The sequence below is a fragment of the Cavia porcellus genome, unplaced genomic scaffold, assembly GCF_034190915.1.
Source record: "Cavia porcellus strain 051 isolate PalLab524CR breed Dunkin Hartley unplaced genomic scaffold, mCavPor4.1 scaffold_14, whole genome shotgun sequence".
NCBI classification, from domain to species: domain Eukaryota; kingdom Metazoa; phylum Chordata; class Mammalia; order Rodentia; family Caviidae; genus Cavia; species Cavia porcellus.
In genome coordinates this window covers 17,937,499-18,081,677 of record NW_026947497.1, presented here as the reverse complement: position 1 = coordinate 18,081,677, position 144,179 = coordinate 17,937,499, and the positions used below count along the sequence as shown (strand labels likewise).

The following is a 144,179-nucleotide window of genomic DNA, read 5'->3' as shown; positions in this document are numbered from 1 at the left end:
GATATCAAATATAGTATTCTATCTTAGTAATTATAGACAGTAATTTTAAAAACATTTAATTTTAAAATTGAACTTTAAAAACCAATATAGCGTTTAGAACTCATTAGCTGTTATTTTGGGCGGGATTCTGCTTATGTGAAGCTACAATTAAAATGATAGTATTTCTACCCATTCAAGAGTGGTTATCATTCAGAGAAAGACAAATGAAAGGAAAACCATGATTTTCTTCCACACAGAGATGGACCTTGGGCGGCACATGCTTGTTGATAAGTTTTCCTTGCTGCGTGTATCAGAGGTCTCAGCCAGAGGCAGTCTGGGAATGATAGAGAGACACCCCATCAGCCAGACCCAAGGCATTTTCTCTTCCTTTAAATATGTCTGAGTGTGAGATAAAGGGATTTCCATCAGCATAACTCATTTTGTGAAATACCTCATTGATCTTGGTTGAAGAACATTCCTGCATTTATTTGAAATGAATGTAAAAGTGGTGCTCTGGTGGGTATCACTCATAGTTTCAAACAGGGGTTGTTCTTTTTAAATACAGCAAAGTTGTAAAACTTGCTGAGAAACAGAGGATATCTTATATTGTGCTCTAACAGCAAATTCAAACATTTTATGTGTTTGGGAATGGATGTAAGACAGAAAGGACAGGATATGCATTTTTATTTTTGTATGTTTTATGGCAGTAAAAGAGTAGAAATCATTTCTCAAAAGCAGAGTCATTTGTGACAAATAGAGGTACTGTATGGAATGGACAGGAAGAGATAAGAACAGGGAGAAACAGATGCCCCCAATAGAGGAAAGAAACCCTTGCTTTACTAACCCCATGATGAATTCACTTAATTGAGTGCTTATGGCTAGGTCACAGGAAGGCCATCGGATGATCAAAAAGCTGCCCATGAGTACTTCCATTGCCAACTCACCCCGAAATCCCAAATCAGAATGGGACACTATTATGCATCCCAGAGAAGTTTGGTTCTCAGATCACAACAGAATTCAGGGGCTGTTCCTTCCAAAGCACCTTGGGATAAAATCAGAACTAAAATTCCATTTATTAAAAAAATTGGTGAACCAAAACCATTAGTGTTAATGGTCATAACTGATATGCACTGATTTATCCTAATCATGTTATTTTCCTGTTGTTTGTTCTTTTCCTGCTCGCTGCACCCTCATCCCTGTTTAACTGCTTGACTTAACCAAAGGATTCATTTGATTGGAGTTCATTAGTTGTAGTACTTGTTATCTCCTTTTAGAATGTTCTTCAGAATATTTTAGAGTGCTGGTTTGGTGTTCATGAATTTCTTCTTCTTTGTCATGGTAGTGTCCTATTTCTGCATCAATTTTGAAAGATATTTTTGCAGGATGTATCAGTCTAGATTGAAGGTTGTTTATTTTGAGGGCTTAAAATACTTTACTGTAAGCTTTCCTTCACTTAAGGTTTTGTGTTGAGAAGTCTGTGGTGATTCTGATAGGCTTCCCTTCATAGGTGATTTGCATCTTTTCTCTAACACATTTTAATATTTTGTTCTTATGTTGAATTTCTTGGAGTGTGACTATTATATGTTCTGGTGTAGATTTTTTTCTTGATCATAGCTAACTAAAGCTTTGTATGCCTCATTTATCTGATGTCAAATTCTTTTTCCATGCTTGGGAAGTTTTCTGCAATGTCTTCTGTAAAGTTTTACTTTTTATGTTGTTTTTACTATCTCTTGCTTTTGCCATGACTCTGATCTATGTTGTTATTATTTGTATCATCTAGAAGTTTCTGGATTGATTTTCCATGGTCGCTTGTTATTTTTAAGAAATCTTTCATCTCATAATCACGAAACACAATCCTGTGTTCTATAGCTGAGATACTGTTCTCACATTGGCTTATTATGATACATGTATACTTTCAATGGAGTTTTCAATGTCCTGGACAGCTGTTTGACTCTGTTTCATAGATTCCGTTTTTTTCTCATGTTGGACATTCATGGTTTCCATCACTTTCCCAAACTTCTCTATTTTTTATCTGAATCTTCTCTAGTGTTACTAAGCATTTATTTCATTATGGTCACCATCTTTGTAGTCATTTGAGCAATGGTTTCTGGCTTTTTTCTAGAGCCTCATTCATTTGCATTGTTATTTCCTTTGATACCACTTCAGAGATTCCAGGCTGGTGGCTTTCAAATCATTCTACCTCAATGCCTTATGTGTTTGCCTTTGGTGAATGGGAAGTCTGGTGTTGTATCTTTCTTAGGGGTCTTTTTATTTTCTATTTTTAAGCTTAATTCCTGGGTTGCTGCTTGTAAACTGCCTATGACTTGTAGATTTATTCTAGTGTTTAGAACCTTTAGTAAATAGCTACTTCTCAGAGGTGTCCTTAGTTATAACTGACTTTTGGGTTTTGAGTCTGTTTCAAGATCTCGTCTCTTCCATTTGCTGGGAATGAGAAGTTGCTGCTTACTTGGCTCAGCTCCTATCTATTTGGCACTGACTGACAGCATATTTTATAACTCATCTCAGGCCATCTCAGTATTGGAGTACCAGGAAGAACAATAAGTTAGAACAATTATGTTGCCTTATCTAATGTGGCACACCAGTAATCACAATAGTATCAGATACAGCCTAAAAAATGACAGACTGAGGTAACTTAATTTTCCTGAACTAAATCTGTACTATAACAAAATCTAAAATGAACCAGATAATTGTATGCAGTAAATAAACCCTAAATATGGCAATTTTACACTCAGGGGAGAATATGTAAAAGGGTTTGGAGGAGGGGAACAGAGAAATAGAAGAAGAGGAAGAAATTAGAAACAAAGCTAGTGGACACTAACGTCTTGACCTTTGGAAAACTGTTGAAGAAGACAGAAGAGAATGAGAGAAGAAATAAAAATAAGAACAGAACAGAATAACAACAACAAAACTGGACACCATGTTCACACTCATATAACAACAAGAACAAAATCCAAATACACAAAAAAAAGAAAAGTGAGAGAGTTAAAAAAAAAAAAAAGAAGAAGGAAAAAAGTGTCCACTTCAAGGCATGCCTCTGTTATCACTGGTGGACAACATGGTCAGATGGAGTCCAGATGCAAGTTGATTAACCCAGAAGCTAGCTTCTACTGAGGAGTGTGTAATACCATTAAGCCTGTACCTTTATTTCCACTTATATTCAGGGTAGTTTCTGGTTGTGAGATTGGAGCGAGACCCAGTCAGCCTACAGCAGTCTGTGTGCCTCCTGTGGCTTGAACTCGACTGCCTGCTGGTTTAACCTTGGCTCTCTGACTTCCTGTCACCTTGAATTCAGATCTCTGATCCCAGCACTGGGAGCCCTTAGACGGAGCCTGCAGCTACTCTGAGTTCTAAACTCAGCTCCTCTCTTGGTCAATCACTGTTTCCTGGGGGATGTTTGAACCCAAATAATTCATCCACCAAGCCAGCCCACTGCACCATCCACTGCTGAATTTTTCTGTAGGGACCTCTGGGCTTGCCAGTGGTCACTATTTGTCCATAGGTTTGATCCATCTCTCCCATGCAGTGGGTCCAAGTTCAAGTGCTGCCGGCCACCTATTTCTTCTTCATTGAAGTTTCTCTCCTTGCTCTCCCTGTGAGCTTCAACTCTGGCTTCATACCCTTCCTGGTGGCCAGGTATCTGCCTCTCTGCTTCTTCTCTTTTCATTGCTATATTCCAGTGTCTGGGTACCAAATCTCAGACAAGGTTTTTCTCCGCTACTAATCACTCTGCCATTTTCCTAGAAGTTGCCCTTAATACTTAAATACCTTAATACTTAAATACCTGAGAGAAACCTTACTCAAAGACTCACCTTTCACACACCTAATGTAAATCACACATAGAAAAAATCTAATGGTTCTGTCTAAACAATGAATCAAAGTAAAAGATCTAAGGTTCTAGGAACTCTGTCCTGTAGATATGTCAACACAGAAATTTATAGAGCAAATAAATATACTCATTACTGAAAGAATTTACAGCTCAAAGATATGTACCAACATTCATGATATGACAGAAGGATCATGCAGTCTGGAGCTAAACATAAAACTGGCTTTCACATTCACCTCTATTGTATGACCCAGCTGAGTTTACTTAAACTCACTGGGGCTCAATTTTCTCATTTTCAAGTGAGATTACAAGTGCCCACTCTATAGAATATTGTCAGATTAGTGATCTTGTATATTAAGTAATTATCATAGGGGTAAACAAAAACAATGGTCTATAGCAATTATGTCCATGTGTCAAGAACTCAGATCAGTTTAGAGATGATTCACAAATGAATCATTCATTCACTCTTCTTTCTGACATATAACACTGAATATATAACACACTGATAATAAATATTATCAGCAGGACATGAGCCCTCACTTCAATGTTATTGACATTTTATAAGTAAATTTATGGATTTTTTGATTGCAAGGTTTATTACTTTTCTTTTTTTTAACCTATAATCATTTTCATTTTTATTGATGAATTTCATGTATACGTAATGATCCTTTTCATGATAGATAATTTTACCTGTACATCTTATAACTTGATTTTTTTTTCCATTTGCCTATACTCCCTTCAACTACTCTTCCCCTCCTTATTTACAAAGGCTTTATATTGTTTTTCCTTTTTTTCATTATATATTTTCTTTTTCAATCCTTCTTTTTTCTTTCCCTCTCCCTAGATCTCTCTTCTTTTAAATGTTTTCTGCCTTTTTAAAAATTGCCCTTAGTTTACAATATATATGATGCATTTTGATCTTTATTTATACTTTCAGCTTCTCACACCAAGAAAAGCAGTGATATTTACACATGTTTCTGACTTATTTCATTTAAAAGCATGGCCTCAAGGTACATCCATTTAGCTAGAAATGTCTCAAGTTTATTCTTTCTCATGGTAAAGTAATACTCCATTGTGTGAAAAATCTCACATCTTCATCCATCAATCAATTGATGAATATTTGGGTTATTTCCAAGATTTAGTGATTACAAACAGTGCTGCTATAAACAGGGGTTTGCATATGTCACTGTGGTATGATGGTTTTAATTCTTTGGAAAGATTCCAATATGAGGAAAAGCTGGGAGATATGTAATCTTCAGTTTTTGGAGGTGAATCTCCAGCACTAATTTCCACAGTGGTTGTACCAGTAGACACTCCCACAAAAAGTGGAGAAGAGTTCCTTTTTCCCTAGAGCCCCACCTGCATTTGTCATTGGTTGATTTCTTGATAACAGCCATTGTTTCTGGAGTGAGATGGTGTAATGGTTGATATATTGTGTCAACTTGAGAAGTTTAGAAATTTAAGTTCCAGAGTCCTTACTTCATAAACATCCTCATCCTGTTCAAGAGGAGGGCACAGAGATTATATGAGTGCTACACCCACCCTTGAGAGTAGAAGTCAGTTTAAAATACAAGGAGAAAAAGAGGCTCCCTCTACCCTATTTTTACTCTTAATACTTTTGCTGTCTTATGCTGCCTTGAAGCACTGCCCCTGTGCCAAGTCACCATGCTTTGGAGTCAGCTCATTATAGCTTCACAAACTGTAAACTAAATAAACCTTTCCTTCCTTAATTTTTAGTGTTGGGTATTTTTTCTTGGCAAGGAGAAAAAAGTAACTAAGACAGATGGAATCTCAGTGTTGTTTAGTTTGTATTTCTTGAATGACTAATGATGTTGAACATTTTTTCATATATTTATTTGCTGTTTCTACTTCTGCATCTGAGAAGTGTCCATAGCATTTTCTGGGCAGGAATAGGCTTAGTTAGTTGCTAAATGGAAAGAAGTGTTAATACGGAAGTCCTCTGAGAGGAATACGAACATTGATTTTACATTTTTAACAATGATGGAATGGTCTTGTTGGTACTAAAACAACATGTGCTCCAAATTTTTGGCCACTAAATAACAAAACAAAAGAAATATACATTCTGTGGTGTGAAGCGTTGTCCTGTGATTTTCAATGAGACTGTGTATGTGGACAAGTGTTTGACATCATGGGCAAATGATGATGGGCTGCAACATCAGCCAAGATCTAAGTCTTTGCTAAGAATATCAGTGTGATACATATATTTGAAAACAACCAAATGCCAGAAAGTAACACAGTCACATTCACAACCAAATAGAAACTGCCCTTCTGTTCTGTAAAACAGGATTTATTGGTACTTCATATAGTTCTGTGGGAGTAAATTGAGCTTCAAGACACCCAAAGTGTAAATTTGCTTAAATTTCTATGAAATATACAGTAAACATGTGCAAACAGCCCAAGAAAAGATAAGAAAGAAAGAATTCAGTAATTTTACTTCTAGTAGTTTATATAAATCTTGATTCAGAAATTTTACTTATGGTAGTTTATATGTATTGATAGAACTAGTTTATAATACACTTTCAGTAGTAGTTCATATATTGGGTTATAGTCATATGTTATATAGTTTACATAACTATAACTATAACTATACGCCCTACTATATTACTATGAATGTTATTCAATTTTTCTTAGAAATATTGAAAAACTAGAGGCATTGTATTTTTCCATAAGTGGTCTCTTAAAATTATATATAGTTTTAATTTACAAAATATAATTTTTGCATTAAAGTGAAACTATAATTGTAATCTAAGTTATCATGTTTTAAAATTTAGCAATATGTTAAGACATTTTATTGTGATTATACATTCTTCAGATGAACGTAAACAGCCACCATGCACAACAAAACATGAATATTGTAACTGATTTAATGAATGATTTTCTAATATATTTAATCACTCACTTAAAAATTACTAAGATAAATCAGTTTCTTAATGAGTATTACATCTTATGCATAGAGAGGACCCATGTAACAGAAACTACTATGGGAAACCAAGTGTCGACCACTATCTTCAGTCTTGAGATAACATTGTTTAAATGGTGCCCAGTTTTCTCTCTGAATCGTCTTTCTCAGTCTCCTCTGGTCACCCTGTCCTTCTCAGGCAAAGATTCAGTGTGAACTATTGACTGCCACTTTTTACATCATCTTAAGGCACCAACTTTTTTTAATTTAACTGTTCAGTAATCCAAGATGCTTCAATCACTAGTGAACTTTTTATTAACTGAAAAAAATGAGTAATAACTATGATAGTTCAGTAAATTGAGCTTGAAAACTAATGTTATTCCTTTAAATTTGGCATTCATGCAACTTTTTCCCTCTTAAAATCAGAATCTCATGTCAGCCTTGTCTTCCTCCTTCTCCGTCCATGGAATTAGCGGTCCACAGAAACTTTGGCCTCGCCCCTCTTCCACCCCCAAGACCTAGGAGACAGCAGAAATTTTGGCCTTGCCCATCTCCTCCCTCCACAGAGCTAGGGGTCAGCGGGATATTGACCTCGCCTGTCTCCTCACTCCGTGGACCAAGGGATGGGCAGGCATCTGCAAAACCGCACTCTTCCTCCCTCCATGGACCTAGGGGTCAGCCTATTCCGGCCTTGCCACTCCTCCTCACTCTATGGACTGCGGTGTCAGCAGACATGGGCCTTAGCCCTCCTCCTTGCTCCACGAACCTGGGTGTCAGCAGAAATGTTAATCTTGCCCCTTCTGTTCCCTCCAGGGACTTAGGATTTGGCAGGATCCTCAGAAACCCTTCCCCTGACCCAAAAGACCACAGTCCATGGACAACTAGTGACACTTCCACCACCTGAAGAACCTTGGCATGCTGTTGGGAGCCTCAACAGGCCTGACACTGTGATGAGTTTTCCCTTCAAATAGAGGACCTCAGTGGGTAAACAGGAGCAGAGGTGAAATCCTCCCTACCTATAGGACCTTGGGGAGTCTGGCAAGAGTGTGAGTCCCACACATGGAACACAGGTGGGTTGAGGAGAGTGCTGACAAGGCCCCCTTCAATCCCTAGGTAATCAAAAGGGCCTAGGAGACACCCAGGGATACAGCAGGTTCCCACCTGAGGTGCACACTAGCCACACTAGATCTGGTGGCCTGCAATAGCCAGAAGCCACAGTAGCTATAGGAGTTAAAGGTTGACTTACATCCATCAATATTCTTAGGCTAGTCAGCCTAGAAAGAATATAGGGCTCACCCAGCAGGCCCAGCAGAAGGAATTCAGGTGACTGCCCCTCCCCTTCATTGTGGGTCCCAGCAATTGGACAAGCATCAACTACACAGTAGGAGAGTAGTGGGTTGAAAAGACCAAAATAGGGCTGGGGTTTAGCTCAACCGCATAAGTGCCTGCCTTGCAAGCTTGAGGTTGTGAGTTCAATCCCCGGTACCAGAACAGAAAAGAAAAGAAAAGACCAAAATACTCAACCAATAGATGAAAATGGCAAACTGAAAAAGCAAAATGCCATCTCAGATGTGCAGTCTATCAGGAGTTTAGGAGGCATTGAAACACAGGACATTAGAAGTCATACACTTGAAATTTCTGCAAAGATAGTGAAGTAAGGAAACAAATCCATGAGGCTATAGAGGAAATCAGATTAGAAATAAACTCTCACATGAAGACAAAAGTGACAGCTTTAATAAAGGAGTTGCTACGCATAGATAGAGAAGATATAGATTAAAAAATGTATAAGCACATGGGAAGATGATAGAAATCTTGAATGAACAATACAGAAAAGAAATAGAATTAAATTTATAATAAATTTAAAGAGATACCCAGGAGCTAAAAATTGTCTTAAAAACTGGCAAAACCATTTGAATGAAGCTAAGGACAGAATTTCAGACCTTGAGGACAGGGTCGCAGCTAGAAATCATGAAAGAGAAGAACTTTTAAAAATAAAAAGACAGCATGAAATAACAATTCAATAGCTTCAATAAAATGCAAAGAGAAACAGTATAAGACTAATAAGAAATTCTGTTGGAATCATGGCAGACTTCTCAGCACAAACACTCAAATCAAGATGAGCTTGGAGTGAACCGTTTCACATCTTCAAAAAAAAGCAACTTTCAACCCAAATTGATATAACCTGCAAAAACTTTCTTTGAAAATTAATGCAGAAATAAAATACTTCTTTGACAAAAAAAATTGAAGAAATTCATGTCCACCAAACCAACCCTAGAAGAAATACTGTAAGACATACTAGAGAGAAAGAAAAATGACTAAAATTTCCAGAATAACAACAGAAAGAAACCACCAAACAGGGCAAGAAATTAAATAAGGGGAAAACCAGGAAACCAACAGCAACAAAATAGCATTACAAAGTTGAGCTACTACATATCCATTATATCCATAAATACAAATGGTCTCAATTCACCAATGAAAAGAAATTGGTTGACAAAATGGATCAAGAAATAGGATCCACCAGTATGCTGCATAAAGGAAACACATCTGACTAAAAAGGAAACTCATAAATTAAAAGTCAAAGGATGGAAAACAATATTCCATGCAACAGCAACCCAGAAAAAAGCAGGGATAGCTATTCTGTTTGCAGACAATGTAAACTTCAAATCAAAAATGGTCAAAAGAAAGTCACTACAGACTTATTAGGGGAATAATTAAAGAGGAAGAGCTAACAATCATAAATATATATGCACCAAATACAGGAGCACCAAACTGCAAAATACTAATAGACATGAAAAACCAAATATGCAATAACACCATTATATTAGGGAATCTTAATATTGCATTGTGGCAGAGATAGATCAACTAGACAAAAAGTCATCAAAGAAATAAGAGAACTGAAGTAAATCTGTGAACAAATGGACTTAGTAGATGTTTACAGAATGTCCTACCCAACCACAAAAGAATACACATTCTCAGCTGTGCATGAGACATTCTCTAAAATAGACCATAGTTTATCTCATAAAACATTCTCAAGTAAATGCAAAGGTTTTGAAATTATCCCATGCGTATTATTTGACCATAGTGAAATGAAATTCGAAATTAATGGCAAAAGAAACTGCAAAACCTACATAAACATATAGAAATTAAATAATAACCTCTTGAACAACCAATGAGTTACAGATTAAATTAAAGATGAAACTAAACAATACCTACAATTCAATGAAAATGCAGTTACAACATATCAAAAACTGTGGGACACAATGAATGTGGTACTAAGAGGGAAATATATAGCAATGAATTATCACATTAGGAAAACAGAATGAGCACAAATAAACAATTTAAGGTTCTAGGAAAAAAAAGAACAAGTTAAGCCCAAAGCTCACAGAAGAGAGAAATTATAAAGATCAGAGAAGAAATTAATGTAATCAAGACTAAGAAAACAATACAAAATATTAATGAATTAAAGCTATGGTTCTTCAAGAGAATAAACAAAATTGATAAACCTCTAGCCAATCTTATCAAGAAAAAGAAAGACAAATCTCAAATCCATGCAAAAAGAAATGAAAAGGGGGAAGTACTACAGACCCCATGGAAATTCAGAGATAATGAATACCTACTTGGAAAATCTTTACTTATGTAAGGTGAAAAACACAGGAGGAAATGGACAGATTTCTAGAAATGTATGAATTATCAAAAATGAGTCAAGAAGATATAACAATTTTGAGTAACCCAATACCAGCTACTGAAATTGAAAATGTGATTAAAAACTTAACAACAAAGACATGTCCTGATGGATTTACAGCTGAATTCTATAAGAAATTTAGAGAAGATTTAATGCCAATACACCTCAAATTTTTCAATTCTTCCTAATTCATTTCTGGAAACAATATTACTCTGATATCAAAACCAGTGAAAAATCCAACCAAGAAAGAGAACTATAGGCCAATCTCACTAATAAATATTGATGCAAAAATTCTCAGTAAAATACTGCCAAATAGAAAGCACCAAATCAACAAAAATATTATACATCACGAACAAGTGCGATTTATCCCAGAAATACAAGTGTGGTTTAACATATGCAAGTCAATAAATGTAATACATCTTACCAACAGAACCAAAGACAAAAATCAATGATCATCTCAATAGATACAGAAAAGGCTTTTGATGAAGTGCAACACTAGTTAATGATAAAAACCCTACAGAAACTTGGAATACATAGTCTTTACCTCAATGTGATAAAAGCCATTTACGACAACCTAACAATCAACATTATACTATATAGACAAAAACTTAAAACTTTCACTCTAAAATCAGGAACAAGACAAGGATGTTCACTATCACCACTCTTAGTCAATACAGTACTGGAATCATTAGTCAGAGCAATTAGACAAAAGAGAGAAATAAAAGGAATATGGATAGGAAAGAAAGAAGTTAAATTATCACTATTTGCAGACAGCATGATACTCTACCTAGAAGATACCCAAAACTCTACTAAAATACTACTAGTGTTAACAAGCAAATTCAGCGGTGTACCTGGATACAAAATCAGTACTCAAAAATCAATAACATTCCTGTACACAGACAACAAACTCACTGAGAGAGAAATTATGGAAATAATACATTTCACAATAGCATCCCAAACAATGAAATACTTAGGAATCAACCTAACAAAGGATGTAAAAGACCTATACATTGAAAACTATAGTACTTTTAAAAAGGAGATTGAAGAAGGTATCAGTAAATGGAAAGATATTCTTTGCTCTTGGTTAGGAAGAATCAACATTGTGAAAATACTCCCAAAAATGTTATTCAAATTTAATGCAATTCCAAACAAAATGTGAATAACATAAATTACAGATCTGGAGAAAACATTCCTAAAATTTATTTGGAAACAGTAGAGACCTAGAAGAGTAAAGGCAATTCTAGGCAACAAAGGCAAGGCAGGAGGCATCACAATCCCTGACTTGAAATTATAGTACCAAGATGCAGTGATATATATCCTACAGTGATTAAAATCAGCATGGCAAATAAACCGACCTAAGAATCAAAGGAACAGATTAGAAGATGCAGACACAACTACAAAGACACTTAGTCCCCTTATCTTTGACAAAGAGACTAAACATGTTCATTGGAAGAAAATACCTATTTAATAAATGGGTTGGAAAAATTGTCTTTCCATGGGCTGAAATTAGACCCAAGTTTATTATCATGCACTAAAGTCAAAATGGATCAAAAAATCTAAATATTAAAACAGAAACACCATAATTAAAGGCAAAGAAAGTGCTCCAAAGGAAAGAACAACCTGCATGTAGGTATACACATATAACTGAATATATGTGTTAGTGTGCAAGGCTGATAACCATACTACTAAATTTTTGATAGTTCATCAAACAGAATAGTTTATGCTGTCATTGATTGTCTGTTCATTGTTATGCTTTGATTTTGTAATTTGAATAACTACTTCTGAGATAGCAATATGTAATATATCAACCAGTGATGATTTATTAATTCAATTCTTTAAATTGTTTTTGAGATTCTATATCATTTCTACCCTCTTTTTCTGTTTAGCTTTCTTTTTTAAAAATAAAATGAAATAAAATGGAAACATTGAAACTACTGATAGACAATGTAGGTAGAAATCTTGAAGACATAGAGATAGGCAAAGAGTTAAAGAAGAAAACACCAATTGCATGGGAAATATTTCCAAGAATCAACAACTAGGATCTTTTCCTATTAAAAAGTTTTTGTACTTCAAAAGAAATCACCAACAGAATGAAGAGCAAACCCACAGACTGGGAAAGAATTTTAGCCAGCTGTTAGACAAAGGAATTATATCTGTAACATATAAAGAACTGAAAAACATCAGGCCCCCAAATTCAAAGACCCAATCCAAAAATGCGTATCTGAAATTAACAAGCATTTCTCAGATGAAGAAATACCAATGGCAAAAAAAAAAAAAATACACAAAGACATGCTCAACATCTCTGATCATTCAAGAAATGCAAATTAAAACAGTATGGTACTTCCATCTCAGTTCAGAAAGCATGCTTGCCTTTAAGAAATCAACCAATAACAAATGTTGGCGAGACTGTGGGGAAAAAGGAATGCTTCTCCAGTGTAGACTGGTGCAACCGCTATGGAAATCAGTGTGGCGTTTCCTCAAAAAACTAGGATGGGAAGTGCCATTTAATCCAGCTATTCCTCATGCACAGTGATATATGTGCGCTGATGTTTATAGCAGCATAATTTGTAATAGGTAAATCTTGGAAACAACCAAAATGCTCATCACACCATGTTTATCATCAGAAAGATGTGGTATTTTTATGCAACAGAATACTATTCAGCTATAAAAAAGAGAATTTTGAGGCTTTTATAGGCAAATGGAGGTAAGTTGAGACTATATTCATAGGTGAAACAAATCAAACTCACATTTATAAATATCATATTGTCTCGGTAGTATAAAAAAATCTGAAAGAGTAATAAGACCCAAAATATGCAATAGATTTTGCAATAATGAAAGGGAAAAAAGTGCTCAAAAGAGCAGAACTACTGGCATTGGGGGAAAAAAAGAAGAAATGAAAAGATTATATGTATGTTGGTAAACATATACAAATTTATGTACATATATGTATGCTAGATAGATAAGCATACTACTAATCTCTCTTAGTTCATCAAAAAGAAACATTTGTACTGTCGTTTGATCATATTTGTAGGATAATATATATTATTTTATGTGAAATTCTTCTTCAGTAACTATCATTTGTCAATATAATTCCATGTAAAATGTAGTAATACCAATCATAATAAACATTGCATCCCTTTAATATAATACACTAAAAAGGACTCATACTTGCAAATACTAACTGAATAATGTGAATTCACTCCTGAAGTATTCCTGCTATCTAGAATTTCATATTTCTCAAAAGACTGACCTGGTTAGTCACCGTCAGGTTGAAAGTCATGGGAAATAGAAAAGCAGTTTGCAGAGCTAAAAGAAGTGATCTGAGCCAGAGAAGCATTCTGGATCCCCAGGGGTGGACAGGAGAAAAAAGAACAGAAATCCAATCGGAAAGTCAAAACTATGGGTGTGTAAGATGGAATCTTAACATGTTCTACTAAATTGAGAAGAGGTTAAAAAGAATTTAAGTAGTTCCATGAAACAGATATACACAAGTAATGATACGTGAAGAAATTAAAAATCAACATTTTGAATCTTCTTCAGTGAGATGCCCTGGCATACAGAAGCCTATATGTTCTCACCTTCAAAAGGAGAATGTTTTTTGAGACATAACCAAAAAAAAAAAAAAAAAAAAAAAAAAAAAAAAAAAAACAAAAAACCTTGTAATTCAACATCATCAAGTCATTATAACTATAGCCTGAGACAAAATAATTGAAAACATTTTCAAGTTTAAGGATTTGATACGAGTGAGTTTTGATGGAAAGTAACACCCATACTGAAAAATCCAGACTATTGCAACAATTGCATAGTTGATTGACAGGAGTACATACATTCTTTTTTATTTTTAGGGGACAATGGTGACCTATGTTATTCTGTTAGTAGATACTGACCCTGGACTGCTTCAGAAAATGTTATATTGGTTTTTTTGTATTTCATAAAGTTTTATGTATTACTCTTTCCTTTAAATCTCTGCAAATGGAACAAAGAGGAAGAGGAGAGTTTTAAAAAAGAAAAATGGGAGGATATAAAGATAGAAATGGAACATATTTATAGGTCATATAGTAACTCAACTCTTAGACTTGACATTAAAACATTTAGTAAATTGCTCAAAGAATACTTCAGATTTTACATTTCCATTTTCTAAGGACTAACTGATAACACAAATTCAAATTTTACAAAATAAAGAAATGAAAGGACAAATTAAATATTTACCCTAAAATGCACATAATTTTATTGATAATGGCTTGATTTTTAAGCTTAACACAGTAAAAAATCATGCAAATTATTTTTATGAACTACTTTACTTCATTCCTCAAAAAATTCTGAGAGTTTTTGTGCTTTAAATTTTTACCTGGGTATATAGATAAAGATTTTAAATTTGAAAAGATCAACTAAATTATCAAGTTTATGCAAGAGTGTATGAATAAATCAATAATTTAGATTTAGTAAATTGAACCTCTATATTGTGGCCTTTGGTTCATAAACAAAATAGACACTCTTTTCCACTCTCAACTTATAAATGCAGGTATTTATTTTTAATGTTTTCCCAGTGCTCCTCCCAAAGACAGAATACTTGAAAGTATGTGCATTTGATAGTATTCTGTTTGTAAAATACATTTTAAAAAATAACTTTCAGACTAAAATGGAAAATGAATTACACATTTCTGAAGCCTTCCAGGTGACTTTTTGTTACTACTGTTTTAATTCAAGGAGAATTAGCCACCATGAAAAGTATCTCAGGCGCTCTACAACATGTTTACTTCTTCTGTTCTATTTAGTCTTCAGAGATGTTTGATTGACTTAGTTTGATGAAGATAGAACTTAAAAAAATTAAAAGAGCGGGAAGACATACGGAAAAAAGAAGAAAGACAAAGTTTTAAATCAAAACTCAGCGATCATGAGTCGTGGTTACATATTTGTAAAGCTAATTAAGAATGTAATCTTAAAAAATTTATCTCCTTAGTCGATGGGGAATGAATGCCACACCAAGGGTTTCAAGCTGCTTTACCTCTAATTTAGAGGGTTATTTAAAGCATTAAATAATTTCATTATTGTCCCTGCCTTTAAGTATGAGGTGTTTGTGGAACATTTCTAGATATTTCTTATATGTGACCTACTTTAGAAACTCAAGAGGTGATTTTTAGGGCTTTGACTTGGGAACCTGGATTTTTCAAAAAGCTGATTAGGATGGTCCTTGGGCAAAGGAATTTGAGAATCAGTGATGCAGTATGGCTGTGGGTACAGATGGAGAGTGCAAAGGCAAAGAGCATAACACCCCCTTTACAACTCCTTTGAGTAATTCAGTGTTTTTATAAAATCAAATGTCATAATTACTTTTTTGGAGGTTGTGATTTCTTTTGCTTTAGTATAGTATGCTGAAATATTTTTTATTCATTGTTCAGACTGTATATTTTTCCTATGAACTAATCACACACAAAGAAAATTGAAAAATCTATTTTATATTGTATAATAGTATATAGATTTCACTGGATTTTGAGACTCTTCTAATTATGCATACATAGTAGGTTACATGTTAAAATTTCTTCATTATGCATAGTGATTATGACCTTTAATTCTGATATGTCACTTTCATTAGATTAAGAAACACTCAGCAGGTTAGTAAATTACGCTCCTGGATGTGTCTCTGTGAGTGATGGAGGAGAGACCTCGGGTACTATGTAGGTCTCCAGCCCATGTCTCTCTGGCTCTGTTTCTTCACTCTGCTTCTCAGCCACCACGAACTGAGCGTCTTTGTTCTGCCACGCAGAACTGTTCCCCCGTGATATTCTGCCTAGGAGCCAGCCAGTAGTGGACTGAATGCCCTCAACCTTGAGCCAAGTTAAAACTCCTCCTCCTTTAAATTGTGGGTGTCAGTTATGTGACATTTAAATTTGTGTGTGTTTATATATAAATTTTTTTGGAGACAGTCTCAATTCACTGGAAATCGCAATCTTTTCTCTTTAATCTCTGGATAGCTGGAATTGCAGATGTGTTCCACTCTACTTGGGCTAACTGGTGCATTTGTTACAAGAATGTTACCGTATATATTTCATTGATTGAATCAGGTATGAGGAAAGCAGGCATCCCTCTACCTTTGCTTTAAACAATGGCATAGGAAAATGCAATAGCATAATACAACTGACAAACCATTCACTTTTTAATGAATAACCATGTCCTTGTTATATACTTTAAATGTGGAGTTTTGAATTATCAGTCCTTCCTCTATTATACGGAAAGTGATTCAGCTTTACAGTAAGGTAAAACTATTGAGAATATCATCACCATCACCAGGTTGAGATAATGATCTTATGTTAGCTCTTCAGGGCTTGCAAAACACAGTAAGGGAACAAGTACCAGCAACCACAGCTCTGTGTGCTCAAACAGGTAAAGGATTCAAGCACTCTTATCTTTTATCTGAAAGGACAGTATCTCTTATCTGTAGGACAATAACTGCCATCTTTGGTTGAACCAGGGACAGTAATAGGATGTCATGCTCTTTACTAATAATGAATGGCAAGCCACAGTTAAGGCTCACAAACTTCGATTTTATTCACTTAGACCTTTAAAGTTTGTTAGATACAGGGCTTCTGATTTGTGTTTGAATATACCAATATTTATCTTTTTTGACCTTTAAATTAATCAGCCTAAAACATTGGAAAAGATTTCAAATCACAACTAAACAAATATTAAATACTAATCATCTTTCTGGAATTTAAAAAAAATTTAAATATCATAGCACTTACTGAAATTAGAAGCACTTAAGAGTTCTCTTTTGATTTTTACTTTTTGTAAATTTGCTCATTTCAAGTGGTTTCTTTCTCAATATTTACCATTCCAACCTAGACTGGCTTCAGAACTCAAGAGCTTACGAGAGGCAAACATTATTTTACTCTCTCTGCCCCATTTGCCGTGCTGCAGACAAACGTAAATGTGAACACCACTGGACACAAGCATGAAATGGGACCGAGTCACACAGGAAAACTAGCGCTAAGAAGATTTTGGTGAAATGCATGCGGAGAAGAATGGACTCACTAACAAAAACCAGCCACAGATACGACTTTTATTCATTTAATCCTATTGAAATACTAGGCTATCCAATTTTTGCTAGTTTCAATGCATTTGCACCTTGATTGCACCTAGCACACTGTCGCTGATTACTATTATTAAACCGTAATTTTCACTGCCATGTAATAGAAAGACTTTCAAGGAATTTTAAAGAGGTTGGCTGTTGGCTACTATAAACTTATTTCCTGTATTTAAAATCATTCTTTATAATACCTACCCAGGTTTATTTTTTTCCATATTTTCTCTCCCATTGCAAAGCTTTAATGCATGCCTGCCTTTAAATCCATAAGCACCTAAATGCCTTTAAAGCAGTGGCCCTTACTTCCCTTTAGCAGCTGTTCGTATCCCTGGCTGCACATTAGAATCACTAGGAAAACTGAAAACATTTCAGCCATGGAGAGCTGGATTTATTTGGCATGGGATAAGAGTTGCTCACTGGGAGTTCCTAGGATTTTCGTAGGAGGTTTCGAATCACAGATTTAGAATCAGGGACGGACAATGACCATTGACATAGTAATAGGAGGTAGATTACAGAAAAGCTCATAGCAGCTAAGGCGAACACAGGCTTTAAACCTCTGAGTAGATGGGGTAACTTTCCTCAGGAGTAATGTAGACATGATTCGTGTGTGTGTGCATGTGTGTGTGGTGTGCGCTGGAGAGCAAATTCGGGGACCACTGAGCTACTTCTCCTTGTCCTGTTAGCTACCCAGGCTAAATTCTGACTTTCAATCTGCTGCATTAGCCTCATATCAAGAATTTTATTTTTTTGTCATTTTGTTTGTCTTTTTGAGATAGGGTTTTGCTATGCAGTTAAGGTGGCCTTAACTCATTTTGTAGCCCAGGTTGGCCTCAAATTCCAAGCAATCCTCCTGCTTCAGCCTCCCAAGTGTTGAGATTACAGGCATGCACTACCATGACCAACTCATATCAAGACTTTAAGCATTTTTGTCAGTGTTTTCATCCTTCTTCCACCGTATTTTTTCCTTTATGTCAAACAATAATTGGCTTCTAAAGGACAGCAGAGCCATTGAATAAAAAGTTTCTTTATCTCTGAATGACTACAGGATAAAAAGCAATGGAGAATTTGGGCTTTGCACCATCATGTACAATTGTGCATTATAAAGGACTTTGTGCTAAGCCCTTGAAATTGCCATAGCTAATCTGATGATTCTCAAAACTGCTCATTCCTTATCAGATCTAGTCCATTCTTTCTCTCCCTGATCCAAATCTTAAGTCGTCCATCAAAGTCAAGTTCAATTTCTTCTACCTGCAGTCATCTTCAGTTGTAACCCTTTGTTAAGTCTTAGGACAGTTTTGGTCTCTTCTTTCACAAATAATAATACTTTTTTTGGACATTTTTTATAATTTTATTGACTTTTCCTTGTGAGACAGTAAAACACTAAACAAACATCTCAAAAATAAAAGAAAAGCTTTTATTTTTTTCATAAAAAGATAATTTCTAAACCAAACAGTCAAATATAAGAGAAACTTGGATAATTTCAAGTTTTAATACTGATTAAACAATTCTAAACAAGTTGTGTTCTTAGGAAAGAGAACTAAGTTTATTTGTGACTTTTCTCGTTGCTGGTACAAAACACCCAACACCCAAAATAAAGGAAAGAAAGGTTTATTTAGCTCACTGTTTGTGGAGGTTTCAGTCCATAATCAGCTGGCTGTAAGCCAGGGAGGCTTGGCACAGGGGCAACACCTCAACGCAGTAGCCTGAGCAAAAAGGGCAGAACAAGACTGTTCCCTTCCCTTATATTATACACAAGCCACACCTCAGTCTAGGGCAGCCGTAACACTCACAAATTCTCTGTGCCCTCCTCTCTCCCAGGATGAGGATATTTACAAAGTAAGAATCCTGATTCCCTGCTGAGTTTCTCAGTTAAACTTCTAAACTTCTTAAGCTGACACAGTGTATCAACCATAACAGAATGTATTTTGGAATAAAGAACTACAGACTCAACCTGGTTTCCAAGTTCCTTAACTTCAGTCATCCCAAAAACATACCTTCACATTAGAAGTAATCAGAAGACCACTGAATATATAACAGGCTACCACCCTTAGATTTATACTTGTAAACTTTAACTGAAATCACTAATTTACATTGCTTTACTTTTTACATTGAGTTTACTGGTACAGTTTTGACATTCACAATGATCATATTCATCGTAGGGAATTTGTACCTGGACATAATACGTTGTTTCTTTCTTTTCTTTTCCCTTTCCTTTCCTTTTTACCCTTTTTCTCTCCCTTTACAAAACTGTGGCTTGTTTTCCTTCCATTCTTTATTTTTAATGTTACTTTCTGCCTTCCCTTCCCCTTCTCCTCTCCCTGGTTCCCCTTCCCATCTGAACATTTTCCTCCTACTTCCCAGTTTCTATGATCCATCTTGGTGCTTACTTTCCCTTTGAGTTTCTCACATAAGAGGAACAGTGCAATAGTTAATGTATGTTCCATTCATTTCATTTAAAATTACGTTTTCAAGGTGTATCCATTTACCTAAAAATGTCTCCAGTGTATCCTTCTTTATGATAACATAATACCCTTTATGATAGCATATTACTATAAAACAAGCCCCATTTTTTCCATCCATTCATCCATTGGAAGGCATCTCATTCATGTTAACAGCAGGACAATTTTCAATAGCTAAATCTTGGAAAGAGCCCAGATGCTCACGTTTGTATTGTGCATATTTTCAAAGTTTTGTTATTCTACTTTTTGGACAACTAACTTTATTCACTAAGCACAAGATTATGATTAAATTGTTAATATATGCAGCATTAACTTTATCTTTTAAAACCTATACAAATTGGCTTGTGTTATAATTGTGAAGGGTTAAATTTCTTAGGTTCTGGGTTAATGGTTAAAACCATTATGTTTTAAAGGTGTATCCATTTACCTAAAATTGCAAGGCAGGGCATTTTTTCCCTTTTGATGTAAGCGTGGAGATTTCTATATTAAGTCTCAGCACATTCTATACATGGTATCATAACTTCAAGGCTCTTTGCCTGTAACTCAACAAAAGTTTTATTCCCAAATCTGCAGCTAAAATAAATGACTCTATGTTTTTGCTTCCCATTCATCAAGTGCACAGTAGACTAAAGGGCTAATTTGTTACTCTATACTTTTGAGGGGCAGGAAGTAATAAATGATTCAATTAAATTTCTTTCTCAGAAGAAATCATTTCTGCAAATATGAAGCTGTGAAAATCATGCCTAGGGGACCGAATTAGGAAAGAAAAATATCTTTCTAGGAAAAGCATCAAAGTATTATGACCGTAGCCCAAGAATGATGAGACTGAAAGTGTGTGGGTTGTTTAAGCCCACACCACTGAACACGCTCTTATGCTATCACAACCATTTCAACAGAAAAGAATAATGGATCTGAAGATGTTTTTAAGAACACTTCGCTGCTTCTGTTGCAGTGTTAAATCTTTTTGTCTTTGTTATTTGTCACAGAGAAGCCGTATTCTAAAAGAAAAATGGCATAACTTTCAAATGATCTTCCCACGTGTATTTTTCCTCAGAGAGACAGTGTGTGTTTGGGATCGGGTGCGACCCTCTCCTGCCCTTCCTGTGATGCTCCTGCCCTGGAAGGGAAAGCAAGAAGCAGGGCATAATCACCCATCACATCTACAGCTAAGTCTGGCCCTACATTAAGTTCAAATAATACCCAGAGCTAAGTATTTCAAATCTGGGAAAAAGCACAGATAGATAAATGCTTTGTATATAATATATATTTTTTCTGAATCATTATGTTTTTATATAAAGTATATATTTTCTGAATCATACATATATATACTTCTTTATATATAGAAAATATGCATATATATCTTTTGAATCACTGCAATTTTAGACCAATTGAATATACCAATACTGTATTTACCAGCACCATCTGGATGCAGTGCTAACATTTTAACAGTTTAAGAGTCTTCCTCATGACTTCCTCATTTATTTAACTAGAAATTAGTTATTAATGTTCTAAATGTAAACATAGAATAGGGTTTCTTTCCACAGTCCTGAGCCCACAGATCATTCTTTTAAGATGAAGCTGAAGGATCTAAATGAAATTCATGTTTCTAGCAATTAATTTTTCAGTACTAGGCGTTGACCTTAAAGAGTACTGAGCTATATCATAAAACATTTTACATCTTTTATATTTATTTTTAGAGTAGGTCTTGCTAACTTGGCTAGTTTGCCCTTGAAATTGTTTTACATTTTTTTTTTTTTTGGTCTTTTTCTTTTTTATTGGTACTGGGGATCGAACTCACGACTGCCTGCTTTCAAGGCAAGCGCTTATGCCGCTGAGCTAAATCCCCAGCCCCTGCCCTTGAAATTGTAATTTGTCTGCTTTAGCCTCTCAAATAACTAGAATTATAGGCACACATTACCATAGATGCAAGTAATAGAAATTTTAGCATTAATTCTTTTCTAAGACTAGTGAAGAATTGTTAGAAGTACATTGTTACAGTGTACTTCTTGTCTTGTAATTGACTAGCACTTAAAATGACATTTGCATGTTGATTAGTAAACCCTGACTCTTTTGTTGTAGTCACTGAGAGATGTTATTGACCTTTAATCAACAGGAAAGTATATATATCATTTTTTTTATTCTTTCAGAATCTGTAGACTACTCAAGATATGATGGCAAAAGGACAAACCATACTTATTAAGTTAAAAATTCATTGTAGCTTTTATTACTTTTATATACTGCATTTCCAAACAAATTAACAATAGTTTTTTTTACTATTGCAAAGTATTGCAAATACTTTGATACTAGTAGGAAACTTTCATCAAAGTATTTGTGAGATACTTGTGGGCTTAATAACACATACTTTTGACCAAAAATCAAATTCTACCTACTCTCTAAGGTCTCAAAAGTGTTTTCCTTTTCTTCTTTATTTCTACTGTTACACAATTGAAAGGGAAAACAAAGGGTCAAGGATGAGACAAATGGAACGAGAGATGTTGGGCACAATGATGGGGAGATGGAGCCTGTGTCAGGTAGCCCCTTTATGAATCCGGGTGTTATTAATTTCAAATCGTGTGACCTCCAGTTAGACTCTTCACATCTTTGTTTCCTTCTCTGCACAATGAGACGGCAACAGTGACTAAATCCTAGGCGAACATTAAAGCGATTCATACGTACAGTGTTAGAAGATTGGCTGACACATAGCAAGTGTCAGGAAATTCATGAGCTCTTGTTACTTGTCTTACTGTTATTGGAAGATCAACACTGAACCTGGCAGAGGGCTGGCCACACTAATGGCTTGTTACCCGTGTCTATTCTACTTAGTTCAGCTTGTGTGGTAATAGTTGGTGAATATTCCAAATACTGTCTTTGGTAAATTCCTGTGTACGCACATAAAACAGGGATGAACTTGTGGAGGGATTTGTCACTGAGTACTGTTCTTTAACACTCCAGCAACAAAAGGTCTGTCAGCATTTAAAATCTGATGCTCTTCTGTTTCAAAATTACATAATGCAAATCGCTTTTTTGATCTCTTTGTTTAGTAAAATTCTCTTTTTCAAATAGTTTATCTTGTTCACTTGATGAATTTAAACATAATTTAAAATATACATTCAAAGAAGTTATTTTCTTTAAAATCCAGTAAGTAACAGGAGCTGAATTGAACTGAACATTTACCATGAACAATATGTTTGCTTTATTTCTGATGTGAACTCAATAAAACTGTTCTGTTACAACCTCCATTTTACAGAAGAAACGGAGTCCCAAATGCAAGTGACTTGCTTGCAAAGTCAATACTAAAACACAGAATTAAAACCAGGCATGGTGATGCATGCCTGTAATCCCAGCACTCGGGAGGCTGAGGCAAGAGGATTGTTGTGAGTTAGAGTCCAGGGTGGGCTACAAAGTGAGCTCAAGACCAGTCTGAATTGCGTAGTGAGACCCTGTTTCAAAAAGACAAAAATAAAAACACAGAATTAAAATGCATACTTTAAATACCATAATGTATAACTGTTTAAACACAGCTTAAATGATTACGTTCAACACTCTTCTTCAGCTTTTAACTAGGAAGAAAAGAATGGGTATGTTTTCCATCATTATTCAAGGTGTGATTAAAACATATAGTGAATCTTTAAATAAAAACATAATTTATTACAGTAAAGACACCTTTCCATTAACCCCTCTCAAAATACCTCCCCCTGCCGTGAACACAATTATCCCATTGCTTTGTCACCTCTGAAGCAGGTCTGGAAGTCCTCTTTCATGAATATCTTTAGTTGTGTGGAGGCCTCAATGTCCTGAATAGATTTTTTTAAAAATCTACCTTTTATGGTTGTTGTTACTTTGGGAAAGATTAGGACTCACACAGTGCAGGGTCTGGTGAATAAGGTGACAGAGGACACGCTACGATGTATTTAGGAGCTGCCTTTTCATTGGCGTCATTTGGCAGCATCGTTTATTATATTTTTGATCACCCTACATAAAGACCTTCATGAAAGAGGACTTCAAAACTTGTCTTCAGAAAAGTGACAAGAATGATGGGAAAAATGTGTTGAAAGCTAGAAATATTTTTAGGGAGATTAATGGAAATGTCTTTTACTGTTAATAAATATTAAAATTTAAAACACTCACCATATATTTTGATCACAGAGTGTGTGTGTGTATGTGCATTTAAAGCATGGTACAGAATAGAAGAATATTTTAATTCAAGATAATTAAAGAGAAAGATAACGTAGTATTTCCAAAGAATAAAGCTGAAAATATCAAAGTAACCATTATCTGCAGGTGATATCTCTGTTTACTTAGAAAATAAAAGTAAGCCATAAGACTATTTTAAACATCTACTCAGGTGGGTGGGCAGGATTCCACAGCTCTCCCCTCCACTCAGGTGTACATGCCCTGTGTAACCCTTTCTTCTGGAATATGACAGAATGTACAGATACAATGGCAAAGTCCTCACAAAGCCTGCTGACTAATATGGACTCTAAGGTGATCAAAAAGAACACCTTACTTACTGAGTGTAGCCTTCAGAAAAAGGAGAGACACCAGGGAAAACACCTCTGTTGTCCCAAAAGTAAGCTAAGAGACTTGGTGTGAATTTCTCAGGGGATCCAGGGAGAATAGGTGAGATTCCCATGATCTCTGCCTGCAGAAGTGATTCTCTCTCATATTAAGTTTAAGATAAATGGAAGAGACCACAACAATGCCACATTACCCATTGGAAGAAGGTAAAGAACTTGGATGAAAGTCACTGGTGTTACCAAACGAGAGCTAAAACGCAAATGATGAGGCAGGCTCAGCAACTTGCAGAGCCTGAAAAGGTGAAGAAGTAACAGGTGGACAACCAGATTAAAGAGCGCCTTATGTTTTTGTTTGGATGTTAAATTGTCTTTAACTGTAAGACCCACTTTCCACATTTTGTCCAACAAATAAAACCATGGTCAGTTACCAGCTAGAGCAATAAAAGGTCATTATAAATATTGCAATGTTTAGATTATTTACTTAATGTGAAAGATATTTAATTTTATGGTTGATGTTTATATGTTCTCAGAAATTAGCTAAAGTTCAGACAAATCTTACGTTGCTTCTTCTTTCCATTTTTTATTGTTGTGGGTATTAACATTGTAAATTATCTCAGTATGTTTTGAGCAAAAATATCACATTTAATATTTAATATATAGCCATGCATAATATCACTGGACTTTTAAAGTTTTATTGCTTCATGAAATAACAGGCAAGAAATAATGACATGTGTTATTTAAAAAGAGTGAAATGTTTTAAAATATTGCTGCTTCAGGGCTGGGGATTTAGCTCAGTGGCATAAGTGCCTTCCTTGCAAGCAGGCAGTCATGAGTTCAATCCCTGGTACCAATAAAAAGGAAAAAGACAAAAAAAATATTACTGCTTCATTGATATTCATATATAATATTTTCTAAAAATATATACATAAATATTTGCATTTGCATCCTAAACTATCAGTCATTTTTCTACATATATGGAAATTAAGTACTTACATGTGTGTATGTATGCATGTACACATGTATATGTATATGTATATATATATATATATATATGAATATGCATATATATAGGAATTCCTAGGCTACTAAAAAGATCTTTGCCCATTGGTTCTAAATATTATGAGAGTTAGAGTAGAATAACTTCATTCTTCAAAAGCAAATACAAATGCTGAGTAGTGTTGGTGAATCTCCCAGGTCAGAGGAAGCAGAGTTACACCCCACAGATGGCCTTTGGAATGCTGATAATGCCAGCTCCCATTCCAGTTCTGTCTTTGATCTGCTTTGTTTTGCTCAAAATTCTACATTATTGAAATGCTTTCAACATAAACCATATCACGATATGTTAATGCTTTATCCTTAGACCACTCATTTATTAATTTTTCCTTCATTCCACATAGTTGTAAGAAGGTCTATCAACTTTGACAGAGATAAGGTTAGGCAGGCATAAGATAGCTTACCTCAGCCTATTTGCTGGTGATTACTACACAATACAAGAAGAAAAAGAAAGAAGCTAAAAGTGCCTCTGGCTCAGGATCAGTCTTTTAAGAAAAGCACTTTTAATTTTATTTAGAGAAAAAAAGCAAAACAGAAAAAGGTTAGAAATAATACAGAATTTCAAAAAAAAAAACAACTGTAAGAAATCACTAGTTGATAAATTACAAATTGTTATCTTAGAAGTAGTTGTTCAAGTCACAAAATCAAACCATAAAAAAGGAACAGACAGTTAAACCATGACAGCACAAATTATTCTGTTTGATGAACCAACAGAAACTTAGTAATATGGTTATCTATCTTGCACACTTAACCATACATACAGTTATATGTGTATGTTCTTTCCTTTCAAGCACTTTCTTTCTTTTTCATTATTACAATATTTATTATACATCTTGGATCCTGTTACTCTTTCAGCTTATTATTATTATTATTATTATTATTATTTTTACTCTAGAGAGGCAATACGATATTTACAAATGTGAGTGATTTATTTCATTTATGAGAATAATGTTGAATTTCCTCCATTTACTTATAAATGCTTCAAGACAATCTTGTGGAAATCAGTATGGAGATTCCTCAAAAAACTAGGATTGGAAGTTCAATCCAGCTATTCCCTTTCTGGCTATTTTCCCAGAAAAACTGAAAAGGTCATGTCACAGTGATATATGTGTACCCATGTTTATAGTAGCCCAATCTGTAATAGCTAAATCTTGGACACAACCAAAATGCCCATAAACTGAAGAATGGATGAAAAAGATGTGATATTTTTTTACAAAGGAGATTACTTCTTGCCATAATAATTCTCATGGAAATCTAAATATCATGATAATCTGAGTTTTCCTGGGAACTCATTGAGGTTTAGATAGATTAAGGTACTTGCTCAATGCTAGTCACCTAAGTGTTGAAGTAGGATTCAAAGTTAAGTTTTATCACACCTGACTTTCCACTGTGTGATGTTGCCTGCCAAAGAACAAGCAATGCTTCCCTTCACATCAACAGATTAATCTAATAGCATCTACTTTACTCCTCATAACCCTACCAAAGGCCTGTCAATTCTAATACAAGTCTGAGTTACTTTCATAAGACACACACATGCCAATGATTACAGGTATTACCAAGCAATTTATTTCACAGCAATTCAAGAAACAATCTATTCTGTATATTGTTATATGGGTCAGATGACACCCAAGATAGATACATTTACATTTCACCCCTCCCTAGCATGGAAATTTTCAAAAGAGTCGAAGTATAAAAAATACACACTTTGTCTTCCTGCATCCTATAGCCGTTATAGGTACTCAGAAGTATTGATTATGAAGCATTTGTTTTGAAAATAGCTTATGATCTCAATGAGCTAGTTGAAAAGGTTTTGACTGAAGTAGGCAATAGTGATTTTTATGTTGGAAGACTGATCAAACTTCTGAAATCCAAAATAACCAATATTATAAAATAAAGGCTTTCCGTGGGACCAAGGATCTTTGGAATGTGAAGCTATGGGAGACACTGTTTACTTCACTCTTTCATTAGCAGAAACATAAAACCTCCCCGATGATTTTAATCAGTTTTAGAAAAATGACGATTTTTTAAAATGAACCCTTTGTGAAAGTTTGATAAACACATGATAAATTTAAAATTAGCCACTTTCAGTTTTAACTTTAAATTACTGAAATTTTGCAGACCTCATAGCAATTTCAAAGCTACAAATTATGAAGATACTAATATTAAGATGATTGAGGAGTGCACACTAGAAGATTTCCCGCAGTACATTTTCCCCCTTCTCTTTAAGGAATAGAAATTTTAATTCTGTTTCAATATAACCTTTGCATGCCCACCTTGAATAAGTCCTTTATTTTAAAGCATTTTCTTGCAGTTAAGTGTGACCATCTGTTCTGTCAGGGGCTCTAAGTATGATTGAGAAAACCAAATTCTAGATCACATCAGGGATGTGTGACCTCCAAGGCTCTTTTGTCTGTCATCTGGAGGACCACAGGCGACCAGCAGGGACTAGCACGGCCCTGTGGTCCATGAAATGGAAGAAGATTGTTGGGAAGTCCGTGGATGATTACAGGAGCCATCACAGCAGCTCTAGACTCTATCCAGAACTTTGAGGACAGATAAGCTAGTTTTTTTTTTAAGAGAAAAAAAATAGAAAAGAAAATAAAAAGCAAGAGACAAACAATAACAACAAACCAAAAACAGTAACAATATAGGCTTTTCAGGAATTTAACAATGGTTTTTAGATTGCATACTGTTATATTCAAAAGTGTTGCTTGGATTACCAAATATAGGCATGCAAAATCAATCTAATCGTATGCGTACTAATTGTCTTTTCTAAGAACTAATAGAATCAGTCATATAGTCATCTTAGCTTCTTAGCTATCTTACGTATCTGTATACAGATTTGTATCATTTTCCTTTCCCTTCCCTCTTTCCTCCTTTCTCCTATCTCAGTTACTTTTTTCTTACAGAAGTTTCTTACCCTTACACAATACTTACTGTAGATTTTTGGATTTATTTGTTCTTTCAGTTTCTTACAAGGGGGAGACAATACAGTATTTACACATGCGAGTTTGATTTATTTCATTTATGTGTATGGTCTCTATTTGCATCCTTTTACCTATAAAAGACTCCATGCAATCTTTATTTATTGCTGAGCGTTTACTGCTTCGTTAAAACACTATTTCACTAGTCTCTGTATCCAGACCAATAAAAGGACCTCTACAGTTCTTATGATATGTGACAATGCCTTATACTCCAAAATTACATCTGTGAAACACTGACTGAAATCTCGTCACTTTTTTCTAAAGAAAACTGACAAACTCTTTAGCTGGCCAAATAACTGGTAAAGTAGTCTGATTGACATATGAGTCAAGAATTCATAGTTATATCTTAGAAATCAGGAAAGCAACCAGAAATCAAAGACTCTGGTCTTAGCCAGCCTCACGGTATTTCTGCTTCCACTGGGCCTTTATTATGAAAATTAACTTATTTAATCAAACTTTAACCTAATAGGTCGTACTTTTTTTGTAAATTCATATATCCAAGTCAGATAGCTAAATATATATATATATAAAAACAAAAAAGGCAAAATGTTCTTTGTTAAAAGGATTGGCATACAGTCATGCTTTGTAAATCTAAATGTCTTTCAGAATACATGTCTGGTGGGAATACACTTTAAATTAATGCCACATTTGCCCTTTTACCCACCAAAAACACTACAGCAGTCATGACATCACTTCCATGTGCTGAAAACTGCTTTAAATTCAGTAGAAAATGTTGCAAACTCATTTGTTATCCTTTGTTCATGGAACCAGAAGTGACAGAATTATTCTTTCAAATTGCTTTGATAAATGTTATTCCTGTGGGATTAAACATCGCCAACTCTTTTGTGCTTTACTGATCTCTTTCATGCAATCCCTTTGATAAAGCCTAGTTCCACAATTAGTATTTGGTTTCTTTTCCCAGTTTGGAGATGCTGGATAAATATTTTGGTTGCTTTCCCCTGCTTAGGGTTTTGTCTCCCAGTTTTTGAAAGACAATGGTTGTTACTGCAGAGGAAGAAATCAGCAGTACTGTTCAGTGAGGGGGGGGGGACCAAAGAAAGTGTCCAGGTCCTTTGTTAGTTTTGTTATCCCATCACTCGGATAACTTTTCAGAGGAATTTCCTTTAAATGAGAAAAAATTGATTTGTGCTATATCTTAAATGAAGTTTAAAAGTTTAAATGTTTATGATACTGGGTTTTGGTTAGAATGCTAATGCATAATAAATCATATTTTTATTTCTGGTTTTGGTGAGGATGGTAAGAATGAATCAACGCACTGAGAAAATTCTGATGTGATTTGGCCATCTCCAATATGAGGAAGACTGGATGTGTACAGATTTTTCCATCTCTTAGCCCTGACTCAGTTCAACAAGTTCGTAACTTACTAAGATAAAAACCAACACGAAAACAGAATCGGAGGCAGAGGTGCAGGTCAGTGGTAGCTTGTTTGCCTTGCTTGTGTAAAGTGCACAAGGCACAGGGTTCAATTCTAGCTCTGAAAAAAACATGAAAACCAAGGGAGGAGGAGGAGGAGGAGGAGGAGGAGGAGGGAGAGGGGGAGGGGATGGGGGGAGGGGAGGGGGGAGGAGGATTAGGAGAAGGAAGAAGAAGAAGAAGAAGAAGAAGAAGAAGAAGAAGAAGAAGAAGAAGAAGAAGAAGAAGAAGAAGAAGAAGAAGAGGAGGAGGAAGAAAAGGGATTGCCTTTATTTTAAGCCATGTTTCATTTCTAATTTAAAGGTGCTCTGTCCTGATTTCTTAGGTTGCTTGAGATTAAACAGCTGATAGGGTAACATTTTACATTTTCATTATTTCAGCATATCAAAATGTAGACCAGTACTTAACACACCTAATTCCTAACATGGACAAAGAAAATCAGAAGATTTTGCCAAAGCTTCAAAGGAAACTTCTGTGTTCTCTATGGCATATCATTCATTCAATTTGTTCTATAGTTTCTGTGTAAGAGTAAAGAAATAAAACATACATAGAAAAAAATGTAAATAAGCAAAAAAACACATTATTTTATTTAAATTCTTAAAGAGCAGAATTCGTGTTATGATTGAAGTTTCTGATTAGAAATGAATCCGAATTCGAGCACGAATTAATACTTTGCAAAAACATTTCAGAATAAAAGTGAGACACTGTGATTAGACCCCCCAGGACAATCCGAAAGTAACTTAGAGACCCAGAATGAGCCAGGTGGGATGGAACGAGCCCTGGTCTTCCTGACTGTTTATTATTCAATTTTTTTTGTCCAAGGTGTCTTCACATAAGAACTGTGCGACCTTGACCTTTATATAGATCTTTTCTTTCCATTTCTCTGCCTCAAACCTTCTTGTCTTCATCTACAATAAACAGCTTTCATGTGATTATGTTCAACAGTTTTCACAGGACATTTGTAAGTGTGTTTCGGTTAGACAACAGCTGCTTTACATTACTGATCGGAGTTCTTTCATATCTTTGTTATGTTGTAAAACCTGACTGTGCTGCTAGCCTCGGTGTACCATGCTTTGAGGGACATTTTGGTGAGTTTTACTAGTACCTTAGATGTAATGGATTGTGTATGCTATGCTTTCATGTACAAGGCACAAAGAAAATGAACCTAATAGTATGTATTTCCACATTACCCAATTATCAGTTAAAAGTGCTTTTCGTAAACAGGGCAAAGTGTATGCCTTTTTTAAATTCAATTTATTAGTTTAATTCATCTTTTAAATATAAAAACATACTGCTCATAGCTCTGTTTTTATTACTAACAGTATATAGAAGGCAAGGTTTTATATTTTGCTGTTATGAATGTAATAAAAATATTATTAATTTTTGTTTATTAATGGCAAAGGGATGATTCACTAACGTGTTATTTTCCTCCTCCCAGTCCATAACTGTTGTCACTTCCGCTTCCGTGGTAATTACTGTTTGTTCTTATGAATTTTCCCAGTGACTATACTGACTACATGCTTGTAGAAAAACATAACGATGTATTTAATGTGCACACAATATTGATTGTGGCATTTCCATATTTGCAAATGACTTTTATCTTTGTACATCAAATAACTTTTCTTCTATATCATTATCTACATCATTGAAAAGTACATGTGACAGCGTTGAGGCAAAAAGATTGGAACTATCCTACCAGATATAAGTCCTTTACTTTCATGTCATAGAAATGAAAACTTCTGTTTTCTTACCACAAAGACTCTTCTACTTCTAATTCTTGGTTAATGATCTCATCATTTTTCCTGATTCCATTTACATTTATGTCTCCACTCCTCCAAAAAATGACAATTTTGGTTGATAGTTCTTTTCCCTGATCTCTTACATTTACCTCCTTGAATGTGTTCAGAAGTTATTTCTACTTTGTTGCTTGTATCTATAGCTCCATTGCCTGGTGTGGCACCTGCTAAGTACATATAATTGTTGCTCACCTAAAAAGAAGCTGGGAAAGTATGAGGATATTTTTATTTCATGGGTAATTAATTCAAATAGGTACTTGTAGTGAGGGGCTGCTATATTTAGATAGCTAGTTTGTAGACAATAAAGTCTTATGGTTGCAAAAACATGAATAGTAAATTAGGTTTTTAGATGGCAACAAAGAAGCCCTTTTTATAATTGGAATGATAAACACTTGAAAGTTGTGGAATATGTTGAGAAAGAAAGTCAACAGCCCTCAGTCTGATGTCATTCAGGCTTCTACTTTACAGTATAGTAGCCACTAGTTAAATTAATTAAAGTATAATGCAATGATAAATTTTGTCCCCCGGGTACACTAAATTTGCAGCTCAGCAGCTGTGAGCGGCATTGGTCATGCACTGGAAAGTTTTGTGTTGTGAAAGCTTCTTCAGATGTCACCAGTCTCATTTCCAAATGTGTTTGTATCAGGCATGAACTGTCACCCTAAACTTCTTGCTTACTGATCTGTTTGAAGAATATTCCTTTCAATTATGTTATACAGGCAGTTTAATTTTACCTACAAATGCTTGGTGTATACCCAGACTGAAAACTATTAAAAGATATTCCACTGAGTACAGTAAATGTCATAACTTCTAACACTCAAACTTCAAAGCTATTTTCAATGCACAACTATAGATCCCATTAAATGTATTACCCCGTGCTTCTCAAAATGAATGTGCTAATCAAAAACATGAATGCTGCTATGATATTCTTAAGAGACCACATTCATTGTACTCACCAATCTTTTTCTCAGATCATAGCAAAGAAATCCCCTTTACCCTTTCTCGTGTGATCACTTAAATCCTAATGCACATTTAGCCCCTGCTTCTCCATGAACTATCTGTGACTGTACAAACTTCAGTGACCCTTATCTTCGACTCTGATCTTCTGTGTGATATCTGAGAAAGAAACACATCTTCGTATGTTTGTCAGCTCATTGCAGTAGATAGCATTTGCATGGAGTGCAGCGGGTGTGAGAGTCTGCAAGAGGGCATGTAGCAGAGTGCTGAGGTTGGTTGACAAAGTTATCAGTAAGGCTGGGGAAGTCAGCTCAACTGGATATGTGTCTGTCAACACCTCCGTTACTATGAATTGTTTATATCAAATTGACTGGATCACAGCAGGTCCTAGGATTTCTTGTCCTCTGTTATCAAATGAAACAATTTTTTATAATGAGTCTGGCTGTCTGTCTGTCTATCCATCTATCTCTATCTATTTATCTGTCATTTCCTAATGATTTTCTTTCTCTGGAGATTCTTAACTAATACATGCTCTTGAAGGTGATATTTGAATCCATGGGAATACAGTCTTCTATCAAACATTCATTATACCCTTACAGTGTTATACAGTTCTGGTCACCATGCTAGGGGGGTGAGGACAATACCTTCTGGTTAACACATTTATCTGCAAATGATGCACTGAATACTACTGGAAAAATAATGGCTCTATCCTGTGGATTATCATGATTAAGAGAAAAGCAAGAGTTTAGAATAGAGAAGCAGTGGAATGTTCCTTTCTTGTGTATATATCTCAATGTAGAAAAGGATTTTCTTTAGATTCTTAAATAATATGGCTCTACTAATTAAAGACAACTATAAATAAGATTTAACTTACCTATAATCTCTAACGTGGGATTGCTAGATAAATTACAATGTGCAGTTACACTTTAGTTTCCTACAAACAAGTAATTTTTAGTATCACTATGTCTCAAATATTGTACAGATTATACTTAAACAATTATTTGTTCTTTATCCTAAACTAAAATTTAATTGGATCTGTGTGTGTGTATAAGTGTGTGTGTGTGTGTGTGTGTGTGTGTGTGTGTGCGTGCGTACGCACGCCTATTTGGTTAAATATGGCAATATTATACAAAAATACACATGGAACTTCATTTTATTCAGATCTCAAAGGATATCCAAGTATGGAAAGTTCTAAATTTCATTCAGTATTTTATCTATAAAGCCTCAAACAGTAAAATTTTGGTGTTTGTGGACCACAAATCGCTCCTGTTGCATATAACTATTATTATTTATAGCGAATAATCTTTTACAAAGATAAAACGAATTTGTAGAGCAGAATAAAAAATTGTGTAATGCCTTTGTCCAACCACTTAACATTATTTTGCAATTTAAATTATTTATTATTGGAGAAATGAATAATTTATAAATAATTCAACACAAAATTTCTTCATGTGATATTCAAGGCTCTTAGCAATATAATAAGAGTCTTAACTCTATGCTCATTTGCTCTGAGGGGAAACCCATGTTTCATCCAGACAACCCTGCTTACATATTATATGAATTTACCTTGATTTTTATTTTTGGATTTCTGGGTTCTTAGTACTTTACTCATCACTTTGTTAACACACAGCTTTTTGTTCCTGTGACAAAATACCTGACATAATCAACTTAATAAACTAATTTGGCTCATGGTTTTGTACCATGATCAGTTGGTCCTATTGCTTTGGGCCTGTGGTAGCACAGTACATCATGGGGGACTCTGACAGAGAAGGCTGCTTATCTCACGGCTGTCAGGAAGCAGCAAGTAAAACAAGAAGTGGCTGAGGTTTCCAGCATCCACTTCCAAGGTGCACCCGCAGGCTCCCCTTCCTAAACTCTCGCCATCTTCCAATAGCACCATTAGGGATGTTATGGCTTCTGTCTAGATGTCCACTAAAATCTCATGTGCCTGTAGATGGGGCTTTGGGAAGACCATTAGATCATGGGGGTGTGATATTCAATAGTGGATTAATCCCCTGATAAGTTTATAGATAAATAGGATGCTGGGAAGTGAAGCAGGTAGGAGGAGGTGGATGACTGGGGTTGTGGCCTGAAAAGACCTATCTCCTTCCCTCCTTCCTTGATCCTCATCACTGATTCCTGTTGCTGTGACATGAGCAATTTTCCTCTGCCAAGTCCCTCTGCCATGCCACTTTGTCCATTATGGACTGAAACCTTTACAAATTGTGAACCTAAATAAACCCTTCCTCCTTTAAATTGAGTATTATATATCGTGTCCCAATGACAAAAATTAGCTAAGACAGGGGAATTCTCCAGATCCAAAGTACACCATGCTCTGTTTCTTCCTTACTTTTCCAAGTTTAACTCTTCCTCAAAATCAGCTAACTTTCAGCTGCTGTGGTGCATCTCTAGCTAAATTTTTTTTTAAACAAATAGAAATAAGGATAGAAAGAATGCAGAATTTCAAAAAACCCAGTAAGAAATCAACACTAGTTTGTATATTATACATTGTTATCTTAGTAGTTGCTCAAGTTATAAAATCAAACATAAAAAATGAATAATCAATGATAGCAACTTGAGACTATCCTGATAAATGAAGTAAATCAGACTCACATTTGTAAATATAGTATTGTCTCTCTAGTGTAAAAAACAAATAATAATAATAAATTGAAATAGTAATAAGATCCAAAATGTACAATAGATACTGTAATATTGAAAAGGAAAGAAAGTGCTCAAAAGTAAAGAACAACTTGTAAGTATGCACCTGTAACTGTAAGCATGTTTAAGTGTGCAAGATAGATAACAGACTACTAATTCTCTGTTAGATTATCTCCAGGTAAATCCTAGACATTCTCCTGAGTTTTATGAGGATCTTTTCTCATCTTGAATAAGTGATAAATTCTCCAAAAAATTATGTTTTTTGCCTTAGAACCCCATGCCTAGAACTTTACTGTGTCCAGAGATAATGCACACTAAAACTTTTGCTAAATGAAATCACAAAATCCTTGGTATGATAAAAATATTTTCATTTTAATTACTGGAATACAAAGAAAAAGATAAATTTTAGTAATTTGAATTTCCTTGAACCATTCCAATTTGACTTCCTTCTCTTTTATTAAATTGTGTATTAAAAAACAATGAAAAGACCTAGATTGCCAATTTTCTTTTCCTGATATAAAATAAGAAATTCTGAAATAAAAGCTTGATATGAAGATTCTATCAAAAAATCCAGACAGCATTGAATAAACAATTAGAATTCTCAATACTTTATAGTAAAGGAGCCTAGAGTAAAATCAAGCTCATCTATTGATAAAATTAATTATCAAAATTTCATTTGACTACATTTTCAATCCCTAGGTTCTAAATGCACACTAAAATGATTTCACGTCGCTTATCAACAAGTCATACAAACAACCAAAACAAACAACTCAGCAATGATGTGAACTTTCACTGTGGGCTCATACTGGGTTTCACTTGGCTTATTTTTCAGTTTCCTCAAAACGCCCAGCACTAAGCTTTGCCACGTCAGGCATTCCAACCTTTGGAGAAACTAGCTGCAGACCTGTTGCCTTATATTCCTAACCGCAATAATGACAAATGGTAGCCCTAAATGCCATCATGATCATGGCTCACAAAAGGTTGCCTAATTTCATTCAGAATGCATCTCTATTCATTATTCAGAGCAGCAGTGTACAGAGAGGGAAAGGAAAATAAAGCAGGCCTCAAGGAGTACAGCTAAAATGAGGCTGATGTTTCAAGAGATGCAAGTCTCCAAATGAAATGTTATGATTCACTTTAGCATGGTCTTTAAAACCCATTGATATCTTTGCACATTTGGTCCAAAGCATTATTTCCAGAGACTGAACCCAGAAAGAATGACTTAAGGAGAGGAGGCCACTGAACAGCCAGAAGGCTACTTTAACTCTAGTCTGTGTTGCACTTAGTACTGACATATGTAAAGCTGTGTGTGTTTAATGTTCTAGTGTTTGTTCATCTGTGGAGAATTTAAACATATACATAAAGTGTACAGAGACGGGACAGCATAATTAGGGATTTGTGGTTTTTATGCGAGTGGTAAAAAGTTAGTGCTTTAGTGACACACTGCAGTATGCTTCCATTGGGAGCAGTAAGATTTTTTAAATTAGTCTTTTACTCTTTAACCAGTGAAGAGAATTGAAAAACTTGTGTTTATCAAAATTTTAATTACCATAAGAAAGCGATATTGTTCATATCACTGATATTATATATATATAAAATGAAACAATTATCTAACAAGTCAATTGACACAGAAAAGTATAAAGTCTGATAGTGATAACTTATATGTAACAAGAAACTTCACTGTGAAAGAATATTGAAAGAATATTTGGACTTAATTTTTATAAGCATTATGCCAAAACTTACAAATGATAAGTAGTAAAGTGGGAACTCAACATTTCTGATAATCAGTTAAGAGGAATTGATCAAGGTAATGTAATTAAAAACTAATTATAGCTTGTGATGAAACATGGTATTTTCTCTATGACCTGAAAAGAAAATAGCAAAGTAGAAAATGATAATATGCTGAGACCAAATTAAGGCACAAAATAAGGCGCCAAATGATACAGAAGAAAGAAAATGATGATTTGTTACTCTGACATCAAAAGCACGGATACTGCAGAACTCAGCCTGCATTTTCAGGGAGCCAGCTGTGCCCATTAAAGAGAATGTGTGGGAACTGCAAAGGTAGACAGTGACCTCCTGCATCTCACTGATACTGCTTTGGGTTGCAATGTACCATTTATCCAATACACATTCAAATGCAAACATGTGAGGGGAAATCTCAGCCCTCACAGACTTTACACTGTAATGGTGCAACTCATTATGAAAAACCAGCAAAAGGGTAATTTCCTGTTAGGTAGTAAAGAAAGCCATAAAAAGAAACCAAAGATGAGTGTACAGAGTTACAATGGAGAACAAGCTGTTCTAGACCAGCTGACTTCTGAGTATGCTCTGGCACTTAGAGGAGTGGATACTTCAGCAGAAACCTGAATGAGCCTCTTCTCTGTAGAGACAATAAATCTCTGTAGAATTGAGATTTTCTTAGTGTTATGCCCGTTTGAGGTGATTGAGCGAAGAGAGATTTTAGATACATTGTGTTTACCATAAGACAACTTTTTTGAAAAGCATTTAGCGTTACACTTAGAATGCATAAGTTTAACTTAATAAATATAGTCACACATGCAATTGTGCATTCAGTGAGACTATGCCACCATCAAAGATAAATCCTGCCAAATAGAGTAACAGAAGTATACAGGCTTCTCCTAAATCAAATGTTAAATGAGTAAACATAGAATTGTAGTTACAGACCTCTGCTGCCGAGTCTTCATATACGCCTACTATTTGGACCACAGAACCTTTAAAGATCATATGGATAATTCTCATGTTTAGAGCAATGATAAACCGTAAGTCCTTGGAGGTCACATGCAGTTGTTTTGGAAGGGAACCAAGACTCCATATGTACATCAAATATTAATTGAAAATTAAATGAATTAAAATATATGGAAATTCATTCTGATCAGAGGAAACATATTTGATTTTGTCAGGCAATACATGATAGCTACCACTGAACAACCACTTCCCCTTAAAAAAAAATTGATGTATTCAAGCTAAAAGGTAAGCTTTAAAAATTGACAAAAGCCAACAAATACTAGCTAAAAATAAAAAAATAAGCAAGAAACATACAAACATAAAATAGAAGAGGAATGAGATCTCACATAGAGAGAAAAAACAAATTTGAAAGTAGTCATGTCTGATTATGAATAGCAATTACCCACTGTGTAAATTTTGGCAAGCTACTCAAGCTGTTTTTAATTTTTTTTTTATCTCATACTTGTCAGGCAGGTGCTGTGTCACTGAGCTGTATCCAGAGCCCTACATTTCTTTATTTTGAAGTGGTGATAAAAATATTTTATTGTTATGTTTCAAGGATTAAGTGAGACATATATGAAGTTTCTGACACACTATTAACAGATCAGAATTCAAGAAATTATATTTTAACTGAAAGGTCAATATTTAAAAGGCAATACATTAAGAGTAAAATCATTCAGCAAACATTCGAAAAGAGTAAAAGTTTGAAAGATGCAGTGAGAAACTGTATATGCAAAGTAACATTGTATTATTATATAAATACAGTATTTACTTATATACAAATAAACTTCATGATTTAACAAAAGAGAATGTCAAAAAAATTTTTAAGAAGACCACAGTGTACATTACAGGATTTGATCAGTTTTTGCCAAGATAAACTGGATTATTTCAGGAGAATTTGTTTTAAAAAAAATCATCCAGTAATCTTTCCAAGAAAACTATAGGCTTTCTGTGCATCTGCCTGCCAGGAGACTTAAGGCATAGAGCAAAACCTTCCGCCTCTTGTTTTTTGCTTCATGTTGTTAGCTCCCTATGTGTATAAATAAAAAGGGCAGGTATCAACCACACACTTTTTGGGTGGCATTTATTTCCCACCATGGAAGTCCCACACTCTCCAATCCACTTACAGCTGGTCATCTTTTCATAAAGCCACCAGGCATGGAATGTCGAACACAGTGTGTGTTTGCTGCTGAGTCTCCTTATTTTGCTATTTTGATTCTTTCTGCTTTTTCTTCAATGTCAACTTGCAACTTACCTTGCCAGCTTTATATCATTCGATGTATGTAAGGTATATTCCCTTGATTTCAAAAACCTTAGATACACAATCGGAAGAAATTCCACATCCAATTTCAGGTTTAACATTTAAAATGTTTTTCCTTTAGAGACCGTTAACCGTTGCTATCTTCTTTCTATCTACTTATATTTCAATCTAATTATGGGAAATAAAAGTGAAATAGAAGCTACCTAAACTATGGCCTGAATTTAAAAAGGACACATGGTTGACATAAGGTAATTTTTAGATTAAATACATGTGCACTCATGCACACACACACGCCCACACACACACCCACACACATAATTCATCCCACTGAACTGCTTCACATCAAAGAAAATCTAAATTTTTTTTGACTGCAGTTTGTCTTTTTTCCTCAGATCTAAATTTTAGTTAGGAAATGATCAGATTCGTAATGACACAAAAAAAGTCTGTGCTTTGTCTTAAAGCTTAGGCCTCCTGGGTTCTTAAAAAGTCGTGTATTGACTGTGGAAAGACTAAATAGTGAGATTGCTATGATAGACCCAGAAGAGAGAGAAACAGTAACTGAACGGCAAACCTCCTGAGACAAAAGAATTGAATAAAATCCAAACAGACTTTGAAGTTTATGAATTATTTAAGGAGTTTTTTCAGAAGCGTGTCTCTTTCTGTCTATTATTCAAAATATCCATATATTTTCCCACAGAGATAAGAAAACTATGCACTTCTAACTTCTTGAGAGTATTGGTTTCTAAGTCCCTTGCTGATAAAGATAGAGTACTTCTGTACGATCTTGCATTTTGAAAAATGCTGGCCTTGAAGTTGTAAGCGTCAGGAACACCGCTGCCCATTTCCAGAGGCCTCTCAAATGCCTTTCAACTGTAAAGTGTACCATTTTAAGAATTACAGTAATTTATAAACCCTCTTCTCCACTTCATCAACTTTGACAAAAGAGTATTTTCCCTTGTTTTAGTCCCTATATATTTGTAAAATTCAAGCAGATGGCTTTGATCTTCTTTAAGCTAATATGCATTGATATGGAGGGAAATACATATTTTCTTAGTTTTCAAGGATATCTACTTGTAAAATCTTGTGTTCTGTCTCTCTCTGTCTCTGTCTCTGTCTCTCTCTCTCTCTCTCTCTCTCTCCCTCTCTCATTCTCTGTATTGCATGTCCACGTGTGTGTCCTTGGGTCCATTTCCTCTCAGAACATGTTGATCTCAACTACTATCACAAATGCCAATCTGTACGAAGCAAAGGCCTGTTTTTAAAAAAGTCTGTGAGGGGAAAAAATAAACAACCAAGAATTTCACTGAAGCTAAAAGGAATAAATCCTGGAAAAGAAAATACTCACAAGTCTGCAATTAAAGTCCCAAGAAATTGGGCCTGTTTTTTTTTTTTTTTTTTTTTTTTACTAAACTTTAATATGAGATAAATACCTGTTTCGTGTGCCAAGAATCTTGCTATTGCCATTAACTAGATTCATTCCTTAGTTATGTGTGACAGGATGACATTTTGCTCTGCTGTCTGGCCATGTTCTTCGTGTGTGCTGCATCCTATTTTGGCTCTGTGGGCCTTCCCCATTCAAATTGGAGTGAAACATATTTATCATCTAGGAAACTGTTTAAGGCAAAACTGAGAAAGGGTGAGATACTTGATTTTCTTTTTTTTTTTTTTAATTTTTTTAAGGAGAAAAAAACAAAACAGAAAAGGGGTACAAGTAATACCAAATTTCAAAAAAATAAACAGTAAGAAATCACTAGTTAATAGATTACATATTGTCATCTTAGAAATAGTTGTTCAAGTTACAAAATTAAAGCATACAGAGTGAACATTCAAACAGTGAGTCTGCAAACAGTTCTGCTCAATGATCCAACAAAACTTAGTAATATGGTTATCGATCTTACACACTTAGATATACATGGAGTTATATTCTTTAGAACACTTTCTTTTCCTCTCTTTTTTACAATAACAATTACACATTTTGGGTTTTATTGCTCCCACAGTTCTTATTACTTGGGGTACTTGATTTTCTATTTGGATGGATTCTGACCAGACTGAAATGGCTTTATTTTCTCGGAGACACTAGAAAAGGTGGTGCTGAAAGACGTGCGTTATCAGAAAAGAGAAAAGTTTAGATGGTGGACAGTTTTCACAAGGGACTGGGATCATGCCTTCTCCTCCAGGTTCTAACCCCAGGAGCATTGTATAGCTGAAAACTTAAAATCTGTAGGATCCCAGGTGCTTTTCCTTTCTTGGACAGGACTCAGAGAAGCTACGAGTTCCTCCAAATCTCAGGATGTCACAGGATGCAGGGGCAGCTACAGGAAATGACCGCGGATGTGTTCAGCAAGGGCTCCTGAGGTGTCTCAGCATGTTTCTGGCAGCCCACTGCGATGACCCAACATGTAGCTGAGGCAGGAGAAACCAGAAGCGAGGCTGAGAAGGAGTCATTTGTATCACACTGAGGACAGATGGCTGAGAGCTCAACTGTTGGTATGCCCGAGTTCCAGCGGATGCTCTTCCCCCATCTCATGCTTGGGGTTTTGTATTATGATATGAAAGAGAACTGAGAAATACAAAATTTTGTGTCCTGAGAAAGCTCACATGAATAAAATCTTCCAGAAGGAATTTAACTCAAGTCTTCTGAATCAGATCTGGTCCTTTCTCCACTCCTCTATCAGAAAAAGAGCACAATTTGACTTAGACAGAAAATGATACGCTTAATTTAAAATTTTTAAATTTGAGCTCTTCTCCAGAAATGCAGGAGTTGGAAATTAAAGACTTGATTTCAGAAATGAAAGGATAAAGAAAGAACTCATGGTTTTGGCCATCGGAATAGGAGAATGTGGTGAGAGAAATGCTGAGAACAGCAAAGAATAAGGAACTAATCTGAATTTTGTGTGCAATTCTTTCTCCTAACTTGCTGCTCCAACTCATCTGTAAACTGAGATGAAAATCTACAACAGAGTTTATAGGAACCGCCTGGAGAGAAGAACAAGGACAGCTGCAAAAGAAAAAGCAAACCAGAAAGAGAAAAGAGAGAGATCCTACAGTCAATAAAAATTTCAACAAAATAGTCTCCTCAACACCAAGTCATTAAGTTAATGGAAAATGAACCACAACCATTCTTTAGGCCCAAGACCATTACATTTTGAGCAATTAACCCACAAGAAAAATATTTTTTTTTTCTTGCCAAGAGTCCTTACTCTTTTTTATATGCAATTCCTACAAACTATCATAGGGTTTCATTGTAGTGTACAGATAAGTTGGAGGAAAAGTTAGGAGTAGGAAATGGAATTAAAGCACAAAACATGGAATAAATAACATGTGATGTCATGACCACAACTAAGAAAAGTAGAAAACTATCCAAAGAGGAGGAAAGACTAAAATGAAAGCACTGTTTAAAAGCTACATCCACAGCTTTATCTACTCCAGTGAGTGAGACTGCATTATATAGAAAACACTTAAAAATCAAAGATATGACTAGTATTGTTTCAGAATGTTCTTTAAAAGAACATCTGTAATGAATGAATTTTGGCAAAGTCAAGAAGGTATGCACTTTTTAAGAATATATTTTCATGAAATGTTTTGGGTTACTTAAAGGAATAAGTTAAAATTTTATTGATATGGAACAGTCTGAAGCCAAAGTCGTTTTTCATTTCCCTAGCACTTCAGGTAATAAAAATTCTTACTTAAGCGATAACAATACAGAATGAGCATATTTGATGAGGAATCAGTACAGTTTAGTGACTTAGAGTTTGACCTCTGGAACCCAAGAGCATGGATTAGAATCCCATGTGTGATGTGACTTCATGCACAATTCCCTACAGCTCTCTGCCTCAGTTTACTCAGTGCTAACACAGGACAGACAGAATTTTTTGCCAAGACTCTTAGAAAGCACTTAACATTAATCCCAAACCAACAAGCTGTATGCATTTGCTGTTATTGTGAATTCCATGTAGGTTTATTACTTATAAGTTTATGACATTATCATGAAATGTAGAGTGGACAAATCTTGAATGAATTTAACAAAATTGTCCAGAAATCATTTCCCTTTAATGTGGCTTACTTTGCAGATTATCTTCCCATATGCCTTAGCATAAATACTTTTACATAGACTTAAGAAAAATAATCCTGAATATGATAATTATAGATGGGAGAAAAAGAAAAGAGTAGACCATTATGCATACTGTACATGGTGACTTTAGACAAATAGCTCTTAAGGGAAGGAAATCTCTCCGTTTGCAATTTGAATGCCTCCCCTAGGAAAATGAAATGAATATATACTTTTAAAAACTTTTTGCACATTTACCATGTGACCATGGGAGCTCCTAGACATATGTACAAAACCTTACAGCATAAATTGAAGCTGAATTATACGTAGGTAAAATAATCCTATTGTGGACCGAGGTGGAGACAGATGGAAACACCAACTAATGTGAGGCGCAATGGATGACTCCTCTCCCATCTGGGAACTGGGTGCTGCCAGGCGTGCAGAAAATGAGCCCAACAGTAATTCTTAACATCATACATCTTTCCTTCTGGAAGCAATATGCCAATCTGCAAATAATCTTATATTCTTTAAGTTTTTGGAATTTGAACAGCTTCAGTTTTCTGGCTCTGAAAAATATTACTTCTATGGAATTGGTTTTCAAAAAGTTTTGGGGTCTGTATCATTCTGATTTTTTTTCCTCAAAGCTCATACTTGTTTACATGGAGATAGGAAAATACAGATACGGATACAGATGTTGGTTAACAAATTAATTATTTTTGGTTTCGCTAGCATTATCCTTTTAGTTTACTCTACCTCAAATGCAGTTCTTGAAAATACTACATAGTTTCAAATTGGAAATGTTCTGTTAAATAGTCAAGCAAAAATGCAACATTTTAGGCCTGAAAGATAATCTCTGAAATTCACTGGACCTGTCTTCAAACTAAGCAAAGGTAGCTTTATTCCTCTTGCATTTTATGTTTGCCTTTATGATGTGAAACTTTACATGGGCAGTCATTTACTAATGATGTCCTATTCTTTTCTTTGTCGTGTGTCTCTGAGCTAGAACAACTCTCAAGTAATCCAGATTCACTTTCTTTTAAAGACATTTCTTCCATGATAGCTACACAGGCTTATAGATCCTCTGGCACTTTCCTCAAGGCAATTCCAGGTTTCCAATTGCAGTTCTGCTCCATAGTAACAAAGAAGTCATTGTAATATGTTTCTCCTTATGAATGCCAGTGTTGTTCAAATGTAAATAAAATTACATTTAATGATGCTTTCCTAAAATAGCTCAAATATGTATTAAATAAGATTCCTGTGTTTATTCTCCAAATATCAATTGAGTATCTCTCAAGTGTGAAGGACTGTTCCAGGGGTGGCTGTTCATACATTTTGGTGAGGAGACAGGGGAGCGGGAAGCACATTCACAAATAAAAAACAGGAAACCATCAGTGTAAAGTATCTTCTGAAAAAGACCTCAGAAAGTGATTTACCAGCTGATAAGAGGCAAAAAGAACAAGACAAATGAAAAACAGAGTGGAAATTTTCTTAGCAGAGAGACCAGTAAATGTGGTAGGGATAAGATCAGCATTTTCAGGGAACAGAAGAAAGGTGAGAATAGCAGCTATCTGGTGACAGATGACAAGTATGTGTCAGACTGGTGACCAGGTTTGAAACTTGGAATAAAGTAGTGGAACCCTTGGATGTTCAGTTTCCTCATTTGTAAATTTATATACCATTGAGTCATTATAATTTTCTTTCAAGTACAGAACGTATAAAACTGCCTAATAAATGTCAGCAGTCACTATCACCATCACCATCATCATCATCATCATCATCAAAATTTTATTAGCTTTGTGAAAGTGGTCCTGTCCATTCACATCTAAAAGCATATACACAGACCCCAAGAACAATTCTAAGTGAAGTAACCATTTCAGCATGTAACTGGGTAGCATAATATCTCAGATCCATTTAGAATGAATGGTTTTCCCAGTTTTCTACAGTTCCAAAAGTTTTGTGTCTTAAAGCATTACTTTTTATCACACAAGCATAGCAAGGTTAGATGCTGATTGGTGAAGGGCAAAGTGATTTATAATGTCATTTTCAGTTTTCAATGGTCTTTCTTTCCAATGATAAATGAGGAAATGTCATTGGGGATGTCAGCTGGGAATAAACTAAAATATTTCAGTTGCTTGTGGGTTCACTTACTTATTGTCTGTATCCTGTACTTTGACATTTGATCAAAAGCCACATAAATCTTGATTCGTTTCCTCCAACCCTAGTTTATTTCTTCTGTATCCTGAATTTGATCCTTCTCCCCCATATTGTGTTTCTTTATCGCCTCTGTCATTGCTGTTTCTTCTAATGATCCATGTTCCCCTGCAGCTGCATTTCCCCTGGAATTATTCTGCTTTCAAACCTCTTTCCAGCTCCTCATTAGTCTCTCAACATTAGGCTTCTCAGTTTATATACATGGTGAAGATATTTTATGCAACACTAATAGGAGCCTTATTTTTCTAAAAGGCTCAAGTTAGGGTGGCTACAAGATTTATAAAGAGGGAAAGGCATCAGAAATATAAATGATGAAGCAACATAGCTTTTGTTGAAATCACAACTATTTTCATAATGTTTGAGTCAAATATGTAGATATTGCTAAATATGTGAAATATTGCTAATGAGATAAAACACATGAAGACTGACTTTGATTCTGACGTTTATTAAGCCAATGTTAATGTTATATATGTTATATGTTAACATCTATGTAAATGTATGATGCTAAATGTTAATTAACATTTTTTTCATCTATTTGAGTATATGATGAATCACACTTTATGAGCCAGTGAACAAAGGAATTTTTGTAACATAAGGAAAGAGTTCAAATTAAACTTTTTAAACTCAGGGGCTATTTTTATTTTTAAAAAGCTTTATTTTTAGCCTATGACAACAATGTATTGGAATTATAGAAAAATTTGTCCATAATGAAGAGAAGCAGAGAAAGAACATGCGAACCATCCCGAGGCTTGGCTCGGGCTCCGCGCCTGCATCCTCAGGAGGAGCCTGGCAGGCAGAAGTGTGTGAGGGGCCCTTTAGGAAAGCTTAACCGGGTTAAATTGCTGGGGCCCCCATGACAAAACACCACAGACTCAAGGGCTTAAAAATCTGCCTTGTCTCAATGCTGGGGGCTCTAAACCCAAAACAGAGGTGCCCACGGGTTTTGACTTTCCTGATACCTCTCTTGGCTTACGGATGGCTGCTTCTGATGTTTCCTCACAGCTCTTTCTTTTATGTTTGTGTGTACACACTTGGTGGCTGTTTGTCTAAATTTCTTCTTTGCAGAAGGACACCTATCAGACTGCACTGAGGTCCACCCTAACGGTCTTTTAAAACTTAACCATTCCTTTGAAAGTGCTCTGTCCACATCCAGTCACCTACTGAGGTCCTGGGGTGAGGACCCTGACTTACAAACCTTGGGAAACATGCACACCGTGTCACTGGTTGTCCACTTTTAAGGCTCAGGAATTCTAATTTGTGTCTGAACTGATCATAGTTCGGGCAGTGGGAGTTGGCTAATTTTTCTGGCTGTAGGTACAAACTGCAAATCCCAAAATAGTCAAGGGCAGGACTCCTTTACACTCCGGTAACTATTGGAAGCTCTCTTTCCCTATCATTTATGAGTAATTTGGTGGAGCACATTATTTTACTAAATGCTTCCATTTTGCTAAGAAAACAACTGGCCTTTTTATTAATTTAATATCCATTTTCAAGGATTAATTCGAGAACTTGGCTGTGGAGTTGTTTAATGTTCTTGTTTTTGAGCTGCCTACTTACGTCTTCTTTTTATTTTCCTACTGATTTGCCTTTTTATTTGTATGAGTTCCTTATATTAATTGTATTAACATATGTCCTAAATCATTTTCAACATGTGTATTTTTACCTGATATTTTTGCTCACCTAAAACAATTTTTTGGTATTTAAAATTCAGTATTTTTGTTTGCACAAAATTCTCAGGTTCCTTACCCAGAGATCAAATTAATTTTTATACATTTCACACTATATTTAAAGGCAATTCCTTTTATTTTTCCAACGAATTGTGTATGTTGCACAAGGTCTATAATTTCCCTAAATTAAACACCTGCAAGTTGAGTGATCAGATGGTCATGTTATTGGCTGCCATGTGGTATAAAGTATATGAGCCCTTCTAGCTGTGTGACCTTGCACTAAATTACTTGTCCTCAGCAAAACTTATTTCCTGCAAAATAAGGATAATAACGTCTACCTATAGGGTTGATGTGAGGATAGAACTATATAGCATATGTGAAAAAATCACCTCGGGGCACTCAATGTTAGTGACATTCACTTTCACAGATGTGTTTTTGTTGAATATCAATATTGTTCACATTTTACTGGTGGGCTTTATCTTCAACATAATTCTTATCACATTCTAAATTTTTCATATAAAAATACATTTATTCTAATTCATTAATTCTAATGAATTTATATTCTAATTCATCTAATAAAATTATAATGCATCTAATTTTAATACATGAATGCATCTACTTATATGTAATTTAAATACTTAAAGTGCATTGTTATTATTTGTGACTGTTTCTCTTAGCTATGTAATTCTCTGTAAGATATCTCCAGTTTACCAAAGGAATTGAGTGCTAAGTCCTTCAGTGACTTCAATAACATGAGAAATATTGTCAGATGCCAAAATAATATTCTGTAAAGATGTTTTAATTAGTTTGCTGGCAGTAATGAGTGACTATTCAGTTAGCTGTGACAAGAACATGAGTTGAAAGATGTTTAAACATTATTGTTTTTTGGAGTGAGGATGTGTAAGGCTGTGGCTAGCTTTAGACCCTCTAGGGACTCCAGAATCTGGTCAAAAAGAGTTATCTTTCTCTCCTTTTCCCTCCTCTCATATTCCAAGCCTACCTTTTCCTGGTCTCTGTCTGTATTACAGGTATTTTAACTCCACTGACTTTTGGCCACTTTAACTCATTGTTAATTCATCTGGAAGAATCAAAGTGGTTTCTGTCACTGCACAGGCTTAGTTTGACTTCAATCACTATGTCTATGGTGATTCAGTAATATGATTGGCCCAGGCAGTGTACATGATCGATATATGACTTACCTCCATGACCAGCATGAAGGACATTGCAGTGGGAATCCAACAGAAACAAGTGAGAAACATTTTCCCATAGTACGTGGAGCATGTTGTTTTGGAGGGTATGAGTGGAAAACCATTGTGACTGAACCAAAATAACCACTACAAAGAGAGTGTTTATTTTACTCAATCAAATCATTTTTGTTAGATGATAATAAAAGTTATTACAAGAAAGACTTACTTTGCTTCCTCAAATATATTTAAATATACAGCCAGGCTGACTTCATGCTAATTTTTATTCATGTAACACCAGACTTAACCTATAGAATTATCATCCAAAGTGACATACACAGGTTGGATGATTTTTTTTTTTTTTTTACAAAAAAATAAAAAGAGCAAATAGTTTAACCGAAATTTGTTTGGTACAAAAGTTAACATCAAGATACATAATCTTAAGTCTCACCATCTCCAATAAAATTTTCTTTAGCTCCTAGAGTTTTTTCAGTGCTTACAAATTTGCCTTGCAAATTTCAAAATGAATGATCCATTTGTGTGTTGTTTGATGGCCTAAATGACTAATAATTGCATTCATAATTATCTTTACTTTAGCGTAGCATTCGCAATCTCGTGAATTCAAACACATCCAACCACGAAAACAGACCTTTAGTGGCATATGATAGAATCTAATTTGTTCCCATCCAAAGGGCAATTCAGTAATATTGACCATTTAAAGGGCCAAATCAAACAAGATAATGAGTGATAATTCACTTTTCTCTTTCTGGCTCCCATCTCAGTTTTGGACAATGTGGACATCAGAACAATGCTACCATAATTATTATTTGGCTTTCAAAGCTATACAAATGAATAATCTTTTTCAGTGCTGCTTCCCAAAAAAGTTCTAGCATTGTTATATAACTAAGATTTTCTCCTGCGTTGGCTATTTTGGTCTTGTTAAAATGTTGTTTTTGATTAAATAGCCTATACACGATTAGCTGCTGTATTGTAACATAAATGAATCACAGCTGCACTGACAACTACTTAAGCAGGAACAGGGAATGATAAATGCAGAAACAATTTTATCTCAAGTTGAACATATACAGACAGCAGTAATTATGGAATACAACCCAGCCAGTTTGCTCATTACACTTTCACTGAAAAACGCTGACAGAATGTAAGGAATTACTTTAAAATATATCTTCAATTCTTTTAAGTTTATGTGCTTTGGGAAAAATTGAAACGCAAAGAAAATATCTCCTATAAGGAGGACTTGTCACATTGGAATGCATCCTGGATACCAAGTTTTGTGCATAAAATGGAAGGAAACACAACAATCAGAACTAAATAAATAGGAAAAGAAAAATATCAGACAGTGGAGGTGATCAGAGAATAGGCAATTATTGCTATCCTAACACTTTAATGTAAAATGCAAGTTTCTTTTTTGTCCTCAACATAAAAAAATTTGTATGCGAATGTTTCTGCTATTAATTTTGTATCATGTCCTTTTTGTTCTGGTATAGAGGACTCAGGGTCTTTAGACTAAGATACATATCCTTAGCCTTGGAAAGCCGTGCTTGCTTTCTAGAACTGAAAAGGGGTAGAAAGAGAGGAAAAGAGAGGAAAAAGGTCTTGAGATATTGAAATTCCTAGTTATTCTAGCATATGAACTCACGTCACTTCCAATACTGCATGTATCATTAAGTACAGCTTGCTGTGTCAACAAGAGATCCAACTGTGATATGTATGACAAGAAAATAGAATGAAATTAAATGTGAAACAGTTGCCATGAGAAAAATTATTCTTAATAAAAGTAACAGTATTGTCTTTTTTATTTTTCCATTGTTGCTAACACAAAACCAAAGTTAAAGAGAGGGAAATTTATTTAGCTCACAGTTTGTAGAGGTTTCAGTCTATAATTGGTTGGCTCCAAAGCAGGGTGGCACACGGCAGAAGGGCAACAGTTCATGGAAGCAAAAGACAGCAAAAACAACAAGAGAATAGGGTGATGCCAAACCAATCAGTGAACTGACCCAGCAATCACTGATCTTTAATTCCAGCACGTTTAATCTCAGCATTGCACTGTGAATCAGTCACAGATTGAACCACCTCTGAAAAGAAAACCTTATGACTCCATGAGCTTTGAGGGGGCATCCATACACAAACCAAAACAAGTGGTTTTCAAAAAGCGCCTTAGAGGAAATAACAAATTGAAGTGATTTAAAAAAAAAAAAACACAAAAAGGTAAATTGGGGGCTGGGGATTTAGCTCAGAGGCATAAGTACCTGCCTTGCAAGCAGGCAGTCGTGAGTTCCATTCCTGGTACCGATAAAAAGGAAAAAGGCAAAAAAAAAAAAAAAAAAAAAGGTAAATTGGTCCTGTAAATGATAAATGTAATTCTCCCTAAACTTGAAGAGAATAGGCACCTTCCACACTCCCCTAAAAGCAGCAAATACAAGAACAGATAAAAAAAAATTAGAAGATAAAGGATCAAGTATACAATGACACGGGGTAACTACAGGGAAGCTCTCAAGTAAATGCTTAATCATAGTGTAGACTTGTGTCAAAACACTTAGGTTGAAACTTTGGTTTAGACTTCTTTACAGTGCAAGACATGAGTAAGTTGTAACCAGATGTGTGCCTCAAGTTACTAATCTGTAAAATATGAATAATTATAATGCCTGCTTCAAAGGCTCCAAATGAGAGCAACATAAAGAGTATTATTTACAATATTATGGTAAAATTCCAAAACTATAATTCAAGTGCCTAAAATAGCAATCATTACCATAACATTCCAAAACAAATCTGTGCTTTTCTTCCCTATTTTTTTACTGACCATCACACTATGTTGAGTAAAAGAAAATCAAAGACAGAAAAGAAAATTCCTATGTTGAAAATGCACAATATGAAGGCATTTAAGATTTTCTAGGCAAGTATCAAGAAAGATTTAAATTTGGTAATATTTTGATTAGATTTTGAAATTTCTTATGCAAAGAAAAATCCCTGAAACTGTACACTATTAAATACAGAACACTTAAAATCCACATGGGTGTATTTTTTTCACATAAGCCAATTTATGATTCTCTTTTTTGGTTTTTCAAATCCACTATATCATAAAAGATTTTGTATGTCATTGCATGATTATGTATCCCATTTTTATAAATATCCAGGAGATACTTTTCCCTGGTGCAATTAAACATTCTTATTTCTTTTCTTTATTAAAACATTTAACTTATAAATATAGAGTCTATTAAAATCTGTCTTTAGACTCCATATGTTAATTAACTTTTTTACACATTATTGATCAATTTTAGAGAATGATTTGGAACTTGGGCATAGTATTCCTGGTCATTAAAAATGAATTAGTTTAATTGCTGTATGATGCCATCTTATTTTCCTATTATATTACACTTCCCAATGTCATCCAAAACCTAGAAGGCCATATGTCCCTCACTTCAGTATCATAATGATTCTTTAATAATAAGATATCTCTAGTACACACACACACACATACAGAGAGAGAGAGAGAGAGAGAGAGAGAGAGAGAGAGGGAGAGAATAACATTTTAGCAAATCTAAGAAGAAAAATTACAATTTCTTGAGTGAAAAGAATAGTGATCAGAATGTGTATATAATGCAGAAAATCAGATGCAGTAAGGAAAAATTAGAATTCAGAAATATAGTTTACACTCAGGATCATCTAAGCCTGTATTTTGGCATTTTCATGTAATTGTTAATTTCTAATAAAATCTAGAAATACTAGATTTGTTCTAGGAGCAAACATTCTTCTCTTCCTTGGCAACCATCAAATTGTGTCATAATTCACACTAGCAGAGAGTGCATGGTCCTACCTTACTTTTTATTCTTTTGTGGCAAATGCACAATTTGAATACAAACATAAAAAATAAAAAATTCCAAATATCTCTCCCTTAATACTAGAATGTAGATTTGAAGGTGTCCTATGCTAAGTTCTTTATCTGCAATAACATTTAAAATCTTAACCACAAACAAATACGATATTCCCATTATATGGATAAGGGGATTAAGACCCCCTTAGGTTGAATAAATTTCTCTAGACCACACAGGGAGCAAGAATTACTGTAGATTCAGGACTCATGGCTATATAGAGTTAATCTGATAATCATGTTTCTTCCTTATTATTCATTAGTTTTTAAAGTGTTACAATTTTTGAGTAATCCAAATTCTTAATTGTTTTTTTTCTGTGTCATTTTCATGCTTTATTAGTAAGACTGTATTATCCAGGTAAAACAATAGCCATTATCTTAAAACAGATATGAATGATACTTTTTAGATAATTTATCTACTTTAATAATATTTTTCATTTATGCAGTGCTTAATCATTATTTTGGTCAGGAGCTAAGATATAACTCCGCATGGCTTCAAATGAGCAAAATGACTCCTGAATGATGCCAAATTATTTCCCTTGAAACACTGTGGTGATAAAATTCTATTAGTATTCTTTATAATGACCAAGTTACCTGACTGGCTAGCGGGAAGATGCTAGACCTTTTAAAATGAGAATCCACAGATATGTGAAACTATATACTGATCCTAAATAAAGAACTATCCTAAATAAAGAATTAAGAAAACACTGTTCCCTTTCTCACTGGCTTTAATTCTTCTTTTAAGTCATTTAATGATGAGCTTCTTGTTATTTCTCAAACAACCACAATTTATTTGAAATTTCAAAGTGGAATGTGTTTATACTATGTTACATGCAGACAAAAATGCAGAAAGCATGAATTATAAAGACCTAAAATATTCCTAACTTTCCACACAGAAAACAGTACTAGAAGACATTGTGGCTAAAGAATTATATTTTTGCAAAAGAGTCAAGAGGGTACTATTCTGAAAAAGTATAGTACATAGTGATAAATGAAACTAAAATTACCAGGATATTCTGCAAATATGTTTAGATTTGCTAGAGTCAACTAGGTAAGCACAGTAACCACAACATTCCTCAAGAAACCCTGCATTTATCTCCAAAGTACTGTCTCGCCATGACCCAGGCCGGATGCCCACAGCATCTCCTGCAGGCGTGTTTACTTGGGTGAGGTGCACTAGTGTTTGCATCACAGAGGGCATATTCTGTCCAGCAGGAGCAGAATGAATATGAAAAATCATGAATTTAAATTGTTTCCTACAATATGAAAATCTATATAATTCGTTCATTCAATTAAAGAACCAACAATGGGTCAGAATTCTGATGCCCACTGGTAATTCAAATGAGAATGTAGCAGAAAGCATGTCTACCATTATGAAGCTTGCAGGTGGTGCTTTCCTGGTGGAAAACATATAAAATAAGGGCAATTTTTATTTTACTGTAATTTTGGAAATAATAGTGAAATGTTTTGTCCTATGTTAGAAAATCAATTTCATCGATAGCATGTTCTTTTCTTGGAAAAAATAACTAGGATGAGACAATTTTTGAATTTTGCATCCTTACATGATTTCTCCATAACTTTTAATGACAATTCAAATGACTAAACTACTGAGTAGAAAAAAGAGAAACTAAGGGATGTAGCTCAGTGGCACATGCACAGGTCTGGCAAGGATGAGGTCACAAGTTCAATCCCTGGTTCAAAAAGAGAGAGACACTTCATCTTTCAAAATAATGAAGGGTCAAGTTAAATTAAGGAGATTAGAACACATCACCCTGGCATATCCCATTTTGGCTGGTTGATTATTTTGAACTGAAGTTCTATGAAAACAACAGAGGCGGGAAGGGCTCTCTGATTGTCCCCTTGCTCCCTCCTAGACTGCAACATTTCTGACAAGAAAAATGCCTCCCTCTGCCAGGAGGAAAATCCTTGTCACCCCTAGAGGCTGGAAGCCCCTGCCAATCGGTATTAGCAAACCACTTGAAATAGCTCTTCACTGCCTTCATGTGCTTCCTAATATCTTTCCACAATTTATGTCTGATACAGCTATTGTTCTATCACAAACAAAATCCTATAGTGTATTGTTTTTTCGGTAAAAAGGTATTTGTAATTTGGGGCTTCTTCAAATCTTCAATTTGCTTTTGAAGATTCTCATACACATATAAAATGTTAAATACACTTATATGCTTTTATCCTATTAATTTGCTTTATGTGAGTTTAATTTTCAGAACTTTTACACACCCTATGAGGGCAGAAAGTTTTCCTCTCCTCTAATTACTGTATTTCCGTTCTTACACCTCATTAAGAAACACATTGGCTACATAAGTCACCTCACTAATACTGGTCTTATATTCTACTCTGAAAGCCAGAAAAAAACAATGTCATTTAATTTCAGAAACAGTTCTGACATTTTTAATGTAACATGTACTGTATTCAACAATATTTTGGACATCAATATAGGTAAAATAGAACTTTGCTTGGCTTTTGGTAACTCTCAGGCTATTGTGGGACACTGAACATGATGAATGTCCCTGAAAAATTATTTTTCAGGTATTCACAAAAGCCATGTATAATTTTATGCAAATTAGATAAGCTGTGCCATGTTGTAGGTAATTTATGCACGGCCCAATCTAAATATCAATTGAGAAAATGATTGTCTAGAAGAAATCCATAGTCCTAAACTAATTTTATAGCCTTGTCAACCTGAAAATCTGGGCTTGAATAAACATACTTTCGTGTAGCTAATAATTCCTGTTGAAGGGATTCTCAAGAGCCACAGTTCCTAGTCCCTTCGATTTCAGTGGAAAAGATTCTTCTGGTTCAGAAAGAATTTGTAGAACAAGAAAACTTCACTTATTGCTCCTTAATTTCAATCTACTTTAATAAATATTACATTTCTGATTCAGATGAGTCACAGATATATTATTTAAGAATGTGGATTTTATATACATAAATAGTACTCATGGTAAATTTTTATTATACTTATAATTTTTAATGAAGGTTCTGAAAGTCTTACACCCTTTTTTTAGTTTGCCTGGATGCTTAGATATGATCTATGAGGATAAAGACCTTTCCTAATGTTGTACTTGTGTATGCACACATGCACACATACACAGCACTCAGTAACGACTTAAGATGATAATAGATTAATAAGTATAACACAATGAGGTAAAATAAAACAGATGATTGAGAGAACTCACTGAACCAAGGTTTTTAGCAAAGAAAGTAGTCCAGTTATAGACAGGCTCACTGCTTGCCAGCACTGGAACTAATAGTACAGGACTGTGTTTGCTGCTTCACATGTCACAATTGCTTCCAAAAGGCCATAAAGCTGAACACGGCACCTGAGCATCTGAATCTCAACTGGAACATATACTGAACGAAGGAGCTGGGATTAAGTGTTTCTCATCTTGTTGTACCATCTAAAAATGAGATCATTGTATTTCTTATTTACAAATCCACAGTAATATTGTAGATAATACAAATAAAAATACTGTTTATCCAATAAACACAAATGTAAGTATTCAAACATATTTGCTATCATTCCCTCAATAGCTACAGTTCATTTATTTAGTTGTGCGCATTGTGTTTACTTTGTTTAATGATCAAAAAGCAAGAAGTGGAAAGTTCAAGAACGATCTTCTGTAACGATGTCCCAGATATCAGAGAGTTAGTTCACTCTGCTCTACAATTTGCTCTTCATTCTACAGACTCTTGATGAAACTAGTTACTCTACATCCTCAGCTACCACTGCAGTGGTTATCTAAATATCCTTAGAAAGATCACCAGACCCTCAATTCTGTCGAGCCCACCTTACGTACTCTTGGTATCCCACACTTTAGCACATCAGTTCGTGTCCCGATCATCTTTGTAGGCAGGACTTCAGGACCCTCCTATGCATCACCCAGCTTTCGTCTATTGCTCCCAAATGGTCTTTTGGGTTTTTGAAAGTGATCAATAAACTTCTTCAAAGATTTTTCAGTTAGTTCAGGGTAAAATTTTGAGTCCTTAGCACGGTACACAAAACTTGTCATCATTTAGTCCTTTTCTACCTCCAGGGTCACCTCTTACTTTTCCCCACACCACACATGACACTGTGAATTATGTGAAGTTTGTCGAACATTCCACAGTTCCCTCATACTTGCTTGAGCTTTCCCAAGCCCCTTCTCCTGCCTGGAATGCCACTTCGTCATTCCTTTGCTTAGCTAGTTTCTCACCAAACATTAAACTTGGCTAGGATGCCCTCCTCTCTCAACAGGCTTCTCTAGATATTTTTTTGTGCACACAGCACACAGTTTTTGGCTTTTTTGTTGTACTCGTGATTCTGCATATGATGAGACGCTTGCTGGTCTTCATTTCAACTTCACCATGAATTCTTTGATGATAGGAAAGGTACATCTTTGTATGGGAAGGGCTAATTTCCGTGTACACATAAATGGCCTGTATAATGTGTAGTAGACCAAATAGATAGGAATAAATGGTAAAATCACCCTTATATCAATTGTATATCATTTTTCTGTGTCTTTATTGTCTCTACCTTCGTGCCTCCCATTTTCTCCCAAAACAGATCCCAAATTTTCCTTTCTACATGCAGTAAAGAGAAGATAAGTCAGCAAGCTTCCCAAAATTCACTGCTGTTAACAGTTGCTGACCTGAGGAATACAGTGTGATAGAAGCCAGTTATCTGCCACTCTCCCTGTGTTGTGCTTGTCCAACACCAAAAATGATCATCTGCTCTCATAATTGAGACATCTAAGTTTATAGATATTGTATATCTATAAATTAAAAAACAGTGCTTTATAAAGTGGGGATTAGGTTGAGCTCTCTCAATGGAAAAACTCAGCTTTCTAAAAAGTTACTTCTGTTCTTGGGTTTATGGTGATATTAACCAATATTAGTGACAAAGAGCCTTTAACCTTGAAAATCTCATGAGACACTTTACAAGTAGAACTATTGATACCTTGATGGGCGCATTGATGGCAGCCTTTGGATGGGATCAATCACTATTAGTGAAAATAGTGCTTTTAGGAAATAAAGTTAGTTTCCCTTTTTACAGCATCATAGTGATTATGCATCATAATATAATTTAACTGGTCAAAAGATTATTTTTGGAAGTGATGTTTTTTACAGTCGAAATACATGATGTGCTTTGATTTATACTATAGGCTCAATTTCAGTGTGTGTTAGGAAGCAAAGTATGTTCTCAAAGCAAACCAATGCAAATTCTTTGGAGCTTACTATCCTTAAAAATGCACAATTTCTGAGCACTAAAATGAAGTCATATTACTTGCTGGATTAATGTATCCCTTCTGTGAATATTTGAAATCATTGACTTTGTCAGTTTTATGAACCAAAGAACACTCTGTCAGTGAGCCAGCATCCCAGCAGGCCAGTTCCAAGAGGGTATCCATTAACTTTGCTAACACCATGAGGCATCTCAAGTGGCAGTATTCTAATGAGAGGCCATGTGTCTCCTATATTAAGAGTATTTCTATTCTAAACCTGCTTCTTCTGTATCTAAACCAAAGGCAGAGATCAGAAATGAAATAAAAGTCAATCTTAAAACATAAAGTTTTATTAATGGCTTTTATAACTCACCATTTATAATAGTCAAAGTCCCTTACAAAGTAGTGGAGTCATCAGTGAGGGGCCAGAGGGCAATTCCATTCTGTTTATGAACATGTCAATTTTGATACAGCATCTGCCTATTTTATTTGCCTCTTTGAAGGGCAAAATTATGTAGTTCCATTTGATTTCAGAACTTTAGAACCAGGAGTGCTTTAATGATAAAACTTTGAGACATTCTTGACTTTTTCCTAGCTCAATATTAGATGAACCAAACTGTGCTGTGAATACCAAAGCCTCAGGCAGATTTCCATCAAGAGGGCAGAATTGTTTTTCTTTCTTTGAAGGAGTACATATGGTTCATGAAGAACTATGAGATTAGGAGAAAGAAATGAAGACGAAACATTAAGTCTGTGGAGAAAAAAAAACCCCATGGTATAATATATACATTGCAAATCACTTCAAAATCTTGCTTAAACCATCTGAAACAATTAAATGGCTCCAAAAAAGGAATATTTTTCCAGCCAAAAAGTTACTTAACACATTCTCTTTTATTTCCTACACCACTACCCCTCCTCATTTGCTGAAAATTGATATTCTTAAAGAGATCTTTTGTAGAAATTGATTCAGCATTTGTAAATAGGAATATTTGCCACTTCTTATATACATATTTAAATTTGTACTTCCTTTTATTCTTATAAAACTTACACAATTGGTTTAAAATTTTATGCAGAACAACATTTTTAAAACAATGTATGTAGTTTAATATTCAGTATAAATCTGAAATGATTGAATGTTGGAATAGGACAGTCATGACCTTAGGGCATGACAGAAGAGAATCTCATGTCAGTGTAGAGTTGTAAATGTCAATGTAGAGTTTTTTTTTTTTTTTATAATTCTTTCATATAAGAAGCAAATTGTAATCCATCTGGCATGGCTCTTTAGTTCTCTAGTTTCCTGATTGCTAACTTTAACCATAATTTGGGGGTTGCCCACCTAGATCTTTGGTTAACTAGAAATATTACATGGAGGAGTGTCCTTTGAATTAAAACAATGTTTCTTCCTACTGTCATCATGGTGGGCACCAGAGCAGGAGTTAGTTGTGCAACTTGTGCACTACTTTCTGAAGTTTCTGCTTCTCCATGCCTGAGTACCCTAGAATAAACTCTGCTACCCAAATCTTAATAAGCTCCTCCAATATGAACAGAAGGAGAAATGTCCAATTAACATTTAGGATTAGGTATTTCAAACAAGCCAGCATCAATTTATGTAGATACTGTACTTGCATCAAATGCTGGTTGAGCATCCAGCATATCTGTATGTAGTCTCTAGGAATGGGAATATAAGGAGTTCTGCTTGTCATTGAAAGTTCTGTAACAAAAACAGGCCATGTGAAAATCAGCCCAACGATGTGACCAAGAACTAGAATTCCGATAGTGTATACAGGCCTTTATTCTGCTAAATCCCATTATTAAAGAAAATTCAGAAAATAAATGTTGTCTTTAGTACATTTTAAAGGTTCAAACTCTAGTTTCAAACAATTTTTCTTTGTCAACTCAATATATTAATAATATCTGTAACTGTTGGGCTTGAGCCAACGAAGCTCAAACTTTAAACTGAAAAAAAATTAAAGTGTATGCTATTTTATTTTCAAAGTCTTTATTAAACAAATAACAGAAGAGGTCATAATACTAATCTCAAAATTTAATAACAAATCACAAGTATATTTTGAGAAAAGAAGGCACTTTAGTTCAATCAAGTTAATGTAGAGAGCGTGGAGGATATGATATGAAATATATATAACTAAAAAGATATTTCAAAGAACATATTTCACAATAAAATTTCAATAATTTTTTGAATATTTGTGTATAACAATGGCAATTTTAAAGAGCTATAGATATTTTAAAGCTGTAACGCATAGCTTTCAAAGGGAAATAGTAAGTGATTAAAATAGATTTCTTCTATTTCGTGTTGCAACTGTGATTATATGTAAATTTCTTTCCAATTAGAGAAAATGAATGGAGAGCTATAAAGATTGCTCCACACAAGTTTGTCAAATGAGTTCAGATTTTATCCTTTGCAGACCATTTGATTATGTATGCAGACACTTCTCTATGTTTGAATAATGCATGGAAATTATAGGATGCTCATTTTCAGATATCAAAATTAACAGTGACTGTGCTCTGCAAACAAAGCATTTATTTATTTATTTATTTATTTATTTATTTATTTATTTATTTAAAATGTCTTTCTCATGAAAGACCAGGACAGGAGTGTTTTATACCTGCTGTCAATTTTCAGCGAATGACCTCTTCAAATTAAATAGCTAAAATAATTCTGAGCTTAGATTATATAAATCCTACTTGATACATAAAAAGTTAAATCTTAAAATTTGAAACTGAAACAAAGAAAATAACCAAAACAAATGTTAAGTTTTAACTTGGGAAAATTTTTGATGATAATATGACCCAAAGAGTAATATCCATAATACGTAAAGAGAATGTAAGAACAAATACGCTTTCACATTATTTTATTAATAGACATATGGAGAGGGAAATAAGTAGACATTACAAAAACAAAAAAACGATAATATCATAGCTAAGCAACATGGGAAATTTTCCAATGTTACTAGAATGAAAGAGAAGAGATATATATATGTACATATATATTCTAATTAACTGAACAGAGGAAAATATATGCAAGCATATTTAGTCTATTGGTGAAAATTTGTGTATATATATACATTTACATTTAAGAATAACAGAAATCTGATAAAATCATTTTCATGCCCTTGTGTTCCAAGTACTGATAATTTTGCATAACAAAGTAAATAGATACGATGTGGGATAAGCACCATTTTTGATAATGAAAATCTCCTTGCACAACCAGTCCAATAATTTGATTTAGTAATAGTGTGCATATATTTCAAGGTGTTCAATAAATTTTCGTACCACACAATTTTCAAATCCAAAGTTTCAATGCAAAGGGAACAAGAACTGTAAGCTGCTTTAACTAGTTTTGAGTCAGCACTTCTGTTCCTGCATGCATGTGTGACAGAAAGAGGAAGGGATGCTGGGCATAGCTTGTCCCAAAATTCCTTAACACATTTTCTTTAGAATTCTATTCATGCAAAAATGTTCTGATATAGTCTTTATTCATGCTGAATGATTTATTTTAATTATTTTAGCACCATACCTGGTGCATAGTAAGCACGCATGGAGTGATACCGATTTCTTAAAGAAGTAAGATATTTAAATAAAATTGGCATCACTTTTAGTATAACTTTCAAAAAACCATTTACATAGAGCAAAATCATAAGGCAGAAACTGCAATATTCCACACTGTTGAAACATTTTTCAGCCATTTAAATAGTAGTTCACTACAAAATTATAAAAGGAGGAAGAAATGGTTAAAAGTTGTCATTAGAACATAGAATTTTGTTTTATTTATTGAGTAATCTTAAAGCACTAGTTGGGTGCTGGCCAAAGTTAAATAAAGAACATTTGAGATATTTCACTTAGATGAAAGAATTTTCTGAAAGCTAATGTTTTGTTTAGTTCTTTGGGATTTGATGCTGGAAGCTTATGAGTGATATTTGTCTCAGGAAGGAGTTATGAGGGAATCAAAAGAGTTATTTGAACAATTTATATGCATGCCTTTAGTAGGTAGGGTTGGGACTGATCCTAAGTAAACTTTGCTTCTGAGCTGCCTTTCCCAACTTTTCTGGTTGGAATCTGGCGTCTCAACACCCTAGGGTTGTTCTTTGCCCTTCATGGGCAAGGTCTCCTCACCCAATATGCTCTTTGGTTCAGATTTGTCCTTCCTTCAGACGTCAACATTTACTCCATTCTCCTTGGGCCTTTTTTCCTAATTATTTTGGCACACACACACGCATACATCAACTAGAATAAGTCAGGCTTCTTATGATAACGGGATATGTTTTACCTATTTTAGATAATGAATTCACATTTTGATCTCTGCTCACACTCAGCAGTACAGACAAGTTTTTCCATCTCTGAAAAATTTAACACCAAGTGAAGTCACTGTCAAATAGAGGGCAAGAGGTTTTGCTGTGTGCAATTCAATTAGTAAGCAACACTGAGTCTAAAGACAAACCAGAAAATAACATGGAAGTTAAAAGTCTGTAATCATCATAGGAGCCTGAAAAAAAATGATCAGTTTTTGCCTCTTGAAATCCATTTCCTCTTTCTGATGTTATGTCAGTAATTCTCAAACACCACAGTAAGGGGAAATGTTAATAAAATGAGACTGACTTTGCAGTTCTAGGGTTGAGCTTGAGGCTCTGTATTTCTAACCAGTTCTCAGTGGTAAGATGTGGCTGGCCTGTGTGTGGGGGCAGATTTTATCCTCGCATTTGACAACCAACTCCCAGGTGCTACAATACTGAAGAGAGGTAGGAAAGTCTAGAATGCTTTAGAGCCTGACTTACTGGGCACTTACTGACTGCAGCATCATGCTGGGCAGTAGCAAGTTTAACTGGATTTCCATAATTTTAGTCAAAAACGAGTACATTTATAAATCTAGACAAAGCAATTCTCTTATTCATTTTTCATCATTGGGATACAATACAGGACACCTGCAATTTTTTAATAAAAAGTTTATTTTGGCTAACAGTTACAGTGTCTGGTCAGGCAGTTCCAAGGCAGAAATAGCATGATGGAAGGCTGCTCATGTCATGGTGACAGAGTGGAAGACATCCTTCAGGTCCCACTTTCAGTGCCCTGCCTTTCTCCCTGACTCTACATTTAGCTATGGATCCATCAGTGGTTTAATCCAATGAACAGCGTAATGGCCCAGGATCCAATTATCTTTCAAAAGCCCCATCTTCTGAGTGCCTGACAGTTGGGTCGGGGTGTTCTAGATCTAAAGCACAAAAGTGACTCCATGTGGTCTGCAATGAAACAGTTTTACCTTAAGATAAGATCAAAGCATCAGGTGTGTCCCTGGAGCCGGTGTTTGTAAAGCTGCACAGACGGGTCTAGTGATTTTATCTGTTTATGCTTTTCTGGGAAGTTATGCAGAAAAAAGTAGCTAGGATTCTTCAGGAATAATCATGGTACCTTCAACTCACTATGACTGTAGTCATGTCAAGATACATTCATACACTTCTGGAAAACATATTAGGACAACAGAATATTTTGTGTCTGCGGATTAGATGTGTAAGTCTTGTCTAAATCAATGTATCAGGCCACAGTAGTTTCTTTAGTGCCTAAGAATTTTTAAAAACAGGTCAAACTGAAAGGTATCTTTTAAATCTATAGTTAGTCTTCTCTATTGTATCTTTCTTCATCCAAATAACTTTCTCATGGAGAATGTAAAATCTTCCTTTGAAATAGAAGTTAATGGCACAAAAAGTTTCCTTTGGAAACTTCCTTCTTGGGTAAGATCATTTTCAGCCACTAATCTGGGGAAAATAGAATTCTTCAATCACAAGTCCTAAAAACCAGCATAAATTTTTAGAGGAAAGAATATACCACTACAAAAAAAAAAAAAAAAAAAAAAAAAACAAGACCTATTATTATCTTGGTCCTTAACAATTTCAGAGAAGCTAAGATATTGACTGTCAATTAGATTTTTGGTTTTGTTCTCTGAAAAACATCTTTTCAAGATAATATATAGAACTGAGAATAAGAAGAACTATTCAGCAGCCACATTCATTATCTTTTACTAATTCCCCCATAAAATTCTTATGAAATCTCAAAAATAGATGCAAACTAAAAGTTCTAGAAGCTACGATTATTTATCAAATATAAACCCAGTCTATATATAAACCCAGAGGTGATTATCATTCACAAAGTCCACATGAAACCCCAGATAAAGGCAGAAATACAAAACTAGTTGAAAAGTGACAATCTGTCCTCAACACTGTCTGCCACAGATGGACACTGCTCCATCCAAACAGAAGCAGCCACCAGTCAGTTCAGGAAAACAGATTTGTTAAGTAGCTGGAGACAAATTTTCTCCATGACTCAGCCTTCGGTAACTCTCTGGCAGTGTGGCCAGCCCTAGTGTTTGTCTACCCAATCATTACCCGCCTCCCTTGGTTAATGTTAAAAATGTGAGCAGCTCACTTTCTCAGGTTGTCTAGCAGCCTAGGGGAAATTGTGTGACCTTGTTCTGACCAATGCAATAGCCAGTGTCTTCCTTGCCTGATTCTTTACTCACCACTTCTTTTTGACCTTGTAAACATCTCTGGGAGGCTAAAAGCAACTTGCTGTGGATACTGAGCAAAGAAAAAGAAGGAAAAGAGGTTCAGCTGCAGATAAATCTCGGGATCTCTGCCACGTAAGTCTCCCTTAGTACTGCGTTTTTAAAGGTGAAAGAGACAACAGTGGACTCAAGATCGCTTCAATGGGTGAAGGTTTATGCACATTTTATTTACGAGTGGTTACAGACAGAAGGATTCCAGCAATACGGTTTCTGGAAAAGTGCTTCTATTTCCTACTTTCAAACAAATCTTTTTTGTGTCCTTCTATTTCAGGGTCTTTATGCAGTGGGATGTAAATATAACTCTGGACTCTGAGGGACTCTACACAGAGACAGAAAATGATTTTATTTTGATTTTCTTTAAGATAGAGAAATTAAGACAGTTTCAACAGCCATAAGCCAAAATCCAAAATATGAAAGGCCATGAAAGAAGGTGTCTGGCCTCACGGAGAAGATAGGTCTTCTCCTCCTTCTTCCTGACCCACAGAAGCTGGTAGGACCTATAGTTTAGTGACCATTCAGTACTCAAGAAAAGAAATCCAAGTGAGCCCTGTAACTACAACATGAAGAATAATAGGAAAATGGAATGCACAGCTAGAAAAACAGCTGCTGAAGGAGACAGATGAAAATAGTGAGAAAAGACATCAATTCCCAAGATTCTAGTGAAGTATGGAAGAGCTATCCTGGGGTAAAAATAATACTTTTTTAAATAAATAATTCAGTAGACAAAGTGAAGAAAAATAATCTACACAGGGAACTGAAATGGTAGGCTGGGAGATTAAATGCAAATATGTCTTTAAATGAGCAAAATTCTAGAAAAACATCATGAAGGAAAACAGAAGATTTGTGAAATAAAATCAGTGATACAAGGAAAATAAGGAATAGATTGGGGACAGGAAACAACAGCAATGAAAGGATTTCCTAAGATAAAAAATAAAGACTTGCAGCTGTAGGTAAAGAGGACTCTAGAATTGGAGACTGAGAAGAAAATATATACACCTGGTATACCCTCAAAAACACTTAAGTCTTTGGCTTTATAAATAATTTTAAAAGCATTAAGAAAGTCTCCAGAATAAAAGAGCAACCATGCTTCTCATCCATGAGAGTGGAAATCGGAAGACAGAAAATGAGGACTATATAGGCTGAAAATAAAGGATGTTACCTCCAAAAAATCATGTCCTTAAGTAAGATATCACTCACCTTCCCAGGACTAGGAAGATACTCAACTACCTGCAAAAGTTTTAAAACACATGGCAGCTATATACCTCATCTGAGGCCCACACCTGAGAGGGGACTGGCCAGCAATAAATGAAATGAGGCAGAATCCTCACAAGTCAGTGAGGAAAAAGCATGCGAAACTTTGAAACTAATCTTTGTTAGTCTCCATGGAATATTTGAGTGTGGAAATAAAGAACCTGCAGATCAGAAGAAGCAAAGACTGTTTAGAATTTGCTACAGTCAGGGAGTGATCCGTCATCCCTTGTGTTTCACAGAGACTCAAAAGCCAGTAGAGAATGGGGAGAAGCTTTAGTGGAAATAGTGGAAAGACAGAGCCCCATCAGAGGCTGTTGGAGGGGCTAAGCTGTTGGCAGTACACTTAGAAATCATGCATCTTGGGCAAGGGGAAGCTATTTGGTTTTGTCTGAGCCTGAGTCAGAAGTTCATGTGTCTGGGTTGGGAAGAGAGAATCAAGGAAGTTGTCAGTTATTGATAAGATCTTAGCAAATTTCTGAAAATTGGTACAGGGGCTGTGGTTTGATTTCCTGGACTGTTTGCCACAAATAGTGATTTGGGTAGCATATTATGCTAATTGAAAGAAGCCATATACAAAAAAATCATATATTGTATGTTTCCATTTTTCTGAAATATCTGGACTCAGTCCACAGGGGCAGAAGGCAGACTGGGAGCTTCCAGCAGCTGTAGGGAGATGAGAATGGGAAGCAACTGCATTAAAAAGTACAGGTTACTTTTAAAACAATAAAAACGTAAAACTAGATACAGGTGGTGTTCAAACAACATTGTGAATGTACTTCAAGGTACTGAATTTCTACTGTAAAAGTATTCATTTTTATGTGATTTTCATTCCCATAAAAAAGAGAAAACCCCTCAGAGATAAAATTTTAATCACTCGGAAATTGAATTATATTCTTCTAACACTCATATGCAAAGTAAAACAATAACCTATATAATTGCAGTGGAAATTAAATACTTTTATTATTAGAAAAAATTGGTATTTAATATGCTATAAAGAACTTATGAAGAACAATAAAGCCAAAAGCAACTTGAAAGTAGTAATTAATAAAGAGAAAGCCTAAAACTAAAATTAACAGCATACTTTATAAGTGTACAGAAAGCAATCCTAAAATTCATATGGAACTAGATGAGACCCACAATAACTAATTTCAGGCAATAAGAGCAAAGCAGGTAAAATATCAATAACTGACTTCAAACTATACTACAGAGCAACAGTGATAAAAACAGACATGTGGATTAATAGAGCAGAATCGAGGATGCACAAACTTCACTAGGCACGTTTAACTATTTGATCATTGAAAAAGGAGCCAAGAGCATATGTTGGAGGAAAGACAGCCTATTCACCAAGTGGTGTTAGGAAAACTGATTTTATATTTGCAGAAAAATGAAACTAGGCCCTTACCTCTTACCATGTACTACATTAAAATCCAAATGGGTCAGATTTATAAACATAAATGCAGAAATGGTCAATCTTCTGGAAGATAAAATAGGTAAAATACTTGAAGGTATAGGTACAGGAAAGGATTTTCTAAGCAGATCCTCAGTTGCACAAGTAATAACAGCAAGAATCAATAAATGGAATTGTATCAGACTAAAATCTTCTGTACTGAAAAAGAACCCATGAGTAGGGTGAAGAGACGGGACACAGAATGGAGAAAAGCCTTTGCCAGATGCTCTGCAGACATAGGGCTAACGTGGAGAATATACAAAGCATTATGTAATTAAACCACCTAAAATTAAAGACCCAGGCAAGAAATGGGCAAGATAAATAAACAGACACTTTGTAGAGGAAAAAATACTAATGAGTAACAGATAGACAAAAAATGTACATCTCTGGCCAAATACAGAATTGCAAATTAAAACAATGTTAAGATTTCATCTTACCCTGAAAAGAATGGTAATCATTAAGAAATCAAAAAATTACAAATAGTGGCATGGCTGTGGTGAAAAAGGAACCCTCCTTCATTGTCAGTGGTAATGTAAACTAGTAAACCCTTATAAAAATTGATATGGAGATTTTTCAAAAAAACTGAAATTAAAATTCTATGTGACCTAAGTATTCCTCTCCTACGTATCTTCCCCAAAGTGTTTAAGTCATCAGACTACTGCAATACATGCATACCAATATTTGTAGCAGCACAATTTGTAATAGCTAAATCCCAGAACCAGTCTGTATGCCCAGAAACTGAGATTAACAGAGAAGATATGGTGCCTATATACAATGGAATACTACTCAGCTACAAAGAATGCAAATAAACCTCTCTACTGTTGGTGGGAGTGTAGACCGGTACAACCATTGTGAAAATTAATGTGGAGGTTTCTCAAAAAACTAGCATTGGAAGTCCCACTCAATCTAGTTATTCCCCTTCTGGGTATTTTCCCAGAAAACCTGAAAATGTCATGCTACAGCAATATAGAAGCACTCATCTTTATAGAAGCAAAATAGTGGGAATAACTCAAATTCTCATCAATCACAGAGTGGATAATAAGAGATGTGGTATTTTATACAATGGACTATTACTCAGCTATTAAAAAGGATAATCTTGAGGATTCTATAGGTAAATGGAGGCAACTTGAGACCATATTCATAAGTTAAATAAATCAAACTCACATTTGTAAATATTGTATTGTCTCCCTAGTGTAAAAAGAAAACTGAAAGAGTAGTAAGATCCAAAATGTACAATAGATATTGTAATAATGAAAGAGAAATAAAGTACTCAAATGAAAGAAGGACTTGGAAAGGAGCAAAGGATTATATATATAATCTTTTCCTCCTATATACATTCCTAGGTGTATATATCTGTCTTGTATAGCTATTATATATATATATATATATACACATATATATTTATATGTACCTATAGATATACCTACAGATAGATAGATAGATAGATAGATATACAAGATAGATGTCTATACTACTAATATCTATTAGTTCATCCAAAAGAACAATTTGTGCTTTCATTGTTTAATTGATCAATTTTGTGCCTAAATCTTATAATCCAAGCAACTACTTCTAAGATAACAATATGCAAAATATTAACTAGTGTTAAAAAAAAAATGTGTGTATATTGGTGATTGCCAGGGATGAGATGAGTGAGTTGGTCATGAGAAGTATTAGGTCATTTGCTACAAATTTGCAACTGAGTACAATAAGGGAATCTAGAGAATTAAAGTGCAGAATAAGAAATGCAGCTAATAATATTGTATGGCTTGCTGGAAGACTGGTAAATGAGTAACAGGTGCCTTTACAACAAGAAAAAGAAATCGTGGTGTGATTGGCTTGTTCATTTGAATGATTGACACGCATATATACCAAAATGTATTGGATATGTATACATATATATAAAAGCATCCTCGTATAACTTAAATATGGTTAATATTTTAAAAGAGTACAGAGAGAGAGAGAGAGAGAGAGAGAGAGAGAGAGAGAGAGAGAGAGAAAGGAGAACACTTCATGAAACCTAAAGGCAACATACTTGAAAATATAGTAGAAATCAATCATTTCCTAGGAGAGATTGATTACTTCTTAGCATGATAGCCCTCCTCATAGCTTAACTGATGTATTACCCACAAAAGATTCGTTGGTTTGCTCATTCAACAATTTAACATAATCCTATAATAAATATTGTTGTATAAAAGAGAATACACAAAAAGTTAGAAAGATTATACAACCTGAAACGTCGGTGCTAGAGCCTGATACGGATACTGCCTGAATGGTTACCGTTCTTGTCTAAGCAGCTCTGCCAGTTTCTCTTCATGTTCTGGGAAAATTTACTTTGTGAAATGTCAAGTATGCTATAAAAATTAAGCCAGGCGTGGTGGCTCACACTCACAATCCCAGCATTCAGGAAGAGGTTTAGGCAGGAGAATAATTGCGAGTTCAAGACCAGCCTGGGTTACAAAGTGAGTCCAAAGAGCCTGAACTGCAAACAAGATCCTATCTCAGAAAGACAATAAAAAGAAGGAGGAAGACGAGGAGGAGGACAAGGAGGAGGATGAGGAGGAGGACGAGGAGGAGGAGAAGGAGGAAGAGGAAGAAGAAACTTCCATAGTGAATTGGCAGATTAAGGATTTGGTGACATGAAATAAAGAAATCTGTTCCTTCTGTAGGACAGCAGTGTTTTAAGGAAATTTGGGGAAAACTGTACTATATAAAATTACTATTAGGGCAAAGGGATTCCCATGAAATGAGGGAAATGTATTTTAAAATACACAGATATTTAAAAGACATAATTCTTAAGAGTTTTTTTTGAACTTCCAAGAAACATATAATGTTCATGTAAATAAATCACTCCAGAGCATATAAAGCATTTAAAAACTGACGAATTTTGTCAGTTTTTCACTAAAGAAGATTGGATAAATCTTTAGTGAAAAATTGACAAAGATTGTGTTGTAAAAGTCAAAAAAGTATTCCTCATTAATAAACATATAATTCCACTCAATTTAACAGTATACAAAATGCCATGTTTATGAGTAAATAAATATCTTACTTATGCCAAAATATGATCAATATTAGAAATATTGGATAATCTATGCCAATATATCAGTTCCAAAGAATTTAACAAAATTTCATGGATCTTTAATTTCTTTAAAAAATACAATATATTATGTGGACGTAAAAATTATGTATTATGAGTGTGAGCACATTTATGGCAAATGTCTATAATAAATTTTTTTGAAAATCTAGTAAAATGAAAATAGGCACAAATCATTATATATATATATATATATCTTATTATAAGACATAAGATATATCTTTTTTATGATATGAATATATCATATTTTTTATAATGATAATACCTAGGCAAAATCAAACTCCAACTCTAAACAATTTTAAAAAATTAGACACTTGCCTCAGGATTTAAGAATGCCTATTCAAATATGGCGGGTGAATATAATTTTGCATTCTATTTTACTAAATAAGATTAGATAAATAAACACAACATACTAGAAATGAAAAATTGTCATTTTTCATGTAGCTCAAAATTTAGAAAGAACTTGGAGTCCATTACATGAAGATTGGTTTAGATAATTATAGTACAAGCTGACAGTCACTAAAATTAATATTTAAACATGAAAATTGCAGTTTGATTTTCACATATCTTATACAAAGCAGTAACTCTCAATTGATTCATGGGTTAAACTGAATATGATATTTTACACAATGGAATAGAAAAAGTTAAAAAATAATCTCTTCTCTCATGAAAATTATATTCTAGAAGAACACAGAGACATAACAAGAATTAAGTATTTCCTCACATATTCATATTTAGCCAATCATTTTAGCACTAAACTATTGTGTCACTTTGACCTTGAGTTTCATCACTGATTTTTCAGTATAAAAATACCCAAAACTGGAAGCCTAAACAAACAAAACATAAATTGTTTTGTCTCCAAGTACTGTAATTATGATTTCATAGTTTACATTCATTATTTTCGCAAGCAATTTCTGCAACAAATGTGCATCTTTTTTAGAAATAAAATTTAAAGTCCAACATAAGTCATCATAATTTTTCATCCATTCTCAGTTCATTTACAACAAAATTCTAATAATCAAATGGCCTGTTGTAGACCCAATGAAGGCAATAAAGTCCAATTGTAGTGTGAATTCTCTCAATTATGTTGTGATGAAAGCCATACCAAAGTTAAATTTGAAACTGTGCTGCCCTACAATTAAAATAAATTGTATATAATCAAAACCAGTAATGATTAAGATCGACTGCCAGTTACATCAGTATCCAAACCATATCCTGCCCCCAAGAACACCATGTTGCAATTTGCTAAGCTAGAACAAACATACATTATTTGTAGAGCCAGACATATGATTAGTTGTGTAAATGTATGTGTACCACCATCATAAGCAATATATTGCTACATAGCTTAAAAGCCAAATTCAACTCATTTTTATGATTCATACTTATTAATAACTTTCATTATATATTTTTGGATTCCTAACTTTGAATAGAATTTATGGCACATTTATTACTGAATTGAAAAATACAAGTTTCTGCATACAGCTGTTCTCTCATAACTTGTATATTCTAATCTTTTGAAATGCTACAGAGAATGACAAACAAGAGTGTTGCAGAGGAAAAATGGAAATGTATGTATGCTGTGCCACAGAAAAAGACGGAAGTTATAGGGTAAATACAAAAGGAAGGCTGGGCTCGACACCCATATGGAGAGCAAATGTTCAGTAAGTTTCCAACAGTTGGTTCTATCAGCAAAATAAAGACAATTATCTCTACAACCTCTGTGTAAGGATTCATACTCACTGATAGAAGACACCGGGGAAGTCAGGCCCACCCACTGCTGAACAGCTTTTATGATTTGAAGATGGATATGACTTGCTACCCCCTCCCCTGCCAGCACATGCTATGACTTGCAAGCATTTATTGAGCACTCGTGGTACATAGATGAAGATGCATGATTTTCTTTTGGGAAATTCTTCTAGCTGGCTGCTAGTATTTTAGAATATAATCATTTCACTAATTATACATTTTAATTTTGGGTACCACGTAAAAAAGTGGAAAAGAGGAGATAGAAACTGACAAGACCTCGCAGCCAGAGAAAGTTTACAAAAAGGGTGCTGTCAGAGCATGACTTTCAATAGCTCTGCCCTTGGGAAGGGCACAGATAACGGAAGCCCTTTTCAACAGAGCAGACATCAAATATCTGACCTGCGGTGCTGTGGCTCAGTGTTTGCTTCTGTATGTCTTTGTCTGGTGACATGGTTCCAAGGCACTTCCTTATCGGAAAAGATCCTCTTCTGGATTCACCCAAGTGATTCGAGGGCCCCATTCTGGATTCACTGGCTGCCACGCTGGTCGTTGTTGTGGGTCCCGGAAGCAGTATACTCTCAGGAAGATTGCATTCCAGGAAGAAGGGCAATAAAAGAATAAATCAAACAAGCTAAAATGAGAGGGATTTTCATGCAGGAGAAATTATACTAGACCCAGGGGCCTGGGACTTCTGTTAGTGCAGGGATTGGCAAACGATGGCAGGCCACTCTTCTATAAATAAAATTTACATGAAACACAGTCATACTCATTCATTTACAGTTTTTTCCTAGTTGATGTCAAGCTTGGGAACAATTATAAGTCAGGCACCAAAGCATTTATGGAGGCTTTTCAGGATGGTGTAGACATTTCCATGTTTGGGCAGTTTGGAGTTGGGTTTTATTCTGCCTATTTGGGGGCAGAGAAAGTTGTTGTAATCACAAAGCACAATGATGATGAGCAGTATGCCTGGGAGTCTTCTGCTGGGGGATCACTCACTGTCCGTGCTGACCATGGGGAGCCCATTGGCTGAGGCACCACAGTGATCCTCCACCTCAAAGAAGATCAAGACAGAGTACTTGAGGAGAGGTGGGTCAAAGAGGTGGTAAAGAAGCACTCACAGTTCATAGGCTATCCCAGCACCCAGTGATGATGAGGCAGAAGAGGAGAAAGGTGAGGAAGAGGAAGAAAAGGATGATGAAGAGAAGCCCAAGATTGAAGATGTGGGCTCAGATGAGAAGGATGACACTGGTAAAGATAAGAAAAAGGAAACCAAGAAGATTAAGGAGAAATACATTGAGCATGAGGAACTGAACAAAACTAAGCCCATTTGGACCAGAAACCCTGATGACATCACTCAGGAAGAGTATGGAGAGATCTGTAAGAGCCTCACCGATGACTGGGAAGACCACCTGGCAGTCAAGCACTTCGCTGGAATTCAAGGCATTGCTATTCATTCCTCGGCGGGCTCCCTTTGACCGATTTGAGAACAACAAGAAGAAAAACAACATCAAACTCTATGTCTGTCATGTGTTCATCATGGACAGTTGTGATGAGTTGATCCCCGAGTACCTAAATTTTATCCGCGGCATGGTCAACTCGGAGGATCTACCCCTGAACATCTCCCCGAGAAATGCTCCAGCAGAGCAAGATCTTGAAAGTCATCTGCAAAAACATCGTTAAGATGTCAAGCTGTCATAACAGATTGCGTAGTTTTCACAGACTGTATGACCGACAAAATCTATACTGCTTGTTGCATGCCTTTCTCTTTCTGTAACTTTTGGCTGACAGCATCTTAGAGGAATCTGTATTAGATCTGAGGCCTGAAATAAGGCCTGAAAGAAAGAAGAACATTAGTTCCCTATGGCTGACTAAGAAATTATAGATGCTTAAAATAACTGAACATTTGTAATCCATTTTTTCTGTGGATCTGGATTCAGATGTAGTTGGGTCCACTAACTCGAGGTCTCTAGAAAGAATACAAATCATCAGCCAGGTTATAGGTGCCTCCAGGCTCAGCAAGAAGAGATGCTTAAGACTCCAGAACAGCTGTTGGCAAGCCTCAGCTTTTCCAAGGAATGGCAGACATCAATTTCTTGCATATGGGCTTTTCCAAGAGGTTGATACCTGCAGAGCAGCTGGCTTCCTTTATTGTGGAGAGCAAGAGAGAGTGGGAGAATGAGAAAAAGACAAAACAGAAGCCACTCTCAAGAATGACTTCCTATTAAGTTTTCCATTGCCTATTCCTTGAAACATGGCTTCAGTTTTAGCTCGGACACAAAGGGAGGAGGATCACACAACCAAGAGATGGAGACTGTGAAGTTGGGGTGGGGCTTAAAGTTTTTGTAGCACAGGGAGTTACTCAGGTGGGAAGAACAGGCTGAGCCGATTACAGAGCCTCAAAGGCAAAGATGAGGTTGGGTTAAGTGGCAGACCACAGTTTTCAGGAAAATACATCACCTAAAAGGAAAAGCGGCTGTCAGGAACATAAGGTCTAGGAGGTCAGACCTAGACTGTATAGAGGTATATTAATCATGTAAAAAGGGTTAGATTTTCCTCCAAGTGTAGGACTATACTGGCAGACTCTGAGCTGAGGAGATGACCTATTTAGATTTATGTTTTTAAAAGGTTTAGCTGAGTCAATAGAGATTTTTACTAGCTCAGGCTATGTAGCTCATTTCACTTGTCATGGGAGTCCCTGGGGATGCAGCATACTGAAAATGTTGGCTCCTGGGAGAGTCTGAATTTCCTGATCATCGTGGATTAAGGAAAGTGAGTGGCCAAAAATCAGCTGCTGACTATGGGTGTAACTATGCAAGTGTTTCAATGTTTTGCAAAGTAAAGATTACCAATGTTGTTTAAATGACTAATTTAAGCAAATTTTAAAGAGTTCCAAATGTTTACCCATTACTATAAATATATGGTACTATATTATCATTATTTCGTTGATAAAATCTTTCTTAGCATCATATCATATCTCTCTTATAACTCCAAACATTAATTTTTTGTAGCTGTGCTTGAAAAAAGAGACCATGACAGAATTTGCTTTGTTTATGAAGACAGAAAACAGAGGGCACAGTGCCAACAAAGAAGAGACCAAAGGCCTGCTATTGACCTCAAGGTCAATTTCCATGACCCACTCAGACTCACCAAAGGGTGTGTCTTACTAATCCCTGAGTTGACTTCTAAGCAAATCAAGTTAAAAATTAACTCTCAGAGTCTCATACTCACATCACATTTCAATCTTCTTGTCCCTGTCTTTGTTTCTCAAACATCTGATTGAAGGCAACTTTCAGACTTTTCTCTATTGGTATTAAACAAGAAAGATACATTGCATCATATGTGTGGTGTTTGAGGAATAGGATGGTGATTGCTCTGGCTGCTTTCTGCTAGTTAGGGGTGACTGTCAGTTTCAAGGAGGCAATTTCAGGTGATGTCCAGGAGGGACAGGGCAGGAGCTACTACGGAACAGGGCAGGTAGCTACTATGGAAGGAGGGTGTAGCCTCTTAGTAGGTTTTATCTATGGAATCATCTGCATTTTGATAGCACTGATACAGTCTGAAATGAAGTGGCAAGTTAAACACTATAAAAACAAAAGTATCAGTGGAGGAAGGAGCCAGGCTGAGATGGGGCAACTATGACTTAATCTAGATTAGCAACTAATTTGGGGGAAGTGACCTGCTTGAAGGAAAACTTGAAGGAGAAGGCAGTGACTTACACAGGTGCAAGGATAAAACTGTGACACAGAGGCCACATCTCTCACACTTCTGAAAGTGGCCCAGCTTCCATACTTGCCTATAAGTATGGTTGGGGACTGGAGCCCCCTTTTTATGTTTAGTCTTATTACTTTTATGACTTTCGTTATTATTTTCTTGCTGTGTATTTAAAACCAAGGTAAAGTGAGACAAGTACTAATATACACTTTCCTGCTGGATGTTTAAGACAAAACTCAAGTAAAACCAGCATTAATCAAAAGTAATTTTTTGCTAGATATCGAGGTATTTAAAGCACTCCAGAAGTTACTTGTGCGGCCTCTGAGCTCCTCTATCAGTCTCAGCCACCAGGGTGGACCACTGTCTTCCTTGATCATATGGTTTTGCCTAATCATATGGGTTTTGTAGCAGCTAGGGAGATGAATCTCTCTGGAGACCCTGCTTTCTAGCACAGTTTACAGAGGTTGATTTCTGCTCTTTGGGGTCTACCAATCTCTTTACTCAGGAGATTGGGTGACATATCAAAGTTGTAGGGTCTTGTAGAAAAGAGCTCTTAATCCCATCCTGGGTCCTTAGTGATCCTGGAAGACCAGGGCCAAAATACTGGCTTCATTTTAGTTTGGTTACTTTTGTTCTGCTCTCTAAACCTCAGTTGTTGAGTACACAGATGGATTAGTTATACTGGCATTGTAATGATACCAATAGGTTTAATTTTATAATTATAAATAGATGTCAACTACTTTGAAACAGACAATATGACTACAGAACCATTATTTCTTACCAAACACAATTGCCCCACAAGCCAAACCTTTGCAGAATATTAACAGATAACAATTATAAAATGTTACAGAAAAAACTTGAGGTTCAGGGCAGCATATCATTTAGCACAGCATTTGTGATGACATTGTTGTACTAGAACCATGGAATTTACTCATTAGTTTTGAAACATATTCAAATGTTTAATTTAGTACAGAGCAACCTTTTAGTCATGTGATCTTTATCTAATTAATAAGATATTAAATGACATAAAAAACTTTTATATAATTTTGTCATCATTTAACAGAATGTCATCCAAGAAGAATACACCTGTCTATCAATATACCTCATAGGTCACTGATACCTAACCTTTAATTTCTAAAGTGATTCAGCCTGGACAATGCAGTATTTAAATAAAAAGCCTCATTGTTTTACCCATAAAGAACTTGAACTTTAATAATAGCCAATGCAAATGTATTAGATTAGTATATTTATTAAGGTCTTGGGTGGTGAGTCTCCCACAAGGATTGAACAAGGGAATCACAGGGAGTCTCATTAGTGGACAAAACCAACATGAACCAATTTTGGGCAACTTTTTTATCCACCAGGGGCATCTGGTCCAGTGGTCCCTTTTAAGTCTCTTGAGTACTTAGTTACCTCAAAAATTTTTGTCAGTGATTTTAGATTGTAATAATCAATACAGTATTCTTACCAACAAAAATATCTAAGTCATTATATGAGAGTTCTTGTTATTTGGATTTGATCTTGTTTGCCCTCACTGAGGGTCTCATCAAACAAAAACATCACATCTTCTAAGGCTAAAACAAACAGCTCAAATATTTTGGTCATGGTCACTTGTGAAATTATCTTGATCTTTGTTTTATCTCTTTTAATTCTCAGCATAAGTAAAATTTTGATAGATTATTTTTATTTTCTTATGATTGTATAAGAGAAGTAGTTTTTCAGTGGGTGCACTGTGCTGGGTAGAATTCATCTCTTAGTGGGGTAGAGATGGGTGTCAGTTTATATCTCTGGGAGCATTCATTTCTCAGGGAACAGGACAGACTTAACCACTAAAAGAACAGGGTCTTTTGAACAAGCAGTAGCGCATTCAGGATGGTCACAGAGAACAAAGAAAAATGGCACATAAGGAACTTCATTTCCATCTGCTAGCTTATAAAAAAGATCTAACTGGAAGATAGTATTGTAATTTAGGAAGCCACTGGTGGACACTTTTTTAAGGAGGGAGTGGAGTGTCTATGTCTCTGTAGAATAAAAATTAGAGCCTTTTTTTGAAGTGTCAGGGATTTTAATTTTTTTTCATTATTCAAGTAGGTATTTTTAAAGTGTCCAGGAAAATGTGATAGACTTTTTAGCTTTCATATATATTAGGAAAAAAAAACCTATCAGTTGTTAGCCTCCTTACCTTTGTAATCTTGCCCTAAAAACCTATTAGGTTATGACATGAGGTTATTAGCTTGCTCAGTGTAATAGAAGTGTGAACCTTTTCCTCGAGGGACTGGAGTTCTAATTTTTCTAATATTTGAGGGGACTTTTCTGGGGAGAGCGAATGAAATGAGTGACGATTTTGCTATGTGCAGCACGAGAAGAGAATTAGCAGAAGGTGACTGGGGGACAGGAAAAAGAAATAACAGAAAAGAAACTAGTGGTGAATGGAGGTCAGCTGTCCTGGGACCTTTCCAGTGGTCAATTATGGTATCCCCTTATTGAGCTAGGAGAGAAGGTCCTCTCTGTCAAACTTCCCCAGAGAGTCTTAGAACTGGTCTGAATGAGGCCTCACCTACCCAATACAGGGACTTGTTATCACCCACCCAGTGCCAACCCCAAGAAGATCCAGGTTTCTTATACTTTCCTAAATATGCTAATGTCTCCACTTCTCAGTATATGTATTTAATAAAAAAAAAAAAAACTTCATGCTCTTATGGCCCCTAATAAGGCCATCATGGCCAAATCATGGAGGATCTTGAAGGCCTTAGGAAGGAGCATTGAAAGTGTGCGGTGAGGTAGGTCCCCAATTCAAACCCTTGATGTTTGACCCTCTGCTGATATTTTAAGAGGGGCTACTCTGTGAAACCTTTCACAGACGAACTAAATGATACTGTTTTTTCCATGACACAAACAAGCTTTAACTTTGTACAAAGTGTGTGGGATTGTTGATGCATGGCAAAACAGATGACAAATCAAAGGGAGCCAATTTTTGGATCTAGACTAAGGGAGGGTAAAGAATATAAATAACCAATTTTCCCTAGTGGTGGCCTGAGAGAAGGAAGGAGTAACCATGGGAAATTGTCCTAAGAATAATCTGTTCCTATGTGTGGGGGAAAGAAGTTAGAACCACTCGGAAGAAATAGTGTCCTAACATCTTGTTTTTACTATGCAAACAGAAGTGGCATCTCTGATGTGGGCAGCCTAATTTATACATTATCTGTAGCTTTTCATTTGTAAGAAACAAACCAGAAGGAAGTGATAGCCTTAGGTTCTTAAACAGTGAGACTGAGACAAACAGACAGAAGAGAGGAAAGGCAATGGGGAAGAAAAGAGAAATTAAAATATATCCTGCACAGGTAAATTCTTTGCGATGAGTATGATCATTATGTATATCTAAAATGTACCAATAAATTTAATTTTTTAAAAGTTCCAGAATCCAACAATATCCAACTCCCATAGAGAATTTCTACTTAAATGTTTAATATAAACATCTCAAATGTAACATCTTTAAAACTGAATTTTACCCCTCTCTTCCAACATGCCCTCCTAAGGTTTCTTATCTCAATTAATGAAATCCAATCAACTTATTTGTTAAAACTACTAACTCTGTTCATACAGACTATTGCAAACTCACATCCATAGACACACCCATCCAATCAATATATACAATATATTTTTATTATATTGCTTTGGGGAGATGAAAAGGCATGTGTGTGTATTAGTGAGTATGTGTGCATGGGTATGTGTATATTTAGGTATAGGTATGTATTTGTCCAGGAGGCTGGATGATGTAGATCTAAAATTTCCCCCCAAAGTCTCATGTGTTCAGAGATAGGATTGGATTACGAACATACTAACATTGCCAATGGATTAATCTATTGGAAAGTTCATAATTATTAGGAATTTTAGGTGTCAGCTGGAGGCAGTGGGTCACCAAGGGAAAGGAAGCATGACCTGGAATGTTATGTTCTTTTTCCTGCTCCTTTTTCTTTCTCTGGCTCTCTTTTCCTGTTCTCTGTTTCTAGTCAATATACAGTGAACAGCTCTCCTTCTCCATACCCCTCAGAATTGATTTACAGGAAAATTTACATGGACTGAGACTTATGATCTTGCACCAAAATAAACCTTTCCTTTAAGACACATGTGTCTGGTATTTTGTTCAAACTAAGAGAAGTTAAATAATACAAAAAATTAGTAGTACTGGAGAATTTGCTATGACTGTAACTGGCTGTGTGGGTTGGAAGCATTTCCAACTGGTTCATGGGAGAAGTTTGGAGAGTTTGGAGACACAGTGTAAAAAAATATTGGAATGTTTTGAGCAGACTTGGTGGATGACTCTGGCTGAAGTTCAGAAGAGCAGAATGCTAAGAATGAGAACAGTAAAGATCAGGTTTTAGGTGAGATTAAGGATTCTATTGAAGTTGGAACTATGGGCCATACTTGTCATATTCTTTCATTTTATCCATATGCCAAGGGTTTATTTGAGGGTAGATTTAAATAAGGTATACTAATAAATCTGGCAGAGAGAGTTTTACACAGCACAACATTGAGCATGGGTACTGAGCCACAGAATATGGGTACTACTGACTGTTTTTAACTAGATTTATAATGAAAACTTGAGGCAAAATGCAGAGAAGAAAGATTTTTTTAAAAAGAAATTCATGTAAGCCTGGAAGTAAAGAAGGCATGGATGCTAAAGAAATCAAACAAAACATTTTGCACCAGAAGAATAGGGAAGATGACTTCAGAGCATCTCTGAAATTGGCCAGGCCCCACTCATCACAGCCTCAAAAATATAAAGTGTAAACCCCTTGAAAAGACTTGGTTTTAAGAGATTCCCATGCAAGGCCACCTAGGGAAGTGTATCCTCAGGTACAGGCATTGGGTCACTCAGAGGCCACAGCAACCATTGTCCAAGGGGGCCCAACTGCTGCCTAAAGTGGCATCAGACCTTAGTGTTTCTACATGGTTCTGGTTTTACAAGCAAAAATTGTGGCATTATGGGGGTTTCCTCTCATATTTCAAAGGAAAGCCTGTGAGGTGAGGTAAACCTATGTGTTGTATCTCAATCCTTGCTGGGAGCTAAAGAGAAGATGATGTGTGAAGCTGGGAGAATAAGGCTGAATCTGCAGTGGAGACCCGGGAAGTTGGAAATGTCAGGATCATAGAACATTTGCTGAGGAAAGCCACAAGCAGCCAGAAGAGCCTGCCAGAGAGAGAGCCCATGTGGGCTGCAACTGACAAAGCTAGAGGAGTGGAATTGCCCAAAGTTTTGGGGCTTATGTCTCATTGCCAAATGTACCAGATGCCTGTCATGGAGCTGTAAGATATAATATTTAAGCTGGTACATTTCAGTCTTGCTATGGTCTCCCTTTTCTATTCCATATTCCTCACTGTTGTGGTTGACACATTATGCCAACTTAAGAAGTTTAGAAATTTAACTAAGAGACTCAGCAGCAAGCCAGGGTTTTTGCTTTGTAAAAATCTTCCTTCTGTGCAAGAGGAGGACAAGGAGATTTTGTGAGTGCTACACCTGTTTTGGAGGGTGAGGGGGTGACTTGTGGACACTATAGGGGAGGAAAAGAGGCTTCCTCTTCCCCTCTTTTTGCTCTGGTTGCTTTTACTAGCTGTTGACTTGAAGGGTTGCCCCAGTGCCATGCCACCTTGACTTGGAGCCAGCTGATTATGGACTGAAACCGCCACAAACTGTAAGCTAAAGAAACACTTTTTCCCTTCATTTTGGGTGTTGTGTATTTTGCCCAAGGAACCAAAGAAAGTAACCAAGACACTCATTTTTAGAATGAGAATGTTTACACTGCACTATTGTATATTGGAAGTATTTCATTTTAATTTTGTTTTTAGAGTCATTCCCATCAAAGTGTTTGCCTTCAGTCTTGGAGAAAATTTTGGACTTGAATTTTTGGATAATGTTAGAACTGTTACAATTTTACAACCCATCGAAAATGATTGAATGAATTGTGCATGATAAGATTAATATGAACCCTTTGAAAGCCAGGAACTGAATGTTGTGATTTAGATTTAAAATATCTCCCTAAGTCTCATGCATTTAGAGATGGGACTTTCAGAAGTTTATGAGATCCCAGGAGTGCTAACCCCATCAATGGATCAGTCTTTTGAAGAGTCCATAGTTGAAAGGGTCATTAAGATGTGGGATTCAGTTAAAAGAGGTAGATCACTGGGGGCCGCCTCTGGCGGATATATCTCTTACTGTGGATCTTTTGTCCTGCTTTCTGGATGCCAGAGGTGGATCAACTTTCCTCTTCCATGCTGTTTTGTGCTTTGTAGACAGCTCACCATAGATAGAAACCTCTGAACTCATGAACTGAAATAAACCCATCTTTTTTTCAAGTTTTTGGTGTCAGATATTTTGTGCTAGGGATGGAAAAATCTGACTAATAAAGTGTGAAAGGAAGTCAAGTCTGATTGTCTGCCAGGGGAAAATACGATAAAAAATAAAGAAACCTTAGGATCTTATTTTGAAATAAAGAGTTAAATGCTAAACAAATAATCATCTGAAAGTTGAAAATAGTTAACTTTAAGAAATATTTAGGTGTTATATATTTGGAGGATAAAAATATGTACTGTGCAATTATTTGTCTTTCTCAATTATTTGTATGTTTCAATTGAAAAATAATTTTAATCCCTGTGTCAATTGGAAAATCACTTAATCTAAGTGTGATAAGGTAGAGAACTCATATTTTCAGGAAAAAATATATAATTTCTGTGGCTTGGCCTCTAGCAGAAACACACTTTACTAACTTTCCAAACCATCCTCAATTATCTTAACCATATTACCTCCAATATAACTAAAACATTCTTTTTAGATTTTGTTCAAAATATAGTCATAAAATAACTTAGTCTCTTGATCCTCCCCAAACAATAGGTCAGTGGTGTAAAGATTAGGTTAGGTAACAAATCTCTTTTACATATAACATTGTTTTATAATTTGCATTAACCTAGTGAAGTTGGCTAGGAAATTATTAACACCTTATATGGCAATTGAAGTTCAAAAAGACTTAAAAGTGGCCAGATCCCATTTCATATTGTTAGTGATTTATCTCATGTTCATTCATCTCTATTACACATATCAAGTCTTTTTTTGTCCTACACTACGATACACATAGAAAACATTACTGTCTAACCAGACATGCATAGTTCCACTGTATTTTAGAGGGTCAATACCACTTATGTATTTCCACTTGGACCATGGCAGGAGCTCAGCTCACTTCAAGATAATATAATATCCACACATGACCTGTTAATCTTATGTTGTTTCTCTCATATAATAATAAATACACATTTTTCTTTTCTTTCTTACATGCTACATTTCTTAAAGAATACCTGCACTTGAAGATACAACTACTCACATTATTCTTATAATTTTTTCATTTTCATCTATTATATTTTTTGGTATCTGAGTGGTCTTGAAAGAATCCATAAAAATATTAAGTCAAACTACATAAAATCTACTTTTGATATACAAAAATGTTCAAATTCAATCCACTAGAATGATTTATTGGTCTTTGAATTATAAAAATGTGATTAACAAGAAATCCATTTATAAAGTTATGTACTATTAAAATCTAGAACAATTAGATCATTTGCTTGATAAATAATAACATAGTTTGGTGTCATATATTTTTATCCTGAAAGGTTCTAAAGACAAAGATAGAACAAAGTATCTTCATATATTATTTCAAAATCTAGGCTCTACTTATGTCTTTATTTCACAAAGTCATTCCTATAAAGGATCAATTAGAAAAGCACTGTTACTCTGTATAGTTCTCTAATGCTATCTTTGCAAAAATTGGTTTGTTGTAATAACTGCCTAATCAAATAGGTGCTACAACTTCTGAAATGCAATTTCAATTTAAACTATTCAATAAATTTAATGCATCACACAAAAACATCACAAATCAAAGTATCTTTCACTTGTAAATGATTTTTTCCTGTGTATCTTTGTACACCAAAGAAAAATATATCATTAAATGTACTATTCATGACACAAACCTGCATTTATTATGAGTGATACTTTTATTCAACCTGTTTCCTTTTAGATCTGAAAACCATCAATACAAATTTTAAAAACCATCTAGTGTCTTCCTGCAATGTAATGAGAAAAGAGTTTTAATTTTCTTTTGAAATATATCCACAGTAGACTGAATATTTTCACTTGTTTCTGTCTTAAACATGAGCATCCCTAAGGTTTCATAAACTAAATTTTGAAATACTGCATTTTTTTCTAAATTCAATGAATTGAAAACATAAAACAATATTATTACTTAAAGTTAATGAAAACCAAAATAATCTATGAAATGGTTTTAATCTAGGTGGATGTTTACCATTTTCTAGACAATAGAAAATTGTCCTAATGTTCTCTCAGTTTTTACTGAAGCATTAAGGTTATAGGACTCTAGTGACCAGCAAATAGAGAACATAATTCATTTTCTTCCTCATGAAAAAAGTCTTATAAGAGTGACTTAAAATTCTTTAAAAATCTTCATTTATAATGTAAAAGCTCAAAATATTTAACCAAATGTAAAGTGTGTACAGAGTTAACAGCTCTGCAATGTCCTGTGTGGAACTGTAATGTTACAATCCCATACGTTCATCATAAATATAGACTAATAATGTACAATAAAATTCTTAAATTCCAGAAGATAAAAACTCAGGGTTATGGTAAATAGATATCTATCTTCATTTTTTCTGAGCAATCAGAGAGTGTGTGATCCTTGCTGTCATTAAAACTGATTGACCCAGAATGAAATTGTCAGCTGTTTTCAGTTTCTGTCTATGGTTCCTTTATGTCAGTTTTCATAGACCGTGCCCCTGTGCTTGGGAGCCCTGGCTCCATAATACAGGTCGCACCATAGAAGTCTTCTGCGGACTTCCTAACGGTGGCAGTGGGGATATATTTATCTTCCTGCACTCTAAAAAGACTCTGAGAAAGTTGGAGGAGAAAAAAATCCAAATGATGCTCCATGGAAAGCACAGAATCTTTAAAGAAGAGTGAGCATTCCCATGAGCCTTTCCAGAGACTGCAAATTTAGCTAGCTCTTTCTTTTCACAGTATCTGAGCATAAGTGTATGTTTATAATAATACTCTTCTTGCTTATTCTTTCTTTTCAGTATATTTTCTATCTCTAATGAATTAAATGCATATTGACAAATGTCTGATTACTGTGGTACCTGACCACATAAAGAGGCAACTTAAAATACAAGAAGGAAGTGCCATGGTCGTCATGGATCCCAGCTGTGCAGTGCTTTGGTGGTGTGGCCTGAGCTAGGTCATTTAATTCCTGAGCCTCAGTTTCCTCATCTTAAAGTGAGGAAAATAATCTTCCATTCAGGAGGTTATTATCAGGGTTTTGAAAACTGGTTGTAAATCTATTACGACTAAAGGTACAATAAATGATATCTAGTCTATTGCAATGAATCAGATTGTCCTTCATCTGTGTAAAGTTTTGTGATTTTTGCATTTAATCAAATGTATGCTACTAAAAGGTGGCATTTGTTTTTGTTTTTTCAGAGATTGGTAGTAACAGGGAAGAGGTGATCAATGCCATAATTAGAAGTAATAAGTTCTTATTTTTTAAAAGAAAATGTGAATTAGTGAATATAATGAATACATTCACCCTCTGTGTTTTCTTATACTCCTTATTCTAGCTCTGACACAAGCTTCTTTGGCAACACCTAGCTCTTGTTTAATGTTATAAACACTTCAAAATTGTTGACCTTTTTTTTTCCCATTTCAGATGATTAAAACAAGTGATCTGCATGCATCAACCATGTGTGCTTTACTTTAAACTCACAGTACCGGTTCATCCATAATTCCTACCATAAGTCAAAGAAGCTTTCATTCCTTGAAGTGTGGGGAAGACATTTTATAAACAGCATAAATCAAAACTTTCTATACATTACTTTAACCATTTTAAATAAAATTTCTATGAGTATACAAAATCTCTGTCCTTTGCAAAATGACATTTTACAGGACAAAGGAAACTATTTTTCAGTTTACAATGGTAAAAACAAAGAGGATCCTTAACTGAGACAAAAAAAGGGATACAATCATCCCTATCACTCTGTCATTTAATAACAGTAACCCTTGAGTGTTTTCCATTTTTACGGGACTTTGATAAAATAAATAAATAAACTTTTGATGGGTAACATTCCAAACAACATTTTCTAATTTAAAGTTATTGACAAAGTCAATAAATCCACAGATTATTTTCTTTAAAATAAATTTTTAGAAACCCTCAGTGGTACAGACTACGATGATACATGTTTGTTATTTCAACTAGTCTGGAGGCTGAGTCAGGAAAACACAAGTTGTGGTTCTGCCTGACCAACTTAGCAAGACTCTGTCTCAAAATAAAGAATGAAAAGGCTAAGGATCAGCTCAGCAGTAGAGCACCCCTGAGATCTACTGCCAGTGTGACAAAATACAAAACAAAGAAAACTGTATAAAGAAACAAAAAACACTCACTGTCATCACAAAAGATAGTAAATTTACTTTGCTCATCCAATCAAGTACTATTTTGGATATTGGACCTTGTGCAAGCTCTCTTTCTGGGCCAGAGTTTCAGCCACTTCTCTCTGTATACATGAGTAATAGCTTACAGTAGTGATGAACTAAAGCAAAATTAATCCTAAGTCAATGCTTGTGTGTTCTAATATAAGTAATATCTTCGATGAGTAAAGCAGTGTGTGTGAATTTGTAACTCAGTGTGATTAACATGTTTTCGCCCAGTAACTTTGTTTTGTTTTTTTCTTACCAGCTCAGATCTTCAGTTAAAGTTAAATACTGCTTGCAAAAAGAACAGTGTAGTCTAAGGTCAGGACCTCAGTGTATGCATTGTCATTTCACATTTTTGCCTGCCTGAGACCACCAAATCACAGATTTTTCTTTATTGATTCTGAGAATTTGGTGAAAATTTGTTATAAAATAATACATATATTACAAGAGAAATGTTCTTCCTTATTTTATTAATTGAGTTTATTCGCACATTTTAGATGTACATAATTGTCACATTTATCAGAGAAAATTTTGTAACTATACAAGATCTATTAGGATTCATCTTTTTTTTTCTCATTCCCCTAATCAACCTTTTAACGCCTTCCCCTTCCTAATTTACAAAACTTTGTTTCCATTTTTTACTTCTTTTTCATTTTTTCTTCCTTCCTTTTCCATCAATTACCATTTGAGCATTTTCTTATTGGTAATCTAGTATGCCTCATTTTGGACATTATCTTAGACATTATTTTCACCTTCATTATCTCACGTCAGGAAAATAATGTGATATTTACACGTGTGTTTGATTTGTTCTACTTAAGAATATAGTCTCAAAGTACATCCATTTATTAGAAATCTTTCAAGTTTATCCTTCTTTTTGGCTGAGTAGTCTGTCTATCTATCTATCTATCTATCTATCTATCTATCTATCTATGGCAGTATCTTTTTTATCTGTTCCTCAGTTGATGGCCATGTGGCTTGTTTCCAAGATTTAGATATTAACACGAGTATGTATACATAGCTGTGGTATAATGTTTTTAATTCTTTGAGGAAGATACCAAAAAGGGAAATAGCTGCTTGAGAGGAACCTCTTGTTTTAAATTTTTTGAGGGATCTCCACACAGATTTCCACACTGGTTGCAACAGTCTACATTCCCTCTACACTGGAGGATTCCTTTTTCCACATATCTCCCCTGCAACAGAATTCGTTATTAGTTGACAATCATCATTTTTTTCTGGAGTGGATGGAATGTCGGTATTTGTTAATTTGTACATCTCAAATGACTGATGAATGCATGATGTTGAACCTGTTCTCATATACTTGTCTGTCATTTGTATTTCTTCATCTGGGAAGTGTCTACTCACTTCAGATGCCACTTTTAGATTTTAGGACTTTCAAATTTTGAACCATCCAGCATCCCTAGGATGAACCTTATTTGGTCATGGTGTATGGTCTGCTTGATGATTTGCTATGTTCTGTTTGGTAGTATCTTCTTCAGGATTTTTGCATCTATGTTCATTAGGGAGATTGGCCAGCAGTGCTCTTTTTCAGTTGAATCTTTCTCTGGTTTTTGTACCAGGGTAATGCTTACTTCCAGAAGTGAATGTAGTAATATTGCTTCCATTTCAAATTCATTAGAGTTTCAAGAGTAATGGCATTAGATCATCTCTAAATTTCTTATAAAATTCAGCAGTGAGTCTCTCAGGACCTGAGCATTTGTTTGTTAGTAAGATTTTAATTACCTCTTTACTTTTGTTGAATGATACTGGATTATTTAGAATTTTTACATCTTGACTCAGATTTTCTTTCATATATATCTAGGAATATATTCATTTCTTCTGTGCTTTCTATCTTAATAGAATAAAGTTTCTCAAAGTACATATATTAATGCTCGTCTGGATTTCTGAAGGATACATCAAGATTTTACACTTTTAATTTCTAATTACATAGATTTGAGTTCTTTCCTTTTTTTGATAAGGCTGGTCAAGAGTTCATCAATTTTATTTAATATTTCAAAGAACCAACTCTTTGATTCATTGACTCTTTCTATAGGTTTCCTGGTCTCGATTAAATGAATTTCTGCTCTGATCTTTATAATTTCCTTTCTCATACCAGCTTTGGGTTTGATTTGTCCTTTTATTCTAGAAGCTTTTCTAGGAGTTCAACATAAATTGTATATTTGAGCTCTCTCTAATAGGGCTTTCATTGTTTCTCTTAAATTCTGGTATTTTGTACCCACATTATCATTTAATTGTAGATACTGTTTAATTTCTTCATTAATTTCACCTGTGACGTGTTGGTTGCTATTTAATTTCCACGTATATATTCAGTTTTTGTGGTTTCTTTTGCCACTGATTTCAAATTTCATTGCACTGTGGTCTGATAATATCTGTGGGATAATTTCAATTCCTTTGCATTTACATAAGCATATTTTATGATTACTATGCAGCCTGTTTTGGAGAATGTCCCATGCATAGGTGAGAAGAATGTATAGTTTAATTTTGTGGAATGAAATAGTCTATAGACACCTACTAAGTCCATTTGTTCAAAAGTTTAGTTCAATTGTTTTTTTTTGTCCAGTTTATATGTATAATTGTGACATAGTTATATAAAAGTCCCTCACTACAATTGTATTAGTGCTTATTTAATTTTTCATTGTCATTTAATATTTGTTTTATATAGTTGGGTGTTTCAGTATTTTGTTCATATATATTTATATATCTCTTCCTCTTGGACTTTTACTTCAACGAGTATGTACTGACCTTCTTTATCTCTTTTGAGTAGTCAACTTGAAGTTCATTTTATCTATAAATATAATAGCTACCTCTGCCTTTTGGTGGGGCTCCTGTCATATGAAGTCTTGTTTTCCATCCTTTGACTTTCAATCTATGAATTTCATTTTGAGTTTAACACATTTCTGGTATTCAGCATATTGTTAGATCTTGTTTTCTGACCCTTTCTACCCATTTTTATGTGTGTATTGGAGAAATAAAACCATTTATGTTGATGGCTGTATAGCTGACATGTATTGATTTATCTGGTTATATTATTTGTTTGTTGTTTGTTCCTTGTCTTTTCCCTCTTTTAATTGCTGGCCTGGTCTGGTGGCTTCTTTCTATTGGTGTTCTTAGAACTGTGGCCTTCATTAACTCTTTTTAAAATATCCTTCAAAACGTTTTGTAGAAGGCCAGGGATATAATCCTGTGGCACAAGCACCTGCCTAGCAAGTGCAAGAGTCTGAGTTTGACTACCAGTACAAAAAATAAATAAGCACGCACATTTTTTAGAGCTGGTTATGTATTCATTAATCCCTTCAGTTACATTTCTGCACTGATTTTGAAAGAGAGTTTTGCAAAGTACATTATTCTGGGTTGGAGGTTGTTTGTTTTCTTTCAGGACTTGAAATACTTCACTCCAAGCTCTTTTAACTAAGGATTTCTGTTTAGAAGGTTGTGATTCTTATGGACTTTCCTTTATTTTTTTTAAATCTCTAACAGATTTTAATATTTTGTTCTTGTGTCAATTTTTTTTGTCATTTTGAGACAGGGTTTTCTTATGTAATTTAGGAGGGCTTGAACTCACTTTTTAGCCCAGGCTGTCCTTGAAATCACAGCAATTCTCCTGCCTTAGCCTTCCAGCTACTAGAATTATAGGTTATGTCACCATGTCTGGCATCTTGGGCTGACTTTTGGAAGCCTTACTATTACATGCCTTGGTATAACCTTATTTTGTTCATGTTAATTGGAGTTCTATATGCCTCACATAGTTATATGTCAAATTGATTTTTCATGCCTGAGAAATTTTCTGTCATTACTTCTGTGAAATTGTTTTTATGGCATTTGTGCTGTCTCTATTTTTCTTATTGATGCTGATCAATCTTATATTGTTCTCCTTTGCATCATCTTGCAGATGTTGGATTGATTTTTTTCCTGGCCTCTTACTATTTTAAAGAAATCTTTTCCTTTGTGATCCTAATTGTAATCCTGTCATTAGATCTGATATTCTGTCTTCACTTTTGTTTAGTTGGCTATGCATATTTTCAGGAAAATTTTAATCTCTTAGATGTCTGTTTCAATCTGTTTCATAGTTCTCATTTCTTTCCATGTTGGCCATTAATGGTTTGCATTATTTTCCTAAGCACCTCTATTTTTTTTTAAGATCTCTGTCTACTCCAGTTCACTGAGTAAGTCCTTAATTTTGATCCTACTCTCTTTACTTACCTAAGATATTATTTGCTTTCTGATTTTGTCTACAGCCTCACTCATCTAGGGTGTGTGTGTGCATGTGTGTGTGTGTGTGTGTGTGTGTGTGTGTGTGTGTGCGCACGCGCACGCATGTGTTTTACTTGTGTTGCTACCATTTCAGCAAATTCATGTTGATGGTTCTTATTTCCTCTATCTCATTTTGCCTTGGACTCATCTTAAGTGGGTTTAGAAGTTTGGTGTTGCATTTTTCTTTTGCATCTTGTAATTTTCTATTTTAATTTATTTTCTGCATTGAGTCTGGTAAATTTCTTATGGTAAACATCTCTCAGAGATGTCTCTTAGGTATAGCTGGTTCTTTGTCTTTGCGTCTGTCCCAAGATCCTACCTTCCCAATTTATTAGGAATAAGATGTTGCTATCTGTTTGGCTTAGTACCCAGTAACTTGTTACTGGATTATGATAATATTTATGACCCCAGACAGTCACAGTGTTGTCATACAAGGGAAAACAACTGATTACAACTATCATATCCTGGCTAAAGCATACGATTGGCTATACCAATAGCATTAAGCTAAAAGCTAAAAACCTATGGTAACTATTGAATTGGTACCTTTAACCATAGAAGCAAGATTTATGGTTTTACGACAAAATTAAACCTAAACCAGGAAATTGTATGCAGTGAGTTTCTCCTTGTATAGTGATTTTATCCTTTGTATAAGAGTGAATTTAAAAGAGATGGGGAAGAAAACAGAGATTCATGAAGAGAAATATAGTAGAAGGACAAACGATGATCTTCCGAGCTTTGCACAACTGAAAGAAGTACAGGAGAGAAATAATGAAGAAGAATAAAAAAAAAATCAGGAAGACAGCTGAGGAAAGAGAAAAAAGATGAACAAAATAAGCAAACAATAATAGTAGAAACCTAAACAACCAAAGAGACAGAAAAAGAAAACTTAATGAAACAAACAACCCCCCCCTCTTCCTTTCTGTCTCTGTCTGCCTCTGTTTCCATCTCTCTCTCTCTCTCTCTATCTCTCTCTCTCTTTCTCTTTCTCTTTCTCTCTGTCTCTCTCTGTCTCTGTCTCTCTCTCTCTCTCTCTGTGTGTATATATATATATATATATATATATATATATATATAGACACTACCACTGTATACATATACAGTGGTAGTATCCAAGTCAGAGCCTACAGCTGTGCTGGCTGACCCCACCAAGGCTGCAGTAGGATCAGCTCTGGGACGCAGGCTGATTTTGACCTCTGGTGGTCAGAGCTGGGCCCTCTTCAGCCAGCAACTTTTCTGTATATCCCTTGACAGCCTGCCCAATCTTCTCACCCTGTTTTTTCTCTGCCTGCCTCTCCCAGTTGCTGTTCCACCCTCAGAAAGAGACAGCCCAAGGCCACTCCCAGTCCTTGCACAGCCTCCTGTGTTCCACTCCTGCCGACATGTCTCTCTCCTCTCATTCTGGTGCTCACAGAGCAAAGGGAGTGCTATCAGCCAACTCACTGTCCTTGCCGCCTTAGTGCTGTCTGCTTGGTCCCACTTCTCCCTCTTCTCTAGCTTAGGGAGTGCTGACATTGTCCAGCCGTGGCCTAAGGGTGCTTAGATCCTCCCTCCCCATCTCTCTGTGACTCCACTGGTCACAGGGCAGGTGGGGTCATACTGTCCCATTCACTACCTTTATCAGTGAGGAGAAAGCAGCGTCCTCACCCTTGAAAGGTGATCACTTACCCTGTGTGTGTGCCAGTGAAATCTGCTGACAGGCTGCAACACCCTCTATCTGGAGAAAGGCAAAAGAGGAAAGGCACCTTATTTCCCAAATTTATCCTGTGCAGCTTGAGTTTACCACACTATTGCCATCTATCAGCTTTTTGGAACATCTAAGAATGTTCTTCCCAAAGAAATTAAACAGATTATTTTGAAACTAAAAATTAATCATGATTCATAAGCATTTATTTTACCGACACATTAGCTATATTTATTTTGTCTAAAAACATGGAAAAATTCTAAAAAATGCATCCTTTGTCCTAGAAACAATAATAAATATCAGTAAAGTGGCATTGTTGAATGTTATAAAATTATCTTGATGCAGCAGAGGAATGAATGCACTCTGTTTAGCTTCTTAGTCATTCATTCAGACTCTATGCAGATTCTATCCAATAATTTAAAACAAATCCCTGGAGGTCTTTTTGCGCAAACATATGCAACTTCAAACAACTATCAGAAACCAAAACAATATGAATATGTCAGCCAAGCAAGTATTTCTCCTGATTTGCTCTTGTTTTATTCAGAAATAAAAAGTTTAACAATCTATTTTATCACACAACTGAAGTATAAAAGCGAAAGCTCTGTTTGAGCTTATTATTCTTAACGAGATACATTTCATCGGATTCCCAATGCACAAATAGTTATTATAAAGGCAAGAAAAAGAGTCATAAATTCTAAACTGTTCATGTACAAAAGTACTTTATTAATTTGACAAAGTAAGATTTTTCAGTGCTTATTTCTTTTAGAATAGCCAAGCACATTTTCAAGAGAGTTGAAGTCATTTTCCACTTTTTTTTTTTGTAACATCAAACATTATCTTTACTTGGTTGGAAAGAATACCCACTTTTTAGTAGATCCAATAAATGTAGAATTATGCCTTTGCTAAGTGATATAATTTACATATTTTGAAATATATTTTGATAATATGATGGTTCATTCTCTTGACTTCTAAATAAATACTATTCAAATCTGTACTTGGTCAGAGATGAGAACAATTTAGACTACTGAGTTGGAAAGAATGAAAGAAAGCCACATAGGAATAAGCCCCAAATATAGCTTATGGAGCAACTGTGTGGCAATGTTGTAATTCTTATTAGGGAAAGCAAATGGAAATAAGAATTTTAGGAGAAGCAGGAAAAAATGAATGCTTTCCACTTTAAAATTTATTCCTCAAATTTCTTACAAAAATTGTTATTGAGAAAATTCCTGTCCTGGTGTTTGTTTACATGTGTGTTCAACATTTAACCACTTAACCATTATGGCTTTTAAGCAACAAAGTTTAGTAGTTCCTTTGATTTGCTTCAGTATAATGGACACCTTTACTTGGGTTTTACATTTTGTTTGGATAAAAGCAAGGCATGTTAGGACTGAGGATCTTATCTTAACTTTCAAATCCCTTAATACTCCAAAGCTGGAAAAAAAAACAGAACAGAGAAAGGGCAACCTATAAACCTTTTCTTTAGAACCTAACTTGAAAGGAGCTTTTTCCACAGGACAGGCTAAAGAAAAAGACACATAAATAAACTCACAATATATTATTTAATTTTAAATTAACATTTACATTGAGCAAAATAAGCAATGAAAATAAACATTTGTTCAGTCTCTAGAGCTATGATATGAGGTGACATTGCCTGTGTCCCTTCGATGGTTCCAAAAAAACCTTTAAGTCTATGAAATAGGAGACTTTGCTAACCACTGGGATTGTGTTATATAAATACAACTCTGTCACCTACTTCTTTTCCTCTTTGGGTAAAGGAGAAGCAGTTCACAACAGTTGCTTAACCTCACACAGAAATCATGGTTAAACACCAGTAGCATAAGGTTCTTCTCCCCCATGGCCACCACCCAGGGCTGAGCTACTTTAAGTGACTCTCAGGAGAAACCATGAAAAAACTTGAGATTATTTCAAAATCTCACCAAGTTCTTTTCTTTTGAATCTTAGATAAAACAAAGTACAAACTCCATGCGGTTAGGAAACCTCTCCATCACGTTTTGTTTCTAAATAGGTGACCACATCCTGACTTTATTTGTTTCATGGCCCTCCCCTCCTGCCCTGGCTCTATTTAATTATGATCCACAACACTCAATCAGGTGGTTTACACACATGGGAAGGAGGATGTAAGGGCCAATTACACAAACCAGAAATAAACAATTTTCCTTCCCTGATCAAAGAGATCAAGAGATAAATCCACTCTGCCATGATCAGAAGTCACTTTCCCTGGGCAGTCCCAACATTTGTAATAGGTGGCAAACTCAACTAGGCTCCAGCCAGCTTTGCAGATTGTGACAGGCCTAATCAGGCATTACACAGGCCAGAGACACACGGGGCAATTGGCACTTCCCACAGGTCTCTAACCTGTGACCCTCCAATCTCTCTTCATTAACACTCAGTTCTCTGATCCACCAATTTGGTAAACACCGCAAATGCAAGGGTGGTATTTCTAAAGGATGAAAAGGGATTCAAGAAAGCTGTTAATCACTTTCAACTTTGTCAGAAACTGAAAGATGTGTTGAACTCTGTGAAATAAGTATACAGTATAACCTAATTCGGCATCACTATAAGACATGTTAAAAATTCCATCTCTTGATATTTTACATTAACATACTTATATCGGAATAATGGATTAACAATGTTTGACATCTTCCTCGTGCACAATTTCTGCTTTGTTATCACTCCAAATAGTTCCTCTGAAAAACACTGGCTAGTTAGTAGTAGAATCATGCATAGTTTGGAGGAAAAAAGAATATTAAACTGCTATTTCTATTTTCATTTAGATGCTGGATTAATTACCTCATTATAAAAGATGCTATAATTTTGAACACTCTTTTTTGTAGTCAGTCACATATAGAACTAAATTTACAAAATGTCTTTAGGAGTTTCAAATCTGACACAATGAAAATGCTCCAATTTTTTATAGGCCAGAGATGAAAAGCTTGGATAATTTCGTATCTCATTGAGTAATCTAAAGAAAGATTAAAAATTTATGCAGCATTGTCTCCAAAACTTCTCTAAAAAGCTTCTTGGTTAAAATCCTTTTTGAAGGGCTGGGTAATATGATCTAATGGAGAAGCATCATCTTTAGTAACAGCCAAGCTGGGGCTTCAGGGCATCTCGGTGTGTGACCCTAAGCAGGTTGCTTGTTCTTTGTGGTCTTTTGTTTTCTCATTTACAAGAATAAGGATGATAATATTTTGCAAATATGATCCAAAATTTTAAAATATAATTGCTCCTAGTCTTGAATCTAACACAAATATTAAAAAGCACTCAGAAAATATTCTCAAAATTTCTATTTCGGTTGTTACCAATCAGTTAAGATGATTCATTAAGCTAAATCTTCTCAGAAACCATTCCTAACCTGGCCATCCTCTTTAATTAAGTACAAGAAATCAAGTAAACAATATCTAGTCTTGTAGTCAGCATTTTATGTTACCCTTTACAGCCCAACACAGCTGTACAGGAGACCGTGGGTTTGCAGAGGCTCTGCAGAATTGCTAGTAGTCACCGAACACTTGACTGCAGGAGCAAAACGAGCCATCCATGAATTTAACTTCATTGTACTTTTTATAAGGAAACTCAAAAATTTTATCCCAGAACAGTGTTTTGGCCATGTCTCTCTTACTGAATTTTTAAAAACTTTTCAAATGGTTTGTAAAGTTCCTTTTATAAGAATGTCCTATTGGGAGATTTTCTTTAAAAATTCAAATATACGTTTCACTTTTAAGTATACATTAAGAAAAATAATTGACTACATTGTATTTAAATAATACAAATGATAACACACATACACTTGGATTAGAATTTATTTTCCTGTATGTTAGGTATACCAGTTAACCTTTTGACTGAAGCCAACTGTGAAATCTTCAGTTCAGAAGAATTCCTACTAAAATGTTCTAAATTATTATTATACATAGAAAAAATGGAGCATATGTTGTTGGGTTATCAGAAACTTTCATTTAGAGCAGATTTACTAAGAAGTAAATTTTGTGACATTTTCAAATAAGTGTCCAAATAATCACATAAATATTTGGCCTATGCATTGCCAAGGAAACAATAGAATTATTAGGGTAATTTTAATAATTTTACAGAGATATGAGGCAATTTGTCTGAAAGTATAAATCAAAATGATATCAGATTTGAAGAGATTAAAAAGTCAAGATATGTGACAAATTTAAACTGTTCTTTTTCCCCTAAAATTCAAAAAGAAAAAAGAAACAAGGAATGTGGGTTTTCACAAGGTCCTGTAGCCTACATCTCCTAAGTGGTTTCAGTTGGCTAAGTTGGAATGAAATAATTTTTGGTCTAAAATTGTAGTTTTTTTTTCAATTAAACACTTAAACACTACAAACAGCTTCTCTAACAACAAGTTATATATTCACAGAATCCTCTAAAATTCTGCTTCTTGTACAAGTAAAGTTACTTTTTCCACTATTGAAGTAATGAAGAAACTAAAAACTAATTGAGAAAAAGCTATAATGTATAATATTGAAATTGAACAAAATTCCATTTTCCAAGTCCTCAGGGTCAAAAATAAAGATTATTTGGGAAAAAAAGATATTAGACAGAATGTGAAATCATTCAATAAAATGTTAAAATATGTTTGAGTTTTAAATCTAGAAAAAGAAGTTTTAAGTGATTGAACAAAATATTCAGTCTTGGAAACCACACAGAGGTAGAAGGGAAAAACTGTCACTTCTTAAAAATTAACATGTTCTCATGTCAGAGGGGAACATAGATCACATCTGAAAAACATTCCAGTTATATGCACATACAGAAAAGAAACCTAAAATATGTTGAAATGCTCTTTTGTATATGATTTACAGAATCCCAAATCACCATGACTACAAAACTGAAGGAAACAAAGTCTTTTTCATTAATTGGTTTCAAAAATAAAAAAAATTTCAAAATTTACCAAAATATACCTCTGATAGCCCTCCAACACTGTTCCTACCTACCACACACAGTCCTTACTGGCAGTAGAAAACATGGCAAGAAGCATTCCTTGAAATCACATTGTCTCAAATCATATACCGTTTTTTTCTTAAGGTTATGTTCAGGTTGGTGGTGAATCTTTCTCTTTTTACTTTCTCCCCAAGTTAGCAGCCTTCTTATTTATTGTACACCCCAAGTTTTCAGCTTCTACAAATTGGCTAATATGTTAATTTGGGACTCATTCTCTGCCTGTTTCAGAAGTGCAGTGTTGCACATGAATGCTGGGAGGAAAGACACTTTCCAGTTGAGCTGTCTACAGAGAGAGACTCATCAGGGCTCAGTACCTAGGAGGGACCACCCTGGAGGAGAGAATTTGAACTGAGAAAGGAAAGGAAACCAGACAAATCCAGCCATTAAACAGATTTCAGGAATCAGACTTAGCTGATGCCTAGGAATACATAGGGAATCTGTCCCTATGTAAATCACCCAGAAATTTTCACCTCTTTTGCTAATGGGTGTGAACTGTAAGAAAAATAAAAATATTTTTTAAAAACATTGCAGTGAGTAGCACCATTTTGGTTCTTATGACACTTTTAGAGTATGCAAGAGGAACAGGGCAGCATTTTAAGTGGATTTCCTGCACAGCAGATCAAGAATATCAGAAAATGCAGAATCACAATAGCCTGCAAGTGAGGAGTGCGTTACTGCTTGCAGGCAGTGATGCTCTGCTAAAGGACAAGTCGAGTCCAATTATTTGATGCCCTTTTTTTAGTACTAAATGTGTGGCACACATAATGTTTACATTCTGTTTGGGAAGTTGGTAGATGTGCAGAGCACATCTTTTTATTTTTAAGAAAATAAAACAGAACAGAATGAAGCAAATCAGAACAATACAAGCAATACAAGACTTTAAAACAACACAATAGGAAATCAATGTCTCTTGTTTTCCATGAAATAGTTGTCCATATCTTCACACACAATAATATCAAACATAAAAAAAAATAAAACCAATCAAAAGAATGAAAGAATTACAGAACTGTAAAACCATATAAAAGGAACAATGATCACTACAAAACAAACCAGAATAAAACCAAACCAAACAAAACAATGAAAATGATATAGGATTTCAAAACAAAATAATAGGAAACCAAACATGATTACCATAATACATCCCCTTATGTTCAAAATAACTACCCATACTGTCAGACACAGTAAAATCTAACAAAGCAAGACAGAATAAAACCAAACCTAACAAAATTGTGAAAGCAGTACAAGAGTTCAAGACAAGATAATAAGAAACTAACAGTGGTTACCACCTTCCCCTCCTCGGTTTCCTCCCCTATCATTTTTATATCTATTGTGCTTTTTGGATCCCACTAACATCTTCTGTTTTTTAGGCTAGGGTTCACTTATATGAGTTCAAACTGTTCCACGCATGAATATGAATATGATCTCCAGGGTGCATCCATTTATCCATAAGAGCCTCAAGATTATTCTACTTTATAGCTGGGTAGCTTTCCATTGTATGAAAATACCATATCTTTGTAATTCGTTCTGCAGTTAATAGACAAGTTATCGTTACTTTTCTGGTCTCCTGTCACATAGAACAATTGTTTTCCCTTCTTTGGTTTTTAGTCTATGAATTTTTTTCTGAGTTAAATGTGTTTCTTGTATACAGTATTTTGATGGATCTTGTTTCTTGATCCATTCTCCGTGTGTTTCTTTTTATTGCTGAATTGAAGCTATGTTAATAGTTACAACCAGCCTATAAGGTTTATCTCTGCCCTGCCATCTTCCTGCTGTTGACCCTCCCCTTTTCCCCTCCATTCAATTGCCTGTCTTGTTGATGATCCTCCTCTGGTGCTGTCTTGGAACCATGTCAGCTTTATCTCTCGCTAGAATACCCTTTAGAACTCTCTGTCATGAATACCTTCTGTTGTTCTTTATCGTGAAAGTATCTTGTTTTTCTATCAATTTTGAAAGAGTTTTTCAGGGTACATCAATCTGGACTGGAAGTTGTTTTCTTTCAGGATTTGAAACACTTCACTCCAAACTCTTCTTGATTTGATGGTTTGTTGACAAGTCTGCCATGATTTTGATGGGTTTTCCTTTATAGGTGACCTGTTTCTTTTCTCTAACAGCTTTTAATATTGTGCTCTTGTGCTGAGTTTCTAGGATCTTGGTTATTATTTTTCTGGGTGTAGATTTACTGTGGTTATGGCTAGCTGAAGTCCTATATGTCTCGCTTATCTGTGTGCCAAATCCTTTCCCCATGTTTGGGAAGCTTTCTGCTACTACTTCTGTAAATAGCCTGTTAATTTCACTGGTGTTGATCCCTGATTCTTTAAGAGTGATACTATCTCTCTTAAATTTTGTTTCTTTGTGTCATCTTGCAGCTGTTGAATTGTTATTTCCTGTTTCCTTGTTATTTTTAAGAGATCTTTCCTTTCACAATCACTAGCTGCAATTCTATCTTCAAGGTTTGAAAGTCTATCTTCAGTCTCTTTCAAGTTTTCCAGCTTTCAATTGACTTTTTAATTTCCTGGATATCTTTTTGAATCTGTTTCATGCATTATAATTCCTTTCTATATGGTTCATTCAAGGTTTCCATCATTTTCCTATACTATCTTTTTTTTTATCTATGCCTTCTTTAGATATGTTGAGCAATTTTTTATTTTGTGATTTCTTCTTTTACCTGAGACATTGTTTCTGATTTGATTACTTTTACAGCCTCATGAAGTTGTTTCTTTACTTCAGTTGCTGTCTTCTCGGAGATTTCAGGTGTGTGACTTCCATTTTCTCCCATGACTGTATCTCCCAGACTTGTTCTGTGTGGACTGGAGGTCTGAGGATGCCTTTTGCTCCGATGTCTTGAGTTCCTGAGCTCCTCCCCACAAACTGGTTGTGGGGCCCCAGGCACTTCCAACATTAGTAGGCCCCCCCCCATAATGTAGGGGAATGAGACAGGCAGTTGGGTTCCTCTGACTACAGCTTTACAGGGAGGTAGCAGGGTGTGGAGCGGGATTCTCCAGACCTGTGCAGCCACCCTGGGCTTACTTGATGATTAGGGGTGCATGGTTGTGGGACTGCTTCTCTTAGCTTGTGTGTCTACACTGGGACTCCCCTTCTGGTGGCAGGCACACAGGTATGTGTTTGTCTGATTCCCCTGGTGGATGATGGCTGCCTGAAGGAAGCAAGGTCCTCCAGTGGTGGCCGACAGGTACAACGGACTTTACAGACTGCATGTCCTTGCTCCTGCTGGCTGCCCACAGAAAGCAAGCCTTTTGGTGGCTGCGGCCAGCAGGCAGAGGTGGATCTGCTGGTTCTCTCTGCCCACGACAGGTGCACACAGGAAACCCGTAGCACATCTTAATTCCTTTTTATTTTGTGCCAGGGATCAAACTCATGAACTCACACTTGTCAGGCAGGTGCTGTGCCACTGAGCTATACCCCTGGCTTAATTCCCTTTTTTTTTCATTTAAAATTCCTTAATTCATCTCCTTTCCCTTCTCTCTTTCTCTTCTCCACCCATCTCTTGATCTTTTTTGTACATGTTTGCAGTATATGTTTATAACCCTCATGTATAATTGGTACATGTACATGACATATTTTAATTCCTTTTTTCATTCCAGTCCCTTCTTTCTCCCCACGTCCATCTCTTGATCCTATACTCCCTTGAGAAAAATCTATTTTCTTACTTCCTGTATGTATTTTTGTTTTTCTCTTTGATTATACTTTGGATTTCTCACATAAGATAAGACATGCAATATTTAAGCTTATATGTCTGATTTATTTTACTTAACAATATGGGATAAAAGTGCAATCAAGTTTACCTTTGTGTATGGCAAAGTAGTACTGCCATATGTGTAAATGCCACATCTTCTTTTCCCCTGCCTTTTGGGCAAGCACAGTGCATTTAGGTATACCTGAGACTACAGAGTGTCCATTGCACACCTTTACAGATACAAACCTGTGGAGATCTGTGCAAAGAAAGAAAGAGATCAAATGTTAGATAATCTCCAACAGAATTTATGTGCACCTTCCAAAGCTTTCAGGATATTGGAAGGATACCTAAGAAAGTGAGAGATCTTCAAGTAGTCTATAAATTCTATACAAAAGATGGTGGTACTGGATTACATTTTAAAGCCGCGATTGGCATAGCCTTAGAAAACATAATGCCATTCTGTTATATATACTTGAGCCTGGAAGTTAATGTGCCATGGTTATAATTGCTGCCATGGTTATAATTACGTGAAGGAGATGAAGAAACTTACACTGCCCTTCTTTCAACTTTTCTACAGACTTGTAAACTGCCAAAAGAAAAAAATCAGAGACAAAGAGACATGCACTTAATATTTCAAATTTTTCAATACTCCACAGGTTTTGCTATTCAGTATTGATTTATAAAATGTTTATACCCATTTGATTCATTGTATATTTATTATATATATAAGCATGATGTCCAGACACTCAGAATTGTCAGATCTGATTTTGTTTATAGATTTAAAAGTATTCTAATTTCTAAATGACATTTGTCACATTTTTCAGCTGACATTTTGGTTTCCTTCTTATAAATCCTCTAGCTGATTCCTTCCCTGATTCCTCTCTCAGGATTTGTTCCATAGGTAATTCTGAAATGATTCATCATGTTTTTATTATTTGAGCTATAAATGAAAGATGGTGCAGAAAAAGAGCAAGTCTTGTGGAGGAAAAGCAGGAGGAGGTGGCAGATAAGGAAGAGAGAAATGAGGTGTCATTATAGACTTTTGGAAATTCACATGTATCATTGTAAGTAATGATTCTCCATCTTTTCTTTTTTCCTTCAAACTCTTATATCCTGACTGCTTCAGCTTGCACCATTGCTTTGATTTCAGATTTATTTAGAACAATATTTTAAAATCATGACTGTCTTTCTTAGAACAAAAAATAGAAAAATAATAAGAATTCATAAAATACAAATATATTGAACAAACTATAAGGAAAGTTGGTAACCAATGTCAAAAACTTTCAAAGTATCCGTGTAACATCAGCCTTGTCCCATAAACTACAATGGACATATCTCTCTGCCATCAAATACTGACATAAACAAAAGGAATCTTCTTTAGATGTCCCAGCTCTCTCGAGGCAATTGTCCACGGGCATCAGGACTAAAGAAACACGGGTGAAGTGCACCTGTGCCTCACTGTCATCCTGATGCCAAGGGATGAAAGACCTATGAAGGCCTGGAAACTGAGCTAAGGCAGGAGTATTTCCACGACTGATGTAAACTCTGCAATGTAACTTCAATACTTTTTGTTACTATTGTTTGCTGCAAGGTTAGATGTTTATATAAGCAGAGCCTAAAACTATGTTTGTGATCATGACTGCTAACCATGTTCAGCCTTTCATTCAACAGTTTCTCTCACTCCCCACACCCATTTTTATTGTTACACCTGGATCTCTCTTGACTTTTAAATAGTTTTAGAAGCTGCACCACACAGCCCATGGTCTTCATTTCTTTGTCAATCTCCTGTTTCTCTCTTTCCACTGGATACAAGTATTTTCATGGCTGTGTTACCCCTATTTCATCTTGTCTTGAGCTCTTCATTATTATTATTTTTACTTGAGATCTATGATCGTTTGCCTTAGAGAAAAAATATTGGCTACTGATAAACAAACATTTCAATTAAAAGGAGAGAAATCAAATGTTGGCAGCAGACATTTGGGGGATCATGAGTGCTTTGGTGGACCAACAGTGCTAGGCAAATGAAGGGGAGGGCAAAAAAGGGAGTTCTGAGGTCATCTTAAATGGGAATGTTAAAACAAATTCTGTCGTAATGAGAAGTTTGTCTAATTGTGTGTACTTGGAACATAATTGAAATTGTAACTGAAACAAAAATTATGTTCTTTGATAAATACAAATAAGTCAGTTTATTAACCAAGAGATACAATTTAATAAACAAAGTAAAGATGAAAATATTTGACTCTTAGGCAAAATTAATTTGGGTCAAGTTTCAAGATAAATGAAATCAGTTTTTTAAACTGGAAATAATAAGATTCCTCTTAGTGCATCTCAGATGTTAAAGGCGACTCTGGATCCAACTTGGATTTCTGCTTTTTTGTTTGTTTGCATCTCTACAAAAATACATGATTTGAAAATTTTTCTGCATGATGAAAGATAGAAAAATGTACGAAGAAATGACTCACAGATGTAAAAATATATAATAATTTGTGAAACTCAGTGGCAGTGTAGAGAATTATTTAACTGTAATCTTTTAGGAAACGTTCATTTTTTGGTTTTCCAGGCATCCATTGGAGCTGTGACCAATGGTCCTTGGGACCTCCCGGAGAGGTCTGAGCATCTTTCTGATGTCTGGAGATCATGAACTTCTCAGGAATAGAAACTGTAGGTCTATTAAGACAATCTGCAATCTGTCACAAACTGCTGACTATAATCTTTGGCTTATAGATTTGCAATTTCTTTTCTTACTTTGTATTCATTAACATACAATTATTTTAAAACACTGATGACTATTGATCTTTGGGTGAAAAAGAAGAGAAATGATTTGCATTTTTAAATTTTTATTCTTCAGACTATGGGCTTATTTCATTCAGTTTTTTGGTTTGTTTTGTTTTGTTTGAGACAGGGTTTCTCTATGCAGTTCTAGCTGGCCTTGAACTCACTTTGCAGTCCACGCTGGCCTATAACTCACAGAGTGTCGATGTCCGCTCCCGGCCGGCAGGAAGGACACACGACAAAGTCTGGTAGTGGACAACCTTTTCTTTTTATTTTCCTTCTCCGTACAGCCTGCCCTGGGTTCTCCCAGCTGAAGCCTCCTTTGGTCCGCTCCCCGCGGCTCCTTTTGTGCTTCAGTCTGCCCCAAAGCCTCTACCGGTCCGCTCTCCGCGGCTCCTTTTGGGCTTCTACTTCCGGGCTTCTATCTGGCTTCTTCTTCCGCCCAGGGGTGGCACCGGTATATATACGGGTACAGTGTCCAATCATGTTAAAGTAAGCAAGGCAAGCTGATTGGCTAACATCATCAGTTGCCAGGCAGACTATATTGTTGAGCGGGTTGTTTACGCGGTAAGCAGGAAACTAACATATTCGATGGGAGGGATAATCTACCTCAGGCCTCACTCTTTACTACAGGCCTCACGTCCGCCAAGTGAGGCGACCGGGCTCGGGGCTGCGGCTCCCAACATCTCCCCCTTTTTTATTTTTTATGAATGTGCGCATCGTAGCCCTTCCTGGACTGGGTGCAGAGGCTTATGCCCTATGCGTAGGCCCACCGTAGGTCCTTGGCTTAGACCCTGGTCGGCCGTCCCATGGTCTGCCAAGGCCCTGAGGCCCTCGTCCTTTTTCTAGGGCCAGGCACAAACTGGACGGAACCTGGATGCACACAAGCTTGCACTCATTCTCTCTCCGTAAAGAAATCCCCTCGGAGAGAAATTTAGACCTGGGCAGCATCTAACAGTCCAGCGGCTTACGTGCAGGATGGGGTAGGGCCTGGCTTAGGTCGAGTCATGCTGGGGAGGCACGCTCTTACCCGTCATTGACTCATCTACCCTGCTATATCATAATTTTTTAGAGGAGGAGTGTGGGAAGCTCACCGTCCCTAGACTCGGTCGTAGGCTAGGCGAGCGAGCCATGCATATGCCTGAGGATCTTCTTGTCCATTTCGGGCTACCGCTATTTCTATTCATCTTGTTGGTTGGTCTGTGATGGATCTCCAGTAGGGCAGGTCTGATCTTCAGTCGAGGGCTTTGTTGCCCGTGTCAGTCTCTCCGGTATCCACAGTGGTTCTCGTCCCGGTTCCTGTGGGAAAACACAAACCGCGCCTCGGTTCCAGCTGATTACCGGATCCGGGCCCATCCATTGTCCTGTCAGGACATCTTTCCACTTCACCCACCCTTTATGGTTGGGGGAAGGGTTGCAGTGCTCCACAGCTGGGGAGCGATTATCATTATTTAAATTTAAAAAATTGTGTGTGAATAGTGCCATGGATAATCGTGCCTTTGGGGCCAGGCCTTGGCCTACTCCCCCTTTTTGTTTTTGTAAAATTTCTTTGAGGCTTCTATGAGCCCTCTCAATGATTCCTTGACCTTGGGGATTGTATGGGATACCATGTTTTAATTGAACCTCCATCATTTTGCAGAACTCATTGAAGGCTTTGCCTATATAGGCTGGTCCATTATCAGTTTTTAATATTTTTGGTTTGCCCCATGCGGCCCAAGCCGCCAGGCAATGATTGATCACATTAGACACTTTTTCACCTGTTTCTGCTGTTGCAAATATGACGCGAGAACAGGTGTCTGTGGAAACATGAACATATTTAAGAGTCCCAAACTCCTGTATATGTGTGATGTCCATCTGCCAAACATCACCAGGGATCAAACCTCGAGGGTTTACTCCCATCGGTATGGCAGGTTTGTATGTGGCACAGGAGTCACATAGTCGCACGATATCTCGTGCATCTGCTCTAGAAACATGGAAATGGTTTGCTAGTGTCCTGGCATTAACATGAAATTTATCATGGAAGGCACGGGCTCGCTCGATTGGTGTTAGTAAGGTAAAAATCCATAACGGGCGAGTGGCAGTGTCAGCAGCCGCATTCCCCTGTGCCATAGGCCCTGGCAGGGATGTATGTGCTCTTATGTGGGTGGTGAAGACCTTATGGTGTCTGTTCTGAAGCAATGTCTGGATAGACAGGAACAGTCCAGCCACTGTGGAAGTGGATCTAATTAAACCGGCAGTCTCAAGCACTTGCATAGCATTGACCACATACCTAGAATCGGAGACAATGTTAATGGCCTCTGAGAACCGTTCAAGAATCATTTTAACGATCTGCAGTTCCACCACCTGAGGCTGATCTGGTTCAAATTGTATGGTAACCGGGGGCTTGCCTAGGATCACATAGGCGCCTATCCCCGTCTTGGAGCCATCTGTGTATATTGTAGTTGCTGGGACTAATGGCTCAGAGGCAGTAACCTTTGGAAAAATTATAGGGTGCTGAGTGACAAATGACAAGATAGGGTCTTTAGGGTATTGATTGTTTATATCCCCATGGAAAACACATCTCAGAATGGCCCAAGTATCTATGCAGGCAGCCAGGGTCTTGATCTGGCTGGCGGTATAGGGTACTCGGATGGCTTGTGGTCCTGAGCCAAAATGTTGGACAGCTCTATCATGCGCTTCAAGGGCCAATGAAGCGACTGCCTCCGGGTAATGCTCTATGACTTTTGCAGGTGAGACCTTAGGGTGTATCCACAGTAGTGGTCCTTTCTGCCAAATCACCGCTGTAGGCTGTAGACTAGTCTGTAGCAAACAGACATCAAAGGGTCGCCCTGGTTCAATTCTGTGTAAGGTAGCCCCACCTAAGGCTTCCTCTACTCTCTGTAAGGCAGCTCTTGCCTCAGGAGTGAGCCTCCTGTGGGAGGCTATATCTGGGTCTCCCTTCAGAAGGTCGAACAGGGGTTTGAGATCTGAATTTGGTATATGTAAATATGGCCTAATCCAATTAATGTCTCCCAATAGCTTTTGCATGTCATTTAGGGTCCTAACGCCATCCGTCCTAATGGTGACCTTCTGCGGAGAGACTAGCATAGGGGAGATTCTCGCGCCTAAGTAGGTCACCATTTCTCCTCCCTGAATCTTGTCGGGGGCAACATGTAGATTAGCTTGTCTCAGGGCCTCGACCAACTGGCTGAGCATATTATTTAGCATGTCTGGGTCCCTGCCGCTGAGCAAAAGGTCGTCCATGTAATGCATACATCTTATCTTGGGAAAGGATTTTCGTAGGGGGGCCAGTAGGGAATCAAGGTAAATCTGACACATAGTGGGACTGTTGGCCATGCCTTGGGGCAACGTTACCCACTCGTATCTGAGATCAGGGCTTTCTTGGTTAATGGTGGGCAAAGTAAAGGCAAACCTATGAGTGTCCTCTGGGTGCAGGGGAATTGAGAAGAAACAGTCTCTAAGGTCTATAACATAAACTGGCCAGGACTGAGGGATGGCTGAGAGAGCTGGCAGCCCCCTCTGGACCGCCCCCAGGGACTGCATCTGCGCGTTGACCGCCCTTAGATCATGGAGCAGCCTCCACTTGCCAGACTTTTTCTTAATTATAAAAATGGGGGTGTTCCATGGGGAGGTTGATGGCTTAATATGTCCTAATCTGAGTTGTGTACTGACTATTTCTGACAAGGCTAATAGCTTCTCCTTAGGCAGGGGCCACTGAGGTACCCAAACCGGATCATTTGATTTCCAGGTGATTTTGATCGAAGTGGGTAGGAGAGCTTCTTCAGCGGCCCCTAAGAAAAACCCAATCCTTGCCTACCTTTTTTGTTTTCTACTGGTATTGGGGATGTCCGACCCTGTAGGGCATTGCCCAAGCCTTTGCCGGGGGTATATCCCTGGTTCCTGAGTATATCCTTAGCCTGGGGGGAGCAGTTTGACGTAAGCGTGACATCCATCTGAGTGAGGATGTCCCTTCCCCATAGAGACACTGGCAACTGCAACACAAACGGTTGGAAATGGCCCTGATGACCCTCCTCATCGCACCAGAGCAGGGTTGAAGCACTAACCTGAGGAGCTGACACCATCCCCAGGCCCTGCAGCGTGTTATCTGCAGTGTTGGTGGGCCAGTTGGAAGGCCAATCCTTTCTGGAGATAATGGAACGGTCAGCTCCTGTGTCTAGGAGCCCTGTTATATTCTTGCCATTGACCTTAAGTGAGAGCATGGGCCTTTTATCAAGTACTATATGGAGTCCCTCGAAGACTGAGGAACCGAAACCTTGACTTTCTCTAATTTTCTGCTTTGAGGGAAATCTCCTGTGGAGACTGGGGAGCAGCAAGAGCTGCGCTATCTTGTCTCCTTTATTAATTACCATAGTACCCACAAGAGATTGAACCATAATTTTAATATGTCCTGTGTAGTCTGAGTCTATGACCCCCGGGACTACTGTGAGACCCCGAAGGGCCGTGGAGGATCTCCCGATCACCAGACCCACGGAATTTTCGGGTAACGGTCCCTTAAAGGTGGTTTCAACCACTTGAACACCCATATCAGGCACTAATATAAGTCCTGAGGCGACACTGAGGTCCACACCTGCTGACCCAGGGGTGGCCCTTGTTGAAGGCTGCCACCCTGAGCTGTCCTGTCTCTGGGGCGGGGGCCCGCCTTCGAAGGGGGCCCCCTCTGGCCGTTTTTTGGCTCTCTAGCATCTTGTCCACAAATACGGTTGCCCTGAGCATCAAAGACCGACCTACACTCCTCAGCTTTGTGTGATCCCTTCTTGCATCGCCCACAAACATATGGTTCTTCATTCCTAGGGCGAGGCCTAGCATCTGCATTGTTTGGGCAGTGACGTTTAATGTGTCCTGGCTCCCCGCAGGCAAAACACCCTTTAGCCTTACATTCCCCTTCTAACCCGCGAGGTCCCCTCTGCTGTACAGCCGCGGCCAGGAGAGCAGCCACTCCCGAGTTGGAGAGCGGCCCCCCTATCTCTCTGCATATCCTAATCCAGGCATTGAGGTCCTTGTTCTTATGAGGAGCTATCGCTGCCTTGCACTCCTTTGTACATTGCTCAAAAATCAGCTGTCTTACCAGCGGTTGAGCCACTCCCGGATCAGAAAATATCTTATCGGCAGCATCTTGCATTCGGGCCACAAAGTCAACAAATGGCTCTGTGGTACCCTGAATTATTTTTGAAAGACACAAGGAGGCTGTTCCAGCACCACTTACTTGCTTCCAGGCGCGGAGTCCTATGGCATTGATTTGCTCATAGACAGCGCCGGGGAACTGGGTCTGGTCATCAGCGTGCCGACCTTCTCCCATAAGCATTTCCTTGTTCCACCCCCGGTTTCCTCGATTGGCGTTTTTCTCAGCCTGCTCGGCAGAGAACTCTGCATACCAGGCTCGCCAATCCAGGTAACTGCCCGAGGGCAGACAGGCCTTTGCCAGCTGAATCCAGTCCGCGGGGGTGAGGGGCCCAGAAGACAGATTCTCCAGCATGGCAATGGTGTAAGGCGCAGTCGGCCCAAAGGTTGTAACTGCATTTTTAAGTTCTCTAATCTGCTTTATCTCAAAAGGCTCCCATACATTGCATCCCTGGCCCATAGCTACTTGTACAGGAAATATCTCGTAGGGGCCACTATCTATCCCAGGTGGATGTACCTCATGAGACAAGCGTCCCCCCTGCCAAAGCCGCCTGTAAAAATACCGACCTGCCGGCGGCGGAGCATAAGACAGCGGCCGTGATTGGGCGGAAAATGGGGGCCCGTGCATCACTTCCTGTTCTGGCGAAGAGGAAGGGAGCTCCCGGGCGGCCGCCCCGCGGCGAGGGATCGCCTCCGGAAACGGCCCCCAAGGTGGGGCGGAAGGCTTCGCCTCCCTCTCGCGCCGGGGAGCGCTCAGGAGCTCTCTACTCCTCCGCAGACCAGGTTGAGCAGAGCGCAATTCGCGGGGCAACGCTGGAAAAGAACCCTGCGACTCCTTATTGAGCGATTTAGGCTCCTGACAGCTGGTCTCTTTGGCCTCCTTGCCATTCAACTTTCCCTCGTCCTCGGAGTCAGACGACTCCGAGGCTAGAGCCCCGTCCTCCTCCTTAGCATCCTTGTTCCCCTTGACAGACACCTCTCGGGAGCTCCCTGACTGGGCCTGCTCAGATACCCTGCATACTTTTGTAAGCTCTTGAGAGCTTTCTCCACAACCACCCTCGCTCTTAGTGCCGCTACCTAGCATGTTTCCCATTTTTTAATATGTTACTCACCGCGTGAGGCCCAAGGAATCCGCCACATACGCGTGAGCCTGAGGGGAGTCTAAAAGCCCTGTAGGTGCGCGCCACCCAGAGCCCAGGCTTATCCCCAACTCACCTGTCTCGCAGCTCTGTACTGGAGCGTTGTCCACTTCCACGTCGCGGGGGTGATCAGTCCCCGGGCGGGCCTCCAAATGTCGATGTCCGCTCCCGGCCGGCAGGAAGGACACACGACAAAGTCTGGTAGTGGACAACCTTTTCTTTTTATTTTCCTTCTCCGTACAGCCTGCCCTGGGTTCTCCCAGCTGAAGCCTCCTTTGGTCCGCTCCCCGCGGCTCCTTTTGTGCTTCAGTCTGCCCCAAAGCCTCTACCGGTCCGCTCTCCGCGGCTCCTTTTGGGCTTCTACTTCCGGGCTTCTATCTGGCTTCTTCTTCCGCCCAGGGGTGGCACCGGTATATATACGGGTACAGTGTCCAATCATGTTAAAGTAAGCAAGGCAAGCTGATTGGCTAACATCATCAGTTGCCAGGCAGACTATATTGTTGAGCGGGTTGTTTACGCGGTAAGCAGGAAACTAACATATTCGATGGGAGGGGTAATCTACCTCAGGCCTCACTCTTTACTACAGGCCTCACGTCCGCCAAGTGAGGCGACCGGGCTCGGGGCTGCGGCTCCCAACAACAGAGAACCTCTTGCCTCAGCCTTCCAAGTTCTGCGTTTTAGGCATGTTCCACCACACCCAACTTCATTCAATTTCATAATTCTGTTCTATTCATGAGTCATAGAAACCCAGACAAAAAGATGAAAGAGTTGGAAGCCAGATTAAGAAGTCTTTTTACACGCAAGTTCAAATCTCTTCTGACTTTGGCCTTTAAGTTGGTATAATCACAATTTTCTTTGTAAAGCACAGATAAAATGTCACTTCCTCAGAGAAATTTTCTCTGATCTGCCTTTCTAAACAACATGACCCACCACCCACTCTTTATGACTCTTGAGCTCTTTTATTCTATTAGTTTTCTTTAACAACATTACATTTATATAAATAAAAGTTTTGCTTACTCATTAAATTATAGCAATAATAACAAATTCATTGAGCTCTCAGACTGAGCCAAGGACTGCTGTAAATGTTGTTTGTTTGTTTTTGTGGGGTTCCTTGCACTTGCCAGGCAGGCACTGTGCTGCTGAGCTACATCCCAGGCCCCTGTTATAAATGTTTTACATGCAGTCAGTTGTTTGATTCTCATAAAACCCAAACTCATGGCGTTTTCTTTAGCAGAAACAAGTACTGAAAGTTAGGAGCTGGGCCAAGGTTCATTGTCTAGATACACAGGCAGACCTGAGTGTGTTCCAGGAAGATGCCCTAGGCCTGTCTTCCCACTGAACAGTTAGCCAGCCTCTAAATGGGCAGAAACTTTGCGCGTCTTTTCCAGTGGCTGCTTATTGTATCCCAAACTGTACTACCACAGAGAGGTTGTTCAGTAATACTTTATTTCTAGAACAACTAAATGAGTGAAGTACACGATGTGTGAAGAATTAGAAAACGATTTAGTTCCATATAACATGTTCAGCCTAGATCAGTAGGACTCCAGATAACTGAAATTACAAAAAAAAAAAAAAAAAAAAAAAATCCAGTATCAGGCAGTGAATAATTATTTATATGTAACAAGGAAACTAACACTGTTCTGAACTGTTAAACTCATCTTGGTCTGTAGGAATATTTTGCAAAAATTTCTTAGCAGATATTATCTCTCATTTTTCTATTTTTGATAAAACGAGAATTCCAAGGTGATAGTTTGAAGATTTTTTCAGTATTGCCGTATGTATTTTTAATAATGGATGGAGAAAATCCTATATCAAAATCCTATATCTCAGAGAAAGTATCACAGACACCTAACTAAATGTTTGATTAAAACATGGTCAAATGCTGCTGATAAAAATAGCTAAACTGGAATGTGCTGTGTTAAGAGGCATTGTTCTTACGAATTTGGATTTCCATTTAAAATTATCTGTGCTGATTTTTGCATATGACTTATAGGGCAAGATAAAGGACAAGTGGGAAAAGTTTAGAAATAAAAACAATCTCCGTAAACTGAAGATTTACAAGGAGTCTAAAGAAAAATAGGAAATTAAAAATGAAAGCTTAGTTCGAGTTTCTGTTCTGTGGGTCATGTGTTAGTTGGTGTTTGAATAAATCCTGCAGATATAACATATTCTGAATGTAAACATTTAAGCAGTGGCTTTCAAGATTTTCAAAATATAATGCTTCTATTTGGGGGAATTATTATCATTGGAGGACTAATAGAATTTAATATGCACACAGACTTTAGGCTTTGAAAATAGCACTTTTCTATAAAATTTTCATAAAGAGATGTCCTACAAGAAAAATTGGTCAGGAGCAAAGATGGCAGATAGATAACAGCTGACTAGAGAGGCTCCCTGAGATAGTCAACTTAGAATTCAACATAATACCACGGGTTGGGGAGCCCCGGACTGAGGGAGATGAATTCTCTCATCCCAATAAGAAACTAAGGTGACAAGAACCAATCAGACATACAGTCCCAGTGCTATTATTGGAACAGCTAAACGTTCAGTGCTTCTGCTGCAGCAGGCATCTTGCCCAGCCACCCAAGGTCCTGCCACAACATGCCAAGCTGTCCGAGGTCCCGCCGCTTCAACTCACTGGAGGTGCAGTTACACTGAGACGGGCGGCTGGTGAGCCAAACGGAGAGCTGAGTTGGTGGGGTGCCTGCATCAACCTGTGGTGAGTGATGGGCGTGCAGCCATCCCACAGAAAGGGGGGCTCTGGTGGAGGACATTCTGGGACGCTGAAGGACTGGCAAGTATAAAGGGCATCAGTGACTTCGGTCAGTTGTTCCCTTCCTGAATAGGATTGGTGGAGTGAGCTAGGCCTGGGTCATGTGACCTGGCTGAGACCCAATAGGTTATCTGAAATTAAGTCCCTACCACGGTGGTGCACACTAACCCAGTGAAGCCTCAGAAGTTTGACTAACCGGGAGGGAAGGCAGTGCACAGTAACACAATGCAGGCCACAGCAGCTTAACTGATCTGGAGAGGAAGGGCCAACATATGCTGTACCTGTCTGCAACTCACTAGCACACAGCAGTGGGAAGGGTCATCTAGTCAGCGTGCTTCCGAAGATTTGTAACCAACAAAAAAAGAAACTGGGGCCTCCTGGAAGAAACAAAAAAGATGGGAAGAGGAAGCAACAAGAAAAAGTCCCCAAGTCCCAATCCTAAGAACTGACCCAGGACAGGTAAATACAAAGGAGAATGAGAAGAGCACACATGCAATATCAGACACGGATTCAGTGGACATAAAGAGATATCTTCAGGACCTCATAGATGAGTTCAAAAATGAAATATTTAGCCAAGTAAAGCAAGATATAAGAAGATTAATATAGGATATACTAAGCACCCCTCAAGCAGATACAGATGGAAAAAGGGAGGAACTCAAACAAAGGAGAGAACCATTTGATGAAGAATATAAAAAAATATAGAATATATGAAGCAGATTCAAAGAGATTACCAGGATATTAAAAACTCTATGGGAAGATGGCAAATCTGCTTGAAAGAAACTAAGGATATGTTATCCAAACTGGAGGACAGTTTTACAATGTGTAATTATGAAAGGAAAAACTTTTTAAAAATAACAAGGAAATAAGCAGTAACAATACAAAGGCTAGAGTAACACAAGAGGATCTATAACTTGAGAATAAAGAATGTGAATGAAGAATCAGGGGTACAAAGGAACTACAAAGGCTATTCACAGAAATAATTAAGGAAAACTTCCCAAGCATAGGAAAAGGAAATGATATGCAGATGTATGAAGCATACATAACTCCAGCTACCTACAGCCAAAACAGAGCTACACCCAGGCAGGGTAATCAGGATCCCAGAAATTCAATATAAGAACAGAATATTAAAAGCTGTTGGAGACAAGAAACAGATCACTTGTAAAGGAAGGCCCATCAGAATAATGGTAGACTTCTCGACACAAACCATCAAGTCAAGAAGAGCCTGAGTGAAATATTCCAGGCCCTTAAAGAAAATAACCTCCAGCCCAGTCTGATATAAACTGTCTCTAAAAATTAATGGAGAAACAAGATGCTTCCAAGACAAAGAGGAACTTGGGAAATTCACAACCATCAATCCAACTCTACAGAGAATACTACATGGCCCTTGAGAGAGAGAGAAGAGTACTAGGATTCCAGGAACAGTTGCAGAGAGGCCTCAGTGAATGGAGCAGAAAATAGAATGAAGAAGATAAGCAGACAACTGATGGCAGAAAAGGAGCATAACAGAAATGAGGCAGAGAAGGTTGGTTATAATCTCTAATATAGATGGCCTTGATACTCTAAATTAAAAAAAAAAAGAACTACATGTGGAATAGATCAGGAGGTAGGGTCCATCAAGATGCTATTTATAGGAAATATAATTAACATGAAAAAGAGTACATGGACTGAAAACCAAATATGAAAAAATAATGTTCTATGTGACAGAGAACCAGAGAGTAATAGGGGCAACTATACCAGTGTTTGTGGATAGGTTGGAAAGACAGGCTTTAATAGATAAAGGGATACAATTAGAGACCAAGTCCAGGAGAGAGAAGGTTCGGAAACACTTAGGTAAATAGTAGGTTGCCCCCCGCATTTAAAACCAAGGGTCTTGGTCAGACCCAAAAATGCACAGTGTACCCTGGGAGAGTAAAAGGGGAGGGAGAGTCTTAAAAAAAGACAGCAGAAGATATTGTTAATAGTGTAGCAGGATTTAAAACCTACATTCCTCGCACCACTCTGCTTAGATAGATTTTATTCTGTCCCAGTTGTCTACTTGCATTAGATTTGAGGGCACAGACAGCTATCCCAAAAACTTCAGGATATAGCACAGTAATCATCTTTAATTTCGTATTATCTTAATCTAGATCCCTGTGTGACTTATACTGTTTTATCATAACTGATCTTAGTTAAGTCTGGTTTGTTTGATTGCTGTTTGGTATTGACAGATTTTTTTCAAAACTGATATGATCGATAGTATCAAGTCTGAAGGTATAGGCAACTACACTGAAGATGACAAGACTCTACGATACACATTCTGGTTTCATAACTGCCTGTTTTTGAAGTTTTATACTATGCACAAAGTTGTGTTTTTATTAATATTGTTATGTTCTGATATATTCAATTATACTATGTCTGATAATGTAGCCAATTCTATTGAAGATAACAAGAGACAACACAGAAACTATGATAGAACTCCTTGTACAATGATCTTATATGTCTTTTTCATTTCATGTGTTTATAGGGATACATTTTGTTTTATCTTGGTTTGTTTTGTTTCTCCCTCTAATACAGAAAAGATAGAAATATATGTTAAGACTCATACATGTATAGAATCTATAAACAGTTTATGAGAACTTTTCTTATGACACATGATGAAATGAACAAATGCTTTGAAGAAAAAAAGACACTAATGTACTTAGTGCTGATCCTGCAGTGTCACAATGTGAAACTCAGCAATGATATTATTCTTTAGTCAGAGTGATATTAGCCTGCTTGGGTTTGTTCAATCTCAACATAAAAGAAAATACGGATAACTGCATGTATGTGTAAGTGTATAGGATTGATAACCATATATCTAAGTTTTTGTTGGATAGTTGAACAGAACTGGTTGCAATCTCACTGTTTGAATCCCCACTTTATAAGCTCCACTTTAGTATCTTGAATAACTATTTGTAAGAGGACAATCTGTAATCATCAACTAGTGATTTCTTACTGTTTATTTTTTTCTTTGAAAGTATGTATTATTTCTACCCGTTTTCTGTTTTGTTTAGTCTTTCTTTAAATAAAATTTTTAAAAAAGTATTTAAAAATAAAAAACAAGGACACCACTGTCCTTGCTGGGGAGACTTGGCAAGCATTTCTCACCCTTGCAACATTTTATTTCCATAAAATAAGTATAATGTCTCTAACAACACAAAGGTTTATTGATTTTTTTCTATCTTTTGGACAAAAAGTTGACTTGTCTGAAGTATATTCAGTATAGACTTCCAAAACTTTATAAAATGCTGCCAAAACATTTTTTGAAACTTTCCTGAAGTATTATTGACAAATAATACATTGCATGGAATTAATATATACAATGTAATAATTTGATTTGACATATACATACATTGTGAAATTATTTCCTCCATAGAGCTAATTGACATACTGGTTAGTTACTTTGTAGGTCTGTGTTAAGAATACTTAGCACATCCTAGCTAATTTCAAATGTACAATGTATTATTACTAACGTATCATTCTGAATACCAAGATTCCAGTAATTATTCACATCATCGCTGAAATTATATATCTTCACCAAGAGCTTCCATTTTCTAACACGCTCAGCCCCTAGTAACTATTATACTACTTTCTTTTTTATGAGTTTGAATTTACTAGATTTCATGTTTAAGTAAGAGAGTGCAGCATTTGTTTATGTCCAGTTCTTTTCAGGTACTATAACATCTTTCAGGTTTATCTATATTATCACAAATGGCAGTATTTTCTCCCTTTCCCTTTCCTCCTAGCTCTTCTTTGTGGCACAGGAAATTGAACTCAGGGCCTTTGCTCTGAGCCACATCCCAACCCTTTTGATTTATATTTTGAAATGGTCCAGTTAACTCACTGAGTTCCCAAGCTGGACTTGTATTTACAATCCACGTGCCTTGGCCTTTCAGAGTTCTGGGATTACACACATGCGCTGCCTTGTCTAGATAAATTTGTCTTCTTTTTAGGGAGCATACAGTATTCCGTTACATGTTTGTACTATATTTTATTGATTGATCTGGTGGTGGATGCTCAGCTTTGCTGTTATGAATAGAGCTACAATGACCCCTGTGTGAGGTAATGATTTCATTTCAGTTATGTATATACCAGCAAAGTGTTGCTCAGTCATATGATAGTTCTATTTTGAATTTTAAGAGGAACTTCTATACTGCTTTCCATAAGGTCTGCCTAATTTGTGCTTCTACCTAGTATATAATCCTGTTTCTTTTTCCCACGTGTTTATCTGTACTTTGACATGATAGCCACCCTGAGAGATATAAGATTGTCTTTCTATGGATCTGAATTGCATGTTTCCAGTGATTGCTGAAGTCCAGTGCCTTTTCATATACACTGCTTAGCCACTTAGGTATCTTCTTTCAAAGAGTATCAACTCAGGTCCTCTGTCCATTTTTAGCCAGTTGGGTTTTGTTTTGCTGTTGTTTCTTATCAGTTGTATGTATTTGTATATTTTGACAATTAACTCCTTAACAGATACATGATTTGCAATTTTTTTTTCATTGTGATATAGCCCCATTCGCTTATTTTTACTTTTGGTGTTTTTCATGTCAGATCCTTTCAGTTTTCTAATGAGGAAAGAGCAACTAACACATATGTAAAAAACTGATCCCTAGAAATGGAAGAAATATATTCTTAACCTCATTTTCATGTATTGCCTTTGTACACACATGTGTCATATCTATGAGTTGCTAAGATGAAAATCAGGATAAAATGGACAGTATAAAATAAATATTAAAAAATGGGCTCCACCATTATTACCCTGTCTACTGAGAATCACAGCTGGAGACCATGGAGCCAAAAAATACTGTTAATGAGTTTTTCCAAGTATACTTTTGACAACCATTCATTCCAGATATGAGCTCCAATAGTCAGGTGGTTGAATAATATTCAAGTTCAAGAGCAAAGGATGAAGCATTAAAACGTGCAAATTGTTCAAGCTATATTTTGAGTCCGCAGTACATGTGTTACTCCAGGTAAACAGCTTAAACACTTTAAGTCTCAATTTCCTCGTTTGTAAAATAAGAGTTACATGACAAGAAAGAAGAAGACAAAGATGGGGGGAAATGTGAAGATGAGATTGACAGTAAAAAAGTAAAATACTGTAAAACTTATCTGTTATAAGAAAAAATACAAGTCAACGAAGGTTAAGATACATGAATCATTCATTAAGCCAATAAAACCTAATCTGATTATATTAAATATAAATTTATTATATATTGACTAAAGGTTCTTTGCATTAGTGTTTTCATAGTGATTTGTATAATAATATATCCAAAGTCACTCAAATAAAGTGTTAGAACTAAAACACTGTCTTTCTCAATAATAAAAAAAATGAACCAACATGCAGTTTAACGGGTTTTATTCATCCTTTATAAGTTTTAGTTTTTCCCAGAAAAAGTTTACACTTTCTTTGACATTTGATAGTAAATAACTACATTCATGGCTCTCATGCTATAGTGGCATTTCTTATACATGAAAGAGATATAAAGTAAAATAATAAATATGAAATAAGTGGAATCTATCATAATTACATGAAAATATACTTTGTTCTAAATTAAAAGTAATTCATATGCTCTTTGTCTCGATTCTTTATTTCTTTGCAATAGAAATACACTATGGTACCCTTGGTATGGCTTTGTGATAGGCAGAATATATTTTCTTGTGTTACATATCTATTTTTCCAGAATCATGTTTGTACAAACATCACTGCATGTGCAGCTTTGTTCTTTATGCATTAACCACCATTTTGAGAAGAACCCCCCCTGTAGAACCCATTGGTCCAATAAGAATGAGAGGGTGGGGCAGACGCAGAACCAATCAAATAAGACTGGTTTAGAATTAGCAAATGAGTGAGAAAGAAGAGCAGACTTTGTGTCTCATTGGTTTCCTCCCTGTTGCTCATGCTTTAGCAATAGCTCATGGATGTAAAATAAATCTTTCTAAAAGCATCTTGTAAATTTATTCTCATTTCCTCCTTGACATAATGTATTTTAGATGTCCATTAGTATTGATTTAAGGACTTAGTAAATATCAGAATTTTTGAAATTATATTTACTATATCATCCAGTGTTTAATAAATAACAAATTAACGTCATCTTAGGGTTCTTTTGTTCCATGCTGCAGTAGTGCATGGGTTTTACTTAACAAATAAATCTAAAATAAGCTCCTTTGATTTTTTGCCAGCCCCATCTCTGTCTCAGCCTTCTATGTAAACAAAAAAAAAATATTACTTTTTCTGCCCTCATAGCCTCTTTGATGACCTGAAAATAGGAAAGGAAAAATTTGTTGGTCCCAAATAACACAACACTTATTGTACCTACTAATTTATGCAATAGCTAAGCCTGGGGTTAAACAAATATATTTAAGATCCAAAATAAAATCTGTCATTTGACATCAAATGCTTGACCAATATTTCACAAAAACATTGGGTTCTATTTCTTCAGAAGCTTAGTATGCTAAAACTGTCGTTTGTGGTGACAATGGTATTCTACAATAGACCAGTATTTCTCTCATTTTTTGTAGTCAGCCTTTTTTCTTTATGATCTATTCCTTCAGAAATGCAGAGATATTTAGTAGGAGTGTTATGAATGAGAAGGGAGGAAAGAAAATAATTTAGAGGAACATATTATGCAAGTGAAATATGACAATGAAAATTCACAAGACACCATGAGTATTTTCATCTTCTTTATTTTCTCTAATAAAATGAGGTTATGTCAAATTTACAGATTTTCATCTCAAATGTTTTAATAGTCTGTCTCAATATTGGCTAGATAAAATGTACCAGAGGTCATTCATGTATATACAAATTTTTAGATCATTAAAACTGATCATAAAAATGTTAAGTTTGCCTATTAAAAGCACTAGCTATGAGAAAAGCAACTAATGGATCAGTTTATTTCACACTACTACTAAAGATTACTTGACAGAGATTTGACAAAGAGAGAAAACAAATTCTAATGTAAAGGTCGTAGGAAAAAATAAGACCCAACTTATTTTATATAATACACATATACACACAAACATAATAACAGTTTAAGCCATAGCTAATAGAAATAAAAATAGTTCATGTTGTCCTGTTAAGAATGACATAATTACTGTGATATAATTGGTTAAATAATACCAGGAGCTATTGTGTATACATTCCAAATGTAGATCTTTCTCAGAAAATATTTTCTGTGTATAACCAGAAGCCTTCAAGAAATCTTTTGGAAGAGGACGTAGTCTATTTAAAAAGTCCCAGTCTTTGATCATATTCTCATTTCTCTTTCTAAATTCAGATATCTGGATCATTATAAACTACTCCAAACTGAGTTGTCTTCTGCAAAGGGAAATAAACCAATTTAAACCATTTTAGTGTTAAAATATTTTTTTTTTGTCTTTTTCGTTTTTATCGGTACCAGGGGTGGAACTCACGACTGCCTGCTTGCAAGGCAGGCGCTTATGCCACTAAACTAAATCCCCAGCCCCAACATATTTTAAATGTATTTCTGAGCACACATTAAGTCCAAATATTATACTAAACCCAACACACAGAATATAAAAGATGGCCATGGTTCTCATGAGAATTAAATCTGGAGGGAAGCACAGCAGATTAGAAATCTAAGCCATGCCACTTAGGTTTTCCATAGAAAGCAAAAGCTTTTCTGAAAGTACCAGAGGGAAGGGAATATTAGGAATAGAGGAAAGCTTCTTGGCGGTAGACTTAAACTTCCAAATGAAATTTAAGTGAGTTTCTGAACCCCTCAGAAAGAGTAAGATTTCTCACATAGGAGATGAAATTATTATAATATATATAGCTTTTTCCTACATGATTTTATGGTTAATTTATCTGCATATAAGATTAAAGTTAGCCCCACTATGACTGGATTAACTAGTCTAGGATATGACTTTCATGTTTTCCAAAATCGTTGATGTTTCCGTCTTTCAAAGCCTTCAGATACTGTTCAGGCTGAAATTTCTTCCACCGCTTTGGAACAGAAAATTCACCTATGTTTTTGTTTACTTCCAGAAGTATGTTATTTATTTAAAATAGTAGGTACATAAAAACACATTAATTTCATCCAGCAATACCAATAGCTTCAGCATCGTCTTTTTAAAAATGTATTGAGCATTCGTTTTTCTAGGAACTGAATTATTTTTCCTATTCATAGTGTTGGTGAAAGTTGACTTTTTTTTTCTTGTGTCTTTTGAAGCTCTCATGAGGAAGGACAGTGTTTTGAAACGCTATCTGGTGATTATTTACCCCTGGTAACTCCTGTTGCCCTACAGCCCTCGCCTACTGTGAGAAGCATCTTGAGTAGGACAAAGGACAACCAAAGGAAAGGTGATGAGGCTCAGATTTTGATTTTTAAAGCTAACATTTGAGGCTGTCTTGAGAAATGATAAGTATAAGATTCTGGTCTTTGTAGACACAATGTTCTATTGTTTAAGGATGATGATGATGATGATGATGATGATAATCTTTTAAATAACAGCAAGCAGAGCTTGCCAATGAAGGAGTCCAAGGCCTTTACCCTAAACCACAAAGGAAGAATGTTGCGAATACATGCCTTCAGGACCGTTTCCACTTAAGAGAAACAAGAATGTTCTCTAAGCTACACAGAAAGTCCCCTGTTGCCTGTTGCAACTCAAAAACACATATACACATTCACACCATTACATTCAGATCCTAAGATCCCAGGACCCCTTCTCGGAAGTCCCAGGGTGACACCACAAAGCAAAGTCTGAGAGCGAATGCAGCAGAGTCTCAGACGATGAAACAACATCCTAGAATCCCAAAGGGATTGCCTCTAGCTGGGTGACACAGCCAAGTCCCCCAGGGTGATTTCTGTGTACTGCATTAACCCGGGAGAGAGAACACAGGCTGTACCAGATGTGGACTCTTCAACAGTTAACTCTGTGAAAACAGACTACTGCCCTGATAGCAGAGTGTATAAACCACTGGAAACTAGAATGGGATAAGTATCAGTTCCTGGCCAGAACTTAGGTCAGCCCAGACCCTGAGATGGGGCCTTGACACCGGGGCAAGAAAAGGGGTTTAGGAAAAAATGGTGATTCTGTCTAAAAGCCTACATCTAAAGGAACTGACTGCCAATAGCTAGGGCCTGAGGTGCCTTGAAGTGACAAGAAGAGGCCCTTCTACCATCTGAGACAGGCTAAACTCATTCACTTAATTCATGCATTGGTGCATTGCAGAGTGCACATTTAAACCTGCTCAGCAAAGGGAGTCGGTGGGTGTCCCTCGTGCATTTGGTTCAAGCACAGATGCTACAAAGAGAAATTGCAAAGTTCTATTCACTTGAAGCTGTACTTGTACAAGAGATGTTCGAAAAAATCCATTCTTCCCAGACAGGGGTTTTAATCTGTACCGCTCATGGATTCATTCCTTTTATCTAGAGTAGTGCTCCTATATGAGATGCTCAATCTCTCCTAATAACAAACAAAGTAAAAACTTGACTGTTCACTACTTATCTATCAAAAACTGCTTGAAGGTATTAACTTTTAAAATGGTATCCTTGGCTTATTCCTGAATTTAATGTGAATATCCAGTATGATCGAAAAATGAATTGGAAGATGATTGCTTATCATTGCAAAAATCATCATTGTGTTCTATCCAAAAGAAAACATTAAAATAGTGAGCCTTCTTTGTACACTGAAACCATGATGACTCACTTTTCGTGCAAATCCATGTGATCACGTCACCAATCTCTGTACCCTGCACTGAGGAAGCCTCACCCGGGTGCTGCCGACATTCGGCTCCAGAATTGTGAAGCTAAACAGCTTCCCATAGAAATCCCATCGCTGCAGTCCTTGAAATTAACATTTTGGACCTCAAATAGACATTCAATAGTAAAACACATGTAATACTATACATAAACAAGTCTAATTTTCAAAGGCATAAAATATCTAATTAAAAAGCCCTTAACCTGGCCTCTTCTTTGCCTTATGATTATGTAGTTTCATTTTCATTATCACAAATTTCCTACCTTCTAGTCCTACTCCCATTGAGATTTTCGTAAGCCTTTTCATGTATTATGAATAAATTCAATGCAGTTGTCTGGGATTTATTCCAACTAAAGAACAATGAAACTTTAGCTTTTGATTTTTATATTCATAAGTTGTTTTTGGAAAGGAACCATTTGAGAAACACTAGTAGTAATTGCCCACTATGCAAAGCTGTGAAGGATCAGTACCCACAATAGCAATTCACTTGAAAGCAAAGCTCCAGGAGCCCACAAAATGTTTTCAGTCCACTGCCAGAACCAGAATTTGTTCCTTCCATTGGAAAAGACTGACACCAAACCGAGCAGACTTCTCTGTGTTTGTTTTGGGAATGATTACTCATAGGGCTCTAAGTAAAATAATTTCTTGTGGGGAGACGGGAGTGAGGAAATGTTGGTATTACTTTATACAACTGAAATGTTTTTAAATGCAGGTTCTGGTGCAAAAATAAATGATCCCAAAATCTCAGTTGCTTAAAAAAAAAAAAAAAAAAAAAAAAAAAAAGGATTTCTTTCTCATGAAATTTGTTACACAAATTACTATTTTCCTCATTGCCTTTATCCCAGAAACCAGGCTAATGCAGCAGTGTTTCTCTATGATCTTTTCTGATTGCAAGGGCTTTGGAAAAAGATACGATGTGTCACACATTGGCTCTTTACGGTTTACGCCCCAGAGTGACATTCATTACTTCAGTCCACTGTCCTTGGTCAAAGAAATCACATGGGCAAGTTTCATGTCAGTAGCTCAGGAAATGAAGTCTTCCCTTCAGGAGTCAGCAAAATATCTGGAACTTGAATATAACAGCTCTCTAGATGGTGAGGCGGGAAGTTGAGAGTTTGAGGCCAGTTTGGACCATGCAGTGAGCCCCTGTCTCAAAGTATGAGACCACAAAAAGAATGCAATGTATCGCAGAACCTTCTTCTGTAACTTAATACTGAATTATGATACATTCATTAACAAATAACTGCATAACTCTTTATTTGATACTTTTATACCGGATAGTAGCAATAATAGTTAGTATATTCAGTGTATGTTGTGTGTTATCTTCCTGTACAGTGACAGATATTTGCATGTGTTATTTGTTTAAATTTAAGAGATTGGTATATATTTCCTTCTGAAAGATAAAGCTAGTAAGAATTAATGAAATTGGGTCATTATGCATACAGAAATTACTGTTGAAGTAAACCCGACCCAAATCCTTTGCAAATTGCCTTCTGCAGACTGAGGGAAAATTTGTTGGTACACAACACTTGCTAGATCTGTGTAAGCAACTTTTTTGTGTGTGAAATGGAGAGCATTTTATCATCCAGTCTCTCATATATTCACCTCTTCTTTTTAGTAAATTCCTTGTTAATTCTTACCATTGACTTTTGACCTTCACCTGTTCAAACCCATTGTTGTCAACGGAGTGACATCTAGGACCTGAATGGAGAAAGTGACTTTGTTAATCCTATTTCTCATGATTCAGTGTAAGGAGGGTAAAAATCATGCTTCTTGTCATACATGTACATTCCATGTACATTCATAGTCTTATTTTTATTTATTTACTTATTTTTTGAGAGAGGATCTCACGCTGAAGCTTTGTAGTTCAGGTTGATCTTGAACTCACTGTGTAACCCAGGCAGGCCTTGAATGCATGGCAATCCTGCTGACTCAGCCTCCAGACTGCTGGGATTACAGGCATGTGCCACCGTACCCAGTGCATTCATGGTTTTAAACCACTAAACGAAGATAAATGTGCACACTATTCAGAAATATAAAAGTACTATGTTTATCTAAGGTAATTATTCAAAAGTAAGAGTTGCTTAAATACACAAGAATTAAATTTATTATAATTGCTAAGCTGTTAAAAATTCTAATACATATTGTTGTTTCATCCAAAATTCACTATGTAAGCTCAGTCTTCTCTGTAGTTAAGCAAACTTTTAGAAATATTAAATATTTCAATATGTATTTTCCAGAAAAAAGATGTAATCACAAATAAAATGGCTCCTTTGAAAAGAAAAAAAAATTCTTCTTTGAATACTTTAAATTGTTTATGTCAGTATGTTGTTATGAGTGAGAACTCTGATATTGTATCACATTTGTTATTACTAGGAACAAACATTTTATTTACATAGAACACTAGAACACATACAAATGAGCACGTTTAGAGTGAATATTCATGTGCCACTTTTTAGGCACTATATCCATTCAAATATATGAAGCAATTTTCTCTATTCAAGATTAGCTTTGTATCTATAGGCTAGGAATTATTACCTGAAATAAAAAGATGAAACATTTTTTGAGAGTTCTTATTAGGAATGAAAAATATCAGCAATATGTTTGAAGAAAATATAGTAATCTGAAAATATTTTGGGCATAAATATTCTTGTGAATGTTACAGGCTCTTTAACAATCTAATGTAGTATAAGATTAAAGTGCTATGTGGAGTATGCACATGAAAAATCTAAAACAGTTCTGATTCAAATATTTTATCACAAAAAACAAAACAAATACTTTATCAGATTTTACACAACTGCTCAGAAACCAGGTTCCATGATAGAAAAATGCAGAATATTTTAAATACGAGAGAAGGAATTGATTATAGATATTGTTGCAGATGTATTTTATCATTCACATAACTAAATAATAATAAAGAATTGACTTCTAAAATTATAACGTTTTTGTATATTTTATGTATTTCACCAAGTCATGACTAATATTGTGGTCCTCTTTCTCTCAAAATATGAAGGCAAAGTATCAGGTTATGTTTTCCTTTAGTCAAAAACTTGGAACTCATAATTACCTCAAGGTTGGTGGTAAAGTTAAGAAATTTATTTACAGTCCTGCCCAATCTTAGTAGGCATAGCTCAGTCCTCAAAATTGCATTAATTTATACTTCCAAAATAAACAAGGTAAAGAGAAATCTAGTATACTTTCCAATTTATGAAAAATGTATCATTCCCTTATATAAATATCAATCATAGGTTAAGAAAGAGAATGTGCTTTTATGTAATTTTAAGTCTTTATGAACTGAATTTGTTATAATTTATCATACCTATGTAATACCTATGTAAATGAGACCAAGAAACAAAATAATAATGCAAAAATAAACTAAAATTATCTATGGTCGAAGGTATCTGAGGATCTCTAGAAACTCTAACCAGAGAAGCTGAAATGGCCTACAGCAGGCTGGAAAAACAGAGGACAGATGCATAAACGCAGGGGGCTCATGCACTAAGAGCAGGAGGACAAGGAGAGAATCTTCCATGACATTTTGTAACATTGACAGGCGGCATTTATGAGGACTTTGAGTCTCATTCTCCCATTCCACACCATGCACACATGCACATGGACACACATACTCTTATGCTTGATTAATGCACACTGTTTTTCTACATTCAACAAAACTTTAACAAAACCACACCGAAGAATTTGGAGATACTGTGAATGGATCAGAGAAACTACTTCTTTACCTTTTCCCTGAATATAAGATTAGAATTGCCCCTACTATCACTGTGAGAGCTTTCTGAAAAGATAGATATTAGTGACAAAGAATCTGAAAGTCAAATCCTTTCTATAGAATATCATGACTATAAAATTCTCCCCTGTTTTTTAAAAACACAGGAGAAATTAACTCATTTAATTAAGAAGCATCAAAAATCACAACTTGCAAAGATAAATTTAGTGGAGTAAGTGGAACAAATGAGCAAATTAATTTCTGTATGCTCCTAGCATCGTTCATGTGTTACAGAAGGTTAATGAACTCGTACTGTGGAGAGCTCCTGCTTTTCTGGTGTACTTTATAGTTGGTAAGCCTATTTCAGTGATGTGAGTAATGTGCTTTCTAATCAGATCAGATAAAAACGTACTGCTTTTGGAAGAAATGAACATAATCAAAGAGAGTCAAATGTTTTGTTTTTAATACAAGACCATATTTATTTGTAAGTCAGCTTCTTGATTTCAAACTGAATATCTTTATCAATAATTTGCATTCTTTCCCCCCAAATATTTTGCTTCCTACGTTCTATTCTGTAGTACCTGGGTACATCCTGAGAAGAGGTTCCACAGGAACCCTGCTTTGCTGGAAGTTGCTCGTATTTGTTGCATAGGTGTGTGAATGGATAAAGATATGCTCATAAGAAGGTAACCGAGAGCGTATTGATTCTGGGTTGACACTGAGAAGTGTATTGTCAGGTAGGAATGCAGGCAGAGAGAGAATTACTCAGGATGTGTGAAACAGCACTGCACCAAAAGCGTACTTTTGAGTTTCAGTTGAGTTGAGTAAAGAGCTACTGCACTGGAATCAGAGAGGCACTCCTGTAATTACCTCACTCCTGGGAAACATGGTGCAATCAAGGCACTGAATGGAACCTGGGTCTACTTTGTCAAAATCCTGCTTCAGTGTTCTGCTAATATTATTTCTCAGCTCAACTTTAACCCTTGAAAACTAAATGACTATATTGTAATAAGTAGCTTGCATAATGAACAACATATTTACTGGGAGATTTAAAGATGAACATGCTCATTTTTATCATTATTTTTTGGTCTTGGAATGGGCACTGGAGTACAAACTCAAATGCAGGTATCTTTTTTTTATTTAAGCTTCATAAAATCCTTAGAAAATGCACCACGGATGATTTGCTGCAATTTGTAGATATTCAGAGAGGTTCAAAATATGAAGAGGATCACCCAGGGTTTTTAAATTAATTAAGAGAAGAACCAAATCTAAGATCTTATATTATATAGTAGTCTACATAAAAATCCAAGTAATCAGAAATTTATATTTGCATTTAGATGAGAAATTACATCATTATTATCTAATGACTAGGAAAAGAGCTACAACTAGAATCAATTTTTGGCCATTGCTGTTTTTGATAAATGATTGTGTGTGAGAGTATGTGTGCATGCATGTGCATGTGTGTGTGTGTGCACGCACATGTATAGGGTTAAGAAATTTCTTTACCTTTCATGGAAACATCAATGAAAATATAGAGATCCCAGAAGCTCCCATTATAACAGAAACTAAAAGTAATAATCTAAAATCTTACACATTGGAAAGAGATTTTTAACTCATATGAAAGAGATATTGAAACAGAAGGAACTTGCCCTTCATCCTGAGTTAAAATTCTCAGGATTAGTAGCAGAAAGCTTTAAGGCAGCCATCAGCGATGCCTCACTTAACAGTCTGGAGGTGGATGTGCTTTTTGAAGTTGCTAAGATGTCATTTGTAACATGTCCCTTCTTGTGTGTCCACTTACTCTACAGCCATAAGCCAGGACTGACAGTGGACAAGGTTGGTATTAGAGTGTCCTGGGACATTGGATTTGCAAAAGGAATGGGTGGGACAAGCAAAGAAAAGAGATCAGCATTTTTGAAACAGTAGTGTACTGCGGAGATTCTACTTGTCCTGTATTACAGTCCTCAGTGGGTCCAGTGTGCCCTTCTACGACTCTTCTCTTCAATGTATTGTCCCCATTGCATCCCAGGAAAGTGCGTGTGGTTAAAATGTGACTGATTGTCTGAGCCCTGTAAGTTCCAACTCTACAGATGGACTACAGTGCACCTTGCTGTCCCGGGGACTTGAGTAAGCTTCCTCTCCTAGCATTCTGAGTATTCCCTTTCCTCGGTGTGTAACCACTATGTAAATGGCCATGGGTCACCTTTGGGAATAATGGGGGCCAAAGAAGGGAACTTAAGAGGGATTTATAGTGGGAACTTGCAACAGTATTACAGTGCCTTTCCTTTAGTTAATCTATCTCCTTGGATATTTAAGGGACTTTGAGTCTGGGAGCACTCAGGTCAGGGAATTGGATGCGGATTGATACTTCATGACCAGGACTTATGTCAAGTCTCTGTCCTCCAAATTTAGAATTTTATTTTTGGGTATACATGTCAAGTAAGAATAAGTCATCTGGTCATGTGTATGTGTTCTAGAGAGACCAAGTCCCCAGAGTGAAATCACTTCAATTTACACTTTGATCCTGTGACTCATTGTGATATTGATACGAATTTTATATGCAGGCCTTAGAAGATGCCACAATGCTCTGTATCTGGGATTCATCCCCCTACCAAAATCAGGCAGTGCATTCCAATCACTGAAGTTTATTATCTCCAGTTCTCGGAAGGCAATTACAATCAACCTTGCTGTACATTCATTCAATGTGTTTCTCAGTGTTTTCATGAAGTATTTTTTGGAAACTTCATGGTGTGCAGTGCTGTGCTGGATTTATGGATAGCATAGATTAAGCTCTCAATGTTTTACTTCCTCTAGATATAAATCAAAATAAATTAGATTATCCTACAGTTACCATCCCCTCATCTCAGTTCCTTAAATTATTAAAGGTTTTTATTTCTCTGCTTGTCTTTACCAGGTCAGCAAGGTGATTTCTTTCCAGAAGTCATTCAGTGAACCAACCTGATGAGCCAGCCATCGTCCTGAGCTTCTGATTACTGCAGCACAGGGCAGAGATGCTCTGAAGTGCAGCATCAGCAATGATATCTTGGCTGGTGAGTGTTACATGCCATGTTATAGAGCAGAGGTAGTGACACACTCCCCACCAGCAAGGAAGGCTGCAAGTGCCACTCTATGATGTTACCAGATGAGGACTTGAAACACCTTTCAACAAATACAGGGGCCACTATGACCTCCATTATAGTAGGCTCGTCTACCACCCCACTGTAGTTTATGGAGGCTACCACTAAGATTTCCATTAATGAATAAAGTTGCTTTTCAATGGCAATCTCTGATGCTCAACTAAAATATTAAATCGATGGCTCTAATAAGTAAAATAAATCTTGGTGAGCATAAATAAATTCAACCTACAACGACAAGCTCCTTCCTTCCCCATTAGTGCTCTTAGAATTCTTTCCCATTTATATTTCTCGTTTCTCACAATGTGTATTAAAAATAGCTCTTCTGCGGCTTATTGGGAACCGACTCTAAGGCGATTCTAAAGGCCTGAGGATGGATGTGAAGACCTCGTGTAAAGGTCTTCCAGGCTTTTCCAGCAGACATCACAAGCTTCACCTCATTTAAATCCACCGGTTGTTCCTTTCTCATTCTTAAAAGTATACTCTTTCCCAATCAGTGGCTTACACTTCCCATAAGAGATCTGCTGAAGCTGTGAACTCATCAGAATTAAACACATTTTAAGCCCATCAACAGTTGAGTGTATAAAAATGATAAATTCAGCATAAATAAGCAAAAAATGGATAAATTTAAGTCATTTATAGGAGAATGAAGTCACTTTTAAAACCATATTGCTAGGTAAAATAAATCAGACATGGGAGCTAAATTTCACATGGTTCATTTTATATGTGAAAACCAAATTATAAATAAAGAGAAAAGTGAAAGATAAATAATAGAAACGCAGAGGTAGGCTTTGTGCTGAGGGAAGGGGAATCTGAGGATGAGGTAGACAGGAGGGAGAGGAAAGGGAAAAGTATCAAGGTGTCTGGGTATACCTACCAATTCTCCATAGCAAAGTATGTATTATGTGCCCACAAATATACACTAGGTTAAAGGGGGAAAGAAAGCTCAGACTCTCATGTTTATAGCTATATCAACTCTCAGTATATAAGAGAAGAGATTCTCAGAGCAGTTCTAGATGGTCTCAGGTCTTCAGATCACACTTCAAGAGTGGAACAAAATCTAGAACATTTTATCCTCTTTCCTTAAACTGTTCATTACTTCTAGATGTAGCCGCTTGCATCGGTCAACTTTCCAACTGCTGCTACAAATCACCTGATACACACAAATAAAGTAAAGAGGTTGATTTTGGCTTAATGGTTTTAGAGGTTTCAGTCCATAGTTGCCATGCTCCAAGGCTGAACTTCATGGCAGAAGAAAACCCCTGGCCTGACATCTGGGAAGCAGAGGATAAGGGAAGAGTGAGAGTGTGAGACATACTTTCAGAAGGTACAACCCCAGGGGCACTGTTCTAAGTGGACCTTCCCCTTGACAACGTATTGATCTATGGGCCCATCACTCCTGCCAACAGTTACCTCTCTAGAACCCTCCCAATCTGTTCAGGTTGACAGCTGAGGACTAACTGTCCCCCACTTAAAGCAAATGTATATAGATCATCTTTGACCTGTCACAATGATTTATGACATCACCTGTAATATCTGTCAAAGTCTTAAAATGATACCTTCATTCTAGGTAACTTCAGGTAATCAGCTGAGGCTTAATTTTTAACTGCTCACCTGTCCTTTCTGCTATACTCATAATGAAGTCATTCGTGCTTTCAGGTCCAATCAAGTAAGATAATACTTACAGATTCTAAACGTTGCCTGTCTGATTTACAGAAATACTTTCCAGGGAATAAAATACAAGTCGCCCTAGGTATTGCACATAGAAAAGAACTTCAATACTTATAATTTTATGAGAATTAATGGATAAATCAAAATCATGGGCTGGGCACCAAACTGCAAGGCCATGCTGTGCAAGTATTATATCAATATCAGAAAATCGTTGTTGCCATCTGAAGTGAGGAAACATCAGGGTTTCTAAAGCTCAGACTCTCGGCCAGTGGTGGCAAACCTCTAGCGCAGGTGACCCAGCAGGCATTTGTATCACTGAAAGCTCTGAAAGGCTCACCATCACCACGCTAGGCTATTTCTCTAAAATCAAAATCAAAATGAGTAAAATACGAGTATCTCGGAGAATAAAATTTCTTATTGAAAGAAGAGGCACAGGTTTTAGATAAGAGTGGACTGGAAAGTGTTCAAGACATGATATAAGTAGGAAATACATATTTGTTTAATGAATGAAGTTGCCTAAAACAAGGAGTCTCTCTTGAAGTAATTTTAAGCCAATAACAAAATTTGAATTGTTGACACATTTTCTAAAAACAGCTTTATTTTAAAAATAAAATGAAAAACAAAGTCACTCTTTCTGATTTTTCTTTGCTTGAACTTTTGGTCTCTAACTTCTTTTGAAGCTGAAATCAAAAGCTAACTGGTTCTTGGGTTTGATGAGGCACCTCCTGTCTTCTAGAAACCCGGCCGTCTCCTCCTTCTGAACATTGTGCCTCCATTCCAGCCAACCAGGTCCATTTGTCACTGGCCAAGCTCACCATGCTCATCTGCATCCCAATCCTTTGCTCTTCTTGTTGCTCTGAACTGGAATGGCCATGCTCATTCTTTCTTTTGATCTTCTCATAATCAAACTCCTATCCATGCTTCAGAACTCAGTTCTGTATTTCTTCAGTTCCAGAAGACTTTATTCATTTATTCCAGAGCTTTCCTCATAAAGCACCCAGTATCTTGCCATTTGGTCTACTTATTCATCACTTTAATATTATTATGAATGTAACTCATTGACAAATTTGTATTAACTTCCATTGAGTTTCAAATTTACAGGAAACTTGCAAGCAAAGTACAAAGAACATACATATTTTTGCCACTTACATTTCCTGATATTAAGTGTCCTGGAGAGGGGCAAAATAGGAATGTGTGGGAGGGTGAGGTGACAAAAAGGCAAGAGGAAACCTTGGGGAGTGGTGGATATGTTCATTGTTTTCATTGTGATGGTGTTTTCAATGTATATAAAGACCATTCACATGGTGGAAAAGAAATAGCACTTATACTTCATTCTTTTTTAAATTTTTAAAAAATTTTATTGTCTTGTTCTGTTGTATTTTTACTAAATAATAAAAATATTCTGTTGTATTTTAGTAAAAATACAACAGAACAAAACAGAACAAAGCCAATCGAGACAATGCAGTGAAATTGGTACAGAACTTCACAGTAGGATACTGGGATGGTAGTAACAGGTACTATGGTATATCACGTTATCTTCACAATAGTTGTCCAGACAATTAGGTATAGCAAAATCAAAACCAAAAATGGAACATTATAAAGCCAATTGAGAATATTGAATAGAGCATAAGAAACATAACAAAACAAAACAGTGAAAACAACCTTTGCCTTCAAACAGAAGATAGAAGGAAATCCCCCATATTTGTGATATTGTATAAGGTCATCCTCCAAGGAGATGCTGAGACATCTATTCCCAGTAGCTACAGGTGTGTGTGTGTGTGTGTGTGTGTGTGTGTGTGTGTGTGTGTTTCTCAGCCCGTGCTCCCATAGGCTCATGGGAACCACTGGTTCCCCTCCTGGCCCGCACCAGGGGTGCTTTCCAAGAGAGCAGAAAAATAAGCTGCCTAAAGAATAAGAAGAATAAGTCCCACCATGGTCTGATCTCGGGAGTGCTAGTTCTCCTCCGGGCCCACGCTGGGGGCACTTACCAGGAGCTACTTCATTCTTAAATAACCACAATTATCTACCAACAGAGTGTGAGTGCACAGTATTGTCAGTGACTACACAGTGATTCAAACCTGGAACCGAGATTGGATCTCAACCACTGTGCTTTCCTATCCCACAATGATTTTAGTACACCATTTGCTTCTTTCACAGTATTTACCAAAAACCAAAAGATAAAGAAGTATAATTCAAACTATTTTTGAAACTATCAACCATCTCAAGTCAGTCATTCACATGGTCTCCAATAGAAATGCTTCTGTTTCCCTCATGAATGTAAATTATTGAATATGCCTGTGTCGGCTCCCTGCAGGACCCAGAGTACTTCAGCACGCAGTGGAGGGCCAGTGTTCTCCTGGAGCTCAGCTGACAGAGGAAACCATCTGGCTCAATTTAAAAAACATGAAGCAAGGATGGGTCTTCCCGGAAGCTGTGATGCAGTGAGCCACATGAGCTGAGGCCAAGTGGCTCCACTCAGAGAGAAGACAGGCAAAGCGCTACTCCTCTGGCGATGACACCAGGTTGACATAGTCCCTCTCTGTGTCTGTAGCAATGCTGCCTGTAGTCCAGCCTCTGCTTTCTTGGAAAGCTGTGGTGAATTCAGTATAAAACAGCTTATTTTTTTCTTTATTTCCTACCTTATATCTTATTCTCACCAGCAGACATTAGGAGACAGCAGAATAATGGTATCAAATTCTGAGAAAAGATGATCTCCAGCCTAAAAATTTATGTTCCACTGTCATGACCCTTGTTTCCCTAGGAAGCCCCAGCCTGAGGTAGAAGTTACAGGCATAGGCTTTACTAGAGGGCCAGCCTCGGACAGCAGAAGTGAGGGGTTTCTGTCTCAGCCTGAATTCCTCTCTCCTCAAATACAAATGTGGCTCCTTTCTTCTTTTAGGGCCTTGAGCAAATATTCTAGGCCTTCTGAAATGATGCTAACACTCCAACACTACTCTTGAATTCCTTTTTCTTTACATAATCTTTTATGTTTACACAGATATATCGATATACATTTGCATATCGATGTACATTTGCATAAGTATAATATATGAATGCCATGTTGTAGTCCATATTCTTTTGTGCTGAAAAATTAAAGTTCTTTTCAGATAGGGCCTAATTCATTTTCATTTTCTCCAATGCATTGTGTTTTGTTGTTGTTGTTGTTGTTGCTGTTTTTGTACCGGGGATCAAACTCACAACCTCACACTTGCCAGGCAGGTGCTTATGCCACTGAGCTAAGTCCCTGCCCTCTAAAGCATTCTTAATTCTGAGTTTCAAGAATAGTGCATGGTATACAGCAAAAGGTCAGTAAATAATAGTAATGATAATGATGATGATAATGAGACATTATCATTCAAATTAAAAGAGAGAACATTTATTTTCAGATATCTAAGATCTCAAAAATTGTAGTTGAACATTATTTGTGGGCACCACCATTCAAAATCTGTGGAGGCAGCAATTTGAAATAAATTAAATAAATAAAACAGAAAATCCCGGAAACAGGAGGTCTGGTCTAGTGAGTAAAGTATTCAACTGCAAGGTAACATCTTCACGCTTTCTAGAGAGAAACCAAATATGAAGATTGCAAGCAACTGAGACAGGAGAAAATGTAAGCAAAAGACACTTAAAGTTTGAAAAATATGTTGAGAACTACTCGTGGGCAAATGGAAGAAAAACATTAACATTTCAGTGTAGCTGAACAAATAGCACAAAGAAAACTAAACTACGAAGTGAAGCAATTATTTAACCCAAGCAAAAAGCATAAAAAGGTAATAACATCATTGTATATTACATGACTCTACAGTAAATTATAATTGTATTACACCATTTTATGACTAAATAAAAACAATACTGTAAATATTCTGGAATTCTAGAGGGGGAGGGCAAGGGCAGCTCATAAGGAAGTGGTTCCCAAGTACAGGTCAATGGCAAAAAACTGTTTCTTAAACCCACAAGTTAGAAATTCTGGCATAATCACCCTTTGCATTCATAAATATTGGCTTCAAGATACCAAAATTGGAGCTGTTCAAGTCCCTTATGTAAAATGGCATAGTATTTGTATTTAGCCTACACATATACCATTCACATATTTTTATGTAATTTCTGGGTTACTTGTAATACCTACTGGAATGTAAACAATATATAGAGTTGTACTAGCTCACTTAGGGAATAGCGACAAGGAAAAAGAATGCAATTTTTTTGAAAAATATTATTGATCTGTATTTGAGTAAATTCACAGACATAGAACCCATGGACACAGAAGGCAAATGAAATTATAGAGGAACAAAGAATTTAAAAGTGCTGCCCTCAGGGGACCAGGAATAGAATTCTAAAAATACTTACTATATGTATTCTAGTACCTTAATTATAATAACAATTTTCAAAAAATAATTTTGAGAGTTAATAAATTGTGGAACGGGCCCCTAGACCAAAGGATCTGTGAAACTGGGTGTTCTAGGACGAAGCTTACCATACTCTCTCAGGGTTACAGACCTCCTGGGGACACTGTTCACATCTATCCAGAAAAGAGCAAGGAAATTCAGCTTCCCCCTTTCCTGGAAGGACTGGTAACTTAGAGAAAAGAGGCCAATTTCCTAGTTTATGTATTTACTAGCTCATTTGCATAAAGAGTAGAGATAGGGAAATAGTTTCGCCATAGTTTAAAACACGTTTCTATCGCACTCATCTTGAATGTGCCTGTTTAGGATGATGCCAGTTTTCCATCTAATACATTTAAACTCATTTTCTAAAATACTATTCTGAGTCTTATTGTAATTCCATGAGCATTGTGGGGGATAATGAAAATGTTTATGTATTAAATTTCACACAGTTCCTGGTATCATTACCTAGGGTGTTAAACCAAATATTTCTAAATCAAATTTTAGTCTCTATTAAATCTATTTAGAAATTTTAATTCATCCTGAAGGAAAGATGATCCTGAGTTCATCGCTAGGCACATTATGCAGACTCTGCAAATATTTACCAAATGGAATTTAAATCACCAGATCCATAATTTCTCATTCATCAGAATGCAATTTCAAAAGTTTCCTAAGCTTATATAGGACTCAAAGTCACACACACACACACACACACACACACACACACACACACACACACAAATGACATAAAGTGGGCAAAACTCAAAACCACTTTTGGAAAATTTTCTCTTTTCAGAGGAACTTGAATATTCTTTTTTTGACATTTTTTCCTCTTATCTTTTTTAACTTACACCTACTTTTGAACTCTTCAAAGAAGTTGTGAACCGATAATATAGAGACAAATCCAACTTGCTATGGACATCTCTGATATTCTCAAATGAAAAAAATACAGAAATAGAAATATACTACTTAGTAAGACCTGTAATGGTCTTTATAAAAATTATTTTTCCTTTATTGTTGTATTTAATAATGTATTTCTGGAAACTTCCCTACATTTAATAACAATTGAGAGATCTTATTCGTTTCCAATTATTTTTACCTCAGTCTTTTTGTAACTGTGGTAGGGCATGAACAGAGTTTTGTTAGGATTTTAGGTTTCATAAGAACACATCAATGCATTCACAAAGTTTTAATAGAATGCTCATTTATGGGCTTTTACCTCAATTTCCTGGCCTCTGACAGAGTTCAAATCCAGTTGAATTCTGACCTCAACCAAAAGAGAGTGATCTTCTTTTTTGCAATCTCAATTTGCATAAAAATTAGACCTTACCCTCCAAATTTAAAGTGTGTTCTCCAGTTCCTGCAGAAACTGGTAGTATAAAAGTGCTCAGGATTAAGATCATATGTTTGAATTCAAAAGAAATCTCAGATAATCCACAGAAAGTAGGCTGATGGTCACTCCACACATTCTGTTTTATTTTGGAACTACTTGCTTTATTCCACGTGGATGATATAAATACGCCTTTTTCTGATTTTCAGTGCTAACTCTAAAATAAAGGTAAGGCTCACGTAAGGTGAAATCACTGGTCCTTCAGCAGAAAGCTAAAAGGTAGTAAAGGGGCTGGGGATTTAGCTCAGCGGCATAAGCGCCTGCCTTACAAGCAGGCAGTCGTGAGTTCGATCCCCGGTACCGATAAAAAGGAAAAAGACAAAAAAAAAAAAAAAAAGAAACATAAAAGGTAGTAAAGCCAGACCCAATGGCCAACAATGAAACACATTCAGGCTAAACAAGTCTCAGCTCAGTACTTGCTGTTTCCAAATTCACAGCTGTCTTGGGACGTGTCAGTACATGGAATTACAAAGATGAGAAATTCCACTCCAGAGAATTCTGTTTATGAAGTTTATTTACATCTAATAATCTCAGGAGATATTAACACAACACTGTTGACAATTACCTATTAATTGTTAATTCTTGGGAAAAAATTAGACTGTTAGTTTTGAAAACATAAAAGCTTCATATAATAAAAACTGAACTCCCACATGTAATTCAATTTCTGCTCATTAATTATGATGAAATTAATAATTACTAAATTGCCAGGAGTTAAATAAAAAAAAAAAAAAAGCAAATCGTTAATCACTAGAGAAGGGCAAGTCTCACAAAAAATAATCAAGTAATCAAGGATAAATGATTTTGCCTTTGGAGGTTTTGGCATCTAAATCTTCCTACAGTGTGTGTGTGTGTGTGTGTGTGTGTGTGTGTGTGTGTGTGTGTGTACGTGTGTGTGTATGTGTGTATTTGATGTATCTGGAAGCTCATTAACCTGCTTAAGTAATTTGATCTGATTTAAAGTCCAATTTCTTTTTCTTATGTAGTAAAAATTTTATTTAAGAGACTTTGAGAATTACAGCTTCTTTCCACATTTCTTCATTTCTTCCTAAGGAGAAAATTGACTTACTGAATTTGAAAATTTAGATCTATATGGATCATCCTGTCTCCTACTCTTCCCTGCAGGTACTAAATTAACTGAGTAGGCCCTGCCTCATCAGACCAGAAAGTCTAAGATTTGAATAAGACAAATTCTATTTGGCACTAAACAATTAAAAACCCACTTTAGTTGCTTTTCCAGAGTTATACACTCTTGCTCGGCTTTTGCAGTACTGATGTAAATTTTATTGTGTAATTGATTGCTTCTCTATTTGCTCACCTGATAAACCTGGACCTCAGGAGCTTCCTCTGTTATGTTCACCCCTCTAAGTGGCCCCAACAGTACCTTGTTGTCATGTGGGAAATCCAGGCTCTCCTCGACCCCTCTTCCTTCATTCGGGTAAGCATCTGTTGTAGTCAGGGGTTGTACACAGAGAACAATTAGGATTAGGACATGGAGTTTATAATATTTTCATAATGGTCACCGAAAGTTAACACAGGAAAATGCAGGAAATCTATCCGCAACACCAAAGACGTAGAGTATTTAGTCAAGAGCCTAAACCCCACAGCAATGTCCCACATGAGTCCAGATAAAAATCCAGAGCTCAGGACAATGCCTCCACGAGTCCAACTGGAGGTCCAGAGCCCACAAGAAGGACTCACACCAGTTTCTTTTACGGATCTGTGCTGGGAAGACCCAAGGGTCAGCGGTGGAAGCCAGAAAGTGTATGCCAGCAGGATGAAAGAGCTGTGCTAGTGGGATGAGGGTTCTACGCTAGAGCCGAGAAGTCACACTCACAACAAAGACCAGGGCTATCCTGAAAGGCACCACAGCTGTCCTCAGTGACACGGAGGCCCCGAGCTCCTCCAGTGACAAGCACAGTCATGTACATGCAGGAAGCCAGCGTGACAAGTTCATCCTGGAGGCCAAGCAGCACATGTCTTCCCCTCCAGAGCCAGGAAGCAATGCTCAATGTGAGGACCAAAGCTTCTCCAGGAGAACCAGCAGCACAGACAGCAACTCATAGGAGAACCCACAATGCCTCCTTAACGCCTCAACCCCTCAACACCTCCCTTCTTCTCCACCTATTTATCCTGGCAACTTTCCTTAGGTGGAGCATCTTCGCTCAGTGCCATGCTGATGTAATCCAGCTGGCGTTAAGTTGACCACCAGTTCTCAATCCATAACAGCATCTCATTATTGGTCCTGTCAATATCTTTCTACTTTTCTCAGAGTTTTGGATGTCTTCATCACCTAATAGAATAAGCCCTGATGCTTTGGAAACCACTGCATCAGGTCCCTAAGAGTCATTCTGACTGGGCACTGGACATTCAGCTTTTCAACCAAAAAGATCTTTGCTAGGTGTAGATCTGATCACATCCCACATCGTGCTGCTCCACTCAGTAGCACACAATTTGAAAATATGTACATCCTTTAATCACAATCGGATAAAAATGCATTCCCTAGGGGCTGGGGATTTAGCTCAGCAGTATAAGCACCTGCCTTACAAGCAGGCGGTCGTGAGTTCGATCCCTGGTACTGATAAAAATGAAAAAAGACAAAAAAAAAAAAAAAATTCATTCCCTTTAAAAGACTTCCTAGTCTAGATTCGATTTGCTTCTATGTTTCCCTGGAAATCCTTCATGACTCTCTTGATTAGGGAAATGTTTCCATTTTGTCAACTTAGTTGTGAAAGATATACTCTTGGTGAGTTGCCAATAAATTTATGATTGTTTATAAAGTATCTGTATGTTTCATCAAACATAATAGCAGAAGACCCATGTACAAAAGCTGGGACTGACTTTGCATTTTGCATTTAAACTGTCACATAAGAATCAAATATGAAATCTGACTTTAGTAAAGCACAATCTAAGAGACAAAAGCAAAGGAAAAATAGATGAAAACCTGGTTTTGTCAAAGCTACCAATTTGACTACATATTTTTTTTAAAAGAAAATAGTTCACAAGTTGGAAGTGTGTGAAATGTGCTTAGCATGGAAGAAATTAAGAGTGTTTGTGAATTCAAACACCCCTCTCTCAATGTGTCTCCAATTAGAAAAAGGCATCAAATGAATTAAATGCTCATTATATTTGAAGTGTGGGATGAAGCCATTATAATGTTAGCATTCTACATTTGCCAGTTTTCTAATGTTTTTGGCTCCATTATCCAATTGTCCTGCTGAGATGTTTGTATAGTGTATGTGAAAAATATGTATCTGCATGTCCATTACAGCACAGTTATATAATCCACACTATATACTGCTCCCGGCTGTGTTTAATGGAATGTATCCAACAAGGGTACAAAGTCTTCAAGTTACCAAGACTCAGTGACGATTTTTATCTCCCCCCTCCTCCATTTTTTTTTTTTTTTTTTTTTTGGTGTGTGTTATCCAGGTTGCTTCTATTTACATATAATTCAAGCCAGATTGCCACGAAGGAAATGTGTTTAGAGGAAGAATGAATGTTTTGAAGCCCAAACTAATGATTTTATTTTATATTTTACCCATTTTGTTGGTACTCTAGAATTATGTCCACATAAACTCTAAAGACACTGTAGATATCTATGAAAGAAATGTATTGAGAAAACATGTTTTACTCTGGGAATGAGAAGAGATGCATAAATATTAATAGTTTACCTGGTACACACCTCACCACTTCATTCTGAAATGAGCCCCTTGATGTGTTTAGGAGACATAATGACAAATGATTGTAGAATCTTCTATCTTATAAAAGACTAACTTGCCTAAGATAAAGTCAGAATGCAATGAAAATTCTCTCTTCATAGTTTGATTTCCTTCTGTAAGACACAGACAAGTGTACTGAACTAAAATATCTTCTATTAAATGGCAGCTACGATTATTAGCTACCTCAATATGTTCAAAAGCTTTTCATACTCAATATAATAATGAAAACAGATGAAATGTTAGGTTATCAAAAGTGTATGCACCAAGTCAAGTGTTAAAAATTGCCATAAGGTTCAGAAAACCATATATATGTAACATGATATTCAAATTGTTCCTTGGAAAAGATGGTTTTCTTTTTAAAAATTTACTACACATTCAGTCATATTTTATCACAAGGCAAAATGAAGAAATAAATGCTTTGTCATAGTGTATGAATCATGAAACTCAAAAGATATACTATTTTAATATTATTTATAATATATGTGTATATGACTGCTTCATTTTTTGATATACCCACAAAAATACTTCATTTACATTTCATAAATCAAATATATTTCTAATACACACAAATTTGGTGTTGCTAAAATCCAGAAGTCTGTTTTTCCTTAAAATTTGAGCAGATTTTGCTAATTTTGTTTTCTTTCTCATATGTTGCATTCAAAATCTTCCAGCCTATGCTAATATTGATTGGATGCATAAACAAACTGATTTTTTCCAGTCTTGTAGACCTGTTAAATCTGTGAACTTATTTTTAATAAAGTGGTTTCTTTCCATATTCCTTACCGAGCTTTAGTCCTAATCGGCTCACTCTGTTAATCATTGTCAGGTGCCAGATTCCAATGTGCCCATGTGGATTTTCTTTCCATCTTCTTTCAATTAAATCTCTATAACTTATTTGAATGTTATTTAATACAGCTCATACTTTCAAAATGAAACCACCAGGTAAAATGAGTCATGGCTTAAAACAAAGAAGCTGTTACCAAATTAGTGTTTTATACACAGATGGATGTGCCTCAGCAGCAGTGATTTGGACAATGAAACAATGACTTAAACTGACATGCATTACCATGACTCAGCCTCTAGCGACTTTGTGAATAAATCCATATTTCAGCACATTGATCCAGTTGCTTTCAGAGCCTCTAGAAGGTGGTATATCAAGAATCCCTTTGCTACTGTTTGGGAAAACAAATTCTACTGTTACCTAAGAAATCAACCAGAAGGCATTTTTATAACTTTGTGCCATGTAACAAGAATCTGAAAAAAAATGCTATTAACAAATGCAAACCATACCACTGGGAAAATGGTGGCCCATAATGGCTCTTTCAGCATTTGTGTATTGGCATTTCGGGTATAATAACATCACCTTTCCATGGGCATGGAGATGGAAAAGAATCTTTAAAAAAAAAGAAGAGGGGGAAAAAAGAAACAAAGATAAAAAGCAAAACAAAACAAAACAAAAAAAAAAAAAAAAAAAAGCAAACAAAAAAGCCCAAATCTCCCTAACGTTCTCCAATGTATACATCTTGATTTTTGCTTTAGGAGACTCCAAAGCAGAATATTTTGGTGAACTTAATACAGCTGTTTTTTAATCATATAGATATGCTGATAAACTATTCAGATTTAATTTCAGATTCTCTGTATTACCAGTGACCAATTAAAAAGTGAAGCAGGCCTAATCCTTCACCCAACCCAGATGACAACTCACCCCTCGGCTTCCCCCATATCGAGGCCCCCATGAGAAGCCTGAGGCGCTTCACACAAGAGCAAAGGGAGCACAAGGGGAGAGGTATGGTGTCAGCTCTAAGGGCCAGTGGTTGTCGGGGACCCCTATGCACCTGAAACTGCAAGCTATGGATATGACTGGGGAGCAATAAACAAGAAAAGATGAAAGCATCAAGGCTTCAATTTGGGGGTCAAGAAATCTCCGAGATCAAAACAGTTGTACCAAAAGGACTGAGTCAGAATGACATATATCAAAGAATCATTAAGAGGAATTCCTTCTGGCTATAGTGGGGCATGCCTGTAATCAATCCCAGCACTTGGGAGGCTGAGGCAACAGGGCTGCCTCCAGCTCAAGGCCAGTTTAGGCTACACAGTGAGTTTAAGGCCAGCCTAACCTATAGAGTAAGAGCTTGTCTCAAAAAAGAAAGAATGAAAGAAAGAAGAGGAATTCCTACAAATACATTAGCATTTTCCAATCCTTATTAGCAATATTAAATTTTGTGACATAGCTTCCCCAAGTTATCAATGCCATATAGAACCTTAAGCAACAACTAATACACAGTAGACAATTAATTCTTAAATTAAAAAAGAAACTTGCAACATTTTCCCACATTGTATTGAAATCTGCTTCACATCTAAACGCCATTGAAGGTGTTATCCAGTGTCTCTTTGACCTTTTGTCTTTTCTAGGATTCTTTGTTACCTGAAAGCAAATCTTACTTAAATTCTAGCCACTTTGAAAGTTCCAGATATAATAATAGAAAGTGGGCAGAAATTAAGTTAAAGTACCTTAAACATGCATGATGATTATACAGGAGAAATTAAACCAAATCCCTACCAGCCTGAAAACAATAGGCTCAAAAGTCAACCTCAATTCTGAGATAACAAGCAAAACCATCTGAAAGCAGAAGTCACAGTGTAAAAGCCTAAATCTGCTTTTCCAGAGAAAACAATAAAGTTCTCATTTTCACATTTTTTAAAAGGGATGAATACCCTGAACAAATAATAATAAAATGTCTTTAAAATATGATTTTTATTATTCTCAAAAACTTGCCATTTGGGAAAAATATTCAGTCAAAAATGTTCTCAAATATTTGCCATTTTGGAAAAGTATTCAGTCAAAAATATATACAGCTACTTTCAGTAAATCACAGCTTTTGGGAATGGAGGAAGGAATGGTAATTTTTAGTATACGTGCTATCAAAATGAGCACAGGGATGGTAATTTTTTATTAATAATGAAAATTGACTCTCCAAGAATGTAAAATGATTTTTCTCAGTTGCATAGTTAATGACCCAAATCTAACTTAAATATAGCTGACTCTAAAATTCTGCTTTTCCTTAAGTAGACAGTACTAAATTCTGGTTGGTTGCAGAAGGACATTAAAATAAGTGCCATAATGGTCTTTTTGTATCCTTTGTTACCACATATCTTTCCCTGATATGTGCATATCAATGTGTTGAATTTAGCATTTGAACACTGCAAATTAAGATTGTCACAAAATTGTATAAAAGCCCAGACATTTTTCAGGGTTCAGTTGCATGGTACTTTTGCATATAGTTCAATTTATTTGTAAAATGTTTGAACACATAGACAAGTAAATTACTGACACTGAAAGATTTGCATTTCAGTTTCTTGCTATACCTACTTGTAGCCATATGTGACTTTTTAAACAGATATAAAACTAAAGCATTTCTTCAAAAGTTCAAGTTATTTCATCTTATTTGTTACCAACAGCTTATTGATTATCTTTATTTTACTGGTTATCAATAGTCCGTAGGCAAATCAACAGATAAATAAAACTTCATCTTTTTATCAATAATATTTTATTAGTTTTATGTATGGCTAAGTATCAAAGCATCAAGACTATTTAAATCAGCAAAGCAGAAATGGTAGTTAAATTTTTTTTTAAGTAAGTGCTGGATGAGACCATGCAATGTGGGAACACCCCCTCAGGATATGCTTGCTCGACACAAAGTCTTGCAAGACCATCCACTACTTATTTAATGCATTTTTTTTCTCTGTAAGTTTAGTCTTTATCCTCCACTTTACCACCACTCTCTCTCACATGCCCAGAATAAGAAAAATTGACTCCTCTTTCTGGAAGGAAACTTTCATTCTTTTATTGTATGACATCTGTTCCGCATAGTTGCGATGGTGCTTTTGAAGCTCCCTTCTCCACTAGAAGATTACATGCATGAATTTGAATAGCTGAACACTGGAGGGAACCAGCCCAGCACACTCTTGAATTGTCCCTTAGCTTCTCAGGCAGTTCAAGTGCTTTTGAAAAGAGTGGAATAAAGTGGCTGCTGATTAAACAGA

At 36.2% G+C, this 144,179-nt stretch overlaps 1 pseudogene; it reads left to right on the top strand.

Moving 5' to 3' along the window:
- Positions 1–43,815: 43,815 nt before the first annotated feature.
- Positions 43,816–120,969, top strand: LOC100720374 (heat shock protein HSP 90-beta-like; annotated as a pseudogene).
- Positions 120,970–144,179: the final 23,210 nt, after the last annotated feature.